Here is a 121,896-nt window from a genome sequence, read left to right as displayed (position 1 = left end):
AGTCAGCCTGGAGTGAGAGACTGCCTGATCAGATGCCAAGAGAACTGGACAACTTGGGTCAGCCATCTAGGAAGGTTCCCAAATTTCAGCCAATGAAAATACAGGAAGGGAATTGCTATGTTAGGATTTGTCCTTGGGCATGTAGACTATATTCTGTAATTAAAGATGATCATCTTTCCTGCCTAGTTCAATGTCTCCCCCCCCCCCCCCCCCCCCCCATGGTTGACATGAACTAAAATTTGCAAGGAGCTGTGTTTGTTGGTGACATTCACAGTTAAGGGGTGACATGGAACCCTAGTTTCAATTCATGACATGCAAATAAAGGAATAAATTATTTTTGTATTTTGTCTTAGGTTGTATTTGTTACCTACAGTTTTGCATTTTATTTTTTTTTTTAATTCAAAAAACATTAGTTTGCCCCTTATGTCTTTGGCATCTCTGGTTGGTTGCTCTGTCTTAGTATATTTTGGCCAATCAGAGTATGGTGCTTTTTTCTTCACATGAAACCCTTGCTTAACATTTTTTGTTGTGTCCCCTATTTCAGGAAATATTAAACTCTTTCCTAGTGAAGGAGCAGTAAATATTTTGCTTTGTTTGAATGAACACATTATTGTAAATACTTTTTTAAGAGCATTTGTACATTTTGTCAATCTAGGTTACCGATGCATGCTGTCGGGTGGGAAGAGTAGTTCCATTCTGGATTAAGGGAGCCTCTCAGTCTTTCTACTTTCATTTTACAACCAATTTCTATCCCAGGGAGTCTTCTCTGAAAGTTTGGAAGTTAGGGGAATGGAGGTTGTTGGTCTGACATCTTGTATCTGAGTAATTAGCCCCAGTGTTTTTCTTTTAAGAACTTATACAACTCTTCACAAAACATCTAGAACTTCTTCCAGCTAGCCCCTCCTCCAAATAAATTCTCTGAGCCATAGTTGTAGAAGGTGTATAAAGACCTATGCATTTGTGCTATATGGAGAGTTCTTGTAGGTAAGTTTTTATACAGTGGTGTGAAAGCCTGGGTGTTAGTGTCATACCTTTTCTTTGTTTTGGTTTTCCTGTATTCAGTGACACATTTCTGAAGGTCTTTGCTCAGTGAGATTGAAGATCTCAGCACCATGTTACAAAAAGATTCGAAGCTCTTTTTACAAATAAAATATAAAACTGGAGATGCTGTGAGATAAAAGCCTGTAGTAAGTGGATGTGAGAACTCTAGCTTGTATATTGGCTAGATTTGGACATAAATTCCAGATGGGGCGCACAGTACAGTAGAACAGATCAAGATAAAAGAAATAATGATGGGTATGAGGAGAACTTGATGCTTGGTCGGTTGACCCCTAAAGCATTGGAGCATTGAACCTATCAAACCCAGTTTTATACAAGTGTAGAGTGGGGTGTGGGAGATATGATCCCTAAGTGATGCTAAATAGTTTTTCAAAGGCTTTTGCATGTTAAAAAAGTCAATTTCTTACTTTGTGAATGGGGGAGGGTATGGAGATTTGTGTAATGTAAGGCAACGTTTGTAAATAGTTCAAAAGTTTATAATTTTTTTATATGATGCATTTTTTTCAAGTGTATTTTGTCTTTAATAGATGCAATTGTAAGTACTGTGTACACTATCCAGCGAATAAAAAATTTATAAACGCTGAGCTCCTGGTTTTTGCTTTCTTTCTTATAACTTTTCTGTTTAGCAGTTGCAGGGCAGTTGGAAGGACTTTCTCTTTCTTCTGCACTGCACATCCCCAAAAAAGTTTGGCCCTGTTCACAGCATCTATAAACAGGTGGCCTTCCTGTAGGGTGGCGTGCCATATTGGTGAAGGCCAGACTGTACACCAGGGGCCTGTGAGCAAGCTGTGGGTGACCGCACCTTCAGGCAGCCAGTCTCCCTGTAGCATGGCCTGCAGCCATGGAAGACAATTGGACTGTGCCTGTACAGTCTTGTTTGATTTTTGCTGGGGGGGGGCGGCAGATGTCTGTGTGTTGGGAGCTCCCTGCAGGATGGGGAAGACCATGAGGGAGCAGGAAACAGAGGACATTCCCTTATTCTTCCCTCTCTTGTCTCATTCTCTAGCAGAATAAGAACTTTCAGCTGACGAGGGTGGTGCCTTGTAGAGGCTTTTGATTGGGTGATGGATTAATCTGAACAAGCCATAACCGTTAAACGGCTACTTGCAGCTAACAGGTCATGGGCTGCAGAAACTCTGGCTGAAGTTGGGGTGTGGCCCTGAAGTGGGGAGTTCTGATTGGCCCTGAGAGGTGGTGGCAGCTTCCCAGTGGGGAATTCTGATTGGCTGACGAAGGGTGACACATCAGAACTTTTGAGTGTTTTGAAGCTGCTTCTGGCACCAAGATGGCAGCTTATGTGAAGGAAGCCTTGGTGGGCAACACCCAGGATGGATCCCTTCATAGAGGAGTTGGGGATATGGGGACATTGGCAGGGTCCTCTCACAGAGGGAAGATGGAAGAGTCAGCTGGGACCCCTCAGTGGGGGGTTGGGGACATGGGCCCAGCAGGGGAGCCCTCTCAGTGGGGGAAGATGGGTATGTCAAGTGGGCCTTTTCAGATGGTGAAGGTCATGGCAGCATCTGATGAATCCCTTCAGACAACAGGGTCATCACGTAGTCCCCCTCAGAGAGGAGCAGGGGATGTGGAGGGCAAAAACTGGTCTCTGCAGGAGTGGAGGGAAATGGCTGTGCTGAGCAGATTCCCTCTGTGGGGTGAAGGGGACAGGGGAAGCTACAGCTGGTTCCCTCAAGGTGGGAAAATGACACATGAATCCCTGCAGAGAGTACAGGAGGAGTCAGTGGCTCGGACCACACAGCTGGTAGAGGTGGCATCAGTTTCCTATGGGCCTCTTCAGGAGGTGGGGAGGATGGGGGTGCTGAAGGAGACCTCTCAGGAGATGGGTAAGAAGGAGGTGAAGGGAAGCTTCCCTCCCAGGCAGGTGCAAGTGGTTGCCCTTCTCCCAGACCTGCTGGTGTATAACAATCACTCCCTCCTGCGTATGCTGCCTTCCATGGAGACCTTCAATGGAGTCTTGCTCTGCGTGGAGATTACAGGTGAGGAGCAGAACTGCCTGTGGCAAATCTCTGTCTGTGCTCCCTTTGTGGATGGGGCAACCATTTGAGCTTATCAGTTGGTCAGCAGCTGCCTTAAAGGGTTTTCTGCACTTATTTATCTAGGTTCTTCTATCAGTGCTATATGAGTGTCCTTGAGTAGAACCCCTTTTGTTGACTATCCCCTCTGCCAGCTGCGTGAGTTCCCAGCCTTGAAGGCTCCACGCCTTTTCGCTTTTCTTTAGACAAAGTGGACATTTCTGGCAGAAAGTGGAGTCTGGGCTTTTTTTTTTTAATTTTCTTTTTTCCCCAATTGAACCAGTCTATTTACCTGTCCCCTGCCCTGATCCCTGCTGCATCCTGAGGCAGCTTTGCTCCACTAAGCAGATGGGAAGGTTTCAATTTGTCCAACATCATGATTAGAAATGAGTCTGATAACTTCAGTCTGGGACAGTGGTTCTCAAAGTTTTGTACAGGTGACCCCTTTCGCATAGCAAGCCTCTGAGTGAGACCTCCCTCTTATAAATTAAAAACACTTTTTTATATATTTAACCCTATTGTAAATGCTGTGGCCCAAGCAGGATTTGGGGTTTAGGCTGACAGCTTGAGACCCACCCCCTCCATGTAATAACCATGCGACCCCCTGAGGGGTCCTGATCCCTGGTTTGAGAACCCCTGGTCTAGGACTTGGTGGATGTTAATCCTTCCACTGGGCATGCTCATAAAGTTCAACACGAAGAACAGAGCTCTTCAAAGAATCCCATGACTTGGAATAGCAGGTGCATGCGTGTCTCTAGAAAGCACTATCAGTCACTTATTTCATAAGTACCAAACTCACCACAAACCCTATATTATTCTTATAATTTGTAATGGAAAGTATATTTGATTGCAACAGCTGAGACCCTGCCACTATTCAACTTATATCCCTTCCCTAGTTAAGTGTCTGCTTTCCTTTGGGACAATATTGAAAGCTCCCTCAGGAAAACAGTTTGCCCTTCCGTCTTTGCTTGTGTCACAGGATTAACTGCTCTCCTTGAAAAGCTATACACAAACAATGACCTGAACTGTGGCACGGAACAGCTAACCCAGATGCTCAACGATTACATAGAAGGGATAATGGAGCGTAAGTACTTCACCTCCCCACCTATAGGGTGAGCTGGTATCTGTTCAGGGCTATATGAACCTCAGAATCGGAGATTGGCTTGGTTCTGCCAAAATGCTTTTCTTTCTGAGACATTTGGTCCTTTATTTTCTTGGTGGTCTTCCAGGAGTATCCCCTAACTCTTCACTGCCCCCTCCAGGTATCATAAAGCAATCGTCATCCTGATCAAATGTAACTGGATAGACACCCCTTACTATTTGTCCCTTTTGTGGCACAGAAGAAAGTTTCTGCCTTGAAAGGGTTGGAGGAGGCTTTCAAAGGGACAGTTAAGATGCCCACCTCTCAGAGTCAATAGGAGTTGGGTGCCACTCTCCGCTTAATGCTTTTGAAGGGGCATTAGTTTTATTGTGTCTCACCACCTGGCTGTTCCTCTGTCATAGGGAGGTTTCAGATCTTTTCTTTTGAGGGGGAGTCTGTGTATTAAAAACAAAGCACAAACAGAAAAGACTAACTTACCAATTCTGGAGTACCAGGCCGCACTGGGTCAAGGTGGGCTATTACCTAGGTCTTTATGTAGACTCCTTCTCCCTTCTTTAACCTATATGACAATTTGCATAGCTGGTGTCATCCAATCTCTAACAAATGTCAACTTGTCAAATTTTACAAATTCCAGAGTGCCCCAAATTTCCAACTGTAAAGAAGCATAACAACTTTGACCTACTTTAACATGGGTTCAAAACAAGTCTTCAACCAATCATTATTAAATTTTATACCCTGTCACGTACGCCTGTTCATTGTTTCCCCCGCTTTTTGTGATATTTTTATCTAATAAGCAAGTATGCGATTTAAAACAACCTTACACAGCGATAACAAAAGGTCATGGTCTTAAACATGTTTCTGCTTAACAAGCAGTTTAACTCTTGTTTGCTTATAAATCTTTATCATCTCTTTTATCTTGACTTTTTGCTAACTTTTATGTGGGAGTTCTTTGCATAGCCTTCATATACCCACAATATTAACCTTATGTTGGTGTTACTAGTGTCTTAGGGGAAACCAGCTCTGAAATAAGATGATCGTACCATTGCTGTACAGAGGGTGGAAGTGGTGTGTTTAACTCCATAAGCCAGGAAACTTTGGTGGGCCAGCAGATGTTCACTCTTGGTCAAGCAGCATTGCTCTGCTATTGCTGCAGAGGAATGTATTAAAGAAGATGCAACCCCTACACTAAGGAATTTGTAAATAATGTGCCCTGCTGGCTTGTTTCTGAAAATGTGTTTTAAAAATAGCTTTATATTATTATAGCTAAATCCCTGCTTTGTTTTCTTAGTGGTTGTGGTATTGGCGAGTGAGTCAAATTTGGGTTCTTGCTCGCTGGCATGTTAGTGGCTCCAGTGGTGACATGCTCAAATTGACGAACACTCATCCATAAAAGAATTAATTCATTGATTGAAAGTGGAAAATCCTGGAGTCCTGACCACTTGTGACGGTTAGCTCTCCTGGCAAGAGGATGAATTTGTGGGCTGTTAGTCCTAAGGTGCTGGCCAAATTCCAATTAGAATAATTATTTTCTTGTCTTCCTCTTAGATGCACACCCTGCCCCAACCTCCATGTTCATACAACACCAAGCACAATGAGGTTCCCAAGCCTGAGCAGGGTTTCTCAGCACTACCAAAATACAAATATTAAATAATTTCCCTCCACTGGATCTCTTGAGTGCTGTTTCCCCTTTCCATCCCCCAACGTTATGCAGTCTTTCTGTGCATTATAAAACAGTTATGCCCTATCTCAGCAATGCCAATGTGGTTCTTGTGTAGATCTATAGTTTGTAAAGCTCTTTGGGATGAAAGCAGCTATATAATGAAGATGGCATTATATTCTGTCTCATTTATTCATTTTCCGTGTTCCTCAGATGTGCTTTGTTTCGGAGGCGATATCTTGAACTTCACAGGTACTTATTACATTGTTCTATGCCTTTGAAATGCATCAGTAGCTATCACAGTATTTTTGGCCTGATTCTCCACCCACTGGAGTTTAAAAAAAAAAAAAGCAAAGCTCCCATTGACTTCAGTGGTACAGGATCAGGTCCTTCATGGATCTCACCAGCTGGAAATCACCTACATGGAAAGAGCTATCTTTGTTTCATGCCCCCCTCCATTCTGTTCTCTCTCCTGCAGGGGATGCGTTGCTGGTGCTCTGGAAGGTAGAACGAAGCCAGCTCAGTGACATCATTACCCTAGCAGCAAAATGCAGCTTGGAGATGCAGGAGCAGTTCGGGTTTAGCTACACGGAAGTGGGCCTACAGCTCCAACTGAAGATCGGTACAGACGCCTAACGGAAGAAATACATGACAGGAACCTCAGCCCCAAAGAAACATACTGGCAACTAACCTGTTCTTTGAGTGCTTGCTCATGTCCATTCCGTATTAGGTGTGTGTGCTTGACACATGCACCGGTGCTGGAAGTTTTTCTGTTAGCGGAATCCGTAGGAGACTGATTCTGGTGCCCTCTGGAGTGGCACCTGCATGGTGCAGTATAAGGGGCACCACTGGCTCCCCTCATCCTCAGTTCCTTCTTGCCGCCAGTGACGGTGCTGGAACGTCTGCTGCTTCGGCTAGCTTTCGCTTAGTTCAGTGTGTCTCATGAACGTTTCTTTTTAAAATAGTTGTATATAGCTTAGTATTTACCCTTAGTGTTAGTTCTAGTTAGGTGATCCCGGATGGGTCTCAGAGAAGCCCTCTTAGGCCCTAGGACCCTGGGCACTGACAGCAGGATTCAAGATGCGGCTCGCCAGTAACCTGGTGCAGACTCTGTGGAGGCATGCACCCCCCGGCATGAGCATCGAGACTAACTCATTATGTCACCGATGCCTCAGCACCGGTCCTGCGACCAATCGGCGGAACAGGGTCCCCAAGCCATGAATCTCCTCGACTGGGGAGATACTACCGACAACCGGCCCACTCTGACTCCTGGTCCTGCTCTAGATCCCGGTACAGGTCAAGCAGTGTGAGGCATAGATCGCTGGTTTACCAATGCAGATACACCGAATGCTGAAGATCCCCAGGGTCTTGCAGGAGGAACTCATCCCAACTGGACAGGTCAACGTCAAGGCACAGTGGCCAGCACCACAGGGAGGAGGGCCACTGGGCCAGCTGGTCGTGGTCACTCCACAGTGACCAGAAGACTTGGCAATAACTCCCTCTCCGATGCCTTCCTCCTGTCACGGTCAGGGAGCCTGATGTACGTGTTCCCTCTGATTGCTCTCATCAGCAGGGTCCCAACAAAGACCAAGAGAGACAAGGCACAGGTTATTATGATGGCCAGCACTGGTTCAGCACGCTCATGAACCTGGCAGTGGCCCCTCCCTGCCCAACTGACCAGACCTCCTGTCACAGGACCACAGTCAGCTCCTGCACCCCAACTGGCTGAACCAGGAGAAGCAGACCTGCTCGGATGAGGTCCAACAGGTCCTCCTGGGAAGCAGGAAGCCCTCAACCCTACTGACTTACCTGGCCAAGCAGATGAAGTTTTCCCACTAGGCATCCGAGCGTGGCATCTCTCTCTCATGCTCTTCCATACAGTCTATCTTAGACTACCTGCTTCAACTGAGGAACCAGGGCCAGGGACACTCTTCCATTACAATGCATCTCACGGCCATCTCCACTTTTCACCCACAGATTCAGAGCCAGACGGTGTTTTTTCGTGACATGACAGTCAGATTCTTGAGGCCTTGAGTGATTCTTCTGGCAGGTACGGACTCCCGTCCCACAGTGGGATCTTTACTTGGTCCTCTCCAGGGTCATGGGCCCACACTTTGAGCTGCTGGGCTCCTACTCCCTTTCCCACCTGTCCTGGAAAGTTGCTTTCCTGGTGGTGGTGACGCTGGTGAAGCAAGTCTCTGAGATTAAAGCCTTGACCTCAGAACCATCGTACATGGTATTCTGCAAAGACAAGGTCCAGCGGAGGCCTCACCCTGCCTTTCTGCCAAAGGTAGTGTCTGTCTTCCACATGAACCAGGACATGTTCCTCCTGGTGAGGAGAGGCAGCTGCATGCCCTGGACATCCGAAGGGCCCTGACTTTTTATCTAGAGCGTATCAACCCTTTCTGTAAATTGACTCAGCTCTTCATCACCACAGTGGATAGGATGAAGGGCCTTCCAATGTCCTCACAGAGGATTTCCAACTGGATCACCTCTTGCATACAGACCTGTTACGATCTGGTGGGGGTGCTGCCGCTGTCAATTGTCAGATTCCAATCGACTAGAGCTTAGGTATCCTCGGCGCCTTCCAGGCGCAAATCCCTACCCAGGACATCTGTAGAGCCGTGACGTGGTCCTCTGTCCACACATTCATGGTGCATTATTCCATCACTCAACAGGCCAGAGATGATGCTGGGTTCAGCAGAGCTGTGTTGCAATCTACACGTCCGTGAACAATTACCCACCTCCAGGGGTACTGCTTGGGAGTCACCTAGTATGGAATGGACATGAGCAAGCACTCGAAGAAGAAAAGACAGTTACCTTTTCCGTAAACGATGTTCTTCGAGATGTGTTGTTCATGTCCATTCCATAACCTGCCCTCCTTCCCCTCTGTCGGAGTTTCCAAAAGGAAGGAAATGAGGGTGGGGGAGCTGGCGGTGCCCTTATACCATGCCATGCGGGCGCCACTCTAAAGGGCACCAGAGCATGCTAAGGGAAAAACTTCTGGCACCAGTGCATGTGGTGAGCACATACATCTAATATGGAATGGACATAAGCAACACACCTCAAAGAACACCAGTTACAGAAACTTTCTTTTCCTTTCAGGGCTGTCTGCAGGCCACATATCTCAGCTCATTGTCGGTGATGAGATACGTCAGCATTTGCTGGTGACTGGCCAGCAAGTGGACGATGTGAGGCTGGCACAAAGTCTGGCACAAGCTCGTGAAGTGATTCTATCACCGAACTGCTGGGAGCTCTGTGACCGGGACGTGTTAGAAACAAAAATGCTTAAAGGCCAAAAAGCCATGAAGGTAGGAGCCCGATAGTGCTTTTTCAATTATTATGCAGTGGAGTCTGTAATATGGAGTCCATTGATGTCAAAAGAGGAGGGTCTCATTGAGTTCAGCGAGCTTTGGATCAGTCCATTAACCAAGATATATCAGGCTGGCTTGTGTTCATATGGTTCCCTTTTCTTTGTTAGCTAGTTGGACATTTTCTTGAGCTCAGTCAGCAAGGGCCTGTGCTTTTACAGCCAAAGATTGTGAGTTCTATTCCCCCATGCTATGCTGAGCATGTGTTAAATTGCTGCAAGATACTTTCCCTCTGAGGGAAATTTGAGGGCAGCAAACATAACACTCCCAAGAAGCAACTGTTTTACTTTTATGGCTAGCAGTTCTTCCCAATTTCTGATGATCACCAGGTAGGATCAGTAGACAATGTGATTCTAGGGCCATTTGGCCTGATTTTCAGAAGAGCTGAGCACCCACAAATCCTAGGGAAGTCAATGGGAGGGACCCTTTATAAATCCAGAACTTTTAACTTTTGGCACAAATGGGTTGAATGTAGCCAAGAAGGTGCCAATAGTGGGAATGATGAAGTTAGTTTGGGGAGCAATTTAGGCGTGATGACCATAGTGAAGGATGAGATCTAGGGTTGCTGGAATGCTCCGGTTGATGTAATTTTTACTGAGCAGACTTTGGGGAAATGACACACCGTCTATAATTTTTTCTTTGTACTCAGCTGCGATACCTAAAGATCTTCCATCCACCTGATTTTGATGAACACTTTGTAAAGTGCATAGACCATCTACAGCATTATCCAAACGATGAAGGTGAGATCCTCGCATTCAGCGTCCGAGACAAGAAGAATGCAGGATCCCTGGAATAGGGAGAGACCTCCTTCCCCTTGCCTCTCGATAATTTAAACCAGCATTTCTCAAATGGAGGTCTGCAGACGGTACTCCAGGGGGTCCGCAGGCCAAGCTGATCAACTCCTCCCCCTCCCTCACTCAACTTTTCCCCTCCCTCTCAGCGCCTCCTGCACGCCAGGGGAACAGCTGTTCAGCGGCGTGCAGGAGGCACTGGGAAGGAGGGGAAGGAACAGGGACAGGATATGCTCAGGGGAGGGGGTGGGAAGAGGTGGGGAAGAGGAGGGTAGGGGTGGAGTGGAGGAGGGGCCTTGGGGGAAGGGGTAGAGTGGGGGTGAGGCCTGGGGCTGAGCAGAGGGCTTGGGGGATCTGTGAAAAAAAATTAAATCAAAATGGGGGTCCTCAGGTTACTAAAGTTTGAGAACTGCTGAGTTAAACCATATAAATTCCTTTCCTAGTCCTGCTGAGAGAGGCTGTGGCCCTGGCTTCCAGTCATGAGCTCGAGCTGGCCTTGCGGAGGTTTGTCTTGGGAAACGTTCTGAAGAAGGTAAGATGCTGCTGTTTCTGTTCTGATACCTGCTGTTCCTCCACAGCAGGGGCAGGCAAACTTTTTGGCCTGAGGGCTTCGTAAATTGTATGGAGGGCCAGTTAGGGGAGGGGTTTGTGGACCGGCCCCCACCTCCTATCTGCCCCTGCCCCAGGACTCCTGCCCCATCCAACTCCCCTGTTCCCTGACAGCCCCTCTGGGACCCCTGCCACATCCACACACCTGCGTTCCTTGTTCTCTGCCACCTCCGGACCCCTGCTGCCCCATCCAACCCCTCCTCTCATTTCTGATGGGTCCCCAGGGATCCCTACCTCTTCAACCACCCCTTCTCCCTATCCCCTGATTGGCCCTGAACCCTGGCCCCTGACTGCCCCCTCCAACCCTCCCTCCTTCCTGACTGCCCCCTCGAGACCCCTGCCCCCATTCAACCCCCTGTTTACCTCCCACCCACCATCCACACCCCTGCCCCCGACCACTACCATGAACTCCCCTGCTCTCTATCCAATCCCCCCTGCTCCCTGCCCCCTTGCCATGCTGCCTAGAGCACCGGTGGCTGGCAGTGCTACAGCCACACCCGGCTGGAGCCAGGCCATGCCGCCACCACCACCACGCAGCACAGAGACCAGGTCAGGCTGGGCTCTGCAGCTGCGCTGCCCCAGGAGCTCACAGCCCTGCCACCCAGAGCACTGCGCTGGCGACGGAGCAAGTTAGCTGAGGCTGTGGGGGTGGGGGGACAGAAGGGGAGGGGCCAGAGGCTAGCTTCCCTGGCCAGGAGCTCGGGGGCTGGGTAGGCTGGTCCCACGGGCCGTAGTTTGCCCTCTTCTGCTCCACAGTGAATCCCCACCCAAGGGAACGAAGAGAGTAAATCCCAGGCGCACGAAGGAGCTGAGTCTTTTCCCCCATGTTCCTTATCTTCCAGATAGATGACAATCAGCCGCTGGCGTTTGTATCTGAACTTCGACTGGTAACCGTGGTCTCTGTCAAGCTGCAATTTCACGAGAGCACAAAAGCAACAGAGCTATGCAAACTGGTCCAGGAGGCCACTGTGAGCGTCTCTGGTATCATGGAGGGCTGGAGAGGCAAAATTATCCAAATCTCCACATTTGGCAAAGTGAGTAAAGCAGGGCTTAGCTGCTCTGTGAGATGCACCCCAGCAGGCGTAAGGATCACTATGGGAATTAGGGAGAGGCATGCCCACTAGAGTGGCATGGGTGGGGCCCATTCAGCTGCCAGCCAGGCACAGAAAATCTCAAACAGTGGCATCTGTCCAATAGTAAGAACCAACTGATGTGTTTGAGCAAGTGGGATACCTGGTGCTTTTGGCCTGAGCAGCACTTTTACCAATGTGGTTGTCTAGTTGTATTACAGCAGCACATAAAAGTGCCAGCTAAGATATGGGGCCCATTTGTGCTGGGTGCTGGCCATATTCATAGTAAGAAATAGACCCTGCCCCAAAGAGCTTATTGTCCTGAAAGACAACTGAGGGGAGAAAAGAAACATCATCACCCTGCTTTTCTACAGGGAGTCTGCGGCACAGCTGGGAATCAAACCCAGGTCTGTTAAGGGCCAGCTGTAATCACAGGACCATCCTTCTTCTCAGCCCTCTTTGTTCCCAAACTCTTTGTAATCGTATGCAAAATGCATCATGCCTGTAGCTTTTCAGAATTCAAGCATTTAAGGAAGTCTTGGATGTTTGAAGGCACAACTGGGTTGAGCCCCTCTGGCATATCCTTAATGGAATACTTGGGTTACTTCTTAATCTACTTTTAACCTCTCTCCTTTTCTGTCCTCCAACACAGGGCTGTACATTTCTGTGTGCCTTTGGGCTGCCTGGTGATAAGAGGGAGGAGGAGAGCATCCATGCCTTAGATAGTGCAATTAGCATCTCTAATTTCTGCTCTAAGAATCTCATGAAAATTGAGTAAGTGCAGTGATGCTCTGCCTGGGTCATCAGGAGGCTCCCAACCTGGAGTCTTTAGCACTACAGCACTGACTTTTTTTACCAAGTGAGCTAAGGGAGTAACGCTGTTAGCTGACAGCAGTAGTTGGCTGTTATCTTCTAGTGGACCGGCCACTAAAAAGGAACATGTCACTCACCCTGTCAGTTGTGTTCTTCTTTTGTTCTTTGGTCCAATGCACTGTTGGAATTGAGTTGCCAAAGCTTGCAGGGGTCTGGGAGAAACATTCATTCATTTTAACCTCCCATCGTGGATCACACTGACTGCTACTTGAGAAAATGGGACTCGGTCATGACTTAATTCCAGTGCTGGTCACGAGTGGGAGTTGTACAGCGACACAGGTTGTCATGGGTATTGACAACCAGAAATAACAAGAAAAATTTCTGAAAGTAAATGTATTAGAAACACGGGAACTGCCAGGTTGGATCAGACCAGGGATCCATCTAGTCCAATATTCTGTCTCTGACTGTGACCAGCACCAGCTGCTTCAGAAGAAGGTGCAGGAGTCCTGCAATTATGGGGTTATCTGCTCAAAGGGAAAGCTTCTTCCTGGCCCCATTAATTAGAGATTGGCTTGCACCTCGATGCAGGAGGGTTTATATCTCTTCCAAAACTCTTTTATTTTTTTATTTTTTTTATCATCATTTACCACTGTAATTCTGGATATTCAGTGGGTGTTTGATGAGCTGATTACTACTTGGGATAATATTTCTCCAGTGCTGTTCCATTCCCAATCACTAGCCCACCAGTGGTGTGAAAACCACCATTGCTCAGAGATCAGCGCAGAACAAAAGTGCTTCATGACGTTGCTGGGACTGAGTGTTAATTGGCCAGTGGAGGAGCCTGTCATTTATCACAGGCCCAGTAGTGGCAAGCCTTGTAGTGAGTCTAGAGCACTGCGAAAGCAAAGAGGATGAGAAAGATACAGCTATGGAGAGTGTTAGCAGGGGATGGCTGATTCCATGTTGCTCTTACTGTATTTTAGGCTTGTTTCCATTGGGATTACAAGTGGGTTAGCGTTCTGCAGAGTTGCTGGCATGCGTTCTAGGCAAGAATATACAGGTAGGATAGGACTTCACTGTGGTGTGTGTGTGTGTGTGAGAATTCGTTAGATTGCTCACTGCCTTTCCCCGTACTCTATTCCTGACACAGTCACTGGCTCAAAGGTTAAGATGGCTTCCAGGATGCTGACACTTTATCCAGGGATGATATCATGTGATGAAGAGACTTACTCAAAATCTGGGTTTCCCAGCTGTTTTTTTAAGAAGCTTCCAGAGAAGGAGACGAGAGATGCTGTGAGCTCTGGGGTAACCTATGAATATCTCGGCAGAAAGAGAAATCCGTAAGTCACTCCTATGTGCTCCTTCTAGCACAAGCACGAGAGAAGGGAAAATCTAAGTCTGTTAACTCAAAGGCTGAATATTCTTACCCTGGGGTCAGCAATCCCAGAGATCTTGCAAACAGGCGTAGATGGTTGGGACCACCCTGCCCTTCTCATCTTGCTAAATAGAAGCTGGGTCCTGACTTATTCCCAGCTAGATGGAAGGAGTTCTGATAAGGAAAAAGTTGAGAACCACTGTCTTTATCCAATGACTGCCTGAAATGTCCTCCAATCACCTACATTTCCACTGGGATTAAGAATGGGCTATACGCAGCAAAAGAATGAGCCCATCTAACTCTTTCATTTTGCGTCTGGGAAGCCAGACGGGTTCATGGATCTTCTGAAATTCTTTCCTCTGTTTCTCTTTATTTCTTACCTAGTATATGATAGTCCAGATAGGTGATCACTGACTCTCGTCTTCCTTTCTCCTTTTAGAATGTTTGCAAAGTCAGGCTTTACCAGGAAGAAGGATGGGAATCGACCTTTGCTGGGTAGGTGGATCTATCCTCTTGGCACAGTTTTAATAATGTGCAGAACATCCCTGAAAGGCAGGAAGGGATGCAATGGTGGGAGGAAGGACATAGGGATAAATAGGAAGGGGAGTTGCCATCTAACAACATCAGGGTAAATAACAGCCATATGTTTTTGTTTAAAGCAAAAGATCAGCTCTGATCTTTCCCCTCTCCTGTTCCCATGTGTCCACAGTTCCAATGCTTGTCTTTGCAAGCATGCTAAAGGGTTGTAGGCCAGCAGCCCAACTGGTTGCAAGGTACCTGTGATTGAGACAGAGGTGCAATCTATAAAATGAGAGAGGACAATTCACAAGCTAGCTCGTCTGCTTGATGGCACCACAGTGCAATGCCATATGTAGGATTAGAACTCAGGCCCAGAGCACTTCCTCCAGGTCTTTGAGCTGGACACACTCCAGAGCAGTTTTATTTACGCCTACGGCATGTCGGTGATGGTGTTTTTTTTTTTCTTGTTGCTTTGAGCAACCCCCTAAGACCAACGTATGAAGTAGAATTCTAGAGACAGCCACTTCCAGCTTTGCATGGCTGGGAAGAACAATGTCCTATACTCTAATATACTGTCTATAAAACACCTTCCTCTTGAAAGGTCGCGAGAAAGAGATCAGAGTCTTCCAGGCTGCATTGCAAGGATTTGTGAGACACAGAGAAGGCCATGTTGTTATGTACGAAGGCTCTACAGGCTATGGAAAAAGCCGATTAATTGCTGAAATAGACTACCTAGCCAGGGAGGAAAATCACAGGTCAGTTCTCTTAACTTTGCTTAGAAGCATCCCTATTCCAGTCTTGGGTCACCACACAGTTCTGCAAAGGCTCCTCAATCCTGACTTGTGTATCCTAGACATAATACTCCCCTTAGCATAATGCAGGGTCTTACCTATGTGTAGTTAGATAATTATCTTAACCTCATAGGCAATTGTTTTTGAGTTTCAAGGGAAGATATTTGCTGAGGTGTTTTTGTCTCTCTCAGAGCCTCTTCCCCACAACAATCTCATCCACGGAGCCAGACCAACGCTTCCGGTGGGTGTCACAAACGATGGTTGCAATGTGTATTCATCATGATACCAACGCAATCATTCAGTGTAACCACTTACTCAGTGTGTCTCAGTGAGTCGCTGTGTGAGCTCAGGCTGGAGTCCTTGAGCACATGTCCAGTGATAAAATGCCATGTGAAGCACCTTCACCTGTATCTGAGTCTCACCAGTGGGGGCTCTGTTATCATGGATAAAATACTATCCCCATCCCCTCAATGAGCCAACACTGGAGGAGAGGGTAATTCAGCTGCCAGTCATGCCAGTGATCCCATCATGTGATTTTCCACATCTATTTGTCCTGTAGTTTAGGGTGGGCTTCTTTTCATTCCCTGTGACTGCTTTTGCAGGCAGAATTGCTCCCTATGTCAGCGAAAAACAGACACAAATAGCAGGCCGTGCTGGGTATGAAAACAAGAGCGAATGTTCTCCCCCCCAAAACAGCTCCAAATCTGAACACAGAAGTCAGGGGCTTGATGCTGGAATCGGTCAGTGAGATTCTGTGGCGTGTGCGCTGTTAATGTTAAATTTTATAGTTATAGGCAGACCAGATGATCATAATGGTTCCTTCAGGGTTTAAAATCTCTGGATCACCACCATCATATGTCATACTGTGTCGGATGTATCTAGCTTGCCCATATACCACTCAAGAGGCTGCAGCTCCCCTGCCTCCCGACACAGTTTCTGTCAGATGCTTCTAATCAAGGTTGGGGACAGGTCTCTAAGAAGCAGCTTCACAAGCTGCTCAGAGGACCCTCTATAGAATGAGGACTTTGAGTCTGTGTTTGTACAGCGCCTAGCACAATGGGGTCCTGGGCCATGACTGGGGTTCCTTGGGACTACCATGATACAAATAATGATAATAATTTTCAACACAGGGTAATATCACTAGAACTGTCCAAAGTAGATATCCAGGAGTCCTTCTACGCTATCCGGTCACTTATGGCCATAGTCTTCGGGATCGATGCCTGTAGACCTTATAAGAGACAAGACATCCTCCAAAGCAAGCTCACTGGGCTGTGGGATGAAACCTTCTACTGCCTCCTCAATAATCAGTTCCTTGTGAAGGTAATGGGGAAAGCACCCGCTTTCTGGGAGAATACCCAATGAGGTGTAACCACTTTGTGCATGAGCTGGTTATAAGGAGCGGGGGTTCAGTCGATTGCTTTATTTTTGTCAGGCTCATGTCTCAGCATCATTCATCCTTGTCTTGAATTTCATTGGCAGAAATGTCAAAATTGTGGCCAGGATCAAATTTCCAAATAATCAGAAAACCAAGACATTTTCACTGTTCTACATGGGACTGACCAGTACATTGGATACGGCTACTAAATTTTCCTGAATTTATCTGGAGCATCCAGTGATATCAAAGAATTCAAAACCCCCTTGACATGCTGTGAGCTTGGAATTAGGCAACCTTCTGTTCACTTTTGCTTGAGATTACTCTCATTGTCGTTATGATGCCAGCTCATTAAGGCTAAGTCTTACTCTGTGGGCACAGCTCCTACCCCTACAGAGCATTGGAGGAGACCTGGTGAGGAGAAATTCAACAATTTTTCCATCCAATCCTTTACTTGGGGGGAATAATCCAGCCCAAGGCAATGGAGTGAGAGGGAGGGAGTTCAAAGCATGCAGAAGCATCTCCTTACTGATTCCATCATTGTGTGCCGTTGATGGACAGCGGCGATGCCACTGGTGGGTGGTGACTTTTGTGATGTGGATAACTGCTCGCTAGGTATTGGCCTAAGATCCAGCAAATGCATGTAATGTAGTTCTCCAAACAGTGGCCAGATGGGAACATCATAGTGACGTGGGTCAAATTCAAGCCATTGGCCTAGAAAGCAAAAGGTTCCACTGTACGTCCCAGGACAAATCCTGAGCCATTAAGTCTTCACAGGGAAAGGTTTATTTAAAAAAAAAAAAAAGGCAACGAGCAATGTATATACGCCATGCTGCATTGGAACTTTCTTCTTGGCTGCTTTTCTGCTAATGTGCATTAACTCCCAAGCATGCTACGTCTCTTGCTAACTATCTTGGTGTCTTCCTGACCAGTTCCCCATGTCAGCTGAGGTTTCTCACATGGACAATGAGACAAAGCAAAAAGAAGAGGAAATGCTTTACCTCAGAGTCCTGCGGAAGGTGAGCAAACCCCATCACCAGATAAATAAGGTGAACAGACATCCCCAACTAGGTACAAGTGAGAGATTGGGCTTGCAGGTGTTAAACCGTGCCCCAGATAGGTCATCAACTGTGGGGATAGAACATGGGTTGAGCATCTCTTGCTTGAGTGTAGATCCAGCTCTGCCACCTATGGCTGTAGAAGGTTCATCAACCTCTGCATATGGCACAGTCCACCACTCGAGTACAGAGCACTACCCTGAGTGGGTTACAAAAGCAGGGGTAGCAAACAGCTTTACTCTAATGGGCTGAGATGACCATTCACTTGGACTATCTTCCTCTAAGACTCAATAGGGATGTCTTCCCTGAATCTGAGATGCTGTGTGGAGGCCCCTCCTGAATACATGGTCTGGGATTTTCAAAAGCAACTGTGTATCTTAGGAGCACAAGTCCTACTGGAAGTCACTGGGATTTGTGTTCCTAAATCAGCCAGGTGCTCTTGAAAATCACCTCTCATAGTGCTTGTTCCTGCTTTGAAAACTGGTCAGATTTTCGGACTTGGAGCTAGCCCCCACCCAAGTTAAAAAGGTTCAGCTCTTTACCAGTTAAATGCAGGGTTAGAAATATGAGGCCAGATCCTCACCTGGTTTAACCTGATCTCAACATTGACTTCAACAGAGCTACGCTGATTTACACTAACTGAGGAAGTAACTTGAGGAGTTTTAACATTCAGGCTCAACAGGTGCAGGGGGGAATTAGTGGAGAGTTGAATTGATGTCAGTTAAAAATACCCAATTTAAAGAATGAAGCAAACCCCTGTCTGGTCTGTCCTGGCTCTTTTTCTCTCTGCTTGAAGCCTGGCCTAATGCACTGGTCCCTTTTCTTTTTCAGGCAGCAGAAGAAGCGACACTGATTTTCGTCATCGATGAAGCCCAGTACATGGATGCTGCCTCCTGGGATTTTTTGGCAAAACTCCTCTCAAATGTCCCTGTCCTTATAGTTCTATCATTGTCTCCCTTTGCCTCCAAAGAACTGCTCCCTTGTGCTTCTGCCCAAGGCATCATGAAGAGCCCCAAGACCACTGCTGCTGTCCTCCAGGAGCTGGAGCCTTCCATACTCCTGGAGATGGCCCGTCAGGCCCTTGGAGTGGTGAGCATTCCCAGAGAGATGGAAACGTAAGTGTCCTTGTCACCTGACTAATCTGCGTTAGCATGTGAGGAGGAACAAGCCCAACAGGGAGGGACATCAAGCCTTAAGGGCCATGAATACAGAAGAACAGAAGGGTCATAGCGCCCCCACCACCACACAGAGGGATTCAGTGATTTGCCCCATGCCACACAGCAAATCCCTGGTCAAACCGGGACTAGAATCCAGAAGTCCTTACTCCCTGCCGCTGCTCTAAACTCTAGCTAGCGCTATTTAAAGTATGCCCTGGTATTGTTACTGATTTGGGTCTTGATTCAGGAAAGCACTTAGGCACATTTTTGTTGCATGTGCTTAAATCCCATCAACTGCAATGGGACTTAAGTACCCGCATATGTGGTTTCCTGAATCCAAATTTAATTTGAAAACCCTTTTCAGCTCGCCAGCTAAACCAGGCAAACAATTTAGGGCAATCCTTCACTTCGTGAGGATTTCCTAATCCATTTGTTTCTTCCACTTCTGGGCCAGTTGCTTATTCCAGGGTCTTGGTTTTTACTGCTTAGCTTTCCCTCCCGTTAATCAATGCATCATAAATGGGGAAAAAAGATAAATGAAATCAGTTATTTAAAAATATATTAAATGTGCTAAATTCCATATTACCACTGAGAAGCTGCTTTCATTAGTAAGTGTTGGGTTTCCTCCTTTCTTTAGATTCCTCATACAAAGATGCTCTGGGGTCCCATTGTACTGTGAAGCTTTACTGATGGACCTCCATGCTAATGAGATTCTTGAGTTGTATCGCGTCCCAGAGGAGGACAAGGAAGAGGATGAGTGGGATAACCTGTCTAGTACGATTCACTTTCTTAACTCATCTAAATCTCATAGCTCTGTTCCCAGCCAGAGGACTCAGAATTCCAGTTTACATCTCTATTTCATGTTAGCTGGATCTTGGGAGACATGGAGCAGGTCTGGATGATTTAGGGTATGGCTAATGGAACAGAGAGCCTTTCCCCTCTGTCTCTAGTTCAAAGCCAGCCCTGTGGCTAACAGAATAGAGAGCTTTTCACTTCTATGTCCCCGGTTCAAATCCAGCTCAGGGTGAGTAGAAGTTATCACCTTCATGCTCATGTCCTTCATACGCTACCGGAAGACAGCTAGATACTATGGTGAGGACAGTATAAGAACCTCCATAGAATAGAATAATACTTAATTCTTCTATAGCACTTTTCATCAGTAGCTCTTAAAACATCTTACAAAGTTCAAGATCATTAGCCCCACTTTACAGGTGGGGAAACTGAGGCACAGGACAGGAACTGACTTGCCCAAAGTCACCCAGCAGGCCAGTGGCAGAGCTGGGAACAGAACCCAGGTTTCCTTATCCAATGAGCTATTCACAAGGATACACATAGAATAGAATAGATTATGGGGTTCTCGTCTACCTGTATCCTGCTCACTCTGAATCAATCCTACCCAGTACCAGAAATCCAATCCTGGCTGAAAGGAAACTTCTTTAAATCACGGCGCCATCAACTTTTTAAAAACATTAATGTTCATAACATTTCACTTGGGGATGATCTAACAACAGATCCTGTCGTCTCTGTCTTCAGTTGAACTTTCTTTTGGGTCTGGACTTTGGTGCAGGAGCTGTCCTCAGTGAAGAGGAGGTGATAGATGATGCAGCGCTGCCATTAGCGACCTGGAAGTACTTCCATTGCTTAGAGGGGGAAAACAGCTCCTTTAGTGTGGCCTGGTGTGGATGTGATTCATCTGAGGTGATGTGGTTTGTAGGGAGACACAAAATAGCGTTTCAGCAAAGGCTATCAAGAGTGCTTAGAAACCAGACTGACACCGGAGCTATCAGTCCCTGCATCAAAGTGTTTGCAGTTTGCATTTTCTGGCAGCTGGAATAAACGCTGAGCAAAGAAAGATGAGTTTTACAGAGACCTTTCTAATACCTATAGTGCAAAAGACTAAATAAATTAGCACAAATTCTTTAGCTCTCACTAGTTCATGGTTTAATTTTTATATATTTTTAAGATGAGTTCAAACTGTGCAGTTGTAAAATGTTTCCAAATGATTCCTTCTCTCCATGCAGCCAGTGCCATCAGATCGATACCCTACAGAGAGCCTCTAGTCTCTTCCAAGGAAGACAAAGAGCTTTACATTTGTACTGCCAGGAAGGATGTGGACCTGGATGCCATTCCACTCCCGGCGAGGCTGAAAGGTGAGCAGCTGATCAGCTGGTGCTCAGTGTGTCTCTTCAGAGGCAGTGGTCAAAGAGAAACGAAAAAGACCTGGGGAGCTGAATGCCGCAGTGCAGGTCTGAGATCCAGAGACTTTGGGAATTCCGTTAGACCGAGCTAGTGTGGAGCTTTCAATAAAAGGGGTATCTACTGCATTCACCAGTGGTGCTTTTTGGATGCACAATCCAATTCAAGCTCCATTCTTTCCCCTTATTTATCTATCTAGGTACTCATGCAGTCTCATTGCCACAGTATCTGTGCTTTATGATCTGGAGCGTATTTAGCTCCACAGCTCCCCTGTGAGTGAGGGAAGTATTATTTCTGCATTACATATGGGGAACTGAGGCACAGAGAAATGTAAGTGACTTGCCTTATGCTTCATATCAAACAGGAGGTCTGTGACAGGGAACTGAGCCTGAGTCAGAAGCCTTATTCACTGGGTTCACGTCCAAATGGACTTGAATGATTGGTCACAATGTACCTTGAACCCACCTGAAGTCAGTGCAAAATTGCACTCTGGAATTTCCTTTTGGTTGCCCGTGGCAACAGTGTTCACAAACGGTGTTGCCCTAAGGCACCGAGGGGGCTCCCTCAGTGTATTAATTTGTACAAAAAGAAGAGGTCAGGGATCCAAACAGGATTCTGCTACTTTCCTGGAATGGACTCAGGCTAAAGACCAGAGGGTCCATAATACATGGAATCGCAGTCCGTGTACAGGAGACATCTATTGTACAAAACAAATAGGAGTGAGCAGGCTTCCACATAGCTCGCGTTCCAGTTTCATCTGGCTTTGTTTACCAGGGACCACACTCTGGGCCTGAGTCACTTATGCCAATCACTGAAGTCAATGGAATTATACTGATCTAAAATGAGCATGAGTGGGAAAGGAGAATCATTGTCTGGAACTCTATGCAACATCCCAGAGATCGCAAGCAACTAAATAATATCCTGCGAGTTAATATATTCACGGGAGGAAGTTATTGACTGACTGACTTCTTTGCTGCAGAGATTGCTGTAGCCCAGTTGGACAGCTTGAGCCCCTCTGAGCAGATGGCAGTTAAATGTGCAGCTGTCATTGGCCATACGTTTACTCCAGAGCTGCTGCTGTACATCCTCCCCGAGTGGACAAACAAGAAGATGGAGGAGACACTCATGAGCCTGATCAATTCCCACGTGTTTGAGTGTTTTGGAAAAGAAGCCAGGGCTACACAGGCAGTAGGTTCCTGCCATTTACACACACATCTGGGCCCCCTGACGATTCAAATCCCGGGGCCAGAGGAGACTGAAGGTGAGCAGAGTTTTTAGTTTCCAGAACCCCCAGTGTTCCCTGGGAACTCCTTTGTTCCTCTCTCTTTTGGCCATACCTTGGAACTGATGGGCTGATGTCACTTTCTTTTGTCCCTGTGTGCCTGAGCCAATGCCTGTTCAAGTCAATGGGAGTATTTCCTTCCATTGACTTTGTTGGAGTTTGGATCCGGCCCCGTGTACATAGTCACTGGCCAGTGATGGCAGTTGAAATGGTGTCCCTAGCCTCTGTTCGTCAGAGGGTGGAGATGGATGGCAGGAGAGAGAGCACTTGATCTTTCCTTGTTAGGTTCACTCCCTCTGGGGCACCTGGCATTGGCCAATGTCGGTAGACAGGATACTGGGCTGGATGGACCTTTGGTCTGACCTAGAATGGCTGGTCTTATGTTCACTTAATTTTTTGCATTCATAAGTGGTGGGGAAATTACTCCCTGGGAGGTTTAGGAGAATTTTGCATGAGGCTCTACAGCCATTGTAATCACATTGGCTCTGCTTTATTATTATTTATTTATTTATACCGCTCCCTAGATGTGTAAAGCGCTTCTGTAAACAACTAAAAAATGACAGGTCCCTGCCCATAAGAAGAGCCAGTGTAAGCGGTTTCCAGTCCGATAAATCTGATGCAATAATGTAATAAAGGAATCATTGCTGCTTTCCAGATGTCAGCCTGCAAGAGGAGCTGGGGATGTTGCAGCAGGATCAAGCAATGCGGTTCTGCACTCCCCTGCTGCGAGAAGGGGCCTATGAGCTGTGGCTGGGGGATCAGAAGAAGGCCCTGCACCTCAAATGTGCCACCTTCCTGGAGCACAAGGCTCATAAATGCAGAAGCTGTGGTGGAGGTGATTTCATTTCCTTCCACCGCTATGCCCTGGACACCCAGATGAGCAATGTAGACTCTTTGCTGGGACCGGCTAGTAAAACCAAGGGCACGGCTCTGGCGCTTTCTGAAGAAACTAGGAAGAGGCTTCAGACAAGCTTAGCACAAGGTAAACTGAAGTTCTTACTGAAACCCAGACAGTGGAGCTCCAGAGGAAATAGCATAGAGGGACTGACAACGCATTGCAGGGGGTTTGCGTTTTAGGGTTGTGCATTTCTGGAGGCTGTAGTTCACACCAGTGCATGGGATATCCTGTAAGAGGATGAAGATGATATGCAGTCTTTGGAGCATAACATTGCAGTGCGTTGAACGATTGCACCAGTGTCTTGAAAACTCCTGTCCTCTTACATCCTGCAAGGTGCTGCTTGTCCATATGATATTTCCAGTTTTGGAAACTCTGTAAATGTGTTTCCTACTTCTGTCAAACAAATGACAAACTGGGAAGACTAGTGATACATTAGCCAGCCTGAAATCTGCATTGTAACCAAGATGGCCAATATAGAACTAGGTCACCTGACTGGCTGACTGTGTCAGGCTTATCTGATGCCATGTCTGGTTTCTAATCGTCATAAACAGATGATAGAAGTTAATAGAACAGAAGTACTTTATATCTCTTTTGACTGTAAAGGGTTAACAAGTTCAGTAAGCCTGGCTGTCACCTGACCAGAGGCCCAATCAGGGGACAGGATACTTTCAAATCTTGAGGGAGGGAGTTTTGACAGTCCCATGTTGTGCACTATTAGAGCTTTCTGGTGGTTTGTATCCCTCTCTGGGTTCTGAACGATGGACAGGAATGGTCCAATCCAGGTTTCTCTCAATACTTACCGCATACAGGCATGCTCTAAGTTCAGAAATAGTGAGTAATAGGAGAGAAACGAAGGTTGATTAGGTTCATGTTCTGTTTTCTTATATCTCAAGATGTGTGCAGTGGGTACAGGACGTAGAGTTGTATTTTGTGAGAGATAGAATTATTGTACTCTGATAATACTAGCTAGGGAGGATTCCCAGTGTCTATAGTTGAAACCCGTGAACTGTAAATCACACTCTAAACTTACAAAAGATAATTTTCTCGTTGTTTCTCACGTCCTTGATTAAAAGCTTTTCTTGTATTAAAACCATGTTTTTTTTAGACTTCTAGTGAGACCTCCAGAGGTACTGGCTTGGATCCACCAGGAATTGGTAGGGAGAAAAGGAAGAGAGGGGGAGAGATGGCTATTTAGTCTTCGATCAGTAGGAATATAATGTAGATACTTCTCTCTCAGCGAGATGAGTCTGGGAGGAGGGAGAGACGCGAAGGGGGAGAAGGTTGCATTTTCCTCTCTGTTTTGTTGTTAAAGGAGTTTGAATCACAGTGATCTTCCCAGGATGTAACCCAGGAGAGGAAGCTGGAGAGGCAGGGCAAACAGTGATGGCAGGAGAAAGGTTTACTTTTCCTTTGTGTTAAGATCCAGAGGGTAAATGGTCTGGGGGTCCCAGGCAGAAGGTTTTGGGGGGACCAGAGTGTACCAGGCACTGAAATTCCTGGTTGGTGGCAGTGCTACAGGTTCTAAGCTGGTAATTGAGCTTAGAGGAATTCATGCTGGTACCTCATCTTTTGGACGCTAAGGTTCAGAGTGGGGAATTGTACCATGACACTAATATATCAAATATCTAGATGCTTCTTGTATGCAGGTCAGAGGATTCTTGGATGCAGTTCCAGTGCTGAGCATCACATAAGGGGCAGAGGAACCACAGACAGATTCCCAACTTCCCAAACACACAGATCTAAAACAAAGTTCCAGCTTATGTGTTTACAGTAGGCACACCTGGTCACTAGTGCAGCTCCAGTCTCTGTTTGCAGGAAGATAACGATGCCCGTGTAGAGCATTTCACATTCAGAAGTTATTTTGTCTCGTCTGTTTCAGATGCAGCAAAGAGGACCGATGTCCCTCTGGGGCAGGAACTCACCATAGAATCTCCCATGGCCTCATGTGAAGGTAAAACTTCTTTGGCTGTCCAGCTGGGAACGTAGTTAGAATGGGGGAGGCTTTGAAAGGGGGACATAGAGAGAGAGAGGAGCCTGTCTGTTGTTATGGCTGTGAGAGTACTTACCTGGCTACCATTACCACAGTATCTGAGTGCCTCATGATTTTCAGTTGTAGTTATCCTCACAGCAGATGGGGGACTAAAGCAGAGAGTCTAGGTGACTTGCATAAGGTGTGATGCTGTCCCGGGATGCCCAGAATCTTAAGCTACTGTGTTACCCCTCTGCCTCAGCAAGAGAGTGGTTTGCTGGAGCACAAACTGTGTCAGCTCCCTGCCACACCAATCTGTCCATCTCACCAGCAAACTCCGTGAGACTCTGCTAGTCTAAACCTTGTCTTGCAGGTGAACCCAGTTCCTAAGTTTCCCAGAGACGGCTGACCGTAATGTCAAGTCTCTCTCGCTGGACACTCACAGCAATTTTAGAGACTTAATTAGTTGATATGTAATTTAAACAAAGGCATCACGTCATACCCACCTCTGGGATGGAACCTGTCAGCTGTTTAACAGTGCACAGGAACGCAACACAACAGTTTAGCTGAGGAAGTGAAAGATACCCTATCCTAAACCATAAAGTAAATTTTGGAAGCTAGAACGTGATTCATTTAACTCTTTTTTTTTTTTTTAACTTCCTTTTCAGATAATTTGCAGTGCAGGGCAAAATCAGCCATGAATAAACAGGTGTTGCCAGACGATCATCTCCGGTATGGTAGGGGGGATCTTTGATCACCTGTGTTCTTAAAGAGCAAGTTAATTCCTTGGGAACAGGTTGCTCATGGGACTGGGATTGGAAATGAGATAACAGAACTTTTCAGCTCGAAGCCCATTAGTTCAGATCTGGCTCAGTTAGGATCTAATCCAAAACCCATCAAAATTAATGGACAGACTCCTATTGACTTCAATGAACTTAGGATCAGGCCCTTGGTCAATGATAAAAAGTTATTGCTGTTTTTTGCAAGGATATTGCACAATTATTAGACAGGGTTCAGACAAGGGTGTCTGGAATGATTAAGGGCCTGGCAAAACTCTAATATGAAGCGAGAGTGAACAGACTGGGATCAAGAGGGGACATAATAAAAGTATATCAAGTAATTGATGGTCTAGAGAAGACAGATTGGGAGTTTTTGTTCTTCCTCCTCATTGCACAAGAACAAGGGCACATTCAATGAAATAAAAAAAAAAAAAACGTTTTCCCCCAGTGCGTAAGTGGAACTCATAGCTATAGGAAGTCACTGAGGCCAAGAGTTTAGCAAGATTCAGAAAGGGCGTGGACATTTATATGAGTAACAAGAGCGTCCAGAGTTATAACAGTTAATGCTAACAAACTTAGGAAGGGGATAAAACCTCATGCTTTAGCCTATCTCTGTCTATGAGAGACCAGGATGAGAACTAGTGTGGGGGAGCAGATTATCCCACCTCTGCCTGCTGTGGGGTTCTCACAACTTCTGGAGACATATAACCTGCTGGCTGCTATTGCAGACCTGATTTGATCCAGTCTGGAAATGCCTAAGTTGCAGTTCTTGATTGTTGTTGGGGAGCCTGTGCACAGCAGATTTTTGATAGTGGTATAAATGCTTTATACTGGATTTTCTATCTAGTTAGGTCTGGCCCCCACCACTATAGTATCTGGGCACCTTATTAATGTCACAGCAGCCTGTGAGCTACAGCATTGTTGTTATCCCCATTTTACAGATGGGGAAATGGAGGTGCTTGCCCAAGGTCACACAGGCAGTCAGTGACGGAGCAGGGAACTGAACCTGGTTCTCCTGAATCTCAGTCCCATGTCTTAACTGCAAGCCCATCCTTCCTTGGCTGGTGGGTGATGCCAGACAACTTGGGAATTTTTATGTCAATTTAAAGGAAACAAATGTTTTTTTTTTTTCAGTTAAATTTTGGAGTGTTTAATATTTTCTGCAGTAGGGGTTCCCCAATGCCCGTGTGGATACTGGGGACTGAGCCCTGATGGGATCATCCCCAAGGGATCCTTTAGCGATATTCAACTTGGGCTACAGTGGTCATGCCATCTCTTATCTCTCACTATAGAGTTGAACAGGAGTTCCTGGACAGAGTGGACAAGATGATTAAGTATCATAAAAGTGGCAAAGAGGAAGCTACAAACCTGGCACCCTGTGAATGTGGAGAGAGAGTGGAGTCGGTGGTCTCTGCCCTAGCCCGTCATTGCCTGATGGTGAACGACAGAACCAGGGCTTTTTATTATCTGCTGGAGTCTGCGGCTGCTTCCTTATATTTATCCAACAATTATATGGTGAGTTGACCTCCATAAGTTCCTGCATCTCTAGCTGACCTCACCTAAAGCTGGTGCTGGACAAGTTTCCTCTGGCTAATAAGTAGCGGGTGGGGTGGCCAGAGTTGTGTGCTCTGGGCAGGCGATGGCCTAGTCTCTCACCGTATCTCCCTGTGTTTGCTTGAGGCATACTTGTATTTGAAGAAAGCAAGTGGCCTACAGGAATTGTCAGCATTGGCAGCGTTCCCTTGTCTGAAGAGACGAAAACTGAAGATCAGCCAGTTTGAGGAAGCCACTTTCTGTAGCCTCAGGGGAGAGGTAAGATGCCCGGTACATGCCGGAGGATGTCCAAAGATGATATTAAGTATCAGAGGGGTAGCCATGTTAGTTTGGATCTGTAAAAGCAGCAAAGAGTCCTGTGGCACCTTATAGACTAACAGACGTATTGGAGCATGGAGCGGGTATTCACCCACGAAAGCTCATGCTCCAATACGTCTGTTAGTTTATAAGGTGCCACAGGACTTTTCAAAGATGATATGGTTCATGGAGTTTCTGACTCTTGCTCTCTGCTTTCCCATGAGCCCCATTCACCCTCCCTGACCTTGTCAGACTCTCTCCCCTAGGTACAATTATGCAGTGGCATTGCTGCAGTGGATGCCTTACTAGTCTCTCCCCATGCAGGTCTGCTTCAACATGGGCCAAATCGCACTGGCCAAGAAACTGATCAAGAGGGCCCTCTGCTTACTGCACAAGGGATTTCCCCGTACCTGGCTCGGAGCCTTTTTCCAGTCGTTACTCGAAGAATCCAAACACTCTGCGTATCATACTCAGCAGCGTCAGGCTCAACACACAGAGTAAGAAGTGGAATCTCAGTCAGATGATTGTGTGTCTTAGCCCTCATCCCCAGCGACTATTTGCAAATGTCACCATGGAAACTGAAGACAATAGGCATGATTGGCCCGCTGTGTTCAAGAGAGTTTCTAATGGGCCCCTTTGCTTGATCTCTCATTATTTAATTAGCAGTTACCGTTTATGTTTGACTTGCTGTGACCACTAATGTCTAACAATGTCTTTCCAGTAGGAAGGCATTAGCTGTCCTGCAGCAGCAAATCCACTGCCTCTCCTTGCTCTGGCAGCTCTACAGCCTGGACTATACTACCAACAGGAAGTACTCCCGGCTGGCAGCCCTGATGGAAATAAATTTGGCAGATGCATCTGAGAACAAGATGCAGGTGTGTGTGCCCTTTTCTAATAGTCCTGGTATAGATGGCAAAAGTCTAGCTACCTCATCTCTCCAGGTGCATATCCTCCACTCATCAGCATGGCACCAGAAGTAATAATCCCTGAGAAGAGGGAAGTACCCAGAAGGCTTCTAAAATGAGGACATTTTTTGCTCTGGGGTAATGTCTCTGGGCACAGGCAGTATTTCTGAGTGAACGCAGTGTGGAGTTGATTGAGAACAGAAAGGCTTTGCGTCGTCATATTGCAAACTATAAATGAGCTGGCAATTGAAAAAAAAACGCTTTTTGCAAGAGAAGTTACTATTAGCCTAGCCTTGGGAGCAGGGGGAAAAGTCATAAGTCAAATACGTTGCTACATTTTTAATTAGAAAAGTCTCTGTGGCAATCAGATAACCACTGAGTGTCAGCATGATGTTTAAAACCCTGCTCCATGTTAGCCTGCTCCAGACCTCCACTGAGCATGTGCTGCTTCCAGCTCAGTGCTGTTGTCTCTAGGTAGGGAAATTTTCCTCTACCTAAACGTACCATCTACAATGAGACATCATGTTCTATCTGGGCAAGATCCCCAGGCTTGCTCTGAAACTAGGTTCTTCTCCAGCTTGGCCTGCTGCATGGCTTTTCCTTCAACAGCCTTGTATTTTATTTATACTGGTTGGTGAGTTTCAGCAGGGTGCATTTTCATTTCTTCTTTTCAATGCCTTAGATCATTTCGACGTATATGGATTTTTCACAGTTCTCCCAAAATATGGGCTATAAAGACGAGTGGCTAAAATATGAGATGATGGCTATCCAGAGAAGTTCCCAGTGCAACTTCACCTTCACCAGGGAGAGGTTGCTAATGACAGCTCAGTTAACTCAGGCACTGGCCTATAGCAAGCTCTGCTTGGGTCATCTGACCCGATCCATCCAGTTAGGTGAGTCCATTCTAACCGTTTGCTGGGAGGGAGAGTTTATATACATAAACCCACACACCATATATACAGACATATGTATTCTTTCTTCAATAGGCTTTCAAGCTCATACGATGTGTGTGTATCTCCAGAAAACCAGCCTCCACTGCCTGGTTCTTTCGGTTCTCTTCAAATCTGCGTTCCTGAAGAACAAGTATTATCAACATTTAATTTTGCTGTATTAACTCGCTATAGTTGGGGTATTTATGTTGCATTGGTCAAGATGGCTTATAAAGAGAGATGAAAGAATGAGTATAGATGGGAAAATGGAGCGGCCTAAGAAAGACTGGATAGAGATGGAAGAAGGGTCCTAGAGATGGTGCGATTGATGGATGTAGATGGAGGGGGAGATGTGGATTGAATTTAACCTGGCAAGGATCAACAGTATGATACAGCAAGCTGGAAAGGCCACTGTTGAATCAGCGCTGGTGCCAACTCCTGCTAGCATTTAGGGTCAGAGCTCCCTTCAAACTTTCCCTTTGCACAACAGGGTCTCAAGGGATTGTTTATAATGGCACTCTTAGAGCTCGTAGGTCTTATTTTGTAGGTACACCCAATGCGTCAGAGTCTTGGAGTGGCTGTGGGAACTCGCTACTCAAGAGGAGAGCGTCATTGTCTTGGCATGTTTCTATTCAGCCTGCTTAGACCTGCTGCTTTGTGATGCTGGTAAGTGCTACCTGTAGTTTAAGAAGAAGGGTGGTCACGCACTGCTATCTTCTGCCAGGATTCATGCCGTTTTCATGATGGGAAGAGGCATTTAATGAAGCTCCTACACTGGCTGGGAGGGCTGTGTTACCAGCAGTATCCATTATGGCCATTAGTAGTATCTTTGTTGCTGTGGAACCTAGGAGCTCTACTCATGGATCAGGACCACATTGCGCAAGGCGCTGTACAAATACAGAACAAAGACAGTTTCTGTCCCAAAGAGCTTACGCTCTAGATGTAAAAGGGAGACATCATCATCATGAAGCAGAGCATCAGGAAAGATGAGGTAGTTTTTGCATTCCTAGACTCAGATGTTTCAAGGGGACTCTGAGATGGCCAGAAAAGAGTACAACTCGGAAAGGCATCTGCTAGCCTCTTATGCAGCTATGCCTTTCTCAGGCCCTCTCAGTTTCTCTTCTGGTCGGACCTTAGTGTGTGAAGAGGGGAGTCATTGCTCTTCCTACCAAGAGTTTTTTATATACAGAGTTTTAATGTAAGGAAAGAAAATCCCTACGGAGGCCATTTTCTTTCTTTTGGACAGTTTTGAAAGCTGACTTTGGGCTGCTGATCAGGCACTAGATGGGACCAATCTGTGTGCTACTGACATATTTAGAGGAAGCACAGAGAGCAGTGCTGGCTTTGTCCAATGGGATGGACTTGTCTGGTTTCCACCTCTATACTACAAGCTGGGGTTGGTGGCTTTGAATCTACCCTAGGTTTGGCTTTTGCCAGGGAACCTACTAGCTTCCTTATTAATGGGCAAAACATCAAAAGGGAAAACATGTTTTTATAGGACCTATTTGATCAAAAAACAAACTTAATTTCCTAAAGCCATGGCCTTAGGATTGAGTAGGCCACTATGGGGTGCAGGGGGTTTATTCTCAGGAAGCACTACCTGATAAGGATGCCTTCTCTAGGAGGAAAGATAACTGATGTGTTCATGCCAACTCATTACTGATGCTTTCTGATGGAACCAGGGACATGGTGCTTCACTAAAAATGCCAGATTCAATCAGCGTCCAGCTATGATTTAAAGTGACGACCCAAGGTCCTTATCACCAAACATGCACCCATGTGAACAGCCATTGTGAGGTCTCTTCTATTCCGACACTGTCTCTGATGCCCATTTCTTTTGCAGGGTTTGATTACAGGCCCATTGAGGAGTGCCTGCAGTTCATAAACCAATACGAAGCCAGCTGCATCCTTAAGTCTCAGAGCAACATCTTGTTGAGTCTATATTCCTCTTTGGCAATCTGGTAATACAGGGATCTCATCAGATACTTTTCTGTGTTGGGGCTTTAGCTCTTGCATTCTTTTGTGTGCTGTGGGGGAAAGAACCATGATCCTGTAGGTATGGAATTGGGTGCAGAATTCACCTCCTGCTGCAGAATCTATATTTTTTTTAAAAAATAAAGCCAACATTTTCCAACTTGGGGACCTAAATTCCAGCATTTGGATAGAAGCGGCCTGATTTTCATAGCTTTGAGTGTCTGCAGCTCCCATTGACTTTAATGGAAGCTACAGGTGCTCATCCGCTCTGAAAATGAAATGGCCCTTTCATGTAACTGCCTAGGGCACATATGGAATTAGGGCTACATTCACCCCTGTGCAGAGGCCAGCACAAAACCTTGTCTCCATTTAAGTCCCTCTTAAACCCTCAAAATAGGGGAGGCTCTTTTCTTATTTGTCCCACTGTAATTAGCGGTTCTGCAAAGCCACCTGTGGCTCCTTCCAAGCTGCTGTAAGAATAAAAGCAGGGTTGTTGAGTGCAATATTAAAGCAGCCTTGGCCGTCGGTGAATAGAAGAGGTTGATGGCTTCCTTCCTGTTTGTTTGGAGGTTTGGCAGACTCCAGCACTGGGATCTGTTCGAGGACAATTTCACAAAGGCCCAGTGGCTGGTGAGCAGAACGAACGCATCCCTTTTTGGTACTCATGGCTTTTTTAGATTCCTGGAATGCCAGGGGCTGTTGCTACGGAGAGTCATGGAAGACGCGCCCGAGAAGGTCCAGGAGACTCGCAGCTCAACACTCGGGGTGATTTTTCTTTTATGTCAATCCCAGTGCTTATGTAAGGGAAGGACTGGTAACAACCAGGCCTGGTCTGAGCAGGTATTGTGCATGCATAGCTCTTCCCACTTGGATCTGTTCCACGCCGTTCTCTTCCAGTCCTGGTGTCCATTATACTCGGCCTCCATGTGGCTCTGCCAATGCACACAGCACCCTCTGCTAGTCCAGCCCAAGTGCCCATATAATTCTGTCAATGAACCTCATTAGCCTTTTGCAAAAATTCCCCATGGCTGCTCACAGGGAGTCAGCTCCATCGGGATCAGCTACACAAGAAGCCCTAGTGTAGACAGGCTGCTGCCACCATTTTAAGCACCACATCCCCACCCCCTACTCAGAGCAGGTCTGTTCTCCTCTCTTTAGTACTTTGAAGAATTCCTTTCTCGCTGCTCGACGAGTCCGGTCTACCACACGAGGGTTTACAGCCTGAAAGCCTCTGTTAACCTCTTGGAAGATGAAGATAAGAGCCAGGTCCCTTTGTCGAAGAGTCTCAAACTTTCGGCCACTTCCCACAACAGGCTGGAGGAAACGTCTCTCAGTGTGAGCCCTGACAGTGTCCAGAACAAGGTGAGCCGCGACTCTTCCCTTTGAACGCCAGGGGAGCTGAGCTCTGGGGTGCCAATAGAAACAAAGTGGGCAATCATAGTTGCAGTGCAATGGGCATCAAGTGACAGCCTGGTGTAACTTTCATTCTGAACATAACAATAACACGACGGACAACACCCCTGAGCGCAGTTGGGTCCCAAACTACCATATTTACTAGTGCACACAAATGTGCAAAGCCTAGCTACATACACCATCCTGCTCTGACCATAGGTGGCGAGTTATATGGACCCATGGTGCCCGTGCTCCACCAATATTTAGGAATGTGGGCCTGGCTCCACCAATATTTGGGCTTACCGTGCTTTGGGGGGCCCCTGCGCTTCAAGGGAATGCAGGACCAAAGCGGACTGGGAGACTAGCGGGAAGCCTGGTGGAAACCGGAAAGAGGTGGAGCAGGGGCTTGGAGGAAGGGATGGAATGGGGGCAGGGACGGGGCAGAGCAGGGGCAGGCTGGAGCCAGGTTTCTCGCTGCGGCCGGTGCCAGGCCCTCTGCTAACCCCCCAAGCTGCCCTGGACCCTGCATCCCCCTGAAGTGTGGGGCCCTCCAAAGTGCAGGGCCTGAGGTGGTTGCACCTGTCCATCCTATGGACGGGACAGTTCTGCTTGGGCCTGTTCTGTGCACCACCAAAAATTATACAAACGTGGCATCCATGGCTCTGGCTGGTTTTCTGGTGGCTTCTAAAACATAAAACACGATGAGCACCACTAGAGGGCTCACAAACTATTTAAACTTGTGGAGGGAATTGTCAGGATCTGCAGTGGAACTGATGTAGGTACACAGAGATCCCACTGGAGAAGTCTTTGTTGCAGGTTCACTATTTTGCCTCCCCCATAAATTTCCCCCTATGATACAGCCCGTGCTAAACTGCAGATTTAGTTACTTACGAAATGCAGAGATTCGGCATTAAGGGGAGCGGGTCTAGGTTTCATCTGCTTCTTTATTTTCCCTGGCTCTTTATAGACCCCATGGCACCTGTGCATCCAAAAAGACTGACAAGAATTCCCATTACAGCCCTTTTACTGCTGCTCCAACTTGGTCAGCAGGGGCCACTCTGAAACACGAGTTTCAACTTCCCTTCTCATGACCTTCTTAGCCCCTGTGGCCTGTGCGTCAGAGATCTGGCTCTCCCACTGTATAGGGCACAAATGCCATGACAGAACTAGCAGTAGGAGGACAAACAACGTGCACTTTGCTTTCTGCTCTTCGGTAACTCAGGCAAACACCTTAAGCTGAACATTTTCTCCTTCTCCCGTCTTGCCCTCTTGGGTATCGGCTCAGCCTCTGCTATTGTTATAAACTATGCTGAAAAGATTTCCTGTTTTGTGCATAGAATCAGGGCTCCGGCAGAGTCGAAGAGCTGAAGGACAGCAAAGATCAGGATGAAGAGGGCACACGAGAATACATGACATCTGTCACATCGAGGCTGAAATCCGAACCCAGGCTGGAGGAATTGACCTTTGTTCATCTCCAGCTGGGGCAAGCTCCTGCATCCCCCCACACGCTGCCCACTGGTGAGCCTATGGAATATATCAGCACTGCACCCCGCACCTTGCCCTCGATGTCCAGAAAACCCCAGGGTGACGGTGACAAAGTTTGAGGGGGCAGGCGCTGAGACATTGCTGGTCAGGTTGGAGGGTTTGTTGGAATTTGGAGTATGTACATTGAAAACCTGCCTCATCGTGGCTCAGAGGCCAGCAGAGAATTTTAGGAGGGACACTGGAAAAATGGGGAAAAGTGACACAAAGGGGTTCTTTTCTTTTAGTCTTTGTAGTTCAGTGGTGTTTGTGGGACCCTGGAATGATCTGGGATAACTCTGTATTTCTGTGTAGCCCACAAAAAGCTTATACTGAAATAAATTTATTAGTATCTGAGGTGCCACAAGTACTCCTGTTCTTTTTGCGGATACAGACTAGCACGGCTGCTACTCTGAAATCTGTATTTAAGGGGTATGATGACACTGCAGTCAAACACCAGGGAATGGCTTGTGTTAACTGACTTGGGTTGCAAGGCTCTGGCTGTGAGGCTGTCAAATTGCAATGTGGCTATTCGGGCTAGAGCCCAGGCTCTGAGGGGTCTCAGAACCCGCTGTGGGTGTTTCACCGTAGGGCAGACATACCCTAGGATAACCTGGGAGTGGGGCAAGGTTCTATGACAGTCCTACTGAGACCCCACTTCCAGCATATATCTCCTGATAGGGTTATTGAAAACTTGCACCTGAACCCTTGGGCAGTGGATAGCAACAGTCCTGCTATGGAATCTGTTCCACTGTTCTTCCAGGAACTCATTCCTCCTGTTAATGCACTGGAAATTGCTACAAATAGTCTTCCCCAACATAATTCTTCTCCTGCAGGGACTAGCCACCATCGTATCAATTGCATAGATTTTAATGGAAGCTGTGACTGTTTGAAATGTATATAGTTTATAATAAAGTTATTTAAGACATATTTATAATGTGCCATAGAAGTGAATACAGAGTGACTCTCACACCCACCCAAAGTTAACTCTGCATTGCAATACAGTTTTACTTTGCACAATCATATGCTCTTCGGTGAGGCACAAGGCACCAGTTTAGCAAAGCACTTGAAGTCTCATGGAAGTCAGGACTTAACGTTAAGCACGTGCTTCAGTGCTTTGCTGAACTGGGGTCGAACGCAGGGAGGTGATTGAAAGGTAGCCATTGTGGTGTTAACTGAACTGTTAGAGAAGTTATAAGACTGAAAAGGAAATGTAGCATGTTCCTATATTTCACAGCACTTCCCTACTGGGACGCTGTGGCTGCTCTTTATCAGAAGGAGCCAGTTTCCTGATGGGGGAGTTTATAGCCGCCTATCACTAAAAATAGAGCCACTAGAGAAAGTAAATGTCCCCCACCCTTCCACTGCATTTAGTTCCCAGTAGCTGAATCCTGCTACTGGGCTCTCCTAGCAATGTAGCTGTTTTTTCCAGGGAGGTTTTTTGAATCTCTCTCCCAGTCCTTTGGATCCGTTCCCTCCTTCTTTGCTCCTTTTCACTTGCTTTGCACTTGTACCCCCATGGCCCCATGTTACAGTGCAGTTCCTCTGGTTGTGGGACTCCCTGCAGCCATCTGTCATCCTTGCTCCCTGCTGGGCAATGCAGGTCAGTAACTCTCCCCACCAAGGAGCGAGCGTGTTACCACCGGAGCATTCCCTGCACCTGCCTGGCCATGGGGACAAGAAACAGGAAAGTGGACACAGGCCTATCATAGAGTAGTTCAGAGCGCTATTGTACCAGTAGGCCACCAGGTAAGTAAGCCTCACACCACAATTTTTATGTAAGATGATGCACTGTGATAATACCCAGAGGAGCTAGTGACAACCAGTGCAGGATGTATCTTCCTTTCAACTCCAGATGCATTCAATTGTCAGCCACTGTAGTTTCTGCATTAGCAGTTCAGGAGAAGAGCTATGAGAGGGACACTAGATTTCATGGGAACTGAGTTCAGTTAGGGACACTGTTTCTCTTTAGTCCCAGACCGAGGAGGTGAATCTCCAAAGATGATGGTTGCATACTCCATGGTGCCTGAGGAGAACAGGACAGCTGAGGGCTCAGCAGAATGTTTGGCACCTTTTGGCTTTGGTGGAAGCTCCACGTTGACATGCATGACATCATCTAGCTTTGGCTTGGGTTGGAGCCTCAGCGTGGCATATATTATATCGTTCTTCAATTCCCCATCTGGAGTGGCATCTCTGGAGTGTCCTTCATCCTTTTGGAAAGCCACAAATAACAGGAGAATAAATAGAAAGTCATCCTTTTTAACATTTTCATTTCCTGAATATTAAGTCTCACCTTACCACAGCTAAAAATCTCCTCTCTAGAGGGTGAAACTGGGGGAGTATGGGAAAAGAGAAATACAGTTCTCTGGGGTGATCAGAGAACACTCCCCTATATGAACCCTATAGTAAGGACAGAGGAATTGGACTGAGGCATTTCCCATATTGCCTTGTTCGGTCAGGGGTAGCTCAGTGGTTTGAGTAGGGGCCTGCTAAACCTAGGGTGGTGAGTTCAATCCTTGAAGGGGCTATTTGGAGAACTGGGGTAAAAATCTAGGGATTGGTCCTGCTTTGAGCAGGGGGTTGGACTAGATGACTTCCTGAGGTCCCTTCCAACCCTATGATTCTATCTAGCATTCAAAGATCTCTGAAGTTAGACCTCTGAGCTCATGCTGATCAGATTGTAGATTCAGGGACATTAAACTTCATGCAACCTGTGGTCATGGTAATATTTATATTACAGGCAGACAAACAGAAATACAAGAATCCTGATTCCCATCTGCCTGCTCTAAACACTAGACAATCCTGTTTCCATCTGCTTCAAATAGCTATGTGGAGGAGATGGCACAAAGTGCTAGAAATACCAGACTTTCAACCTACCTTCTCTGCTGCTAGTCTGCAGTTAGGGTATTCACCAAAATTCAGCCCGTTCCCTACTGTGATAGACAGAATCTCAATTTAATGGAAAAACTGTACCTAACCCTTTGTATTTTTACATACAACTAAAAGTGGGTCACGGGACGAAGGATCTAGCACAACTCTCCTCCCACCCCATTTCCATTCAGCATGACCCTCACCACTGTTGATCCAGGCCAGTGGGAAACAAACCCAAATTGCATGAAAACTGGACAAGTGATAGAGATGTACCTCTTTTTCTCCCTATGATGAAAATAATGGCTATGATAGCAATCAGTGCACTGCCAACCAGGAAGGAGCCCAGTGCCAGGACAACATAAAGAATTCTGCAAGGAAATGCACAACATCTGCATTAATATTCTTGGCATCAAAGGTGACCTGGTTAATTTGGGAGGGGACTCTGTGTGTTGGAAACTGGATTAAGGCTCCAAGATCTAAATTCAGCATGCAAAAATCACACTGTGTGCTTGTACCTTGATGCAGTTCCACTGACGTCAATGGGGCTACGCTGACTGATGCCACTGGAGGATGTGGCCCTGCTGTATTTTCCCAGGGTTGCTTCATGCCAGGGATAAACTCAGGAGCTTGAATTATTTTCTAGCACTTGCTGGCGGTGCTACTAGAATTCAAAGGATGCTGTACCCCCTCGTTAGGATGCTGTATCCCCTCCATGGGTCCGTCTTTCATCAGGGTAATTATCAGGGTCTTTGATCTGGCCTGGTAATGGCTCTCATTTGACATGTGATATTGTTTGGTCTTATGCTGTGTTCTTAATGCAAGAGACAGAGAAGGCAGCACAGCTGGCTCTGGGCTTATCCCCTAAGTATTCCTATGGAGTGGAAAGAACAGACAGCTCAACTCCTTCCCTAAGGGCCTGATCCAACTCCTACTACTGCCAGTGGGTGCCTTTCCATTGCCTTGAGGGAGTTAGATCAAACCCTGTAAGAGACTCAGAGGATGGTGTGTGTGTGTGTGTGTGTGTGTGTGTGTGTGTGTGTGTGTCTTTTACAACCCCACTGTTTTAATCTGAAGCAGACCCAGAAAATCTCCTCTGGGGACCCTTAAAGTCTTTTGTTTGTTTGATGTTCATACCTCTGCTCCTTGTTGCTGGCCACAGTTGGGTGGGCGGTTTCCCCCTCATTAGTGGGAGGCGAAGTAGCCTCATTAACTGTATCATAATACAAACTTTTTCCTGAAAATAAACACAAGAGTGAGTGACTCTCCCCTGCATGGCCCTGGCCTGCTCGACATTCTGGAAGTGATGGGAAATCACAATGAGCCTTTAGAGCCTCCTCGTACTAATCCTGAGTGATCGCTTGTTGGTTAGCAGTGAGAATGTGACAATGGGGTATGATACAGGAGTCCATCCTGTGCCCTTTCACCCAGAGGAGTCCTAGCCCTGAGGTTTATTGGAGTGTAGTCCAATAATCCCTCAAGGAAGTGCTGTGCATTCTGTCTAGGTTGTTATTTGGTGCCACTCACCGTAGTATCTGAGCAAAAAAGTTTAGTGTCAATACTGCTGGGAAGTGAGTAGCAGATATGAAGCTAGAACTCACATCTGCTGATTCCCAGACCCCCACACCACCCACTGGGCTATGCTTTTTCACTGGAGACATTTACAGCTAGTATAGCAAGCCTTGGTAAATTTACTAGAAGGAACAACCCTGCAATGCCCAGAGGGATAGTCTAGACAAGCATTGGTTTCCATGCACCCAACCTTGCCAATTGCTGAGAGCCTTTGGTGAGATGGACCTGATAGGTCAGATGAAAGGGAAAGCATGGCTACTTCCGGGGAATACATGTGAGCAGGGACCGATAAGCCACATATGGACAAAAGGTCCCCTTGGATAAGGATCTGAGTGCTCAGCTTCTGATCTGACCCTCTTCAGGGTTACTGGGATGGAAGTGTCTCGGGGACAAGCTATTCCTTGTGAGGCTCCATTTTCAGTCTAGTCAGAAAGACCGCAGGAATAGCTTCTCCCAATTTATTTCTGTGTCCTATACTGGCTCAGAGTAGGCAGGGCGGACAGGCGTGAAAATGGGTATTGAACATAAGAACAGACATACTGGGTCAGACCAAAGGTCCATCTAGCCCAATATTCTGTCTTCCGACCGTGGCCAATGCCAGGTGCCCCAGAGGGAATGAACAGAACAGGTAATTATCAAGTGATCAAAAAAAAGTTTAATATTTGTGAACTGTAACAAAGGGATGAGTTCAGTCAGAGATTTGGGCAACATTCAGATCCATTCTGGGGCCATTTCATTCGCTGGTGTAAATTGGGGTAGGTCCATAACAACTAATGATTCTGCTCTGATTTACGTGGGACAGAGGATCTGGCTGAGTTTGTTTATAATACTAGTAAATTCAGAAGTTGTCTCTGAGTCTCCTGCAATTTCCCTGCTCTGAGGACCATCTGAACTCTGCCCTGTAATCACATTCAGCAGGGGATGAGAATTTGCTGACTTTTAAGGGAAGGATAGTTTTCTTTGAGTAACTCAACCAAAACATTCAGTGTGATCATCTTCAGTAGCACGGTACTTCCCTGAAGATGGGTCTCACAATGATACTCCCCCGAGTCACGTAGCTGGAGCACCATCAGTGTCACTATAATCACTCTGTTCCACCGATCGATCTTTATCCTGGTCCTTCCTTGTGTATTAACAATCTGATCGATCTCAACGCTGACGACAGGTTGACATCTGGTTGCGGTTACCATTTTGCACCAGGTAAAATTATTAGGTCTTCTGCTGTCTTCCATCACAAAAAAAGAACAATTTAAGGAGATGAAGCTTCCTTCTTCGGCAGATAGTCTCATGGGAGCTGGAGAGAGAGACCGATGACTGGTTATTGTGAGAAAGGGAAGGAAAGAGACATGTCCTGTGAGTGTGTAAATGCCCCCTGCATTTAAATGGGAAGAGAAAGGATCAGACCAAACCTCAGCCCAACAGGAGCTTGCAAAAGACATGGAAATAATCTCTCGCAGCCCAAGGAGAATATTTCCTAGCATTGTTTGTGCACAATTACCATTGGAAAACTGCACATCAGTCACCACGGGGCAACCCTGAATCCAGCCTGAGCATCTGGTAATGCTGCCACCACTTCCAAAATGCACCTTCACAACAGGCCTCTCTGCTGCTGGCAGTCTTAGCATCTGAGGAGCCAAGGACTGAATGAGCCATGAAGAGGGGACACCTCCCTCGTCCCTAGAATGGGGGACCACCCAGGACAGGGCTGAGGTAGTTTGGCTGGGGCAGCATGGGGAAACTTGCACTGGAACTGACCACATTGGGCTTCCCCTTTGTGTCAGGATAAGGGTCCAGAGGTGTCACTGCAGCGCCTTTCAGCAGCAGTGACAACAAACAACACTCAAACAGGACAGGGATGGTGTGAATGAAGAAGCCCAGTCTTGTTATTGATCATCCCAACTAGTAACCAGAACTTCAAATTGGGAGTGGGGTTTCTATCCCACCTGGTCAAAGATTTTTCTGTGTAAAAGGTTCAATTTTTGATGCGAAATGGCTTTTTGACTAAATAGGAAATTTGAGGAAAATATTAATTTTAATATTTTTTTTAAAGTTTAAATTGAACAATTGAAAACAGAAAACAGTTTTGCTGGTTTGATAAAAAGACTAAAAATGTTGTGTGTTTGGGGGCGTTTGGTCAAAATTATTCGAGGGGTGGGGGAAATAGGTTCCTAACCAGCTCTTCTTCTTACCAGATATGTGATAACTGTCTGTCTAAATACATGCATATATGAATATGATACACATGGTGTTTCTGTGTCTAGATATGTAATTGAAGGTTGTTATTGCAACCATTTCTCTCTATAATATATACTGGGAAGTTGACATCTATAGACCCTATGTTTTCTTTGGAATAGGAATGGAGCATTAGTCTAATTTGGAATATCCTGGTTTGAGCTGATTTGTGTCCCAACTAGGCCATGACTGGTCTTTAGCTCACCATCATAAGAAACCACCACTTTAATCATTTTCAACGGGATTATTGTCTGATGATCGAAAACCCCACACAAGTATGTTCCTGAATCCTCTATCTGGAACTCTGTCATGGACACAGAAATCCAGCCTGTTCCCAAGTTTGTTAGATGGACCCTTCTTTTTGGTGCAATATTTAGGTATTCCCCTCCTTTTGCTTGGATGCTCAGGAAGATTCTGCTGTTACATTCCTGGTCTGACAGCATCTTGCACCAGAATTTCTCCTTCGGTGAATACGTGTCATTATTGTAGTAACACTTTGTACTGAAAGGGCTTCCCTGTACAGCTGTCACCAATTCCAGCTCCTCTTTTGCCAGGCATGGCCCTGCCAAGGAAAGAAAAACATTGGTGAGAATGACCTGCCCATCAGTGCTGCTACTTCAAGCTGCTGTGACTGGTTCTCCAGGCTCCCATCTCTGTCTAAAGGAGCTTCTGTGCTGAGACTTGAACCATTGCCACTGCCCAGGGCGGCTCTAGGCATTTTGCCACTCCAAGCATGGCAGGCAGGCTGCCTTCGAGAGCTTGCCTGCAGGAGGTCCCCGGTCCTGCAAATTCGGCGGCAGCCTACGGGAGGTCTGCTGAAGCCTTGGGACCAGTGGACCCTCCGCAGGCAAGCTGCTGAAGGCAACCTGCCTGCCGCCCTTGCAGCGACCGGCAGAGCGCCTCCCTGTGGCTTGCCACCCCAGGCACGCTCTTGGCATTCTGGTGCCTGGAGCTGCCCCTGCCACTGCTTCCTTCCCATTCAACTTCTTATGTTCTTCTCCACTGTGAAGCTTATGTCCCCTGATCTTCATTGCAGGCTAGCATGTGAACTGGGCTGGCTCTGTCTGGTAAACTGGCACTGGTCTGATCATCTAATCCTCGAGCCATCTTGCAGGATTGTTCCCTACAGCACATTCTCTGTTACTTTCTCCAGACTCCTGGCACCCAGTTCCTAGGTTGGTTTGGAGACAGGAGTCCCTTCTAGCATGAGGAGAGCCTGTTTCCAAAAATTGGGATTGGTTAAACCCTCCCTGAAATCCACTTTATGGTTTTTCATTCCACTATAACATATGCAATGACTGAGGGAAAATATGGAGACCCAGCAAACCGAGCATTTCTCACCATTGCAAATAGCTGGGTGCCCAATTTCCCTGCCTGCTCGCAACGCACCCATGTGATAAGTGCAAGAGCAAACAAGTGCAGCATGCTATGAATGCAAGAGCAAACGGAATGTTCTGTGTCTACGGGAGGGGAGGTACGATCTCTCGGTGCCTTACCTGTTAGTGCCAACAGTAGCAGCCAGGCTGAGAAGCTGCCCATCCTGTAGTGGGAAGTGGTTTAGATCTTGGAGAGGTGCAATGCAGCATTAAGGCTTTTTTGTCGCTGTGAAGATGGGTTGGCAGTGAACTCCCTTTCTCACTGTCTGTGTCGTCATGCTCCAGAATGACAGTATCATTTGCAATTGTTGGAAAGATGCTTTTACCACAGTCCTATTCTGAGCCATCACACAGGAAGCCTGTGTTCTGGCTATCAGCTGTTTCTCATTTTAGCACATGTTTAGATATGTTTTGGGGGAGTGAGGGGAAAAAAGAGAGATTAGCACATGTTCTATTTTTAATGACATTTGAAGCCTTGGTGTATAGTACATGAACAGCTTTCAATCCCTAGATCACAAAGCACTTTATAAAGGGGCAGTGGCAGCTCCAGGCATCAGCATGCCAAGCGCGTGCTTGGGACAGCAAGCCACTGGGGGCGCTGTGCCAGTTGTTGCGAGGGCAGCAGGCAGGCAGCCTCTGGTGGCTTGCCCACGGAGGGTCCGTTGGTCCCGTGGCTTCGGCAGCATGCCTGCGGGAGGTCCACCAAAGCCGCGGGACCAGCGGACCTCCCGCAGATGTGCCGCCAAAGCCGCGGGACCAGCGGACCTCCCGCAGGCGTGCCGCCAAAGGCAGCCTGTCTGCCATGCTTAGGGTGGCAAAATACCTAGAGCTGCCCCTGTAAAGGGGTGAATTAGCCATAGCTACATTGTACTTTGAGGGAAACAGAGATGAGTAATTCCTTTACCTAGTGTCACACAGCCAGTCAGAGATGGGAGCAGAACACAGGTCTTCTGAGTCTTAGGCCAGGGCCTAACTCACTAAGCCATGCCATCTCCTCAGTAGAATGCCCTCAAGTTTCTTCCTATCAGTGTCCCTTGTGTCATTCTCTAGCTCTGTGTTTGGGATGCTGACCTGGAGGTGATAGTTTTGCTTAAAGCCATACAAATAGGAGGAGGATTACAGTGCTGAGGAAAGGAAAGCGGGATCATGTTGGTTGGCCTCTGTGTGGGAGATTGGAATGCATGGCTTGGCTCAGCAGATCCATCCAGTCCTATTGGCTGTTTTGGGATGCGTCTCTCTCCATCTCTCCTGTTGAAGCTGTTCCAACTTCATATAAACAGTGACCTGTTCATTGGAACAGCTCATTGGGCACTCAGATCTGAGATGACTGCCATAACTGCCGGGCTATTGGTTATTCTGTTCTCTCTTCCTATTGGGTGTTTCACAAAAAATTTCAAAAGGGCTCGGTTTCATCCCAATGTGGTAGGTGAAACGTTTTGAAATCTTGACATTTTTCACAGGACTAGTCTTCGTGGGGGGCGGAACATGGGCTTGTCTACACAAATATTTAGTTGGAAGCAAGCTGGTGTGAAACCCACACTAGCCCACATGGTTTGTCCTTGCGCACCTTCTGATGCGCATTAGTAGTTCGTTCATATGTTTTGATCTAATCTTGTTTCAAAGAGGCATAGATCAAAGTGGATTGACGAACTGTTAGTGAGCATCAGCAGGGTCACATGGGCAGTTAGTCCGCGGTGGGCTAGTACAGCGTACCCTCACGCCTCAACTTGCCACAAACCAATTGTGTGCATAGACAAGCCCTGTAAGTCAGTTTTGTTTGGCTCTGCCTTGGGTTTACAACCAGTGCCAGGGAAAGGAAAGCATTGCTGGTAGTGGGTTTGGCCATTGGGGTGCAGTTGGCATTCTGGGGGTGAGTTCTTGCTGGTGTCAGGGTTTAGCATTGTGTAACTAGGTCCTTTCCCAGGATGGCTAGATTCAGCTTTGCTTTGGGGCGGTGACAAATCAAACTCACATGCCGATGGCACCGCAATAAGAGAGTGGAAAAAAGTCCACAGCTGGGTTACCCTATTTTTGCAGCATGATTTCTTGTGAAATCAGGAAACAAGCCTTTTAACCCTGAGCAGTGAGCAAGCTCCAAGCCCATCGTTCTGTCTTGTGCAGCTGCTTAGCTAACAACGCTGAAATTCTTGTCCTCAAAGATCCAAGCCGCTGCAGGTAGGAAACCTGCAGGATTCACCCTCCCTGAGTCCAAAGACTGTGAGCAAACAGCCCCACTCTCTCCTTACAGCCCCCGGCCTGGCCCTGGATTCCTCTTCCATGATTGCAAGGCAGAGAACATCAAACCCATGTGAAATGAGCTGTGGGTTCGAGTTTAGAGAATAAAAACAGTACCTAGCTTTTATGTGCATTACTGCCAAGCTCAAAAACCATGAGTTAGCCCCCACAAAATCATGATTTTGGGGTCTGTCCTTGGACTTTCCCTGCCCACCCCCGGTGTGTGTGAGACAGAGTTGCCAAAGCTCTCAAATGTATGGAATAAGGTGATTTTTGCCCCTGCTGTCCTTAGATCTTGCTCTAGGGTGACCAGATGTCCCGATTTTATAGGGACAGTCTCAATTTTGGGGTATTTTTCTTATATAGGCTCCTATTATCCCCCACCCCCTGTCCCAATTTTTCACACTTGCTGTCTGGTTACCCTATCTTCCTCTCCACCCCAAGTCTCCATCAGATCTTCGCAGTCTACAGGGGCTGCAGTGGGGGTCTCCCTTCTAGGGCTGTGGAATGAGCCCTGCAGGTTTGACTTATGTCCTGCCCCTTTAAAAGGGAGCCCTTGCTGTTCCTGTCCCATCACCCAGTGGGGAGGATGTGGATGTCTCCTGGCTAAACTGGCCACTTGTTTCATGTGCTGCTCCCGTATAAGCCCGAGGGGCCCATGCTAGTGGGATCCAGAGCATGGTACAATTATCACGGTGGGAAAGGAATTTGCTGAATCAGGGAGAGAAATGTAGCCCATAGCACTCTGTCACTGGGAGCTCCATGTTCCTCATGACCAGTGCACAAGAGCAGCGAATCCTCAGCAGCTTGGGCTAGCAGCTCAACATACCCAGGGCCCTGGGGGGATTGTACGGCTCGTGCTGCTGCAGCTTGTCTGCTATTCTTACCAGCACTAGCTAGACCAACGCGAAATTTGGTATGCCTACGTGTGCTGCAGTCACACTGTTGATTGCAGTGTGGGCACACCCAGAGTTTGGATGAACTGGGACAATACGTTTGTCAATCTGGTACCCAACAATGGCTTTTATTTTAGCATCTTATGTGTGAGTAATGCATATATCCCATTGCGGCCCCTGGACATTGGTCCTGATGGCTCAGAAGCAACACTCCAAGTCTCTCTCCGGATTTAAGTGTGCGCACTGCCAAATGCTGTGTCTTTAGTTCCTTTTGCACCTAGACATTTTCTATTAGCTTTGCAGGTAAAACAGGGTTTAGCAAGCAAAGGTTTATCTGTCATGGCTGGAGGCACTGGGAAAACTGAGCAGAACTTTCTCATCCGAAGAAGGTGTGTGTCTGCAGGTGTCAATATCTGTGTGAGTATCTCTGCATGTATAAGTTCTGGAGTTGGGAGCTTGGCTGGAAAGACTCTTGGAATTCTTTTTCTTTGCCTACTTCTCTTCCTCCTTCCATCACATCCTTGTCTTACTAGCGTTTTCCTTTCCTTGCTTTAGTCCTGGAAACAAAACAGGAAATTGGTTAGGTATGGAGTAAGGGATGAAGAATCCATGCTGGTTTCAAGGAGCTGTCTGCTTTTCTGAAAACGTGCCTCTGCCCCCCACCCACATTTGAAGTGTAGGTCTGCCAGTGTAAATCAGGACTGTGACCACTGCTTATCAGGCTGGTCAGTATGGTCTTACTGTTACCTAGTTCCCTCTGCCTGTTGCATGCATTTCTTGTCTATTGTCTTCTACTCTGATTGCAGCTCTGGGGCAAAGAAAATCTTTCTGTTTTGTGTTCGTACAGCACCTAGCACAAGGGGGCTCTGATTCATGATGAGCTCCTGAGTGCCACCAGAATACAAATAGTAATGATTGCAGTTAACAGGGTCTATGGTGTGGATAACGGGACAGTCACATCTGTGGTGGTGTTCAGCTCTCCTTAGCGTAACTAGCTTGGGCAATCTGAAACACGAGAGTGGATTTTATTTTAGTATCACATGTTTGAGGTATGAACAAGGATTAGATTTTTATCAGTAAATGTTGGTTTCATCATACGCACACAAGCCAATGCAAAAATGTTTCCATCGATAATCATCTAAATGTACAGATAGTCAAAGTAAGAAAAACGCTGCTTGAGAATGTATCACAGTTTGATGTGAGGATATTTACTTGGTATATTGTGACATGTGATGTTGACAATTTGTGTTTCAGCTGTGACAAAGCGTTAACTGTTCGAATCTCAACATTTACTGTCATTAAATAATTACTGTCTGGCTTCCCCCATAATTTCCTGCAACAGGGAAAATTTAAATAGATAAACATTAAAAAAGCTTAAATAACCATCAGTATTTTCTGTTAAAATGATAGAACAAAAATTGAATTCTGCCAAGCCTACAAATAGACCATTGTACCCTGTAAATTGTTCCCAGTGCGCACTGGCTCAGGTACTAGACTGATCATCTCCCTCCTGCACTAGATGAGCCCACTGCCAAACACCATGCCTTTGGTCCCTTTTGCCCCTAGGTATTTTCTCCTTGGTGTAACTAGTCTGGGAATGGGATGGTTTCACCTCTAGGCTGCTGGTTTGAATCCAGCCCAGGTCTGCATTGATTGAAACTGTTCACTTTCGCTGGCTTTTGTTAAAGAAATGGTGAATCTCACTTCAGTGTCCAGTGGACAGGTGTCCACTTCCTCCACACACAAAACCGTCACCAGCATTGCACTAAATGGCCTCTTTCTAGGCCACTTCAGTAGCAAGGCCAAGGACTGAAAGGACCAGTGGACAAATGAACAGACCTTTCACCCCCTAGAGAGGAAAACTCCCTTCACCTCACAACAGAGTAAACAGTTTGCATGAGAAACCTGAAAGACCAATCTGAGATCCTAGTAAATACTGTTTATCCTGAAGGAAGGACGGAAGGAAATCTGGGATATTCTAAGTGTTGCTGGTATCCTCAGCTCCCTTTGTCACAGGTTAAAGGGTCCTTTTGCCATTGTGGCAGGGTTGGAGGTTTGAGTGGCACCTCTAGCTCACTCAGATCCACTGGATTTGAAATCTTCAAACATTCTCCACCTGGAAAGACTTTTATTAAAGGCCTGGAAGAGAGATCCCACAATCCATCAAAGTTGCCTGTATGTTTTAAAATTATTCTTACAATATTGCCTTTGTTAATATCATTAATGTGTTTGATGACTCGCTTTTTGCCTGTTACGTGAGGAGCATGAGTCAAAGTATGTGTTGCATCACCCTCTAGTGCTTGGTCCACATAGACGTAACAGACTACTACTGCCGCCAGCTAATGGAGTTACCCCTTTAGTGCAAGTAATCAAGGTCTCTGCTGTCAGATCAAACACAGCTGGTGACCCATGAGAAGTTATTGCCACATTTAGCTTCTCAAATGTTTATTGTCTTCCTCAACAAGCAGCTAAGATATTTCCTTCAGCCTTACTCCCAGTTCACACTACTCATCCTCTCCAGACTCCTCTACCTTGCTTATGTCTGGGGCCCAGCACTGGGGAACGCTCTCCCAGCGGGGCTTCATCCCACCCCATATACACTTAGTGAGATTACCTGTGAGTGGGAGGAGCTAGTGTTTGTTCCGGCTGGCCATGGATCTCCTGCTCTGTGGCTCTGCTTCTCCTTTTGCTGGCAACGATAAAGATCAGGAGTGCTGTTAGGAATTTAGCGCCCAGCAATCCAGTCATGATACACAGGACACTGAGATTGACCTCAGAATACCAGCTATGAGAAACCACACACACAACAATTAGGGTTAACTGGGAAAGTTGATTTCCACCCTTTTACTATGAATCTTGCATTTTGCTGAGCCTGAATTGTTTTCTTTCTGTCTTTACCTCTGCTGATCTTTCCTGGAAGCAGTTGGGAGGATGGCTCCTATGTTGTCAGTGGGACAGGATGTAGTCAAAAAAGCTGTCCTATCATAAGATTCTGGAAATAAACACACCCCATGATGAAGATAGTACAAGTGAACCTTCCTCTGTAGCCATGTCCTCGTCATGAGGAATAAGGACAACGGAGTTAACTTGTTTGTTAGCAGTGAGCATGTAATATGAATTTCCTGTGGAAATCCACCCTATCCTTTTGCCATTTACCAGCAAAAAATATTCCTATGAGTGAGGTCTCTTGGTCTTTGGAACAATCTTGCAAGGGAAATGGTGGAAGCTCCTCAAATGAAATAATTAAAACGAGATTGGAGAAAGCCCAGAGAAACATAGTAACAGGAACCATTGAGCATTGCCAGAAGAGATGGGCTATGTAATCTCTAATTTCTGTGCACTTGATCTTGCAAGCTTGTTAAGTGCTTCCTAGGAGATGCTAAATTCCCTCAGGCCCAGATCCTCCATGGTATTTAGGTGCCTAACTCCCATTGATTTTGAAAAACTGGGACCTCAGTGCCTTGCAGAACCTTATTGTATGACAGATAAAAGCACGGGTATGATGAGAGCAAAATTTTGAGCACTGCTGGTTAAACCTCAGCAGGGCCAGAGGTCCCATTCGTATAAGGATCCAAATGCTCGGATGCTTAGCTGAATCTCTTTGCTATTATTAGGCAGGAGATTTTATGGGGAAGGACATCCTCCTGTGAGGAGTCCATTTCCACCCAAGTTGGATCCTCCTCAAGAGTGGTTGTTCCTATGGCCTGTTCTGTGTTTCTGCTTCCTGCACTGGCTGAAAGTGAAAAGGGCAGAAAAGGAGGAATATCAAATAAAAGTGCAGCATTCATGAACCTTGACCGAGGGCTGTGTTCAGTCAGAGATTTGGTCCGGATTCAGCTCAGTTCGTATTTCACCCACACCCTTTTAATGCACATACTGAAAGTTAATTCAAGCAAAACTCAAATGGCACATGCTCAGCCTTAAACCTCAGAAAAGTCAGGATTTTGCAGGTGAAGGCCGAGCCTCTTTAAAGCTCTTATTGGCTTTTACCCAAGACTTGCAACACATGGCAATATAAATGATAATTTGTAGATAATATTAGTAGGTATCACAAGCCTGTACAGGTGAATTCAGGAATTTTTCATTTGTCTCCTGGAATTTCTCTTTACTGAGGAGCCCATCTGAGCTCTGGCCTGTAACCATATTTGCTGACTTTTAAGGGAGGGCCAGTTTTCTTTGAGTAACTCACCCAAAACATTCAGTGTGATCGTCTTCAGTAGCACGGTACTTCCCTGGAGATGGGTCTCACAATGATACTCCCCCGAGTCACGTAGCTGGAGCGCCACCAGTGTCACTATAATCTCTCTGTTCCACTGGTCAATCTTTATCCTGGTCCTTCCTTGTGTATTAACAATCTGATCGATCTCAACGCTGACGACAGGTTGACATCTGGTTGCGGTTATCATTTTGCACCAGGTAAAATTATTAGGTCTTCTGCTGTCATCCATCACAAAATAAGAACAATTTAGGGAGATGGAGCCTCCTCTTTTGGCAGATAACCTCATGGGAGCTGGAGAGAGAAACCGGTGACTGGTTATTGTGAGAGCAGGAAGGAAAGAGACATGTCCTGCAGATGTATAAATGCCCCCTGCATCTAAATGGGAAGACAAAGGCTCAGACCAAACTCCAGCCCAACAGGAGCTTGCAAAAGACATGGAACTAATCTCTCCCAGCTCAAGGAAAATATTTCCTAGGATTGTCTGTGCACAATTACCACTGGAAAACTGCACAGTATCCAAGCTTCAAACAATAACCATGGGGTAGCCCTGAATCCAGCCTGAGCATCTGCTAGTGCTGCCACCACTCTGAAAATGCACCTTCACAATGGGGTCCTCTGCTGCTGGCAGTCTTAGCATCCGAGGAGCCAAGGACTGAATAAGCCATGCAGAGGGCATGCCTCCCTCGTCCCTAGAATGGGGGACCACCCAGTGCAGGGCTGGGGGATCATGAGGAAGCTTGCACCATTGTGGGCCTCCCCTGTGTGTAAGGATAAGGCTCCAGGGCTGCTGTTGCGGCACCTTTCACCGGCAGTAACATCACACAGCTGTTAAATGGGGCGGGCGTGGTATAAGTGAAGATGCCCCAGAGTCTGGGATGTCTAGCAGCTGATCTGACCATCCTTCTTATTCAGGGCCGGCTCCAGGCACCAGATGAGCAAGGGGAAAGGGCGGCACATCGGGCTCTTCGGCAGCAATTCGGCAGCGGGTCTCTCGGTCCCTCTCGGAGGGAAGGACTTGCCACCGAAGAAGAAAGCAGTACAGTGGAACTGCAGCTGATCGCGATCGTGGCTTTTTTTTTTTTCCGCCGCTTGGGGAGCAAAAACCCTGGAGCCAGCCCTGTTTTTACTGGTCATTCCAACTGGTAACCAGGACTTGAAATTGGGACTGATGTATTTCCATGTCATGGGGTTTCTATTAGAGTTGGCCAAAGATTTTCTGTCTAAAAGGGGTATTTGTTTTTAATGGAAAATGGCTGTGTGTGAAACAGAGAATATGTGCAAAAAATCTTCACCTTCCTGGAAAAATATGGATTTTTTAAATCCAACAACCCATAACAGAAAATATTCAGTTTTAAGGGAGTCAAAAACCCTTGTTTGTGGTGTTTTGAGAAACAATGGAAAAAAGTTTTTTTTTGTTTTTATCTCAAGTTTTCATAGGGCAAAAATTTTTCCCAAGCAGCTCTGGTTTCTACCTATGTATGTGCTAGCATGTGATGCATAGATACATGTATATGTGTGTTTGTGTGCATGCGTTTATGTATACACACACATATTTAAATATATACATACATCTGATAAAGATGTTTTTTCTATAAGTAGATATACAATTGGGATTAAAATACATTAACCATCTCTCTGTTCACGCAGAATGTGTTTTATTTAGAAACAGGACTGGGAATGGTGCATGAGTCTAATTTGGAATATCCAGCTTTGAGCTGATTTGTGTCCCAACCTGCTCTTCACTGATCTGTAGCTCACCTTCATAAGATACCGCCACTTTTATCTTTTTCAATGGGATAATCTTCATATGATAGGAAACCCCACACCAGTATATTCCCGAATCCTCTACCCGGAGCTCCGTCATGGACACAGAAATCCAGCCAATTCCCAGGTCTTTTAGGCTGACCCTTGCATTTGGAGGCTTTAGAGAATTCCTTCCTGCTGCGGGGGAGCTCTGGACTATGGTGCGGCATTCCAAGTCTGACAGCTCCTTGCACCAAAATTTCTCCCTTTGTGAATACTCGTGTTGGTTGTAGTGACACATTGTAGTGAATGCGCCTCCCTGCACTCTTCTCACCATTTCCAGATCCTTTTCTGCAAGGCAGGGCCCTTCCAAGGAAAGAACAAATTGACGTTAGGGGTGAGAATGACCTTTGGGGACAGTGGCTCTTAACAAATGTCCTGCCCCCATCCCTGCGACTACTTCAGGCTGCTGTGACTGTTATTCTAAGCTCCTTACCCCTGCCTAAATGAGCCTCTGTCCTGAGCGCCAGTGCCTATTAGTTGTCTCCTTCCCATTTAATGATCCATGCTCTGCTCCACTCTGGAGCTTACATCACGCAGTCTTCAAAGTGGGTTAGAGTGTGAACAACTAATCAGGAGCTAGCCTGGCTCTGTCAGGTACAGTCTGGTAAACTGGTGCCTGTCTCATCATCTAGTCCACCCCCCTGTCAGTGTAGGAGTGTTCGCTACAGCACATTCTCTGTTGCTTTCTCCAGATTGACAGGACTCAATTCCTAGGTGGGTTTGGATAAGGAATCCCTTCTAGCCTGTTTTCACAATTTGAGGTGCCCCTGAAATCCAGTTGATGGCTTTTCTTTTCTCTCTAAAATATGCAATTACTGAGGAAAAAAATATGGAGATTCAGCAGGCCAAGGATTTCCTGCCATCCCAAATAGCTGGGAGCCCAGTTTCCGTGGCTGCTTGCAGCTAGACAACGTGATAAGTGCAAGAGCAAACAAGTGCAGTGTGCTACGAATGCAAGAGCAAACGGAATATTCCGTGCCTACGGGAGGAGAGGGCCGATCTCTTGGTGCCTTACCTGTTAGTGCCAGGAGTAGCAGTTGGGTTGGGAAGCGGCCCATCCTGTAGTGGGAAGTGGCTTAGGTCTTGGAGACGTGGAATACAACCTCCAGGCGTCTTTGGTGCTGTGAAGACGAATTTCCCTTCACGGGTAGGAAGTGAACTCCCTTTGTCGCTGTCTGTCACGTGTTGCTCTGGAGTGACAGTGTCGGTTTGGAATTGTTGGGAAAATTCTTTAACTGGAGCAGCATCCCTCAATTTAGTCTTTGGGGTGGGTGCCTGTGTTTCTGTGTATTTGAACTACCAGCTTGCTTCTCGTTTAAAAAAGCACAACAGCTTAGCTATTGACACTTGAACATAGTGAGCTGGGCAAGAGGATGGTGCATGTTATAGCTTCAAATAACATTTTTAACATCAGTACATGTTAGTTTGTTAACTCTTAGTTTCTGTATTACACAGTGTGGGCCAGATCCTCTCCTGCACCCATCTCCACTAGGCAGGGTCGGGGGGCATCAAGGTGTTTCAAATGGTCTGGAGGCTGCTCTAAACTTCACAGCGAAGAAGGAACTTCTCCATCAGCGTGGGACAGCTGGTGTACAGGGAGACCAGGGGTTTCCCACTACCCTCTTGCAGTGTCATGATCTCACTTCAAAATGTTTCGTGAAACAGAAGTTTTCCAGCCAGCTCTGCCAATGGAGGGTAATTTGATTGGCTTCCTTGTGAACTCTGTACTGATGGCACTGCCTATAGTTGCCTACCACACCTTTCAGAGAGAGCCCTGTGCTGCACCTGTTATCTTCACCCAATGGAAAAGAAGTGAGAGTCAGCGTGTTCTGCTCCTGTATGAACCTGAGCATGTGGAAAATGATCCACAAAGGCTCTGCGTTGGACAGAAGCTCCCTGGAGAACGTGGTTGCACCTGAACCTGGGAGGCTGTTGGTAACGATGTGCAAGGAGCCCAATGAATTGTGTCTTCAAACAAACCTCCATCTGTGTTTGCATTAAGCAAGATGTGAAGGTGTAAGGGATGCCATTCCTCTGGGGTCAGAGGCCTGGGACTAGCTGGCCGATTAGCCCTGCTCACTGCACCTGAGAGAGAGCTGGAACGTAATTAGCTGATCAGTATTTAAAAAAAAAAAAGGCAGCAGGAAATGGCAGAAAGGACTACAACACCCTCCAGGAAGCAAAGGGGCCAGGGGCTGCGAGCCCATTGGATTGCTGCTGGAGCTACTGCAAAGAGGAATTGCACCAGAAACCAGACAGACAGACGGGAGACTGCATGGAGTCCTTTATTGCTGAGACTCGGAGGTAAGAGTCAGGAAATGTTGGTTACCAGAGTTACTGGCATGAGGGACAGCTTGGGGAAGGGACTCTTTGGTCGGCACAGACTGTATGAGAAGAGTTGGTGAGGGTTTTTTGTTTTGTTTTGTTAAGAAGGCTTAAAATGAAACTGCTGAAATTGCTTCCCTGGATTTCTTGAGAGAGCTTAGACAGAATTACCTCAGGGAGTGAGCTAATTCAGTGGGAGAAAACTTGGTCTGGTAGAAGGAAGGCGCTCTACGATAGGCCCCACCTTCTGATACAGCGACTATCTCCAAGGGGGTTGCCCCATGCTGGTACATTGTTTGTGAGAATCCTTATGACAAGCCTCATTCCCCCTGAACAGAGACATCGTTTCTGTCCCTTGGCACTGTGTGTGCGCTGCTCTCTGAGATGATATGACTTAGGTGGCTCTCAGCTCTGGCCCTCTGGGGAGGAGACTGTGCAGATAAGCATCTTGGATAACGCTGCACACTGATATGGCAGAGCAGCAAGCCCCTTTGCAGCAGGTGGCAACCCGAGCATCAGGCTTTCTATCGCCATGGGAAAGGTCTCAGTCTCCGGGTATGTCTAAATGGCAATTGTAGGTGTGATTGCAGCTTAGGTAGACACATGTATTAGCTTTAATCAAGCTAACGTGGTTAGAAACAGCAGTGAAGACACAGTAGCATAGACCTCGGTACAGGTTAACAATACAACTATATACCCAGGGTCTCTGGGAAGGTTTCTTCAGCCTGCCCTGTAGCCCATGTTTCCACATGTTCACTGCTATTATTAGCATGTTAACGAGATTAAAGTGAGTACGGGTATGTTTGCACAAACTACACATCTCATCTCTGACGACAGCACATACATAGGGTGAGAGAGAAGATTCTCTTTTAACTTTTAGGGTGGTACCACTGACACCTGGTAGCAGTATTAGTTTTATGTTCAGAGCCCGTGTGAACCTTAGAGCACTGACCACCTCTGTGCTTTGTGGGGAAACACAGAGAGGTATCCTCACCTGTCACAAGTTACTAGCTGCAGAATATAACTGATGAAGCACAGTTTTAACCCATCCCTCTGCTCTCACTCTGTGGTGTTAAATGCTAACTCAGCCCTGCAATGGATTCCTGGACTTGTTTTATGTAGTGGGAGTGTTTGAGTAAGATGGCCCAAGATTACCTGATCCAGTGCACTACTGCCCCATTTTGGTCCACCCCTGGGTAAGGTATCTCTCTGGACACATGGGGAGCATTCAACTGGTTTTCTGGAAACATCCAGCCAGGCTGGACACATTTAGTAAAACTGCTAGTTTTTCATTACAACACTAAGTTTCAGTGAATCAGGACAAGACACATGGAGAGCTGAGACACGACAATGCCCTTTATTTAGCATCACCTGGATGAGTAATTCACATAGCCCATTGCACCCTCTGTAGATTGAACCCGAGACACACTGTGGCTGCTAAGATATGCCCGTGAAAGTCCCACTCGTGCACTAGGCGAATGCACTGCCAAATGCTGCATCTTTGGTTTCTTTTGCAGGGAAGCATTTTCCATTAGCCTTGCAGGCAAAGCCTGGCATAGCAAACAAATGTTATCTGACATGCGGGCATGGGGAAAACCAAGCAGAGCTTTCTCATCCTGTCCACGTCTGTGCAGCATTGCTACATGTATGTGTGTTTGTCCTGGCGGAGTTGGGAGTTTGGCTGGACAGACTCTTGGAGTTCTTTATTTTTCTGCCCATCCTCTTCTTCCTCCTCTCATCCTGTCTAAGCGTTACCTGCATCATCCTTTCAGTTCTCTTGTACTGGAAATGGAAGAGGAACACTGATTAGAAAGTGGATAAGAGATAAGAAATGGAGACAGCTGCTGACAACCTCCCATACGGATGGCAGGCTCATTACACATTCATTTAGCTTCAGCATTTATCCTCTCCCTTAGCAAGCAGCAAAGTTTGCCCTGGAACCTTATTCCAGTTCCCCAGGGCTCTTTTCCCTCTTGATTCCCTAGATCTGTAGCCCAGCATAGTGGAGTGTCTCCCAGTTCGTGTTAATTCTGTCATGTGAAAGTTCATGAGATCACCTGAGAGTGGGAGGCGCTGGTGTTGGTTCAGGTTGTGGCTCCCCTCCCTCATGGCTCCGCTCCTCTGACGGCTGGTGATGGTAAAGATCAGTACAGCTGTCAGGAATTTAGCAACCAGGAGTACCGTAATGATGCAGATGAATGCATTGAAATGGGCCTCAGGAAGGCTGTTATGGGAAACCACACATACAACAGTTTAGCTTTAACTAGGAAAGGAAGTTTTCCACCTTTTAATGATATTTTGGTAACAGAGAAAGCCAAAGACAATCACTGTCTATTGAAGGTTCTCGTTCTTCCTGCCCACGTATGCTGGGACACATGGGAGGCTGCAAAGATTAAAGTTGTTCTAAACTATAGCTTTAATCTAAAGAATCTCATTAATGGATAAACAATGACATGCAGGAACTGCTGAAGTGCAGCCAGCTCTGGGCAGGAATGCAGCAGCTGTTTATCAGACATGCAACAACTCCAAAGAATAATTTTGGATCAGGAAGAGATGAAGAATTTCATGCAGGAAGGAAGCATGAACCCCAAATTGGAAGTGGGACAGGGTGCCACAGCATATCCTTTAGTCTTGTGCTGGCCACAGATGTTCAGGACCTTGGTATGGCCTCTCATCCAAAAGCAGGGTTGCAATACAATCACATTAGTAAAGAGCTGAACCTTTAATCCAGTGTGAAATCATAATAAATATAGCACCGTATTTAATAAAATATAAAATCACAGAAGTTTAACAGCTCCCAAATAGTCTGTAGTTGTAGTAGCCTTTAAAAAGAGGGGAGTGATCAATGGAGGCCAAGCATTTGATGTCTGAACGGACTTGGGGGCCGCATTTTGTCATCCGCTCTCTGTACAGTCCTCCTAGCGGTAGAATTTTATCTCATAGGGCCCAACCCTGCAAGATGCCGAGCAGCTTCACCTTGCTGCACACAGGATATTTGGCACCTGGCAGAATTGCAGCTCTTAGCCTGCTCTCGGAAGTCAATGGGAGGTTTGCTGTTGACTCCACTGGAAGCAAGATCAGGGTCTCAGAGTCTGATTGAACACGAGAAGTTGTTCACCACTCTGACTGTTGGGGGAGATAAGCAAAGGCACAGATGGCAGTTAGGAATGTCACTCCCATGGGATTTGGGTGCCTGGCTGCCGTTCATGCCTTTGAAAATTCCATACCAAGTGACACCAGGGCATCAGCGTGGGTCAAGACAGAAACCATGAGTTCCAGGGATTAGCCATCTGGAAGGCAGAACGGTGACCAGGAAGGCAAGGGCAGCTGATGGAAATGAATCAAATTCCTCCTCTGGAGCAGTGGTTCTCAACCTTTTCCATACATGCCTCCTTTTCCAATACCGGGTCATTACCTTCCTCTCATCTAGCCCTCTCCCATTGTTCTGCTACCCCTCCCCCGTTTAGCTAGGTGCAAAAGGCACAGTGCTCATGTCTCCCTGGCATTTGTTTATGTTCCCCCTTTCCATCTCCCTCAAATTGCGAACCTCTGCTCAAGAGGAAGGAAAAAGATCTTCAAACCCGGCCACAGAGGGGTGTCAAATGCTAATCCTCATCTGGGTTTCAGAGCCCAGGACTCCCCAGTGAAATATACCTAAGAGAATTAGACAGTCAGCTGTTGGAATTCCTTCTTTCTATTCAATTTGTAGCAGCCTTTCTAGGATTCTATAGGAAGTGTGGGCTCTGTAATGATGCCTGGCAATTTCTGTGTCAGAACAATCTGAGCTCTCCCAGCTGGGATGCTGCTCTTGAGAGCAATGAGGAAGCTCCCCCGGGGGGGATAGAATTACCCCACAGGGATCTGTATTGTATTTTTCCTCTGTATAGTTGGTGTAATGACGGGTTAAATTAATTTCCATGTGTGCATTCACTACACCAGCCCCGATTTTTGTATTTAAAGCTGGTACTGAGGTGGAGTAGACTGATCCTTCTGCCACGGTGGGTTCAGGCAGTCAGTGAGCAGAGCCCATCCTTCATGCATCAGTTGTCCACTTTCTCCAGGATGCTGCTGCCGCCAACCTTCCCCCACATCTGCTAGGCTCTCCTATCACATTATTATAATGTGTAGCATGGTAGCACCTAGCAGACTCACTCACGGACCAGGACCCCAGTGCATTAGGGGCTGTGCAAACACAGAACAAAACAAGGAGGCACTTACATCTCAAATAGCTGTGCCATCCGGCCAGCCCACTCCTCTGCTGTAGCCAGCCAGCTTATTGCTTGGCCATATCTCATTGGTTCAGTCTGTCTCTCCTTGCCTGCTGCGCTCTTTCCAAATCGCTGACTGCTCATCCAGGGTAACCCTGTCCTACTGGGCAAGGGGTCTGGCTTCCCCCAGCCACTGCAGAGGAGTCACACCCAGCAAGGGATATACCCTAGGTCCCATCGCTGCTTTAAAGCTGGTGCAGTTGCTGGGTAAACTAAGCCCAGGGATGTGTTCCTTACAGAGATCACAGCACAAGAATGAGCCTGCAGGATTACCTGGAAATGCTGTGCACAGCCTTGGGCTCCTCTGGTGCCTGCGTCTCCATTACACCTGCTGATGGAAACAGAGCAGTTTAACTTCCCATGTAATTTCTCGGCCTCATGGCTAGAGGGGTGAAAACATTATCTTTATTCATAACCATAGGTCATCATCTTTGCTCTGGCTCCTTGTGAATGCTGAGAGGTGAAGTTTGGGATCTCTCTCATGTAATGACTGCAGTGGGTTCCACTGCTGCAAAGCAGGAGTAAATAAGAGAAGAATCTGGGCCAGAACCTCCAGGCTTGCAGGCCCATTAGACATTGACATGACAAGAGTATCCTGCTAGTAGTTAGGAAACCATGGCATCTCTGCTACCTGGGCTTAGATACTCCAGGCTGTGTTCTCAAGACGAGCATGGCATTTGGATTTTATAGACACTTGTAATCTGAATAGCGAATGCTTGTTAGCCTACAAAAGCCATGAGTAAAACCTGTCTGCTCTGCCTGTACAGGGACTATTCCTCTGAGCCACGGAGTGAAAGGAGAAGATGCAGGAAACACATGAGGTCACCATCACATTTATGACTGTATCTGAAGAGCTTGATGCCTGGTAACATGGAACTTTGTGGCTTACTCACTAGTGACTAACCTGGCATTGCTAACTGCATGGATCAAAGGATGCCCAAACTTCACTGCGTTAAGGGCCACATTAGCAACGTGCCAGGAGTCTCAAGGCTGTGTACACTTGGCATACAAATCTACATAGTTTGGGTGTGTATCAAACACATGAGGCAATAATATTGGTTTCACAGAATCATAGGAATGCAGGGTTGGAGGGAGGGACCTTGAGAAGTCATCAAGTCCAGTCCCCTGCACAGAGGCACGACCAAGTAATCTTAGATCATCCATGACAGGTATTTATTCAGCCTTTTCTTAAAAACCTCCCTTGGAAGCCTGTTCCAGAGCTTAACAAACCTTATCTTTTGAAAGTTTTTCCTAATATCTAACCTAGGTCTCCCTTGTTGTAGATTAAACCCATTACTTCTTGTCCTACCTTCAGTGGTCATGGAGAACAATTTATCACTGTCCTCTTCACAATAGCACTTAATGTATTTGAAGATTGTTATGAGGTCCTCTTTCAGACTTTGTTTCTTGAGACTAAACATGCCTAGGTTTTTTAACCTTTCCTCATAGATCAGGTTTTCTAAACCTTTGATCATCTTTGTCGCACTCCTCTGGACTCTTTCCAGTTTGCCCCCATCTTTCCTAAAGTGCGGCACCCAGAATAGGACACAATACTCCAGCCAGGGCTTCACCAGTGCCAAGTAGAGCAAGACAATTACCTCCCATGTCTCATGTAAAATCCTTCTGATGGTACACCCCAGGATGGTCTTAGCCTTCTTCGCCACTTCATCACACGGTTGACTCATATTCAACAGGAGATGCACTAAACCCCCCAGATCCTTTTCAGCAGTGCTACCACCTGGACAGTTCCCCACAGTGCATTTGATTTTTCCTCCCTAGGTGAAGTACTTTGTGCTTGTTTTTCTTGAATTTCACCTTGTCGATTTCAGACCAATGCTTCAATTGATCAAGGTTGTTTTGAATTCTAACCCTGTCCTCCAAAGAGCCTGCAACCCCTTCCCTTTGTGCTTGTGTCTTCCCTGCTAGGGGGAATAGCAGCTGTTTGCTAGATTTCACTAGCAAAGAAACATTGTGGTTAGTCATCTGTGTCCTTGGCCTACTGTTGCAGAGGAGGATGGCTGCAGGCTGATAGGTTGTGCTCTGCCTTTCAGCTCACCCCTCCTGCATTAGCACAAGGACTACAGAGGACGAACTAAGGTCTTGTGATAAAAGCACTGGACTGGGAACGAGGAGATCTGGGTTGAGTTCCTAGATCTGCCCACAGACTCTTCCTGGATAACCTTGGACAAGGCACCAAATATCTCTGTGCCTCAGTTACCTATCTATGAAATGAGGATAGCAGCACTTCCTTGGTCTGCTTAGATTATGAACTCCTGGGAGCAGAGAGTGTCTCTTCCTTCTGTGTATATACAGCACCTAGCACTGTGTGGCCCTGATCTCAGCTGGGGTTTGTAGATACTACTGTAATGCAAAAAATTAAAATGCATGAAAATCTTGTTGTATTGAAACCACAGCCTGGGGACCTACCTCCCAGCACCTCCACTTTCACCTTCTTTAAGGTCCTTGCTTCTCCTAAGAAGTCAGTCTTGCACTGGTACAGCCCTGCGTCCTGTTTCTGGAGTCTCTCCAGGGTGACTGTGAGGACCCCTGTGTGGATGTTGTCAGCAATGGAAGTGTTGCCATTCCACTTCTTCAGGAACTGGAGCCAGAAGCGGCGGGCGCTGACCACGCGCTGGCACTCAGTCTTGTTGACGTGTTTGCACCAGCTTTTCTCTCTCCACTTGTTCTCCTTGGGACTGTAGGCGCAGCTGATGGTGATGGTCTCTCCTTCCATTCCATACACCACTGTGGTGTTCTCTGCCACACACAGCTCTGGGGGGAGAGAAAAGATAACTCAACTTTGGTCTCAATTGTCTTCTCTCCGACACACACACTTCTCTTGTCCTCACTAGGACAACTTGGACCTGTAATTCCCCATCTCTGTTGGAGGTAGCAAAGTGGTGTAGATCAATGGCTCTCAACCTTTCCAGACTACCATATTCCTTTCAGGAGTCTGATTTGTCTTGCCTAGCCCAAGTTTCACCTCAATCAAAAACTACTTGCTTACAAAATCAGACATAAAAATACAGAAGTGTCACAAGACACTAGTACTGAAAAATTGCTGACTTTCTCATTTTTACCATATAATTATAAAATAAATCAATTGGAATACAAATGTGATACTTACATTTCAGTGTATAGTACATAGAGCAGTATAAACAAGTCATTGTCTGTATGACATGTTAGTTTGTACTGACTTTGCTAGTGCCTGTTGTAAAACTAGGCAAATATCTAGATAAGTTGGTGTATCTCCTGCAGGCCCTCTGCATACCCCCAGGCGTACACGCACCTCTGGTTGAGAACCACTGCTGTATATGACAGGGCATCATCCAATCATTTATTACTGTCCTCTGCTCACTCTCCTTCTTCAGTGCCCAAAGTTTGGGCATGTTCAGATTCAGGATTTTGGTTCAGGCCTTCTCTAGTCTTTACATATTGACCCCCACTGATGCGCCAGTCTGCTGGGTTTTCTTGTGGGAGAGATAGGAGAGGAGCTCTTGTCTTCCCAGAGGAAGAATTTGTCTCCTGTAATGCCACAAAAGCCTTCCCCTTCCACACTTTCTTCCTTGCATGATGTTGAACGTTACATGGCCTTGCTTGGACTCCAATCAGAGCTCATCAACACCTCACCTTGCCTGGTCAGATGCTTGCTCCATAGTGATAGAGTTCAAGGCCAGAAGTGACCACAGATATTCCATGCTGACCTCAGTGACATGAGGCACTTTCATCCTCCAAGGGCTGATCACATTGCTGGGCCAGGGAGCAAGAAACTTCCAGAAATTGAATCTGGGCCTTTCCTTGCACACTGAGGAGGACTAAACCTACAGAATCTGCTTGGCAGTTACACCAATGGCCCCTAGCCCTGCTCTGGTGGTAGGCAAATGGAATTCACAACCACTGTAGGGCCTCTTTACGCTGCCAGAGTGGTGCAATGAGGTCTTGGTATAAAGGAATCAGATCCACAGGCACAAGCCAGTCTCCAGTTGTGTGGTTGGAGGGTTAATTCTTAGTTCTGTTACTGACCTTTTAACACCCGTGGTTTTGAGAAATCTCCTTCTGCTTTGTTTCCTGGGGTACTGCTAATTCTAGCCCTGCCCTACGAGCAGCTGATCTTTGACTATTTTCCTGTTTCTCTTGAGTTCCTTCTAATTTCTGTTTCTCTTCAAGCTGCAGACGCAAAGGGACCACATTTTTTGAGATATTTATACTTTTAGAAGGAAGTTGTGTGTTATTTTGGGGAGTCTGTGTTTTAGGTGGAGGCTTTTCAGTCACTAGCAACTGCTGCAGAAGAATTCTAAGTAGAACTGAAGACGGAAATACATTGGGAATGGATATTATAAGGGCTTCGCAGAGCCGCCTGTACTGAGATGATTAAGAATACCACAATGTTTGGGAAGATGCACCATCTTCTCTTATTTGTAAATATTCTGAATAAACGTTAAGCTAAAAAAAAAATAGGTATAAACACAGATAGGTGTTCTGCAAGCATTGCATATACTGCTTTGCCAATGCACCTCAGTCCTGACCGGCAGCTCCCTGCTGTTGTAGTCTTGGGGTTCCACCCCCACCCCAGTGCACCTCCGTTCTGACCCGAAGCAATCCCTGCTATTTCATTCTTGGTCAGAGACTGCCAGTTTAGGGTTGGTAACATCCTATGCAAAACTGAGCCTTTATCTTCGAAAACAATTCTGCTGACAGATCGTATATTATCTGTGTTCCTCCTCCCTCATTCTTTATTATTGAGGATGACATAGATGAGCCCAAGCCAGAATGTTGGTTGCAAACACCCTATCATTTTGGAAAGTCTGGCCACTCATCCAGATTTTGCAGCTGTGGCCCATGTGTAATGGAAATAGAGTGGTGCTTGTAAAACATGCATCTACTATGATGTATATTGCAAAAGCACCTACAAGCCCCCATGATGAACCAGGGCCCCATGGTGCTAAGGGGTGTACAAACACAACAAAAAAATGGTTCCTTCCCAAACAGCTGACAATCTAAGCATAAGCCAAGAGACAAAGAGGTTGGGACAGATAGATGGTAGGACTGCATGTGCCAAGACTAGAGAAGAGGAGGTTGAGAACCGGGATGAGAGTTCTAACTGCCTGGGTGGAGAGGCAAAGCTGTTTCTTACAGATGTTCATCTACTCCTGTGTTTTATTTCCCACATGAAGTCCCCATAGAATGATGGTGAGCATGACATAAATGCCACTAGGTAGATGACAGTCATAATGGATAGGCACTCAGCTTCTCTCTGTCCATCTCCCAGGCAGAGAGGTTTTGAATGGGTGGATATCATAGGAGAGTGAGGTGGAAGAACCGTGTTTCAGATATCCTTCTCAAAGTAATGTGGTCCTGGGTTATTCCAGGGTGTTCCAGGAAGAGAAGTCTAGTCCAGGTTCCTCCCATGGGAGAGCTAGAATTTTTGTTTATCAGGCTCCGTGGAAAGAAAAGGAAAGAAACTGACAGGATGGGCATGAGACTGGAGGAAGGATGGTCTTGACATTAAGGCAGTGGAGTGGGACTCAGATAGGCCCTGGTTTTATTCCCAGAATTGCTACAAACTGTCCCCTTGTGAGCACTGGCAAGACGTTTAACATTTCTGTGCCTTAACTGCCTATCTGTACAATGGGGCTAATGCTTCCCTGCCTCCCGGAGGTGTTGTGAGATGCTCAGTTGTGACGGAGGCCAGATAAGCACCTAGATAGATCTTTTTTTCCCTATATTTTTTCCATTTTACCTAGATGTATCAGATGATCTCCAGTGGTCAGCTCGATATCCTCATGCCTCGCTCTCCCTCCCCCCAAACTCCTCTCCCCAGGAATCTCTGGAGAGAAAGAACTGAATTCCCACATTTAGGGGTTGGTCCGACGAGTACCAATGAGGTGTCTGCTCTGTTAAGTCTTATTTGCTCCACTAGGACCTGTAGCTGCTGTAGTGTGCATGTAAAATAGTCACACAAACTGGATTTTGCAGTCTCAGTTGCTGAGAGTGCAGTTAAAGGCGCTTGTTATTTCTTCCAAGGTATTTCCTGCTCTGACTCACAGGTTCCCTGACAGACCTCAGCCCACCACCCTGGAAGCAGCTGAGCGGTAGGATCTCCAGCGTCCTTTGGAAAAAATCAAGAGTAAAGAACACAAACCCTGGAAGGGAATGAAACCATGAATGCAGCTGCTGAAGAGCATGTAGTGTAGTGACTTATGTTTAGAGGAGCCCTTCTCATCCCCCACCCCAACTACCTGCTCATTCTACATAAGAACAGCCATACTGGGTCAGACCAAAGGTCCATCCAGCCCAGTACCCTGTCTACCGACAGTGGCCAATGCCAGGTGCCCCAGAGGGAGTGAACCTAACAGGTAATGATCAAGTAATCTCTCTCCTGCCATCCATCAACACCCTCTAACAAATAGAGGCTAGGGACACCAGTTGTGGGATGCATTCCCTCCTCCTCCTGCCTTGTATATTCTCTGTGGTTCGTGTGTTCACTCGCTAAGCATGTTACCATGGCTCCATTTGACTCTATTTGTGGCTTCTTTGCCAGACATGTTCTAGGACTCGAATGGGTCGGGAGGGAGGCGGGCTTATTCTTCATTGCTTTGCACCTTACGTTGTCATTTGCACAGTGAACGCGTAGTGGATGGATCATGGTATCAAATCACTATACTTGCATATGATGGTCCCTTTGCACAGATGCAATTATTGCACATGGCACAAGACAGCAGAGAACCAGGCCCAGAGAATCTACATCTTTTCAGTTCAGTGCTGAGGATAATAATCTTGAGCTGGATCTTGCTGGGCGCAGAACACCTCCTGCAAAGTTTTGAGCTCTCTCAACGCCTGTTGCAGTTAATCTTGCCCTTAAAAGATAGCTATCTGCTTTGACTTTTATTGGCACTCCCACTGATACTTGTGGGTGTGGGTCCATTTAAGAACGTTCACAATGGAATCATCTTCTCTGACTCCAGAACAAGCAGCTGAGCCTTGCGTCCTATGCAGCTTTTGCCTCATGGTCCCTGCTATGACTCATGCTAGATGTTGGACAATGCTAGTTATTGCTCCAAACCTTCGCCTACCCCTCAACCTGACACAAAAGGAGTTGGATGCTTTCTTACCTGATAAGGAGACCAACAAGATCAGATGCATAAGCTTTTCCATGTCTCTTCTTCCCCCTATCCAGCAGCGCAGCGGGGAGTCCGAACAAAAATAAAAAGGATTCTTGCCCAAGAGCAGCTTTTTTCTCCCTGTTCTGCAGGAAGGCATAAGAACAGGAACTTGGCTTCCCTTCCCTCCTGGGGATTGAGCAATGTACCAGGGACAGATGCTTCTCTGACTGGCTGAAAACTGGGGCAGCAGCAATGCCCAGTGGGAGCCAGGCTTTGGTCTAGACAGCCTGAGAAGAGTTATCATGTGATGAGGAAACCATGTGATGCAAAGGCGTTCTGAGACCAAGGGATGGTGCTTTTCATTCTCAATAGGCTTTCTAGACAAGCTTTTGCATGATGTGAACTTCCTGTGTATGGATGGAGATCATGTCTTGACTATTTCAGGGTGGGCTCTGCCAGGCAGATCACCCAGACATCTTGAAAGGTGGAATAGAGGGGCTGAGATACAGCCTTGGAGATCTCCACAGAGAACTCTAAGATTGTATTCAGACTCTTTGCTCATCCTTTAGTGACACAACTGGAAAGAAACTACAGAAAAGTTTATCACACAAGGCAGTCCAGCAACTTCATGTGACAGTTTAGGACAGGAAGCGAGGAATATTGTAACAGTTTAAATTGTTGGTTGTTTCAGGCCAGCACAATGTAATTTTCACAGGACACAAGGGCTAACATATTTACTCTGTACTCTTGCAAAAAGTGCTGTGGAATTTTTAATGAAGTCAGGGGACCAGGAGGTCAGTTTTTTATTTCATCTGAATGACAGCACCTCCAGCGGGTACAGGGCCCATCATCACCATGCTGGGGCATTGATTCAGTACTGACTTGGAAGAGAACCAACTATGGAGTTAACTAATCTAATAAGCTAGATAGTCACATGATGCCTGTCACCATGGTATCTGAGCTCCTCCATTGCTTCTAGCTGGAGGTTTTCCTCCAAGTACTGATTCAGCCCCAGGCTATTTAGCTTATAGGAGCTGTGATGGGTTGAGTCACAGAAACCTCCTTGGGACTGTCACCTGATGTTCTGAGACTACCTCTGAGCCCATTTTCCCTGCCAGCTTGGGACTTCAGTACCCTGTCTTGTTGAGCCAGACACACTAGATTGCTACAAACACAGACCCAGGTCTGAACCATGTCCCCCACAAGCTGCAGAATTAACTGAGAACAGCTTCAGTGCTCCTGTATCTAGCACCCAGATACCCAGTTCCCAATGGGATCCAAACCCCAAATAAATCCATTTTACTCTGTATAAAGCTTATACCAGGTAAACTCATAAATTGTCTGCCCTCTATAACACTTAGAGAGATATGCACAGCTGTTTGCTCTACCAGGTATTAATACTTGCTGTGGATTAATTAATAAGCAAGAAGTGATTTTATGAAATATAAAAAGTAGGATTTAAGTGGTTCCAAGTAATAACAGACAGAATTAAGTGATTTACCAAGCAAAATAAAACAAAAACACGCAAGTCTAGGCCTAATACAGTAAGAAACTAAATGCAGGTAAATCTCACCCTCAGAGATGTTACAAAAAGCTTCTTTCACAGACTAGATTCCTTCCTAGTCTGGGTCCAGCAATCACTCACGCCCCCATAGTTACTGTCCTTTGTTCCAGTTTCCTTCAGGCATCTCTTTGGGGTGGAGAGGCTATCTTCTGAGCCATCTGAAGACAGAATGGAGGGTTTCCAAGGCCTTTTATATTCTCTCTCTTGTGAGCGAAAATCTCTTTGTTCTCCTCTGCAAAATCACCACAACAAGGTGGAGTCTGTAGCCACCTGGGCAAGTCACACGTCTATGAATGATTCAGCTTTTTGCAGGTCAATGCCATTGTTCACGTTAGTTTGAACGTTCCCAGGAAAACTCAGATGTGGATTGGCATCTCCCAAAGTCATTGCTAGTTAAGTACTCTCAATTACTTGGATAACCCCTTCATACTATGTTTACCAAATCTGCCTTATGTGCTTCCTACAGCAAACACTTTAAATACAAGCATAGAGCCAACGCTCATAACTTAAGATATAAAAATGATACAGATATACCAATACAATGAATATATTCAGTAGATCATAACCTTTGCAAAGATATGTTACATGGCATAAAACATATTCCAGTTGTCATGTCATGTTTACACTCATAAGCATATTTCTATAAAGCATTATGGGGTGCGTCATAGGAACTGACAGCATCACACCCAGAGGTGGTAGGACTGCAGATATATCCTCTATGCACAAGCCTTTCTCTTTCTCCCTCTCTGTTCTAGATAGGATATAAAGAAACAGTCCTCTACCATGACCACAAGTACATTATAGGATTCATTCCTTCTATGTAGAGCTCCATTTTCAGTACAACAGGTAGGAGTTTAGCTTCATGTTGATCAGAAACATCTACTTCCCTGCAAGTACACCCCATAGTCAGTTCTAGTTCAAAGTCTTCAATTATTGTCTAGCTTAGTGTTTTTAGCAAATATTTTTGTACTTTCTTTTGTAATTCCCTGAAACTTGTTCTTCCTGGGCACAATGTGATTTACAACTGTAGTGGGTCAGGAAATTTATATATATCTATTGTGACAAAGTTCCTCCTCTACCTTGGTGGGTCCTACGCTTATTAGCGGATTTGCTCACCTCAGTGACCTTCCCCACAGTTTGGATCAGCTCCTCCTGTGTCTGATCAGGAGTTGGGAGGTTTGAGGGGAACCCGGGCCAGCCCTCTACTCCGGTTTCCAGCCCAGGGCCCTGTGGACTGCAGCTGTCTATAGTGCCTCTTGTAACAGCTGCATGACAGCTACAACTCCCTGGGCTACTTCCCCATGGCCTCCTCCAAACACCTTCTTTATCCTCACCACAGGACCTTCCTCCTTGTGTCTGATAAGGCTTGTACTCCTGAGTCCTCCAGCAGCACACCCTCTCACTCTCAGCTCCTTGTGCCTCTTGCTCCCAGCTCCTTACACGCACTTCCTCTCCTATAGCTCCTCCTCGCCTAACTGGAGTGAGCTCTTTTTTAAACCCAGGTGCCCTGATGAGCCTGCTTTGATTGTCTGCAGGTGATCTAATCAGCTTGTCTGCCTGTATTGGTTCTAGCAGGTTCCTGATTACTCTAATGCAGCCCCTGCTCTGGTCACTCAGGGAACAGAAAACTACTCATCCAGTGACCAGTATATTTGCCCTCTACCAGACTCCTGTACCACACTGGCCTGGGTCTGTCACACTGTATAAAATTTCTCTGCTAAAACAACAACAAAAATTGTTGTTCCCCCCCGCCACTCCCCCAGTTTTTCCATGAAAACATGAGCATCTTCAACAAAACTGGATGCTTTTTCACAAACATGCCTATTGTTGACCAATAAAGGCTGTCTTCCATCATAAAAAATGTTTGACTTGTTCTGTTTACAGCAAATTCCTGCTATCAGTTTACTCCCTTCATTCCTGATAATTGAAGATCCTGCCCATCCCTAGGCCCTGTAGAGCTTCCTGTCTCAGTTATATTTCTGACTCTTCTTTATGCATGAAAAGGGATCACATCTTGTGTTGGTATTTGATTGAGTAGCATTTTCCACCTGCATTGTACTAGTGAAAATGGCTGAACAAGGGGCATAGTGGTGGAGAATCAGGCTCTGCTTTCTTTTTCATTTACTTTATTGCTGGCAAAAGGTGCCTGATTGTTAGCCAGAAAACCAAAGTCAGTTATAGCAGCAAAGAGTCCTGTGGCACCTTATAGACTAACAGAAGTTTTGGAGCATGAGCTTTCGTGGGTGAATACCCACTTCATCGGATGCATGTAGTCAGTTATGTATCCTCAGAAGATTGGTAGTGTAGGCTTCCCCTCAGCAACCTCAAGAGAGCAGGGACCTACTTTTGGAGTGAGGGGTAGTTGAGGCCCATTCAATCTGTCACCTGTGTTGGACAGCCAGATATGATGCCAGAACTTTTTGGGAAGTGGACACTTCTGTCCATTGGGAAGTGGGCTAAGACTCAGCAAACTCATTTCACATCACTCACTGACCAGCTCTCTGCTCTTGGACATTACCCACCTGGTTCAGATTTGCACCACTGATCTATAAATTAAAATTCTTGGAGTCTCAGCATGACCCTCTGAGTCACCCAGCGCACTTGAGTCCTTAACTATTTAGCCTTAGTGATTGTTGCCACTTCCTCTCTCATTTTGGGCCTGTGTTGAAATCTGCCCTCTGTGCTCATCCTTCTTCCTCTATTTTCTGTCACGTTCCTTGCAATTTAGCTGCTTCATCTAGCACTTCCTCTTACCTGCTCGTCTGCCTGTCCTCTCAGCTAGAGCAATGGGGGGACCCTTCTGTTCGGAAAACTCCCCTATTCTCCCCTGCCCTTCCTTCTTCTGGGTGAATGTGTGCAGTCTCATCTCTTTTCTTCACTCAAACATTCTTTTCTTGGTTTCCCCATGCTGTCTCTATTCCCTGTTGCCTTGGTTTGAGTAGCCAGCCTGGGAAGGTCAGCAATGCAGCCAGAGGTGCTGAGTAACCCAAGGGCTTTCCCAGCCGGAGAATGACTGGCCACTCCTTCAGGGCATTCAGGGGTGGGATGGTGAGTCAGAGGCCTGTGCCAACACACAGTGTGGAAGAGGCATCTATAAATGCATTGAATGTGGCAGGTGACTACCTGTTTTCAGTGAGCTGGCCATAGAGACTGCACGTATGTCCTGAGCCTCTGGACAAACACTGAGCACAAGTTCAGCACTAGAGCTGGGATCACCACGGGATCCAGCTTTCAAGACTCACCACTATCATTAGCCATGGCAGCCCTATTTAACCTGTTCCCATAAAGGAAGAGACACATGCACCCAACAGACATGCAGCTCTGAGGCCCCACCCAGACGCCCGTACACTCTATTTTTTCATTCTAAATAGACGATCCTGTTGTGATGCCACACCAAGATAACCAACATTTAATTTATTCCAAAATCCTGTTGTCCCTGTCTCCCTCACACACGCGCAGGTCACTGCACTTGAGCTGCTTAGGCATTTGCATGACCACCCTATAGACACGTTAGTGCAGAATAGATTAGACTGCAAGTGTGAAAAATCGGGACAGGAGGTGGGGGATAATAGGTGCCTATATAAGACAAAGCCTTGAATATCGGGACTGTGCCTATAAAATCGGGACATCTGGTCACCCTGTGTGTGTGTGCACGCTATATATCATTTTTGCAGCTGAGAGGCTGTTCTGCGGCTTGGTTGGTACAGTATAGTCATTCTAGGTTAGAGACCGTGATGATGGTGATTAATACTTACATGTTGCTCCCTTGCAAATACTCTCAAGCTATGTATTGAGTTACACTCAGCAAAACATGATGCAGTTCACACATCATCAGTATATTTATTCCCCTTCCCCTCCACCCCACTCATTCTCTGTCACTCTCCCAAGGGGAAGCAGAACCCTGTAACATCTGAGTCAGAATCCTACACATACAACGTTTGCGTGGGTTTGAGATGACAATGCCTGTCCATATTCCCCCAGCCTGAGTCCTGAGGAGTGTCCTTCGTTCTCTTGATCTTCCTGTGCTGTTTCTCCAAAAGCAGCTGCATTTTACCCAATTGCCAGTGATAAATTTTTCTGCAAGCCTCTGACCTGAGGCAGGTCTTTAAATATACATGTTAAATATGAACATAGCAAAGACTTCTTCTCTAGCATGCACACACGCTTCCCTCTCAGCAGTGTTCCAGCTCAGTCTCTTCTGTTTCACTGCTGGGCTATTCAGGGTTCTTGAGATCATGATTTGGCGCCTGATGCTAATGGCTTGAGTGAAATGCTGGCGTATTCCACAGGCTCAGTGGGAGACCTGGTGTGGGGTATCTCCAGAGCTCGACTTGGCGTGATATTGGCGTAGACAGATTCCCTGGGACTAGGTCTGGATTTAAAGGCCAAGGTGGCATATTTTAGGTCTTGTGGCATCTCCTGTTTGTTGTCCTTGGGATCGTACACGTTGCTGAAGCCCTGAGACTGCGCACAGAAAAAGAAAACACTTCTCAGCGAGAGCAGAGCTGATACCAAAAGCACAAGATTTACTCAGGTTGGGAGAAAAAGACCAACACAGCATGTTACTCTCTGTTGTGGAGAAGCTGGAAGGAGAGTGAACCATATTCACTCTCCTTGCCAGATACCTCCTATGACCCCATCCTTTCAACATTGGCTTCTAACCCTGTTGCATCCCAAATGCTCCTAGAATCTCTCCGCTTCACTGTATTTCCAGCAGTGTTTCCTGTTGCTGTTCCCTCACTCATCCAGGTGTTTTAAAGCCCCGGGGGGAAAGTTAATCTTGGGCTTTTTTAAGGTGAAAAGAATGCAAAGAGTTCAGGGGCCATAGCCAATTGCTGGCAAGTCAGCAGGACTCAAATGGATCATAGGACATCCGAATTTTGTAGCCTCTTGCCTCTGTTAAGCTGTTGAGCTCATTCTATTCAAACCCGATTCATTTCAGCCTATTCCTATGTGTTCTTTCTAGTCAAATCCAATCCAGCCTTTCATTCTGTTCCATTTTCAATCAATCTCAATTCATTTTAGGCCAGCTCAATTTTCAATCTACTTTCTCTGCCCACTCTTCAGAGCAGAGATGTCCTGTGCCTTTGTCTGCAAAGCACGTAACACAAAGCACCATACAAATAATTACTGATCCAATCCAGTCCATTCCAGTCTGTTCTATTCAGTTCATTCCATTCCACTCTTGCGTAGTCTGATCCAATCTATTCCAAATCAGCATGCTCTATTCCAGTCCACACCACTGCGAACCAATATGGGGCTTGGGTTCCTGTTTTGTATAGACACCAGCCCAACGTTTTGCCTCCAAGTCCATTATAAACAGGTGGCACTGTCAGCTAGTGCTGGCTGAAAACACTTCGGTGGAAGCATTTTCCATCGGAAAATGCTGTTCCTTTTGAAATCGAATAGCTTTGTGAAATCATGTCTATTTTGCCAACATTATTTTTTTGGGGGAAAAAAATTCAAACTCTCAAAATGGCCCATTTTGACATTTTAAGAACAAACTGTTTCAAATCTTCCTTTTGAAAAGACTTTTCATCTGGAATTTTGTATTTTGTATTTTTAATATAACATTTTAAGTTGACAATGGAATGAAATGTTTCTGTTGACTAGAAATGTTTTTTTAAAAATGTTTGCATTCATAGAGAATTTTGAAATCTTTTGGGTTCCATTGTGAAACGCTGAAATCTCACAATCCTTCATGAAATGGCGTTTCCATCCTCACACGACTCTCTTGTCAGCGTGGAGGGAGAGTGGAAATTTAAAGTGATTATTTAAGTAAACAGCAGTGCATGATTTCACTCCTACATCCTCTCTGCCTTATGGTGCCATTTCTTTCCACTTTACAGCAAATGCTCCATTATGGGAAAAGACTGTTCTTTCTCTCTGTACTGCATTTAACACTGTACTGCAGGGGGTTCCCAAACGTTACCAGAGTGCAGCTCACATTTTTGTACAGAAATTGTCTCATTGACACCCTTCCTGTTCACAGTTAAACAAACCACCCCTCCCCTTCACTTGCAATCAGATAAAATCCTTGTGGCAACTACAACTGCCTGTGTGGAAAAGTAACATTAAGAAAGTATTTCAACTTTCTTTGAATGCAGTTTAGCAAGTGAAAATAAAGAGAAGAAAGCACCACATGACCAGCCAGCTCTCCACAGACTGCAGTTTGGGAACCTCCAGCTACTGCTTTCATGTTTCCAGTAGCTTCACTTACCACTGTGTCGTTCCTGGGTTCTTCATAGATGGCTTCAGCTTGTCCATCACCTTTTCATAAAGACAAGACAAGATCCCCTCAATCCTGAGCATTTCTCATGTCATCACGGCATAGGTGAAAGCCACAGAATGGATTGGCCGTAGTAATGGTAGTGAAGATTGTAATAGTGGGGACCAAACTACACTGAATCCAGTGAGCAGGTTCTGCCTAGTTTACAATTCCACCCTGGGAATTATAGCATGGCTGAGTTTATGAAATATCGTGTGAGAAGTTTTAGGGATGTGGGTCTGGTAAATTATTTTTAATCTGGTATTTTCTGCATCAATGATTGCAGTCTGATGCTTTAGAAGATTTAAAAATAAAATCCATGATGCATGTGTCCAATTTCACAATGTGTATTTAGGGGAAAGAACTCCTTCCGAACCCTTGGGGCAGTCAGCCTATGCCTTGACACACGAGATTTGACTGCATCACTCATTGCTTTCTGTGCCTACAAATGCTATTGTACCCTTTTAAAAACCAAACCATTTTGCACACATGTACAAAACTTTTATTCAAGGATCTCAAAGCACTTTTACAAAGATTGAAGGACACTTAGGTAGTTCAGGCTCAAAATTTAGGTTTTCTTAAGCTAAAATTATTATTAATAGGACGTTTTTAGGAAGATTTTTTTAATTTGTGTCAAAATAATTTGCCTGCATGTGAACATTCCCGTGCAGCGTTTGTAACCCAAATGTGCAGCCGTGGGCTAGTGCAGCGGCACTAGCAAGAGAAACCAGCTACAAACAAAAGTGAAAATGCCTAGGCTAGTGTCAGCTTGAATGCAATGGAAAGAAGGAAACAAACAGCATAAACAGAGGCCAAGCCCTGACTGGGCCATGGAGACGGTTTAATTCTAAATATGCTCCCTGTAGTGTAAGGGCACACAGGGAGAAGACAGCGATGGGCAAGCTGTGCCTGCCCTCTACCTTGTCCAGGGCTGCCCATTGGGAATCAGGCAGTGGGGCTGAATTCACTCCGAGTTAGAGCAAATGAGAAATAGGGAACCCAGTGTAGTGAAAGCTGGGCTGTGTAGGCCCCATCAGTTCTCCATTTACCTTTTGTCTTCAGCTGCTTGGATTTCCGGGTGCACAATATCACCAAGCCTATAAGCGCCAGGATAAAGACTCCCAGGACCACGCCGAGGATGATGAAGTTTCTCTCATTCAAGAGGCTGAGGAAGCAATGGCAGTATGTGTTCAACAGACCTACACAGTGCAGGTGCAATGCTTCCCAAAGCTCTTAGCACACACCCAAAGGGCTGTCAGACCAGGGCCTGGGATAGCTCACACACCTACGTGACTTTTTCTCATCATGTTACTTCCTTTAATGCTAAACCCTGTCTGTGCCATTTGACACATGGAGTAAGATCCTGAACTTCTCTCTGTGGCCCTGTGAAAACAAGCTAATCTCTGAAACCCAACTCTGAGCTATTTGTGGGCAGGGAATGTCTTTTGTGTTCTGTTTTATACAGCACCTAGCACAATGATGTGCTGGTCCATGGTGCCACCACAATACAAATGACAGACCTCACAAAGAAAAACAAACCTAAATTGAATAAACCAGTAAATAGAAGAAGGTGATACATCACTGGAGAAATATTTAATAGGGCTTCCATAGCTTCCACTGAGCACAATGGCCACTGGCTGGTGTCAGGAATGAGAAGGGGCAGCTCTGCTTTTAAAATGGCTGATGCAGGGAACTGTTTGAATTCAATACATCCAAATTTAATGTCATTTCTCTTGCTCCAGAAAGCAGCAGGTGCAAGCGTTAATGATAATATGGTGACAAGACTGGTAAATTCTCAAATGAGATGGGGCCTGGATTTCATCTGCCCATTTTATCATGTGCCATTTAACACTGGGTGGCAGGTGGGAAGTGGGCACTAATCTGGCACCTTTTAAAGGAGGCCTATTGCATTCAGTGCCACTGTGAAAGGCTGCTGCTTTCTCTCTGAAAAGATGAACATGTTGGATCAGCCGCTGACAACCCCTTGGAGGTGTGTGAACACAGAGGCTGTCTTAGAGAAAGGGGTGGAGCCTTACCTGATGTCTGCTGGGGTGACCCCAGCACTAGCCGTGCTAAGGATTAGGCTGGTGTGACCTGTGCTTGAGGTAACTGGGACGACACTTGTAGTTGTAGCTGCAAATACAAACACAATTTCAACACCTCAGGCCTTGTCTACACCAGCCTTTATCCCATAACATTTCCCGCCAGGGCTAGCTACCACTGGTGCAGGGCTGGTGGAGACAAGCTGGCAGTGCTGTGAGCACTGTGTCATGCAGACCTACTTGGAGCAAGCTAAAAAACACAGTAGTTAAAAGGCTGGGTGGCCACCTGAGCCTTGTACACTAGCGTTCACACTGTTGCTACTGAGAGAAGCAAATGGTATGATGGGGAGGTTGCTCTGTATTGCAAAGCTTCTCATGTAACAAGAAGCGTGTAACAATCCTAGACAAAGCCAGCCACCAGCATGTGAGACTCAGGCCATTAGCATCACCAGTGAACAGCTCCCCACAGTAATGAGGACACAAACTAAAAAAACAAAGCTTTAGAAACATGCAAAAAAATGATACAGCAACAGTTTCTAGAGCCATTACTGCACATCCCTGCAGGTCTCCCATGAAGTATGAGGGCTCCCAGACTGTGCATTCAATCACATGTATTATGATTATAGCAGGATGAAATTTTTGGACTGAAACAATTTGTTGAAAAAAGCAGGTTTGGGTCAACTGAAATAGTCAATGAATTCATGTTAGATTTTGTCAATTTGTTTCTAGCTAACCAAAAATTCAAATTTTTCATAGCTCACCCTTGGTAACAGCCAGTTTAACTTCAATTATTCTGTAAAGCCTGGGAGGCTTGTAGTATGCACACCAGTACACCCCTGCATCGTCTGCCTGCAGATTCTCCATGGTGATAGTAACAATCCCTGTCTGGGTGTCGTCATGTATCCTGGCTCTGCCTTTCTGAGCCCAGTTTTGATATCTGTAGGATCTGTGACCAGTGTTGACCAAGACATCACATCCTTTCTGAACTGTACTTCTGCACCAGGCTTTCTTCACCCCTTTGTAATCCTGTATGTTGTATGGACACTGGACAGAGAGACTCTGCCCCTCAATAGCATCGTATTCTTGGACTTCTGGAAAAGACAAAAACTGGTTAGTATGATCAGGTTGAGAGGTACAATGAGGTACATTTCCTATGAGTGTCATATGCCCAATGAGCCAAATTCTTCCCTGGTGTAGCTCCAGTCACTGGCTTCAGCTGAGTTACAGGAGGGGTGAATGTGAACTGGTATATTTGGTCTTGTTTGCCACAAAAATCAACTGTTTGGGCTGTTGTCTTTGCACTTGATCATCCCAAAGTCTTGCAGAATGAGGGAAGTTACTGATCCTTTCCAGGCCAGGTTCTCCGAAGAGCTCAGTGTGTGGGGTGCACTCCGGGTCCTGAGCTCTTGGAAATCTGGCCCTGATTGTTGGAACTGAGCACTTTAAAATGTCCCCCTCAGAATCTGCTTCTTACATAAATAAACTTCACAATATAAATTGACAGTCCCCCTCTCCCCAGGAAGCCATTAGAGGGGAAAACAAGAAAAGACTATTCTAAGAGGAAGCAGGAATGGTCTGTTGGCTGAATTGCTGAGGTGTTTCAGAGCAGTTCACAGTGTGAGACAGGAGAGAGGAGATGAGGGTGACAGTTTCTGTGGGCAGTCAGGAGGAATCAATACAGGCAGGGGAGAGATGATAAAGTAGGGGAAGGAATTGGGATTCTAGTCAGTGAAAAAGACAGTTCTCCTGAGAGGAAATTAACTCACCCTTGGAAACATCCAATTTAATTGTCTTTAGTGGATACATTGTACTGGGCAGGTAATAGCGCGCGCACCAGTACACGCCGGAGTCCTGCACCTGCAGCTTCTCCATGGTGATGGTTACAATCGCATTGCCGGTGTCATCCTCTATCGTGGCTCTTCCAGATGTAACCTTGTTCTGGTATCTATCTGATGTGTAAGAGGTGCTAACTAATGGAAAGCATTTCTCATCTCTCAGCTGGCACCAGGTTTTCGGTGTTGCACTGTAGTCCCAGTAATTGTAGTGACACTCAACAATGAGCCTCTGCCCCTCCGCTCTGCTCACCACTGCGTCAAACTCTTGTGCCTCGAAACCTGGAAAACACCAAACCTGCTCAGTAAGAGCTGAGGTGGAACAAGGCTGCCTGCTGCCCCCTCTGTCCTGCACTCAAGTGCTTGGACCAAACACATCCCAAGAACTGGAGCCTGGGAAGAATGGAGAAGAATCAGTACAAGGGGCAATTACAAATCATTCTTCTATCCAGTGCTGGATTAATGCAGGAACTTTAGGGGCTGCAGCCCAGGGCCCCAGGCTAAGTGGGGCCTGGCGCAGCAGGGCTCAGGATGGCTGCCGGCATTCCATGGCCTCAAGCTGCTCCTGGAAGTGGCCAGCTGCTGACACATCTCTGCAGCCCCTTTTGGGGGATGTAGGGGCGTGGAGGAGGCCTCACATGCTGCCCCTCCCCCAGCACTGTCCCCACATCTCCCATTGGCTGGTTCCTGGCTAATGGGAGCTGTGTGGGCGGTGCTTGCGGGTGCGGGCAGCACATGGAAACATGATGTCCTATTCCTCCAAGGGTGTGCAGAGATGTACCAGCAGCCGGTTGCTTCTGGAGGCACTGTGGGGCTATGGCAGGCAGGAAGGCAGTTGAGCCCTGCTACGCTGCTGGCTGGGAGCTGCTTGTGGTAAGCGCCTCCTGGCCAAAGCCTGCATCTCACACATTCTCCTGCACCCCAACCCCGTGCCCCAGATCAGAATCTCCTCCTGCACCAAACTCCCTCCCAGATCCCATACCCGTCACCCTCTCCTGCACCCCAGTCACTCTGCCCCAGCCTGGACCACCCTCCTGCAAACTCCTTCCCAGAAAGAAACTAATGTAACAGCTGTTCTAAGGTAAGAAGTAGGCTATTTTGAATTAACTTAACTATATTCTACATGTTTTAAGACTGAAATGTAACCACAGAATGGCCTTATGTTAATTAAAAGGCAAGTGTAGTATAGCGTTAATAACCTCAATGCCATAATTGTGATCATTTTGTCTTAAATTAGCAAAAAGACTTGTAACCAGGGGCCCCACAAAATCTAATAGTCCTGGGCCCACAGGAGAGTTAATCCGGCCCTGTTCCTAACACCTGCCTGGAGTAACATATCCTGGAATATCTCCTGCAAGCGTCTTCTGCACACAGTGTGTTTTTTCAGTGTGTATTCCCATGTTCTTTGTTTATTTGTAACATTTCAATCTCTCTGGTGGTTAAAGTCCCTGTGTCATCTCTATCTATTTACATGTAGAGAGCTGGAAATAAACCAGCCCAAATCTTAACTCATTGCAGCATCAGCCATAATAACAGTGGTAAGTCACATTAAATATTCAGCTCTCAGAAGATAGGTCATGCGCTTGATTTACCCTGGTATAAGTGAAAGCAGAATCAGGCCTGTTTTTTTTTTTTAAATCTCTCCTCAATGAAAAAGCTGGACAGTTGAGCACAGATCTTTGAGCTGGATAGTTCTCTGCTGCACTAACACAGAGATGGTTTGGATATTCCAGTAGATCTTTTCCATCTCTCGTTTCTGTGACTTTAGGAACTTTGCTGTCCCATCTAACATCTGACCTTTCCAGTGTCACGATCGTTCCCGTTTCTAGGGGGTAAACCACTATTTCAATTTCTAATAATTTAGGACACATCTCTAGCTGGGTGAAGCTGACTGCTCCACCACTGAAGAAAAATGAAGCTAGCCAGAAAGATTTCTGCTCATTCCTTTATTACGTGTATCCGTATCAATCCTATTTATTGCAGTAATGCTGAGAGGCCACACAAGAATGGGGCCGAATCGTACCAGGCACTCTGCAACTGCCCAGGAATCGCACTGTTAAACAATAGACTACCAACTGAAATGTATTAAATATTTTTGGATGTTTTCTACATCTTAAAATATATTGATTTCAATTACAAACACAGAATACAAAGTGTACAGCGCTCACTTTATATTATTATTTTTGTTTACAAATATTTGCACTGTAAAAATGATAAAAGAAATAGTATTTTTCAATTCACCTCATACAAGTACTGTAGTGCAATCTCTTTATCAGGAAAGTGTAACTTATGAATGTAGATTTATTTTTTTATTACAGAGCAGCGTACACTTTGTATTGTGTTGTAATTGAAATCAAAATATTTTAAGATGTAGAAAACACCCAAAAATATTTAAATAAATTGTATTGTATTATTGTTTAACAGTGCGATTAATTGTGCAGATAATCGCAATTAATTTGTTTAATCGCTTACCAGTCCTACACGCCATCTAAATAGACAAGACCAACCCAGGCTGGGAAGGGAAAGGGATGTAATGCCCCAGCAAAGCGAACAATGCAATGGCTGCCAAAGTGAAGCCCTCAACAGTTCTCAAGGGACAGTCCATGGACCATTGCTGGTCAGCAGAGCCCTGCGTAATGGTGCACAGATTTCAATGCTTTAAGAAACAAGCAGTGAGGATTGAGGTGATTGACTGGAGCTGTATGCAGCTACAGCCTGTCTACACAGGGGACATTGCTGCCAGTGTAGCTATACCGGGATAGCTGGATATCGCCCTTGTGAAATAAGTCCACAGTAGGGGCTTGCACTGGTGCAGCTACACTGGTTTAACAACACATCCCCAGTTTGTGAGTGTGAAAAGTTGAAATTTCCATGAAGAGCAAACACTTTTTTTAGTTGAAAACCTAATTTTCCATCAAAAACAGTGTTGAGAGAAAGTTTTTGAACAGTGCTAGTGGTGGATGCTAGCACTTTTTGAAAATCTGGCCGTTTTGTCTCAGTGCCTGGGAATTGCCTCATGGAACAAAGGTCTACTTCTGCTTCCTTTCTCTCCAGCACAAATCTGAAATAAATCCCTTGATGTCAAAATAATTATGCAGATGGGAGATCAGAACTGGTTCCCTAATGGTTACAGCTGAGTTCCTATGGCTGCTGTGCCGTTTTCTGGACATGTGTGTGAGAGAATGTTTGTTTTACTGAGAGAGAAGGGAGAATTCTGTATTGAGCAGGAAGCGAGTACCCAAAAGAAAAGGAATTGCCTGACTAGTAGTCACTAGACCTGCACTTGGGAAGAACTCTTGTAGCTTTTATTTTATATTTAAATTATGCAAGTGTCCAGAGATTCAGAAGATCAAGGCTTGATTATGTTAGGGGCTGTACAAACACATAGGTACAGTTTATAGTCTTATCCTGCAGTGAGCTTAGCAGGGGCTTAAGAGGACAAGTGACACAAGAAAGGTGGAGAGGGTCGAGGAGAGAGATGCAGTCACACTTACACAATAACACCATTTTCTGTAGAGCTCTGCCTGAGGGGTGCTTTGAAATATTGTAGAACTGCTGCCACTGGGCTTAAGCCAGTTTTGTACTCCAAATTTGGGTTTCCCTGATGCCTCCCAAAGGAAATTCTCACTTCCTGTACATTTATTTTGATAGGGGGAATTTCCTTCAGATATTTTTAAGGCTCCTCTTGTGCCTAACTAATGGGAAAGTGCCCTGCTCACCCTACAGTCTATGCAAAAAAGTCATCACAGGCCCACAAAAGCATTTAATCAGAATTTAATCCAAGGAGACATTTTAGTGACTAAAATAAACAATTAGAGGCCTTGATCTATCACATCAATAATTGGCTTCTAATGGAAACTGGACACCCATGGGCCAGGTATTCAACTGCTGTAAATCTACATCGAACCATTGACTTTAAATGATGCCAATTCGTGATGGCAGATGATGCCATCTGATTATCTGGCCCAGAATCTATCTCCAAAAATTGCAAATTAATAATAAAATTGAGATCTCCACCTGTATTTTTGCAGGGATACATGTGTGGGTGCTCAAAAATGTTGACCTATTGAGCCTGGAGTTTCCAGTATCTGGTGTAAATTGGTGCAGCCACATTGACTTCAGTAGCGTTCTGGTGTCAATTTACTTCACTTGAGGTATTGGTCTGGCAGGGATCCTCACGCTCCTTACTGTGCTGTTTCTCGCACAGTTCACAGCATGTTTGACAAACCAAGCAGGGAAAATATAGTCCCAGATCCCACCTGCTCCTGACATGGAACGTCCATGTTACCCCCAAGTATCACAGCATTCTTCCTCTTACCTGAAATGCAGAGCAACAGCAGCAGGAATCTCAACTCCATGCCTGTCTTCAAGCCCACAGAAGGGGCATTGCTGGAATATCCCGTGGAAAGTGAAATGGATTTTTAGGAAGTGTCGTTTCTCTGAGCTCTCCCCTATCGACACTGCAGCTGCATGAGGAAGTGGCTGAGGTCTTGCCTTAGTGCGGATGTTCTTCACTATGTTTTGCAACAAAACTGATATTAAGATAATTTAATTGTGTATTTACGGAAGTGGATGGCAACAAAAGAGTTGGGAGAGGGGCTTTACACATCCGTCGTGGGCACAGTCACTGGCTGATCTTTCACAAACTGGGCTAAAGGATCATTTTGTTAAGTTCCCTGTATAGGAAAGGGGGACTAAGCTGGTGTCTCAGGCTCAAATCAAACCCCAAAGAAAAAAGGGGTGCATTTTAATAGACATATTTCCTGAGCATGGAAATGTGATGCATTAAAATGCACCCCTTTTTGCTTTGTAGTTTGATTGGAGCCTGAAAGACCATCTCGTTCCCCTTTCCCATGACTCTTGTGATCAAGAACTGAGGATCATCTTTTGACACAGCTTCTACCAGGACAGTTGAGACCAGTTGGATTGTTTTTGCTATTATGGCCTTGTCTCTGCTGCAAACTGCATGATAGAATCCTAGAAATATAGGGCTGGAAGGGCCCTTGAGAAGCCATCAAGTCCAGCCCTCTGCACTGTGGCAGGACCAAGTAAACCTAGATCATCCCTGACAGGTGTTTATTCAGTCTGTTCTTAAAACCCTCCGGTGACGGGGATTCCACAACCTCCCTTGGAAGCCTGTTCCAGAGCTTAACTACCCTTACAGGTAGGTTAAATACTAGGAAAAACTTTCTAAGTGTCCCTTGCCGCGGATTAAGTCCGTTACTTCTTGTCCTACCTTCAGTGGACATGGAGAGCAATTGTTCACTGTCCTCTTTGAAACAACTCTTAAGATATTGGAAGACTGTTATCAGCTCACCCCTCGGTCTTCTTTCCTCAAGCCTCAGCACGCCCAGGTTTTTCAACCCTTCCTCATAGATTTTCTAAACCTTTGAGCATTTTTGTTGTTCTCCTCTGGACTCTTTCCAGTTTGTCCACATCCTCCCCAAATTGTAGTGCCCAGAACTGGACACAGTACTCAAGTCAGGGCCTCACCAGTGCCAAGTAGAGCTGTACACTTCCATCCTGTGTCTTACATACAACATGCCTGTTAATACACCCCAGAATGATATTAGCCTTTTTTGCAGCTGCATCACATTAATGACTCCTATGTAGTTTGTGGTCCACTGTAACCCCCAGATCCTTTTCAGCAGTACTACCTCCGAGGCAGTTATTCCCCATTTTGTAGTTGTGCATTAATTTAAACCTTGTGCACTTGTCTTCATTGAATTTCATCTTGTTAGTTTCAGACCAGTTTTGAATTTTAAACCTGTCCTCCAAAGTGTTTGCAAACCCTCCCAGTTTGGTGTCATCTGCAGATTTTATAAGCATACTCTCCATTCCATAATCCAAGTTATTAATGAAAATATTGAATAGTATCGGATTCAGGAATGATCCTTGCAGGACCCCACTAGATACGCCCTTCTAATTTGACAACAAACTATTGATAACTACTCTGCGAGTACGATCTTTCAACCAGTTGTGGACCCACCTTATAGTAAATTCAACTGGACCACATTTCCCTAGTTTGCTTATGAGAATGTCATGTGGGAATGTGTCAAAAGCCTTAAAAAAAACAATCAAGGTATAGCACATCTACTGCTTTCTCCATCCACTCTAGGTCAGTAATGCTATCGAAGAAGGACATTAGGTTAGTTTGCCATGGTTTGTTCTTGACAAATCCATTCTGACTGTCCCTTATAATCCCATTATCCTCCAGGTGGTTACAAAGTGATTGTTTAATAATTTGCTCTAGTATCTTTCCAGGTTTCAAAGTTAGGCAGACTGGTCTATAATTCCCTGGGTACACCTTGTTCCTCTTTTTTATAGATACGTACTAGGTTTGCCCTTCACCAGTTTTCAGGGACCTGTCCTGTCCTCCAGGAGTTCTCAAAGATAATTGAAAACAGCTCCGAGATTGTTTCTGGTAATTCCTTAAGTATCCAAGGATGAATTCAGCAGGCCCTGCTGATTTGAATATATCTATCTTATTTAAATAAATATTCTTTACCTATGTTGGTTTACATTCCTTCCCTTAGTGGTCAATATTAATTGTGTTGACTATCTGGTCATCATTAACCTTTTTAGTGAATACTGAAGCAACCTAGGCATTAAGCACCTCAGCTTTGTTGATGTCATCATTTGTTAGCTCTCCTTCCCTGCTAAGTAGAGGACCTGCACTTTTCTTGGTCTTTCTCTTGCTCCTAATGTATTTAAAAACATCTTATTGCCTTTTATGTCACTTGCCAGGTGTAACTCATTTTGTGCATTAGCCTTTCTCTAATTTTGTCCCTACATACTTCTGCTGTTTCTTTGCATTCCTCCTTATCAATTTGACCATATTTCCACTTTTTGTAGGATTCTTTCTCTATTTTCAGATTATTAAAGAGCTCCTGCTGGAGCCAGATTGGCCTCTTATGATGCTTCAATATTAGAACTAACATCAGCCTTAGCCAAGGGCTGTCCTGTTTAACATTGTGTCAGCGGATTGCAGTTAGCCCTATGATCCACTCAATGATTAACCATGACCAGATGAGGCTATGTTACACCCAACAGTCCGTCACTACACTAAGTGATAGGTCATGTTAGTTAAGATGTTTTCCAGCAGGAAGTAATTTTTGAGCGCAGATAATCCCTGTCTGGATCTGGCCCAGGGCAGGGTCTTCTCGTTGCTTGGTCTTGTTTGTGCAGTTCCCTCATGGAAGAGGCCACTCTGAGTTCCTCTGAGAATGTGCAAAGCTTTTCCATTCCATTTATAACTCCATAGCTCCTTGTTCTCACCGTGCAGTGGAAGGTAAGAGTCCATGGTGCGGGGCCCTCCACTTCCATATTAAACCTTGATATTCCACGTGTGGGACACAGATTTCTCTTTGAAGAAGGGTACCCATGACCATCTCAGTCCTTAGCAACTCTGCTGGGATTGCCACCTATACTTAACTGTGATGGTGATTTTAGGATGTTTGGGCACCTGCCTTCTGGGAACTTGACTGAGATCCAATAACCTCATTGCACATTAAGCAGTTTGGTAACTACGTTAGGTTATGGTACACCTGAGTCAGCAAGTGAGCCAGACTCTACTCTCATCTACCCTGGTGTAACTCCACTGACTGCAGTTGAGCTACTCTGAATTCACTGTGGTGTGAATTTGCCCCCCCAAACCTCCTTCTGGTTCTGCCTGTGGGTTGTGATGGAGCAGGCAGTGAAGAGGGTGAATTATTAATATTTTTTACTTCTCTAACACCATTGTGTGTTGTCTCAAAGGTCTTTGCAGGCAGTGAGCGCAGCACCTGTGTTGCAGAGGAATTATCATCCCAGCATTGCAGAGGAGGAAATGAAAGCCTGTCTTGCATGTGTTTTGAGATCCCATAGGAACCATTATATGAGTTCCAGGCATTATAACAACCAAACTAACCCCCCAGATTGCTCCCAATGATCCATTCTATGGAATCAAAGAGAGCCAGGGCCAGGACCAATGGAACAGATATTTCCACAGGAGCCTGGCATGGAGACATCAGACTCACACCATTCAGCAAAAACAACGAGGAGTCCTTGTGGCACCTTTGAGACTAACAAATTTATTTGAGCATGAGCTTTTGTGGACTAAAACCCACTTCATCAGGTGCATGCAGTGGAAGATACTGTAGGAAAATATATATACGCAGAGAACATGAAAAAATGGATGTTGTCAGGGTTCATACTTTGTATTTTCAGTTTAACAGAGTTGTTACAGCCTTCAGCATTGTACAGAACATGGAGTAAGAGTAAGGTTGCCAACAGTATTTAAAAAATACAGGACCAGTTTCTTGGTAGTGCCCATCTGTCAGTGCTACTCAGATTTGACCTGGCTGCCCCTCTGTGCATGACAGAGAGGAGTCCATGCCAAATTCTGGACTGCTCTGGCAACACTCTACATTGAAACAGATGATAAAAGGCACTCAGTACTAATTTTGGTTTGGGACAGGCAATTTTTTATTTAAATAAGGGGCATCCCTAAAGATACGGGACTGTTGTCAATCCTACGAAACTGGGCCCATCTTCAACCAGCACAGCAGAGAACTTCCGTGGATATTTGTCATAGCCCTGCTAAAGCTCTCTCTGCTGGAAACTCACCAGGCTACTGTTCAGTACCGTAGCTAGGGAGGGTGCAGGGGAAGCGGCTTCCCCTCAGCACACTTTCCAGCACATTTTCCAAAAGCGATGCCTTAGTTAGGGGTTACACAACAATGTTGACACCACTCACAATTACCATGTCCTCATAGACAATCATACCTAAAAAGAATCATCTGACTGGACAACCTACAGCATATGAAACCTCACTCTTGATCATTACGTTGTTTGCTTCAGGGACAAAAATTGTGAAATCCTTAACAAGCATCAGCTCCATCATAATCTCTCCACCACTGAGAAGACAGCTATACAGCCCCTGAAATCCATCCCCCAGATAATGATCGAATCAGCCAATAATAGCAGTACTATTGTAGTCCTTAACCTTGATGACTATGTTAACAAGGCAAATTGTTAACTCTCTGACACCATCTACTATAAAGAACTCAAAAAAGACCCCAATACCACCACAGCTCATGCAGGAATTTAAGGATATCATCAAATTCTTCCCCAAACAACTCCAAGAACAACTCTGCAGCCTCATTCCCCACAAACTCACCCCAGAGACCAGCTGCGTGGTTCACAAGATACACAGACTGGGGAACCCAGGCAGACCCATCATATCTGGCCGTGGCACACTTACTGAAGGAATATCGGGACTCATAGAAACCATCCTCACACTACTCACCACACAAAGGGCCAACTTCCTCCATGACACAACTGACTTTCTCCATAAACTCTGCAACATTAACAACCTCCCTCAGAACACCATCCTTACCACCATGGATATCACTTCCCTATACAGCAATGTCCTTCACAATAGATGGCATAGCTGCCTGCCTCAAATATTTACAAGAGAATGGACAACACTCAGGTATCCCCCCCAAACACATCACCAAACTCATCCATTTCATTCTCACCCCTGACAATTTTACTTTCAAGAGAAAACACCTTGTCCCAACCATGAGAACATCATATTACGATGGCTCCCCAATATGCCAACCTCTTCATGGGCCAGCTTGAAGAAGAATTTCTGGACAAATGAACCATGAAACCAATGATATACTTGAGATAAATCAATGATATTTTCATCCTCTGAGCAGCCAAATTAAACTCCCTCCTAGATTTCCACTTCAACAACCACCATCCATCCATTAAACTCTCTCTGGAACACTCCCGTGTTAGCATCAATTCCTGGACACAATGATCAGCTTCAACAATGAAATCCTACAGACAACTATATACAAGATACCCAGGGATCACCACACCTACCTTCACAGATCCAGTAACCACCCCCCAACATACCAATAAATGTGCTATCTGCAGATAGGCACTCAGATACCACAGAACATGTTCCAAGAAGAAAGTCGGGGATACGCACCTTATCACACTCAAAACCACCTTCACTAAACAAGGACACTCCACCAGAAAAGTAGATTGTATCGTGGAACGGGCCACGCATATACCCAAAGAGAATCTGCTTCAGTGCAGAAATAAAACTCTCTCCAACCGCACACCCCTAGTTGTCACCTACCACCCGACATTGGAACCCATATGGAGAATCATCAAACAACTATAATCCATACTCGATGGGGACCTCATTCTGAAAGAAATCTTTCCTGAACCCTCTCTTCTGGCCTTCAAACAACCCCCCAGCTTCTCCAGGCTCATCATCAGAAGTAAATTCCCCACAGACCAGTACACCCGAATCAAAGTGGCATTAAACTCTATCAGAACAACAGATGCAAAACCTGCAGACATATCTTCACTACTGCAATGATAACACCCCACACCTCCCAACACACCTTTCAAGATGTCTGGATCCTACACATGCCTCTCCCAATATGTGGTGTACCTCATCCAGTGCACTAAATGCCCCAATAACAACTATGTCGGTGAAACAAGACAATCATTACTCTCTCAAGTGAGCTGACACAAAAACACGATAAAAGACAAAAACACCAGATCACCTGTGGGTGAACACTTTTTTTCACAAAGCGATCATTCTATATCTAACCTATCATTCCTTATCCTCAAAGGAAACCTGCACAACAGCTTCAAAAGATGAGTCTGGGAGCTTAAATTCATAACTTTGCTAGACACTAAAAAAAGTGGAGTGAATAGAGACACTGGATTTGTGGCTAATTACAACAATCTGTAACCACTAAACCTCCCTCCCCCAGCTTTCTTTTCCCCTTTCTCCTCTGTAATTGGAAGGGTGTTTATGGGCCACTTCACCTTGAATGGTCCCTTGAAATGTGTGTTAACTACTTATGCTAAACAATCTGTCCCGCCTTGTATTTAGATTTGCCACTCTGATTTACATTTCCCAGACCTGATGAAAAGCTGTGTGTAAGCTGGAAAGCTTGTCTCTCTCACCAACAGAAATTGGTCCAATAACAAATATTACCTCAACCACCGCGACTCTCTATAGCAGTTATCATATTCTTCTCTAGTTTTATCTTTGTGGAATCTATGAATTTTGCCATATTACTGTTCAGCCACATTTTCCAGATTAAACACCAGTTCTAATATCTGACACTGGCATGTCCCCCGCCCCCACCATTAACCTGAATCTATGTTAACAATTGCCCACTTACTCCTCTTTCTGTTAGTCAGTTTCTGATAGGAGACTGCTCTTTGCCTCTCACCCCCAGGATGGTATGGTTTCCATAATAACTTCTTGTGAAGGATTTTGTCAAAGACTTTTTACCACTTTAAATTAGATCTGCCAGTGCTCTTTTGTCCACTACTTTGTTGATATGCTCAAAGAACTCTACTAGATTAGTGAGGAACGATTTTTCTTGATCAAACCTCTGCTTGTTTGTCCCTATCCTATCATATTCAGCTAGGTGTTTTATAACTTTAACTATTGTTTCAACCAGTTGAACTGGCACTGAAGGAAAGTTCCCTTGGTGCTCTGTGATTCTTGGTTGTACCTGAAATCTGTGGAGGTGGAGTTAAGAACAGGTTTTGAGTGTGCAGTACTTGGCAAGATTGTCGTATTTAAACCTGCAAATAAAACATATTGAGAGGAACAATCAGCCTGTTTCAGAGATAAGACATTGAGCTCAGCATCTCCCCACATCACACTCAGCCCAGGTCTGCACTACACACTTACTGTGGTATAATTATGTTGCTCAGGGGAATGAAAAATCCACACCCCTGAGTGATGTCATTATACCACCCTAACCCCTCCAGGTAGACAGCGCTATATCAGCAGGAGATCTTCTCCCACTGACATAGCTACCGCCTCCCATGGAGGTAGAGTTATTAAGCCAACGGGAAAACTTAATTATAATGGCTTTTATAGTTAAAGCTACTGAGTTTCTCAAAAGTCTAGTAGTATTTCCTATTTACAGTGAAGGGTGAAATAGAAAGAATAAAATAAAAATAATGAGGTACTATGCTTTAGATGTCAGATCTTTAAAAATGGATGCAATTGTTAAGTCTGGAATCAAGAACTAGTAATGGTGCTTCAGCATTAGAGATTAAGGCATCCTTTTTACTATTTTTTCCCTTGAGCCTAAATTAGAATCAATATTATCAGTTTCACCTAAATATTAATTTATACACTAAATACCATACAACAAGGTGTGATGGGGCAGCTGCCCCTCACTGGCAGAAAGGGGTTAAAAGCAGCCCCTAGGGAGGCTGCGGTGGAGGCAGCCAATTAGAAAGGGGCTGAAAGGAGCAGCCAGTCATGGCCCAGCAGGCTGGTATAAGAGAGGCTGCAAGGCACAGCAGAGTTCAGTAGCTGAATAGAGCTTGAGGGGAGAAGACCAGGCTCTTACCAGGAAGAAGGAGCTCCAACACCTGGGATAATGCAATGCTGCAAGCAGGGACTGGAGGGCTAGAGAGAGCTCCTGGCATACTGCTAGGGGCTGCAGGCTGAGGCCCTAAGGTAAAGACAGAAAAAGGTGCTGGAGTCACATGGGAAGTGGCCCTGAGGCAATGAACTGCAATTGCCATTCAGGGCAGTGGCTGGACAGAGCTTGCAGGTCACCTGGAAGGGAGGAACACAGAGCGTGGCACAGCTGGAAGGGGGGAGTGTCACTGATGAGGACGCTGCAGTCCTGGGATGAAAGTGACAGTGGTGAGGCATCACCAGAGAAGAGCACCCTGATGAGTAGAGCTAATTCCTATGACAGCCAGCAGGAGGTACCAGAGTGGTGAGTCCCACTCTGTCACACAAGGTGTAGCTAAAATAATGTTTCTAAACTCCATCTTTTTGTCACCGCGTGCTTCCCCCTCATCTGTCTGTTGTATCTACTTTTGAATCATCTTTATATTTGGATTGCAAACACTTCAGAACATGGATTATATATAGAGAGAGAGTCACTTTGAGGAAATCGCTAGAAATGTTTATTTAAAAATGAAATATTTTAGTCTTCCTAATGTCTGGCAAACCAAAAAATTAAATTTTTGCACATCTCTAATTCTGATACAGACTGACTGTCGAATAGCTTCTCCTGGACATGATTATCTCCACCTTTCTGTATTGCTCTACAGACATCTTCAAAAACCAACCATAGAAAGTAGCTGGCCTCCTATAGATAGTTCATAAATTTAATTTATTTAAAGAAACATACAGTCAATTTGAGGGAATAACTAGAACTAGAGTTAATTAAAATATGGGCCAGAATTGAGTAGTATCTACACTAGCTATATTGAAAACCAAGTGTTTGGCTGCTATGCAGGTGCTTAAATACTGTGAGGTTGTCGGCCATAGAAATACCTAGATAGAAATAGTTGAACACAAGTAAAAGGGAGACAAGAAATTAATATTTAAATAGGTCATTAAAAACAGAAATAGTCACATGGCTGAAGTCCTGGTCTCAGCTGATGTTCTACATCAGTGCCTAGTGTGAGCCATGATAGAGGAGACAAGGGTTTTGGGTGGATGGAATTCTGGAATAATCTGGGAGGAGGTAGAGAGAGGAGGGAGAAAGAGGGGAAAGTGGGGCTGAAATCAGCATCCCCCACACCAATTATTCCCTACCAATAAATACTCACCCTTGGTAACAGCCAGTTTAACTTCAATTATTCTGTAAAGCCTGGGAGACTTGTAGGGCACACACTGTTACATCCCTGCATCATCTACCTGTAGTTTCTCCATGGTGATAGTAACAACCCCTTTCTGGGTGTCGCTGTGTATCCCGGCTCTGCCTTTCTGAGCCCAGTTTTGATATCTGAGGTACCCGTGATCAGTGTTGACCAATACAACACCCCCATTCTGAACTGTACTTCTGCACAAGGCTTTCTTCACCAGTTTGTAATCCTGTGCGTGGTATGGACAATGGGCAGAGATTCTGCACCTCCATAAGCTTGTATTCTTGGACTTCTGGAAAAGACAAAAACTGGTCAGTATGATCTGGTTGAGAGGTACAATGACGTACATTTCCTATGAGCGTCATATGCCCAAGAGGCCAAATTCTTCCCTGGTGTAGCTCCATTCACTGGTTTCAGTTGAGTTACAGGAGGGGTGAATGTGAACTGGTGTATTTGGTCTTGTATGCCGCAAAAATCGACTGTGTGGGCTGTTCCCTTTGCACTCGATCATCCCAAAGTCTCGCAGGGTGAGGGAAGCTATGGATCCTTTCCAGGCCAGATTCTCCAAATTACTCAGTGTGGAGAGTGCACTCTGGGTCCTGAGCTCTTGGAAATCTGGCCCTGATTGTTGGGACTCAGCACTTTAAACTATACCCCTCCGAATCTGCTTCTTGCATAAATAAACGTAACAATATAAATTGACAGCCCCTGCCCCCCCAGAAGCCATTAGAGGGGAAACAAGAAAAGACTATTCTAACAAGAAGCATGAATGGTCTGTTGGCTGAATTGCTGAGGTTAGCTGGTGATTCAGAGCAGTTCCCAGTGTGAGACAGGAGAGAGGATACAAGGGTTTGTGGAAGGTGACAGAGTCTGGGAGCAGGCAGGGGAATCGATACAGACAGGGGAGAGATGATAAAGTGGGGGAAGGAACTGGGATTCTAGTCAGTAGAAAAGACAGTTCTCCTGAGAGGAAATTAACTCACCCTTGGAAACATCCAATTTAATTGTCTTTAGTGGATACAGTGTATGGGATGTGTCATAACGCGCACACCAGTACACTCCAGATTCCTGCACCTGAAGCTTCTCGCTGGTGATGGTTACAATCCCATTGCCGATGTCATCCTCTATCTTGGCTCTTCCAGAGGTAACCTTGTTGTGGTATCTATCTGATGTGTAAGAGGTGCTAACTAATGGAAAGCATTTCTCATCTCTCAGCTGGCACCAGGTTTTTCATGTTGCACTGTAATACCAGTAATTGTAGCGACACTCAACAATAAGCCTCTGCCCCTACACTCTGCTCACCACTGTGTCAAGCTCTTGTGCCTCGAATCCTTGAAAACACCAAACCTGCTCAGTAAGAGCTGGGATGGAGCAGGGCTGCCTGCTGCCCCCTCTATGTCCTGCACTCAAGTGCTTGGACTAAACATAGCCCAAGAACTAGAGCCTGGGAAGAATAGAGATGAACCAGAACAAGCAGCAATTACAAATCATTCCCCTAACACCTGCCTTGAGCACCTTCAAAAACAGTAACATATCTTGGAGTATCTCCTGCATGTGTCTCCTGCACCCAGTACATTTCCTCAGTTTGTATTCCTATGTTCTTTGTTTATTTTCAGCATTTTGGGTGGAGGAATAGCTCAGTGGTTTGAGCATTAACTCCCCCTAAACCCAGGGTTGTGAGTTCAATCCTTGAGGGGGCCACTTAAGGATCTGGAGCAAAAATCAGTACTTAGTCCTGCTAGTGAAGGTAGGGGGCTGGACTCAATGACATTTCAAGCTCCCTTCCAGTTCTAGGAGATAGGTATATCTCCGATTATTTATTAATCTCTCTGGTGATTAAAGTCCCTGTGCCATCTCTGCCTATTTGCATGTAGGTAGCTGGCAGTAAACCAGCCCAAATCTTAACCCATTGCAATAGCAGACATATTAATAGTATTAAATCACATTAGATGTCCAGATCTCACAAAAGATTTACCTTTTATTTAAAAGCTAAGCAAAACAACCTTAGATTGCATGGAGCTGATTCTGATCTCACATCAGTTTCACATAGGTTTAACCCTATAGCTATCAATGCAGTTATGCCTGATTTACCCTGTAGTGAGTGAAAGTAGAATCAATGAGGTCCCATTGCCTTAAAATCTCTCCTCAGTGAACAGCTCTCTTTCAGATGGCAGTTCTCTGTATTAGCATGGAGTTGGACTGGATGAATTTTTCAATCTCTCATTTTTTATCATTCTAGGAATTTTGCTTTCACATCTAAGATCTGACCTTTCCAATGCCACATCATTTGCAAATGTATTGAGTAAAGCGAGACTGTCTAGGAAGGAGTACGGCAGGAAGGGATCTAGGGGTTATAGTGGCCCACAAGCTAAATGAGTCAACAGTGTGATTCTGTTGCAAAAAAAGCAAACATGATTCTGGGATGCATTAACAGGTGTGTTGTGAGCAAGACACGAGAAGTCATTCTTCCACTCTACTCTGCGCAGTTTAGGCCTCAGCTGGAGTATTGTGTCCAGTTCTGGGCACCACATTTCAAGAAAGATGTGGAGAAATTGGAGAGGGTCCAGAGAAGAGCAACAAGAATGAAAACGCCTAGAAAACATGACCACGAAAGGACAGCTGAAAGAATGGGTTTGTTTTGTCTGGAAAGAGGAAAAAGTGGAGGAAACATGATTACAGGTTATCTCAGGTAGCTTAACAGGGTGTCCTAAGGAAAGGAGAAACTTCACCTGGTCGCCTTCGTAGGCAATAGGAACTAGAAGCAATGGTCTTAAACTGCAGCAAGGAGAGTTTAATAGACATTAGGGAAAAGTTCCCAAGTGTAGGGTTGTTTAAATACTGAAATAAATTGCCTAGGGAGGTTGTGGAATCTCCATCTCTGGAGATATTTAAGAGTAGGTTAGATAAATGTCTATCAGGGATGGTCTAGACAGTATTTGGTCCTGCCATGAGGGCAGGGGACTGGACTCAATGACCTCTCGAGGTCCCTTCCAGTCCTAGAATCTATGAATATCTATGAATAATTTCAGATGATTTAGGGACACAAATCTTTAGATCGCAAACCCTGCCCCTCCGTAACTGAAGGAAAACGAAACTGGCCAGATAGTTCCTGCCCATCTCTGTGTTATATCGCCTAGTGTTAATAATATTTATTATGGTAATGGTAAGAACAGAACCCTATTATGCTTGGTGCTGTACAAATGTAAAGTAAGATATTAGCTCTGCCCCAAGAAGCATGCAGTCTAAATTGGCAACATCAGCAAAAGGTAGAAGAAAGAGAATACACAAGTAGAGTGAGCGATGTGATGGCTGCAAAAGTGAAGTCCTCAGTAGTTCTCAATGTTAAGTCCGTGGACCATTGCTGGTCTGCAGAGCCCCACCTGGAGAGAACATCATAAGGAACAAGCAGTGGAAACTGAGGTGCTCAGATATGACATTGATTGGAGCCATGTGCACCTTGGGCCAGCGTAGAGGGGTAGTTTGCCCATGGGCTGGACATCCTGGGGCTAACCCAGCCCTGATTACCAGATGAGCCCCATCTAAGAGGAATCAGGTGATTCCAATATAAAAGGCAGCAGGAACAAGTCTCCTATGGTGAGGGGACTGCAGAGTGAAGGTGCAGGGAAAGAGGGTCTCCTGCAGTGATCTCCCAGGAAGGGACAGTACTTCAGGGAATAGGGGCTGGGCCGCAGAAAGTAAGATCTTTTCCTCGGGGAGCCGGGAAGGCATGTTTCCCTCCCTGCCAGATTGGCCCAGGCTATGGTGATTTATGCTAGCTGAGGTTCTGGTGTGACATGTCTGGGCGGATTAGCAAGCTCCTTCCTGTGCTCTGTTTTTCACTCTCTTGACAGCACATTTGACAAACTGAATAGGGAAAATGTAGCCCAGGATCCCACCTGCCCCTGGCAAGGAAAGTCCGTGTAACCCCCAAAGTATCACAGCACTCCTCCGCCTTCCTGAGATGCAGCACAGCAGCAGCAGGAATCTAAGCTCCGTGCTGGTCTTCACGACAAGCCAAGGATCACGGCTGGAATACATTGTGTGGAAAGTGAAATAGAGTTTTAGAAAGTAGTTTCTTTCTGAGCCCTCTTCTATCCACACTGCAGCTGCATGAGGAATTGGCTGAGGTCTTGCCTGAGGTCTTGTATTTAGGGAAGTGGACGGCATTTGGCAATGAGAGGGCTAAGCCAGTCCAGAAGGAAGGGGCCATTTACGTGTCCCCCATGAGCACTCTCATTGGTTGACCTTTGACAGACTGGACAATACGTTCACTTTGTTCAGATCCCTGTGGGCAAAGGGGAAAGGACTAGTGAGTCAGGTCCTGATGAGAAGCCCAAAACTCCCTTTGGCGGGGGGGAGGGAGGGGTGCTATAATGCCTCTCACTTCTATGCTTGGAAATGTTGGTTTTGATGCCCAGGAGCAAGCAGGTTTAGAAGATGTTGCTGTGACTGGGACTCCACCTCCATTACTTTCTAAAAACAAAGGATGTTTTAAAAAAATAAATTAATGTAGCGCTGATGAAAGTTGCCAGAGTGACAGCTCGGGAGTCCAAGGAATAGAGGCCTGAACTGGGACTCAGGAGACCTGGTTTCTATTCTTTGCTCTGAAGGTGGAGTAGAGGACAGCACAGGAAGGCTAACATGACGTGGTCCTGAGCTTGGCAGGGTGTGGGAAGCACAGACAGCCCCTCTCCACTTTACTAACAGGCTGGGAGCAGGTGGCACTTGACATCTGTCTCTACAGAAGATGCTGAAGTTTTAGCAGTGCCGCTGCCTCACCCCCAAAGCTTCCTGACAAGAGAGTGTATGTGGAATGGCAGTGGATATGTTGGACATGGCTGGGTCTCAGCTTACAGGGAAGACGTTAAAAATAGACTTGGCCAGCAACTACTTTCAGATCTTCCCAATGGAGTTGACACGGTCCCGTGCAACATTCTGATTTTGCTGAATCAACATTTTTTATGGAAAAACGTTCCACTGGAAAAAATATGAGCAGCTCTAATACTAAGGCAATGAAGCTGCATGCTTAGGAAGCAGATGGGAGCATCTGAGAAAGGCTGGACCAGATGGAAATGGCCCCCAAACATAACAGCAAAGGGGGCAGCCACTGGCTTCTCACTCACAGAGTAGGCTGTGTGCTCGTTTAGTGTAGCCCTAAGGGGTATTAGAGAGGCTTATTAATTCATCGTCATGCAGTGCCTAGGCAACTCCTCTTGCACAGTGGGATGGTCACCCAGACTTTCCCTTGGGACCTATGGCAGGTGCAGGGCTACAAGGTGGTCCCAGAGAAGATTCCTTGCAAGGCTCTTGTTCTCCCACTAGGGTGTGCACAGGTAGCAGCAGCATGTTGCGGCAGAGGATGAAGAACCCTGGATGCTTGCATGGTAGAATTTTTGGACCACCCACCACTACAGTCCATGGGGTAGTCAGCCAGGAATGAGCCTCCTTCCTTCCCAGCCCCCAAAACTAGGTTGTGCCCACGCTGCAGGCCTCACTCAATCTCCCAGGAAAGCTGGGGAGAGTCAGGACATTCCATGTATCCCTGGAGAGTGTACACTGGTTCTTCGGTGGGGGAAGGTTAAGTGCAAGTGGGGGCAGTTGTAATGTCCGTGCAGTTCCTTAGTGTATTCCTCAGTGGGATCTGAGGGAAGTGGCCTGTAGAATTTGGTATTGGAGAGTTGTCTGGCGGCCTCCTTTTGGTAGTCAGACCTGTTCATGATGACAACAGCACCTCCTTTATCAGCCTCTTTGATGATAATGTCAGGGTGGTTTCTGAGCTGTGGATGGCATTCGTGCTGCAATGACGGTAGGTTATGAGGCAGAGGCGGTGTTGTTTCCACGAGTCTGGCTGTGCCGTCGGCGAAGCATTCAATGTAGTAGTCCGACTGTCATTCGACCCGTCAGGAGAGTCCATGTGGAGTAGCAAAAAACTCAGGACCAACTGCATAGAGAACATGCTGAGCTTCAGTTCACGCAAATTGACACCATCAGCTCTGACTAAACAAAGACTGTGAATGGCTTGCCAATTACGAACCAGTTTCTCCTCCCTTGGTTTTCACACCTCTACTGCTAGAACAGGGCTTCATCCTCTCTGATTGAACTAACCTCCTTATCTCTAACTTGCTTGCTAGCATATATATACCTGCCCCTGGAAATTTCACTACATGCGTCGACGAAGTGGGTATTCACCCACGAAAGCTCACGCTCCAAAATGTCTGTTAGTCTATAAGGTGCCACAGGATTCTCCGCTGCTTTTACAGATCCAGACTAACACGGCTACCCCTCTGATAGTTCTCATAAAAAAGAATCTCATCAGCAGTGTGGTGTATGTAGCACGGGGAAGGAAGGGTTAAACATCCAAAGTAGCTGCCACACCCAAAGGGATTGTACAAGCTCCCAGGCCTGGGGAAAGGGGTGGCAGCCGGGACTTATTAAAGCAGAAACCTTTAAAAAGAATGACAGTGGGAGAGGCCTCTTGTTCCCCGGGGTCCTCACCAGCACATTCTGCCTGGATCCCAGGCTGAAGACCCTGCTTACAGAGCTCAATGAGCAGCAGTGGGGGAAAGAGGCTCTGTACCCACATTGTTTTGGGATTTCAGAGGGGGCTAGAAATCCCTAGGACATTCTGAGGTGAGAAACCTCCTTCTGGGGTTAAATAAAACTGGTTAAGACCTGCAGTGGTGGTGTGCCTTGGAATTTGAACCCTGGGCTGCCACAGTATCACGGAGAACAAGAAATGTTCTTCTGTTTCATGGTCTGAGATGATGTGATAGACTAAGAGGCTACGTCCACACTACGAGCTAGGGGTGGGATTCTCCTGCTTTTCTACACTTGCTCGCACTAGTACTCATCGAGCTAGCATGAGTATAAGTAGCAGTGTAGCCCTGTTAGCCCGGGTGGCTGCAGCAAGGGCATGTCTGAGTCATGCTGAGTACAAACCCACCTGAAACAAGTGGGTATGTATCTGATGTGGCTCACTTGTACCTCTACTGTCCCCACCCCTTACCGCAGCTACATTGCTATTTCTATTTGCACTAGCTCTCACTGAGGTAGCGTGAGTCTGTGTACATGAATCATGGCCCTACCTCATAATGTGGACACAGTCTGAGTTACCAACAAGAGCCCTAGGGAAGCCTGTACCTTTCGAATGAGCTGTCCCTTCCTTCCTTGTCTATTGCCTCTGATCTTGTGGTCCACCAGGAATTCATGTCAACCTACTGGTAAGGGTTCCCGTATGCCCACCAGACCTTCTGTCAGTCCTCTTCTCCCATCTGGGAATGAATATCTCACTCCCTGGTGGTAGTGTCACATTCCTCTCCACACTGATATCCCAACCTTGCCTTCACCCCCAACAGGTGCCGTGGCACACTGTCTCTCTTTGACGTTAAAAAGGCCTCTCTTGAAACTGAGGTAGACATCCTACAGTCTGAGGAAATCAGTCCCAATTAGGGTTTCCTGTTAGGCTTCTTCTTACTAGGACTTCATAGCTTAGGCGGAGGGTGGCTAGAGTAATAGTGGTTTGCCATATTCCCATCATCTGGAGCCAAGTTTAGTTTGCAACCTGGACCACCCCATTGAAGGTCTCAACTTCTTCTGGTCTCCCTGAGGGGCTGTTTCCCACAATCATGACTGTGCAATGGAAACCTGTGCCCCAGAGTCTACCAGAATAGTATATGGGTGTCCATTGATCTTTCGCATAATGTAGTATTTGGGACCAAAATCATTGTTCACTATCACTTCTTGTTTTAGGCCTGCTGGTTAGTGGCTTTGGGCGTGAAGATGGGTTGCTGTATCTTTCCACCTGCACTTCCCTCCCTATTTCCACTCTCAGAGCTCAGGGGAACACCTTGGTCATAAGGATTGTTCATTTCCATCCACCAAGCAGCCCTTTGGCATCCAATTCCTATGCACCAACCCGCTAAACTTTGCCAGCCAAATTGGCCAGTTGTGATCTCACTGCTGACACCAGTGTAGTTATAGCTGCACAGTGCTGTGACACACTCACCTTCTAAGCCACATAGTGTGCCAGGTGTACCACTACTCAGAGGCAGACACTGGTGGGTCCCAATAACCACTCAGGCACTTGGCTAAAGTGAAGGGGTATTTTACTAGGGCTGGCAAGAAAGGGGAACTTTGCAAATAGCCTAGGTACAGTGACATAAACAGTTACAAATCAAAGTGAAACTCAAGGCAGTTCTCATTTGGGTCTCTGGGGATTAGCCTAGTCGAGAGTTACGACTCTTCAGGCCTAGTGCCTGGTCTGCCCTCCCCAGTCCAGTCCCTATTAGCAGCAAATGGGAGCTTTCAGGTTTCCAAGCCAGGCTCAGTTAGCAGTGTGTCTCATTGGGGTCCCGGATCTCCACTGGCTGCCTGCACAGTCTCAGTTGCTTTTCCACAGACAGAATAGAAACTTCGCACCGTTCTGCAATGTCCAGCAGTCACAGGGAGGTAGGTGCACAGATGACTTCCTGGGTCAGAGTTTGTCCATAGAATTTCTGTTCCCTCCCCCTATCTGGCCAGAGGCAGGGGATGTGCCTGTGTGTGGACCCCGGAGGGTGATAAATCAGTGGGGAAGGGGCTCACAGTAGTTTCCTGCTTAGCGAATTCACCACACTGTCATCAGCTTCTGTCATATCCCCACTGCTCCTGGGATGAATCTTAATCCTCCACAGTGTGGTGGGCAATCCAGAGCAGGGTTCCTGGAAGCAGCTGGCCCAAGGGAAAGACACCTGCTGTGGAATGGCAGCAAGGAAAGGAGAAGATGAGGAGAGATAAGGAAAGGAAAAGCAAGAGGCAGCGGGAGAGAAGGAGTTGGCTTTGAGAGGCATATGAGGGTTTGCAATCACTAGAGGGCAGAGGAGGATCAGGAATGGTGGCCCAGGGGAGAGCGTGAAGTGCCATGGTTCTCCACTAGGAAGTGCTTATAGAGGGGACCATCTTTGCCCACAGGTACCAGGAGAGCTGCCTTTAGATCTGGGAGCCCAGTTTAAAAGCATTGGCCATTACACGAGCTAACGTTATTTCCCTTGCCTCTAGGGGTGGGTGAAAGATGCTGATCTGCTCATGGTTTGTACAATGATGCGAGGCTGTTATATGAGAGGCACGGAACGCAGAAGATGAAAAGGCCTTTTAGAGAGACAAAGTGGGGGAGGTATTATGTTTTATTGGACCAACTTCTGTTGGTGCAAGAGACAAGCTTACGCAGAGCTCTTGTAACTTTCTGCCACTACCCATCCCCAGAGAGGCCTGCAATACTCCCTGTAGCCACCTGATGGCAGTCTGGGATCACACTGCCTGCACTAGCCTAGGGGCTGAGAGTTGGGATTGCAGGCCAGAAGCTAAATGGGCTCTCTGGGCTGCTACAGCAAGGTCAGGGGAAGCAGAGCTTCCGTGGCGGGAAGGCAGGGGCAGGAGGCCTCCTGCATCGTGCCCCAGGATTTGGGACGCTCTCGACGCGGTAGCTCTATGGAGGAAAAGTTCCTCTCTTAAGAAGTCTCATCAGATGTCACTTTCCAGCAGCTGGGCAGCACAGGGACCAGGAGAGTCCATGTATAGACTGCTGCGTCCGCAGATGGGCTTTGGAGAGCCGTCTAGAGAAAGCTGCTCCCCCCACAGCTCTCCGGCCTGTATCTAATAGCTAGCTTCTGGAGAGACTTTTGACTGGGCATGCCCCACCCCAGCCTGCCTTGGAGGGCCCTGAACAAACCCCGCTGACCTTCCAGACCTACCCCCGAAACCTAGTGCTGGCTGCAATGCGAGGAGCTGTTGTCCAGTCCTGTCTGAGGCTCCTGGGGGCCTGTTTCACTCATGCCGACCTCTACTGTGGGGACAGCCACTGGTTGCTTCCCTGCTGGCCCAGAGCACCCTAGAAACATGGCCGGATTTAGGGGCAACCTCTACCGGGTCTAGAGCTCAGCAGCGGCGCAGAGTGGGGGGGGATTGACGCTAATAACCTTATGGAAGTTGGGGGGTGGGGCAGGAGGGTTGGTGGGGGCTGGTGAAGGGCCAATAGGAGCTTGGAACAGGGTGCTGGGAGACGTGACTATAGGGTGACCTGTAAGCTGTAGCTTCGGCGAAGATGCAAGAGCTGGGAACAGACAGGTACAATGGGTATCTGGGTACAGGGAGAGATGGGCAGTGGGGAAGGGAAAGTAGGAACTGGGACTAGGCTCAGGCTATGTCCAGGCAGGGCGTCATGGGTACAGGGGAAGAGGGGAGAGGCTATTTGCAAGCAGGACGCGGGCAGTGGTCTCGGCTGTGCTATAAAGAAGCAGAGGCCCCACAGCCACGGCAACGGCTTAGCAAGAGGCTTGGTGTTTGGTCTGTTCCACATCAATGGGGCGTCCAGCTGTGGCTGAGGATGAAAGAGAGAGAGAGGATTAAAGGCTCCCAGAGTCTCTTCTAACCCGCCTAAGACTCGCCGACAGGGCAGCGTGCGGCTTCAGGAAGGCTTCTTCATATGGAAAATATTACGCAGGGGAGAGGGGGAGAGTACTAGCGTATGCTCTCCAAAAGAAGGGAGGGGACATGCATTGTGCACAGCACTGGAACCACAGCCCCAGTCCAGAAGAGCAGGAGCTGAGCTCCGTCCCCTTCATTGCATGAGACGATGGAGTGGCACAGGGGGGATGAGTTTTGAAGGCCTCAGCTTGTGAGGAATGGGAGAGAGAAGTACCAACGCACCAGGAGCACAAGAGATAGCAAGAGAAAAAGAGGGGAGAAACAGAAAGGGAGGATTGAACCTAAGAGGGGGAGGTGGCGACAGGAGGAGGGATGCAGAGAAATAGAGGGAGAGGTGGTGAAAGGGGGAACGAGAGAAATGGAGGAGAGAGAGAGGTGGTGAAAGGATAGCTGCCTGCTCTATTGTGTTATTAACCAGGTCACCAGGTGGGAGCTCCCCACACACAGCAACCAAACGGTTCTCCTGGCATATTTCCTCCTCTCCTCCCCGCCCCCTGCCCCAAACTTCTCCCAGGAATGTTTGTGATGGGGAACAAATTGCTAACAGAAGTGAGAAATCTTGTCCTGAAAGCAAGCGAGATTCCAGTGAAAGGTTTCCTGTCGGCGGGTCACGTCTAGAGGGTGTGGAGCCTTCTCCTCGCTCTGGTGAAATAATCCCAGGAGTTAACGGGGAGTTTCAGTCCTAGTGTAGGATAAATAATTCGAGGCTGGTGTTTCCTGCCTTCTGTTTTGGCTGGAGCAATTCGGCTGCTTCCATTTACTACTATTTTCTCTCTGCTGTCGCGTGGATATTTCGGTCGCATTAGAACTCCTCGCGTCGTCCCCCCACTAGCCTCCCCACCAATGAGATCTCCTGAGAATTCTTCTCACTTCCACTCCACTTTCCTCCTTGATTTATACTGTCGAGCGGACTGACCTTCCTTGCCCTCATTTTCATGACCGTGTGAGCACACACACATCAGTACACGCAGAACTGCCAAGACACACATTTGCAGGGCATCTGCATCCATCTCCACATAGCTGCAAGGACGCGCAGGCACACGCCACTGTAGGATGACACATGCACACTCACATGCAGTCAGCACGGAGGGGCGTGCACCGACACATACGCAGATGTATTTCCAGGTACAGTATAGTTTATATGCATAGAAGATGCTGATGGACATGCACATAATTGGGCTGACACATATGCACAAGTAAATACTGAACAGGGAAATATACATGCCTTCCTGAGTGTGTGTCTGCGTGCACAGACGTCCCTGCACACACACAATTATACATCAAGATGCCTTTTTTTCCTGTACCATCTATATGTCCCTAGCTATCCACAGGCATGTATGGAGGGACTCAGCCATGCATAGCAGGTTTTCGCAGGGGACAGACACACATGACTTCACTCAGTCTCTCTAGGTTTCCATACAGTTGCCTAAGGCCGCCATATCCAAGCGCCTGCCACACGGTCATTCACCTACGTATGCATGGCTGCAGACCAAGTCACGCAGTTAGACAGCCATGCATGGATACACATGTCTGAATGGACATGCAAGGCGAGTGCATGGAGGTTTCCATGATGAGTGCTGTGTCTACAGAAACAAGCCCTAGCAGTTGCTGAGTTTCTGAGCAGCTGTCAATCCGGGGCCTGCAAAGGAAGTTCCCTGGCCTAGTGCCTCCAGCCGCCTCCGGCTCCAGAGGCCAAAAGTGCGTTTCACACATCCTCCCTTTTGCAGAGGTCTGGAGGTAGCTGTGCCCCCTCCCCAACCACAAATCCCTTTGTCCCCCTAGCCTGGAGAGCTGCCTTCCTTCCCCTGCCTGCCTTCCCGGGAAGCCCATGTGGATGTGCTGCTGCCGGGTCGCCTGTCTGGGCGGCTTAATTTAGAACAATAAACAAACTGCTAAATGGAAGGATATTCTCTTAAACCCGACTTCTGCTGCCTGCCAGGGAAATGCAAACAGCAAAGCCCACCTCCTGTCCTCTTCCAGCCCCAGCTTCAGGGCTCTCTGAAACCTGATCTCCTTTGCCTTGGAGCTGCAAAGCACCATGGCCTCTAAGTGCACCTTCCCCCCTGACCTCGTCTGCTCCACATGTCCTTTTCCTGACACACACCCATGGAGCACACAGGACGCTGCCTGCCCAGACGCACACTTACTACAAAGCGGCACACCCGTGCATGTGCAAACTGCACCAACGCACACACTTACACAAAGTGGCACACACATGCATGTGTGCAGTGCACCAACAGACTCCTCTAGACACACACTTACTACAAAGTGGCACACACCTGCATGTACACACTGCACCGACACACTCATCTAGATGCACTTATCACAAAGGGCCACACACATCCTCTTGGACATGAATGCCTTGCACAGAGCCACACAGATACACACTTCAAAGGAGCCCCTCCCACACACTGCACTGACACACACACACACACACACACACACGCTCCTGAAGGACGAACACACTGCTCACACATACCACATAAAGCCACTCAGACACACAGCATAGACAGACTGTCTTTGCTTTACAAATGCCTCCTGTGCAGACCCGCACACACAACCCATACTGACTTGCACCAAAGAGATTCCCCCCAAAACAGTTCTCTCTCTCTCTCTTTCTCACACACACACAGACTAACACTTACACAGAGTGCAGCACATGTGAAATGCACCACACTGCCAGCTTATGCATACACACATGGAACAGGGAGCCCACAAAGCCAAGTGAGTGCGTGATAAGCCGTCGCACTCGCAGCACAGAGGATGAACATACCTATTGCATACCCACGAGCCCAGGACGGCTGATGAGAGGGGTGGGAAGAGGACAATTGTACTGTGGCCCCGAGCTCAGGTCGGCCCCCAAAACATGTGTGACATCTGCGTAAAGGTGGGGCCCCAGCAGACATGATGTAAGGGGGCCCAAAATTTCTCTTGGTAGGTCAGCCCCTGTGCACACTACAGAGAGACAGACAAACACACTAATACCCAAAGAACATCTGTAAGTCACACTCACTTACCCTCTCCCATATATACATTCTGCCTCAGGCCCTCCATACACACACCTCTCATATACCCCCTCACACACCTCTCATATACCTACACTGTGACACCCTCTCACACACCCACCTCTTATATACACAGCACTCTCTCTCTCTTGCACACCTCATAGGTTCCCTCACACGAGCATGTACACACACTCCTTACACTCCTTCGCACCCGCTCAAAGACATATAGGCCAGCTCGCACACCTTCTATTAGAGACATATCCCCTCACAGCCTCCCAAACATCTTCATTTGTTTTCTCTTTGCACCTCCTCTCACGCCTCTACTATAGATACGCCTTCACGCAACCATCTTAGTACACCTCCCTTCTCATTTTTACACACCCATTCACCCCCCTCCCACACTTCTCTTCCATATAACCCCCACCCACAGCCTCCCCTCCCTTTCATTCATGGCTTTCACTCTTCAGCCAGCAGGAAGAAAATGTCAGTCAGAGGCTAAGCAGCCCCCTTGCACACTCCAGCCCTGCCACAACTTCAAACCCACCTCTTATTTTTCTGCCTTTCTTTTCCTGTTTGTTATTAGCGCTCCTCCTCAGAGGTACCTCCTGAACCCACCTTCACTCTTTGCCTCAGTTTCTCGCTCTCAGGCTGAAAGAAGAATGTATACAGTTCTGCTCCCATTCCGTCCCCACCCCACCATCTTTTCCCCTCGATGTTGCTGTTACGGTTGAGATTAAAAGAGCCATTACAACATAAATCGCACCCCAAACTGGCCTCGTACACAGAGGGGAAACCTCTGGCAGAGAGAGTGTGTCCCACGAGCATGCCCAGCCTGAAGGGAACTAAGCTCCCGGCTCTGTTGAAATTGTCGGTCACACGGTAATAGAAGTTATGCCTTAGGGGGCAGATTCTTGGGGCTAGCTGAGCTGTGCTTGTAGGACTCAGGGCGGTGAGTGGCTCTGAGCTCAGTACTTAAATGACCCTGTTACTACAGTATCAGAGCCCCTCCTGCTTTCTAATGTATTCATCCTCACAACAGCCCTGTGAGGCAGGGCAGAGACATATCTCCTCACAGAGCAGGGAATTTGACCTACGTTTCATGAGTCTCAGATCTTCTTCTGGACCATCCTTCCTCTTCTAATTCCTGAGCCTCGGCCCCAACCACGAGCTATATTGCCCCCCCCCAACATAACTTAGAACAGGCTGAACGGGATGTATGGGAAAGCCTAATTTTCACCGGTGACAGTGGTTCCCTAGGGGCCGTTGTGCTAGCTGTGAATTGCTGGCACTCTGCTATCTCCTGCCCCATGCCTGCTCAGGAATGTCCCCTATGCCTGGGCTGCACCCCCTCTATGTCCCCTACCTCAAGGGAAGCCGTGGCTGGGTGCTGGCATAGCACCTGGGACTAGGGTCAAACCCTTGGCGGACTTTGCTCAGAAGAGCAGATGTAAATGGCATAACAGGATCCAGTGCAGCATTCAGCGGGGGTGCAAAGCAGGTGTGACGTATACAGCAAAAGGGGGCAGAAGGCTGCCGCTGGGAAAGCGGCACACAGGAGCGGATATAATTAAGCAGGTGCCCAGCTATGTTATCTCATCCTGTTATATCTATTGGTTACTTTCCCTGTGGCCTGTTTCCTCCCTTGGTATGGAAGTCACACTCACATCGCATACTTACCGAATGCCAAATCAGTGCAAAGTATAATAATCTGCTACCTGGTTGTTCACCAACTGACACCCGTCATGTAACTTTCACCAATATTTGCGTCACCTTTGAACGTGGTCCAGAGGCCTCCATGGAAGTGAGTCCCCCTTTAACCTCAAGAATCTCGCTTTGTGTGTGGGGAGGGCTCTGTGCCCTAGACGGAGCCAGGTGGGATGACTCAGATATTTCCAAACTGGTCACAAAGAAGGGAAAATGTCCCAAGGAAGAAAGTGTGTGCAGTATGTGTCTATCTGTCATGTGCGGCGATGTGGTGTGATGCCCAGGGTATCCTCTCCTGGGCTGGAGGAAATCAGAGCTAGCAAAGGATTTTGACAAAGTGGACCAAATCCTGTTCTCAGTTACACACTGTAACCCCCATTAAAGTTTGTGGCAACTGAGAACAGGTTTGGGCCAGAGCATTTAGAAAAAAAAAGGGGAGGAAATCTCTCATCTTAAAGCCAACAGTTCCCTTTTCCTGCTGCCATGTCAACTCATTTGCTTGGTCAGGAGCTATTTTTTGTCTGTCTGGGACACATTTTGGACCCAATCCTGCTCTCACTGATCTCAATGGACATTTTACCCCCTGATTTCAGCGGGAGCAGGACGAGGCCCTGATAATACCATCTTATCCCAGACTTGACCCTGATTCTGCACAGTTAGGCGAGCAGCATCCCAGAGGCTTATCATTCCTTTGAGAGCACGAAGCTGGCATGTTTCCCGCAGCAAGATTCCAGTTTGGCTTTAATTTTTAGCAATGAATAATTCCAGGCTCAGTGGCCCTGGAATTCCTATGGAAACACAAGACTTTCCCATCGAATCCATCCCAACTCAGGTTCTAGCTGTGGCCGATGGGGCGCTTAACACTTTTCAGATCAATTTGCAAAGATGCTTTAAAGTGAAACCATGTTTTCTGGTGGGATGCTCTGGCGCCAGTTTTCCATTGTTCAAACAAACAACAAAATGCTTCTTAATAGGAACAGCGATGCACACGTTCCTTTGACCCTTGGTCCCAAGTACCCCAAATCTGATAACCTCTAGGGCATGTGGCAGAGCTCATGTTTCCCCAGACGTTTGGAAATGGCAGGGAGGAGGTGAGAGTTGGGGATTTGGGAGGGGGAGGGCAAGTTGAGTTTTTAAGTTGTCTGGCTCACTGGTGGCGGGTGATCTCCAATGGCACTGAGGCCATTTAGGGTGTATTTATCAGGTATGCCAAGGGCACCTGGAGTGTATAACTAGGCCTTCTTCCTGGTATTCGCAAAAATCTGAAAACATAAACAAATCAACATACATTTAAAAGCCTTTTAGAAGAGGAAAATTCTACAGCAACGGCCTGAGCCTGCAGTCCTCATGCTGGCAACATGAGTGAGTTGATTTGTGTGCAAGGTGCTGTTGCCTAGTAGATAAGGCACTGGACTGGGACTCAGGAGATCTGAGGTCTGTTCCTTACTCTTCTGCTCGGCAACCTTGGGCAAGTCACTTTGCCTGCTTTTCCTCAGTTTCCCAACCTGTAAAATAGGGCTAACAACCTCCTTTGTAAAACACTTTCAGATCCACGTGCTGTATGAGAGGTAGATATTATTATCCATGACCCTAGATGATTTTGTCCCTCATCGCCGTATTATCTTAGGGTCTCTTGAATCTCTGCATCAGTGGGGTTTTTGCCCACATCAGAATTGCAGGGTTGGGTCCCGGCTTTCTGGCCTGTTAATTGTCTCCATTTCATTTTGATTATTTCTTTTTCTTTCAGCAATCAGGGTCTCCCACGAGGCGTCAGTCCTGTTATAACAAACATTGTTAGTACTGGACATGGGACATCATTGGAAGATGGATTCTTTCGTGTCTAACAGCAAAGTTTGCACATATAAGCCTCTGTGAAATGTTTCTTCATCTCTGTGGTTCCTTCTAGCCTCTTCAGTCAAAAATATGATCCTCCAGGGATGGCTGATTGGAGGTAAAATATGTGACATCATAAGTAGGCACCTAAAGGGAACAGGATTGGGTCATCCAAAGCAAAACCTTCATTGATCTCAGTGATGGAGCATCAAGCTCCTCGTTTGACTTTCTGATTGACATGCTTCTGATCAAAGCCCACCGAAGTCCCACTGAATCTTCACTGGACTTTGGAGCTAGGCTTTTACCTTGAAGAACAAAGGATTGTGGGTGTGAGAGACAGAGAGAGGGGCAGAAAGAGAGATCCAAAGATTAAGGTAACCCAGAGCTGAAGATATCTAATTTAGTTTTCAGAGAGGAATATTATTTTCCAGCCCCTCCCCCACTGAAATTGCAAAACCTCCTTTCCAGCTCCCATCTTTTCCTTGGCTCCCAACTTGAGACTGGCTCCATTTGTGTATGTATGTGTGTTTTATAGAAAACAATTTGCCATGTGCCATTGCATTATTCAAGCCATACAAATTACTGATTAGGACAGAAGAAAGCCCAGCTGTTTGTTTTGATAAAGGAACCACCAGCAGGTAAATAAACTTGTTTAGGCCACAAAGATGCTGAGAACTAACTTCTTATCCATTGGTATTACTTGTTTTATTGATTTACTGAGTGCCAGCAATGCTGTATAGACAGATAAGGAAAGTGAGGCCCAATCCTCCTCTCACTCTGTTTTTTACAGACAGACTCCTGAGTTACACTAGGGCAAATGAGAAGAACATTTGGCTCATTTGGGAGGCCAAATTTGCTCCAGAGGCAAACAACAGAGTTCAGATACTTATAGAACCCAGGACTGCATTAGCATAACAACATAAGAACGGCCATACTGGGTCAGACCAAAGGTCCATCTAGCCCAGTATCCTGTCTTCCAATAGCAACCAATGCCAGGTGCCCCAGAGGGAATGAACAATCACCAAGTGATCCATCCCCTGCCACTCACTGTCAGCCTCTGGCAAACAGAGGCTAGGGACCCATCCCTGCCTATCTTGACTAATAGCCATTGATGGACTGATCCTCCATGAACATATCTAGTTCTTTTTTGAACCCTGGTATAGTCCATTCTTATACATTTGAAGCTTCCATTGGCATCACTGCAACATCAGCCCTGGGATACTCAGGGTGGCCCAAATCCTCCTCACTTTACTCGTGTGTGCAGACCCAGCTGAGGGACTTGCAGGAGTACAGCAAACAGGATATGGCCCAGTGTGATGGCTCTGGCTCAAGGCTGTACAGAAATCAAGCAAGCATTATTCTTAACCGGGCTTTGGTTGCATCCATCTATCGGTCTTATCTACATCTAGCTGCCTAGATACCCAAGCTATGTATCTATCGCTACACAACCCTCCCCGCCCCCCACCTCCTTTCTCCCTACTCTGATAACTACAGTATCTTTCTACTCATAACTATAGTATCACTCTCTCTCTCATACCTACAGTACATATCTGTTCTCATAATTTCGGTAACTCTTATCTATCTGTCTATCTATTTAACATTTTTTAGATTAAACGTTGTTTTAACTTCTTGAAAACTCCATCAAGAAAAAGAAATTGCTTCTTTTGTCTGGCTTATGTCATCACTACTGGAAAAATATCTCTCCCCTCACTTTCCTATTTTGAAACATTTTCTGAAAAGCCAACTTTCCAGCTGCCTAACCGCGTTGGGGAGGAATTGTCAGCAGCAGCCTTTATCTCATTCTCTGTCTTTCCTCAAAACTGAGTGTTTGCATGGGTATTCGTCTCTCCCAGACACTCCACTCCACCTTGTTGTAAATTCTGACAACGAAAACATTATTTAAATGTCCTCAAAGTTTTTCTTCCCATTGAAAAAAGGGATTTATTCTTTTTTTTTTCCCATTGGAATTAATGTTATTCTAATGTGTTTCCTTTTGATCTTTAGGGGATTTTACACTGATTATCCCTAATTTTGAAAAGAAAAAAGATTTTTTTTTTGTTTTAATTGTTTTTAAAAGCTCTAGCGAGAGGGGTGAAAAAAATTCCATCTTACTTCTTTGGCACATCTTTAACCTTTAAGTACCTCCGGAAAAAAAAGTATTTAAAATATATTATACATTTTTAAACAGGGTGCTTTTGACAGGTCAGTTTCAAACCTCTCTCTTTTCTTGCGCTGTGTTGGAATAAGACAATTTTGCAGCTTGGATTTTTTTGACAGTTAAATTGCAATGTAGGCTGAGAGTGGAATAGGGATCCTGTCTCTTTAACTCTCTAACTAGACAAAGACTTTTCCCCTTTGAGAGCTGAGCCCGGGATCAGAACTGTCAGATGATCTCGTAGCACTTGGGAGAGTTTGCAAAGTCATAATTATATCTTTTAACCTGTCTTGCTCTTTGCAAAAGAAAGGTCCTATTATATTGAAATGAGATTATTAGCCATCAAATACTTTCTTTCTTGGGATTCTTCTTTACAAAAAAATATTCAAATACCTTAACTACTTTGCAATTGAATTTTTATAAGATTTACTTTTCACTAAATAAATGTTCTATAGCAGATATTTTTAAAGGGTGTTTTCAATGTGCACATAAAAAAAAAAAATCAGACTAAATGCCTGAAATGTCACCTGGATAATTAAAGGAAGGTAAAGTTCCAAAGCCCAGTTCAGATTTTATTTTATTTCTTTTTAGTTTGCTTGGTGAGTTTAGCGGGTTTTTTAAAGGATTAGGGGAGCTTCTTCTGTTACCTTCATTGCCAGAAATCATTCTTTTTTTTTGTTCAAACCCAAGAAATTTTTAAATCAAAGCCGATCTAATCAGAAGTAAAACAAAACAAAACATACAATTAAAATAAATGCATCACAATCTAAATGTGTCCTTTGTGAAGGTGACAACTGCATTAAAACCATCAGGGAAGTACAAAAGGGGTCACGGAATAGGATTCAAATGGAAAATAAAGGCCTATTTCAACTACATCTTCAGACCCCCAATGCAGCAAAGATACTTATATACGTACCTAACTTTAAGCATGTGTGTAGTCTGAGATTACACATGTGCTTCGGGATGGGCACATTCTTAAATATCTGACCGAATCAGGGCCCTGGTGAACATAACAGAGCCGGAAGATTAGAGCATTCTGGGCCTGATTCAAAACCCATTGAAGTCAATGTGAAATCTTTCCATGGACTAGAATAAGCCTTGGATCAAGCACCCTTTTTTCATAAGTGGTTGGTCATTTTAATCGAATGATTAGAGTGCTGCCGTTTATGGCTCCATAACTCAGCTGGTGTCAGCAGGTCCATTATAAACCCTCTTCCTTTTCAGGGGTGGTTTATAACTTGGCCATAAAAATTCATTCTGAGATTAAATTTGGCATGTTGGGATCTAACAAAGGAATCGTTCCTTGTGCAGGCAAAAAATTCCACTAAAGTCACAGGGGACTGAGAGATCAAAATTGGTTTAATTTTTTAAAGTTTCACAACATTAAATGTGTATTTTAATAAAAACAATGCGCTGCAGAATACATGGGTCCTGAACTTGTAAAGCTCTTACCTGGGCGAGTAACTTTACTTTAATGTCTTTTAAGGCAATGGGAGTTGAGGTGAGTAAAGCTACTCACCTGCAGGATTTCATTCCCAGAGTCTGGTGTTTGCTCAGCTAAACAACACCCCTTTAAAGATGTTTGTACATTCATATCCCATTGATAATACATATGTATTTTCAGCTGGCAAAGTATGTGCTTTATTCCAGAGGCTAAGAAGCAAAGGCCATTATTTAATACATATTTCCTAACCTTATGGGAAAGATGTTTTCCAGTCCTAATGAATCCCAGGGAGCTGACAGACAAAAAGAACCCCTTGATACTAAATAAGGCCCCGATCCTGCAATTGAAGCCATATGGAGGAACCCTGCACAACCCCCAGCCCTCATTCAGGAAAGAACTTGAGTCCATTAAGCAGGTGCTTTAGATGGATTTAAGCACCTGGTTCAAGTTAAGCACATGTTGTCTATATATAAGGTCCTTCTTTGCCCACCCCCCTTCCTGCCATCACCACCATCTGAGTGCCTCACAGTCATTACAGCATTCATTCTCACCACACCCCTGTGTGGTAGGGCACTGCTGTTATCTCCATTGTGCAGATGGCAAACTAAGGCACAGTGAGACCAAGTAACTTGCCCAAGGCCACACAGGCAGTCTGTGGCAGAGCAAGCAGTAGAACCTGGGCTCCCAAGTCCCAGCCACTGGGCAAACCTTCCTCCAGGCACTTTCCTGAACAGGTGTCTTTCCTGAACAGGGGTGCTTTCTTGAACTGGGACCCCATTGCCCTCAATGGGATTTCATACAGCCAGAAGGGTCTGCCCAGGTGGTTCTGGCTTAGAACCTTCCGGTGCTACTGGCCACATGTAAGTTCAAGGCTGTAGATAATATGTTATTCCTGCTGGATCCTTTTTGCTTTTCCCAACAGAGTGAGAAAAGAGGAAGAACTGACAAACATTCAGATAGTCTCTTGATGAGCTATCTGTAAATGCCTAGGGGCAGTAGATAGGGAGACTGCTAGAGGCAGAGGGTCAGATCCCCAGCTGGTGAGAATCGACAGAGTTCCATGGACTTCACTAGGGATGTGCCAATTCACACCAGCTGAGGGTTTAGCTCAGCATTTCAGGGCTTTCCCCAGTTGGTACCACCATTGTAAATATTATTTCTCTCTTTCGGCCATGAATTAATCTGGACAATCATTCAAAAAACCAGAACAAGTTGCTGGCAGATGTCTTTTATTTTCAGCTGAGTCTTCAAGACTTTGATTCAGTCACTAGGTATTGGGGGAGGGGGGGTTGTTGTTTTTTTTAATGCCTACAATAGCTTTACACTTCTTCATGATGCTGTCAGCTAAGTGGTGGCCATTCGACCTAGAGGAAGACACTTTCTATTCTGGTATAGGTCACAGTAAACAAGAGCAGTGGCTCAACATAGAGATCGCTGCAAACACTTAATGGCATTGACTCTGTTTGAAAGAGCTCTCTTGTGTCACTGAAAAGACCATGGGCCAAAATGTCTGCTGCTGGAATGTTATTGAAATCAGTGGAGTTGGGCCAGCAGAGAATTTGGCCCCAAGATTCCTGTCTCTTAAAGGGTGGAATTCGTTGCTGTGCACAGGACCTGTGGACCATTCAAACCCCTCTTATACCGATAGGCCTCAGTTCTGCAGGAAGCTCCCAGGAGGCAGAACCTGGCACCTGTGTGGAGTCCATGCAGCTGTGGGGAGGGGGCGAGGCACGAGAAGACAGCTGTAGGATCATGGCCCTAGTGACTTACATGGTACTTAAGCGAATACTATTCCTGGTGAATGAAAACAGGAGATCTCATCAACACACAGACCGGAGAAGATGGCCTCTGAAGAACAAACAATCCAGGTGAATTACTTTTCCTTTCAGAGCTCTTCTGAGATTTCGAGTCTAATCTCCATCCCCTTTTGCACCAGTTTTACCCCAGTGTAACTCCCTTGACATCAATGGAGTCACTTCTGACTGACTGAACAGAATCAATCCTTTTGTATCTTAGCCTCTCAGTCTCACCAACTGGGAGGTATCTCTGTCATTTCTCACCTTCTAGCATCCATACTTCTAATTCTTCAGTTCCTGAGCCTCCTCATCTATACCAGTGCAACTCCATTAATTTAAATGGAGTTCTTCCTGATATACATCAGAGTAAATGAGATCAGAACCAGCTCCAATATCGTGTCCTACACCACTCTGTCTTCTTTCATTCTGCTACCCTCTTTCTTAACCACCCCACTTAAGTAGCCAAGTGGATTGCTGTTACGCTGGTGTAAATCCAGAGTAACTCCATTAAAGTTATCAGGGTTACACTGGACTACAGAGTTGAGGGCAGAATTTGGCCCACAGAGTCAATGGGGTCATATGCATCGCCTTCTCTATTGCAGTAGGAAAAACGCGGTGCCATTCCCAATTACACACCTAATCTGGCTAGTGCTGGCTAGAACTGTGGGAGTTATTTATAAAGGTAATACTGGCTAATGGTTGTATTATAAGTATAACTGCATAGTACTTTCTGTAAGAGCAAGGGCCTTAGTTAACGCTGGAGTTTAGGTAATTCTACCTTCCTAAATCCATCTGCCTGATTGGACACAACATTCTTCACTTTCTGTATTACGCTGTTTTGTATTGTGATAACGCATCTCGCTGTACAGCTGCCATGTTCCAACCCAGAAGTGGCTGCACTTCAATAGTAGGTAATATGATTCCTGTCTACAAAGACCTCAATCTTGTATCTCTTGTGTGAGCAAAAATCCTCTTGGCTGAAGTGTGAGTCCTGCTGTCAGAGGCGCTGCAGGATCAGGTCTGTAATTTAAACGCTTTGGAATCCTTTGGAACGCTGGGCCAGTGCCTCAGCTGGTGTACAGGGGCTCAGATTCACTGAAATCAGCAGGGCCACACCCACTCACACCAGCGGGGGATCTGCCCTGCTAGGATTATACTTATGGCTGGACGTGCCAATTATAACGTGTCCTGACTTTGTTATCACTTAAACCAGGCTCTACTTTATCTTACTCCTGAGTGATTATTGAGCTGATTAAGATTCAGCGGTACATTGAAACTGACAATTTATTTTAATTTGGCAACAGCAAGTGTTCAGCACTGCATGGCCCTGCAGCAATTCCTTGAAGTCTCATAGACTTTAAGGCCAGAAGGGACCGTCATGATCGTCTAGTCTGACGTCCTGCACATCGCTGGCCACAGATCCTCACCCACCCACTCCTGTGAAAGGGTCATAACCTCTGGATGAGTTATTGACGTCCTCCGATCTTGTTTTAAAGACTTTATGTTACAGAGAACCCACCACTCACACTAGTTCAAACCACCAAGTGACCTTTTCCCCATGCTGCAGAGGAAGGTGAACCCCCGCACCCCCCCCGCGACCAGGGTCTCTGCCAATTTGACTTGGAGAAAAATTCTTTCTCAATCCCAAGTATGACAATCAGTTAGACCCTGAGCATGTGGACAAGACCCCACAGCTAGACATGTGGAAAGAAATCTCTGTTTTAACTCAGAGCCCTCTACCATCCAGTGTCCCATCTCCGGCTGTTGGAGATATCTGCTAATAGCAGTTGCAGATGGACCATAAGCCATTGTAGGCAATCTCTTCACATCATTCCCTCCATAAACTTATCAAGCTCATGTTAAAACACGTTAGGTTTTTTGTCCCCACTACTTCCCCTGGAAGGCTGTTCCAGAACTTCACTCCTTTGTCTAATTCCAAGACTGAACTTGTTGATGGATCAGTTTATATCCATTAGTTCCTCTACCAGCATTCACTGCACCTATTTCTATTGGAATTCATCTTCCTTAGACATGAGAGACCAGGATTGCTCAGCACCTTTGCAGAGCACAGCTCTAAGGAAGCTGAACCCCTATTTTGGTTAAACCCAAACTAGGACATAATAGACTTGGCCTATCCCAGCGACACCTAGTGTGTTTCACTGCCCTGATCCCCGCTAAAGCTTCAGCCAGCCTGAGCTAGTGCTAACCAGCTCCTCCACTAGCCAAGGCTAACAGTTGTGCAAACTCTAGCTTTGAGTTACAAATGCCTAGATATTGGAATTCACTCCTGGGGTTAGCTCAGGAATAACATCAAAACCTTCTGCTCTGATACTGGTGCTGAGCTAAAAACAACTTTGGGAACCCAGCCTTTTTTGAAGACATGGTCACACATTCCCAGAGCTGTGCACACGCTCACATACTCCAGCACTCTCTGACTAGCTAGCAGCCAGATACTAAGGTGATCAGAGCCCTAGCTTCATACTACAATCGTGTCCAAAGGCTCCAGTCAGGATACCTAAAACATCTTCCCCTCTATTAGAGATGGTCAAAAACTTCCCATAGACATGTGGTGGGTTGTTTTTTTTCCCAGTAGAACTTGGCTTTTTGATTAAACTGAATTTTTTGTGAAAAAAGTCCATTTCAATTGAAAAGTGAAAACCAGCATTGTTTTCATTTTTGGCAACCGAAAAATACATTTTTGTTCAAGTTAATACTGGTCAATTTTGGTTGCCAAAACCCAGAACACTTACAATTGTCAATGGAAATCTGAATAATTTTGAAAAAAAAATCAACAAAAAATGTGTCAATATTTTTTGCAAGGGAAAAAAATCATTTCCTCAGCTGCTCTGCTATCTGCTGTCCAGAAGGGTCAAACCATCTGAAACTATCGGATTCCCAGGGGGTGCTAGGTAAGAGGCAGATCACATTCTAGGTCAGGTTCCCAGCTGGTGTAAATCAGTTTAGCTCCGTTGAAGACAATGGAACTGTAGCACTTTATACCAGCTGGGGATCTGCCCCTATGAGTTTTGGCTGTGGTAAATCCCTTATATAGGGGCCAGGGGAAAGAAAAAAAAAAACAATACCCTGGCAGCTGTCAAACTACTGGCTCAAACCCTGCTGTAATGACCATTCCTGGGTACGAAATACATCTTGATTTCACATTTGATTCTGCACAACAATCACCTTGCACTTCCCCCTCCCGCTCTCTTTCTGCCGTTGAACGGCAGACGGGAGATTTCATGTGCAATAAATATTTAGATTGTGCCTGTGTGTTTATAACACTTGCCGAGAGTGTAACCGGAGCAGCTCAGGCTCTCCAATGACACCTGATGCTGGTGAAAGTTTTCCATCACCTCATGCGGGCCAAACAGCCGCCACGCTGTGATTAGAGCAGGCACGTGGGATCAGTAGCTATGGCCTCTTTGCCTTCCCCCTCCCACGCCAGGGAAATAATAATAAGAAGACTCAAAATTAGATTTGGTGAAGAGTTTGCTTCATTGTCCCTTAAGAACCTGTTGTTCCAAAGGAAGCTGAGATTGTGTGGTGGACTGGTGCACTAATCCCTTGCACTGTGCCTTGATGGGGAAACTAAGCTGCCTAGGCATCTAAATGCACTTCCCCAGAACTGCTGGCTCACAGGCACTGGGCAGCCCTGAGGTTTCCAGTGCACCAGACCTGTTACAGAATTTGTGTACGTTTTAATGAATGTGTTTAGCTAATGTTTCTTTGGGGGAAAATATTGTTCTTTTGTTTCTCTGCCTAGCCTCTGCAGGACTTTTTGGGGAAGCACAGCCAGCAGTACTAAACTTAGCTTTTTTTTTTATTATTTTGGGGGGGAGGGAGAGGAAATAAATCTGTGTGTTTGGTCCCTTCCCTTGTACATATTCCACTTTCCCTCCTCGGATAGCTGTGGGTTCATTCTCCACTCTGCAGCCTTGAAACTGGGGGTAGCACATCACCCACAAACTTAGAAAGAATCTTCCTTGATGGACAGGTTATTCTATAATTGGCCATTATGGCGTGTTCCTTACATATTTCTTTCAAACCTCTGATACTTGCTGCTGTTGGAGACAGGATCCAGCACTAGATGGGACCCTGGTCTATTCCAGTTTGGCAATTCCTCTGTGCCTTATAGCAAATTTTAAATTTAGTTCATCAAGGACCAAAATCAAGAAAGGAAAAAAGAGAGAGAGAGAGAGCCCTTCCTCTTGATTTAGAAGCAGGGGATGGAAGGGAAACATAAGCTCAATTTTATGTGGATTATGAGGTACCTATAAAGAAAGTCATATGAACTGAGACACTTGGCTCTGTTACCTTAATGATACCTACGGTACAATATGTGAAATCTATTACGCTATTTTGGATACATATGTATATGTATAGAAAGGGAAAGAGAGAGGCAAAATTGCGAGGCCCTTATTTTTATTGGCTTCTGCAAAGAATAAATTACCCAGTGAGGGCAAGGTTAAATTATTGTAAATGTCTGTATGAAAGGCATCACTTAATTATTAACAGTCTGCTACAAATAAAAGGTACAGATGCTAAAATGGTCTGACCTGCTGGATTGTGTGTGTGTTGGGGTTTTTTTTCAAACTCATTGGTGAGGCCCAGGTCTGACTTGTTCTCTGTCAAGCAGGCGGGAAAGAGACAGGGTGAGGTTTCATTACTGGGTTGCTTATATCCCTCCCTACCAGATGTCAAGTGAATGCCTAGGAAATAGGGAAGGGAGGGAGGGATGGATGCCAGGCTCTTTGAAAGCAGAGGACAAACCATCACACAGGGAATGGGACTGTAAAGCCATCTGTGAGAGAAAAAAATATGCTATGGGTAGTCCATTGGTTGGTGTGTGTTACATATCCCCCCTCTTTGCCTGATCCACAGAGAAGGTGACTCAATTATAGGCTGACTCTAGTTCCTTGACTGTAGTGTATATGAATGGGATGGAGTCCCTTTAAGTAGTTGGTGAGCCCTCTAATGGTGCTCACCACATTCTGTGTTTTAGATGTCGTCGCCAGTAACCAGAGTTGCAGTGTGTATTTAGCTAGGCCTGCCACATTTGTGTATAGTTAGTGAACACAAATATTTGGGACCCAACTGTGCCTCTGTGGTATCTTTATAGTTTTGTTGCACAAAGAGCAAAAGACATAAAGACACAACACTAGCCCAAGCTACCGCAACTCATGTGTTTATTGCTGGAGGGTCCCAGTTCAATCCCTGGTGTCAGCCTGGCACAGCCTGTCAGCCCAACCAAAGCTGGCCACTTGACTGCGTGAGAACAATTGAGACCCCCACATTGGTGACACTGTGCTGCTCACCATAGTCACTTTTGAACATTATGGGACCACAAGGATAGAATGCAGATTCCGCTGTTGTGACAGCACAAGCACCATGTCTACTAAAGGAGAATCTTCTTTAGAAGTATGGGGTCTCTGACACACTGGAGAGCAGTTTGGGACTCCTCCACTAGAGGGCACTGGTGTCATTCCAGCCATTTCATGATAGTAGGTTGATGTTGAATTTTAAGGGAAAATGCATAGTCAGAGCTGGACTCAGATGAAAGATGAAGCTTTTAGAACGGGTGGGCACACTGTAATTTTTTAATTTCTGTTTGACTAGGCGAGGAACCATTTTACCCTTCTGATGGTTTTTACATCAACAGCATCTCTTTGAAAGTACCAGCGTAGGTGGAGCCGTGCAAAGGAACTGAGACCTGCCTACTTGAGAGACCTCCCCAATTTCCCTGTCTCAGCTGAGATGAGCAGAGATGCTCAGGACCATATAAAAGAGAAGGGTGTTCTCTGTGAAAGCCCCTGGCTTTGGAATTCGATCTCGCCATTGGTCTGAAATAGCCCCTTTCTGATGACCTTCAGGGTGTGTTGCAAAATTCCTCTGGCCTTCAAGAATGTGCAGGAGTTGTTCAACCCAGGAATTGTTGGAGTGGGAGGGGGCTTTCTCTGACTTTTCTGTTGCCTGGCTCACTGGTGGAGAGTTACCCTGAATTGTGCCACTGCGCTTAGGCTGTATTAAAGTTATGCTGAGAATGCATACAGCAGAGGGGTGAGCGCCCTTCTGAGCATACACCTAGATGAAGTAATTAACTCAGCTCTCTCTTGCACGTCCTTACATTTCACATCCCCTTGTCAAGCCAGAAGACATCATTTTGCTGTGATTTCATCTTCCATGTTCAGGCATGAAAGAACCATTAGGACCATCTTATCTGACCTCCTGCATAATACAAGCGACAGGATGTCACCCCGCATTTCCTGCATTCAGTCCAGTAACTTGTAGCATTCATGTTTAGAACAAGACATCCATACGTGGGTTAGATGCTCCAAGTGATGGAAAATTTACCACACCCCTTATTCTGGTGGTTAATTAATCAGTGCCAACTGTACCATTTGCTTCCATGGAAATGTAACATGATTAAGAACATATTTAATATGGATTTAGTTTTGATGTATTTTAATTAAATCTGGCACCTGGAAAGAATGAGGAGCCAGCACCATGTGACCAGCCTGCTGTCCCCGGACCTATCAGTAAGTGCTCTGCAGACCACAGTTTGTGAACCTCTGTTCTGTGCCATTCATAGCTCTCTATTGTATCTGTTCTAAGACACTGTTTCTGCTCCCATTAATAGTAAAACTCCAATTGATTTCAATGGGAGCAAGATTGGGCCCTTATCTCATTGCTTTATTGTTTCATGCATGGAAGGAGAACATAAGCCTTCTGCTTATAGCGACCGACAGGAACAGAATTCTTCACTGAAAGGACGGGACACTGCAGGAGGGATATCTTGGAACCAAGAGACAAGCGTGCCAAGGTCAAGCACACTGGTGGTAGCAGAGACTGCAACAGACTCCTGGTGCTGCTGAAAATCCCCATCATTCACATGCTATGAACATGAGTGTCCCGTCTCCAGAGGACATCTGCAGCCATTCAGGGGCCTGTTAGCTGCTGATAGATGCAGGAACAGATGACTGTATCTTGTCTGTGTAGGTAGGTGTGGAAGTTGGCTGGGATTGTGCATATAGATTTGGGATGGATGGTACTTAACTAGGGTTGTGTGTGGAAGTGTAGGGGAAAAGATGGTTAGGACTGTGCATGTAGGCCTAGAGTCAATGGTTGTTGATTTGGGTGGTGTCTTTAATTGTGATGGTTATAGTTGTCTCTTAAGGTTGCGTGTGTAGCTGCAGGGGTCAGGATGGTTGGTTAGGGCCATGTGAGTTGATGTATGATGGGTGGTTGTTAGGTGTCTGTGTGTCAGTGTGGGGTAGATGGGTCTTGGTTAGGGCCACATGCATCAATGAGGAGTGGCTGGTTGTTGGTTAGATCTCTGTGTTGGTACATGATGGCTGGTTGTTGATTAGAGCTGTGTGCGTCAATTCAGAATGGCTGGTTGTTGATTAGAGCTGTGTGCGTCAATTCAGAATGGATGGTTGTTGATTAGGGTTGTGTGTCTCAGTGTAGGGTGGATGGGAGTTGGTTAGGGCTGTGTGTGTTGGTACAAGGTGAGTGGTTGGTCTCTCTGTGTTAGTGCAAGGTAAGTGGTTGTTGGTTAGGGCTTTGTGTGTCATACAGGGTGGATGGTTGTTGGTTAGGTCTCTGTGTGTCGGTGCAGGGTGGATGGTTGTTGGTTAGGTTTCTGCGTGTCGGCGCAGGGCGGATGGTTGTTGGTGAGGTCTCTGGGTGTTGGCACAGGGCGGATGGTTGTTGGTTAGGTCTCTGCGTTTCGGCGCAGGGCGGGTGGTTGTTGGTTAGGTCTCTGCATTTCGACACAGGGCGGGTGGTTGTTGGTTAGGNTTGGTTAGGTCTCTGCATTTCGACACAGGGCGGGTGGTTGTTGGTTAGGTCTCTGCGTTTCGGCGCAGGGCGGGTGGTTGTTGGTTAGGTCTCTGCGTTTCGGCGCAGAGCGGGTGGTTGTTGGTTAGGCCTCTGCGTGTCGGCGCAGGGCGGGTGGTTGTTGGTTAGGCCTCTGCGTGTCGGCGCAGGGCAGGTGGTTGTTGGTTAGGTCTCTGTGTAGGTGGAGGAAAGTGGGGTAGAAGCTTGATAAAGTTTTATGCAGGATGTGCTGAGGGGTGCTGGGGAATGAGGACATTTATCTCTGGCTGGAAGCAGGGTGGGAAAAAGGGCACTGCTTGTGGGTGGGAAATTGTCCAGGAAGGTGCTGCTGGCACATGCTTTTTCGCACACCTCTCATTCTATCAGTCCTTAAAGGAGCTGTGACTTTGGGCTATGATGTTGCGGTAGCCGCCAACGGCCATAAAATCTGGGGTCTAAACGAAAGGGAAAAAGTGACAAGGGGAAAAGCGAGGTCAGCCCCACCTTGCAGGGTTCTGCTCTGGAATGTGTTTGCACTCCAGGGTGTGCAGCTCCAGAGTGTGTGTTAGCAGCAGTGTTGAGTTAGTAATATGAACCCTACACAAATACCTCCGGGGCAGACAGGTCCATTTCAGGCTGTGTTTATTTAATAAAGAGCCAGTGAAGTAACTGCAATTTCATTGTCAATTTACTAATGCGTTACAGTTATGTTTCTTAACCTCATTGTTTGGGCTCAGAAGCCAGCGGTGCCCAGCCAAGTCTCTCCCTTCCCCCGCTCCCCCAAGTGTAAAACATGTTTTATTATGACTAGAATGTCTTCTATTTATCAAAAACTGAGCGGATTAAGGACCCTCGGCTCCCCCCTTCCATGCACATACCCCACTTGGCAACAGGTCGGTTTATGAACCTACTAAAAGCTTTTCTTTCTCTTTTTTTTTCTTACAGAGAAGGA

At 46.1% G+C, this 121,896-nt stretch overlaps 5 protein-coding genes and 1 pseudogene across 7 annotated transcripts; 1 reads left to right on the top strand and 5 right to left on the bottom strand.

Moving 5' to 3' along the window:
- The first annotated feature begins 2,344 nt into the window (after positions 1-2,344).
- LOC116818152 (adenylate cyclase type 10-like) lies at positions 2,345-34,576 on the top strand. The gene is made up of 33 exons (XM_032768856.2): positions 2,345-3,053; positions 4,069-4,173; positions 6,062-6,100; positions 6,327-6,470; positions 8,954-9,159; positions 9,869-9,959; positions 10,454-10,542; positions 11,462-11,653; positions 12,342-12,463; positions 13,486-13,562; positions 13,653-13,842; positions 14,317-14,372; positions 14,998-15,151; positions 16,318-16,507; positions 17,492-17,578; positions 18,449-18,732; positions 19,412-19,548; positions 20,796-20,924; positions 21,950-22,231; positions 22,908-23,244; positions 25,007-25,101; positions 25,788-25,851; positions 27,191-27,413; positions 27,579-27,710; positions 28,074-28,246; positions 28,471-28,624; positions 29,337-29,547; positions 29,641-29,737; positions 30,131-30,249; positions 31,426-31,543; positions 32,126-32,321; positions 32,715-32,918; positions 34,286-34,576. Exons 1-33 carry the CDS (start codon positions 2,345-2,347, stop codon positions 34,550-34,552), a joined length of 5,673 nt encoding a protein of 1,890 aa, XP_032624747.1. The 3' UTR covers positions 34,553-34,576.
- A 1,759-nt stretch (positions 34,577-36,335) lies between these two features.
- On the bottom strand, positions 36,336-52,807 carry LOC116817899 (CMRF35-like molecule 7). 2 transcript variants are annotated; one of them, XM_075064912.1, is made up of 7 exons: positions 52,689-52,807; positions 51,626-51,976; positions 49,838-50,158; positions 38,475-38,574; positions 37,614-37,708; positions 37,347-37,402; positions 36,336-36,679 (listed from the first exon to the last, which is right to left on the bottom strand). In XM_075064912.1, the coding sequence occupies exons 1-7, from the start codon at positions 52,729-52,731 to the stop codon at positions 36,419-36,421; spliced, it is 1,227 nt and encodes a 408-aa protein (XP_074921013.1). In that variant the 5' UTR covers positions 52,732-52,807; the 3' UTR covers positions 36,336-36,418. The 2 variants fall into 2 exon arrangements, with proteins under 2 accessions (XP_074921013.1, XP_032624285.1); XM_032768394.2 differs by lacking the exons at positions 36,336-36,679; positions 37,347-37,402; positions 37,614-37,708; positions 38,475-38,574 and adding exons at positions 45,748-46,205; positions 48,263-48,433; positions 48,547-48,640.
- On the bottom strand, positions 39,731-42,780 carry LOC142046728 (uncharacterized). The gene is made up of 3 exons (XM_075064913.1): positions 42,638-42,780; positions 41,347-41,703; positions 39,731-40,203 (listed from the first exon to the last, which is right to left on the bottom strand). The coding sequence occupies exons 1-3, from the start codon at positions 42,678-42,680 to the stop codon at positions 39,821-39,823; spliced, it is 783 nt and encodes a 260-aa protein (XP_074921014.1). The 5' UTR covers positions 42,681-42,780; the 3' UTR covers positions 39,731-39,820.
- Positions 52,808-55,341: 2,534 nt separating the features above from the next.
- On the bottom strand, positions 55,342-65,987 carry LOC116817909 (triggering receptor expressed on myeloid cells 2-like). The gene is made up of 5 exons (XM_032768415.2): positions 65,379-65,987; positions 60,694-61,038; positions 58,540-58,597; positions 56,056-56,222; positions 55,342-55,780 (listed from the first exon to the last, which is right to left on the bottom strand). The coding sequence occupies exons 1-5, from the start codon at positions 65,671-65,673 to the stop codon at positions 55,767-55,769; spliced, it is 879 nt and encodes a 292-aa protein (XP_032624306.1). The 5' UTR covers positions 65,674-65,987; the 3' UTR covers positions 55,342-55,766.
- Positions 65,988-66,780: 793 nt separating this feature from the next.
- Positions 66,781-81,554, bottom strand: LOC116817889 (uncharacterized). 2 transcript variants are annotated; one of them, XM_032768373.2, is made up of 7 exons: positions 81,394-81,554; positions 77,010-77,357; positions 76,005-76,334; positions 75,238-75,334; positions 74,251-74,366; positions 73,154-73,203; positions 66,781-71,397 (listed from the first exon to the last, which is right to left on the bottom strand). In XM_032768373.2, exons 1-7 carry the CDS (start codon positions 81,431-81,433, stop codon positions 71,167-71,169), a joined length of 1,212 nt encoding a protein of 403 aa, XP_032624264.1. In that variant the 5' UTR covers positions 81,434-81,554; the 3' UTR covers positions 66,781-71,166. The 2 variants fall into 2 exon arrangements, with proteins under 2 accessions (XP_032624264.1, XP_032624270.1); XM_032768379.2 differs by having other exon boundaries at positions 70,707-71,397; positions 76,005-76,331.
- Positions 81,555-88,545: 6,991 nt separating this feature from the next.
- On the bottom strand, positions 88,546-93,530 carry LOC116818111 (polymeric immunoglobulin receptor-like; annotated as a pseudogene).
- Between the last annotated feature and the right edge of the window lie 28,366 nt (positions 93,531-121,896).

The sequence above is a fragment of the Chelonoidis abingdonii genome, chromosome 4 (assembly GCF_003597395.2).
Source record: "Chelonoidis abingdonii isolate Lonesome George chromosome 4, CheloAbing_2.0, whole genome shotgun sequence".
Taxonomy (NCBI): domain Eukaryota; kingdom Metazoa; phylum Chordata; order Testudines; family Testudinidae; genus Chelonoidis; species Chelonoidis abingdonii.
This window is presented reverse-complemented; position numbering and strand designations above follow the sequence as displayed.

Excerpts from the sequence above, each read along its gene's own strand:
- LOC116817889 (XM_032768373.2), bottom strand. The coding sequence starts at position 81,433 with ATGGAGTTGAGATTCCTGCTGCTGTTGCTCTGCATTTCAG. Across the intron at positions 75,335-76,004 it reads TAAACTGGCTGTTACCAAGG|CTACAACTACAAGTGTCGTC; the intron begins GTGAGCTATGAA and ends TTGTATTTGCAG. Across the intron at positions 71,398-73,153 it reads AACCCAGGAACGACACAGTG|TCTCAGGGCTTCAGCAACGT; the intron begins GTAAGTGAAGCT and ends TTCTGTGCGCAG.
- LOC142046728 (XM_075064913.1), bottom strand. The coding sequence starts at position 42,680 with ATGGGCAGCTTCTCAGCCTGGCTGCTACTGTTGGCACTAACAG. Across the intron at positions 41,704-42,637 it reads GCTACTGTTGGCACTAACAG|GGCCATGCCTGGCAAAAGAG; the intron begins GTAAGGCACCGA and ends TTTCCTTGGCAG. Across the intron at positions 40,204-41,346 it reads AGTGGTGGTTTCTTATGATG|CTCCCATGAGACTATCTGCC; the intron begins GTGAGCTAAAGA and ends CTCTCTCTCCAG.
- LOC116817909 (XM_032768415.2), bottom strand. The coding sequence starts at position 65,673 with ATGATAACTCTTCTCAGGCTGTCTAGACCAAAGCCTGGCTCCCACTGG. Across the intron at positions 58,598-60,693 it reads GAAAGTGGAGGTGCTGGGAG|CAGGTGTAATGGAGACGCAG; the intron begins GTAGGTCCCCAG and ends TGTTTCCATCAG. Across the intron at positions 56,223-58,539 it reads GCTGTGCACAGCATTTCCAG|CCTTCCTGAGGCCCATTTCA; the intron begins GTAATCCTGCAG and ends TTCCCATAACAG.
- LOC116817899 (XM_075064912.1), bottom strand. The coding sequence starts at position 52,731 with ATGGGCCGCTTCCCAACCCAACTGCTACTCCTGGCACTAACAG. Across the intron at positions 37,403-37,613 it reads CATCATAGGGAGAAAAAGAG|TAGGGAACGGGCTGAATTTT; the intron begins GTACATCTCTAT and ends TGTCTATCACAG. Across the intron at positions 36,680-37,346 it reads GCAGACTAGCAGCAGAGAAG|GATGAAGGACACTCCAGAGA; the intron begins GTAGGTTGAAAG and ends GCTTTCCAAAAG.
- LOC116818152 (XM_032768856.2), top strand. The coding sequence starts at position 2,345 with ATGGCAGCTTATGTGAAGGAAGCCTTGGTGGGCAACACCCAGGATGGA. Across the intron at positions 6,101-6,326 it reads CGATATCTTGAACTTCACAG|GGGATGCGTTGCTGGTGCTC; the intron begins GTACTTATTACA and ends TCTCTCCTGCAG. Across the intron at positions 30,250-31,425 it reads CCTGCTGCTTTGTGATGCTG|GGTTTGATTACAGGCCCATT; the intron begins GTAAGTGCTACC and ends TTTCTTTTGCAG.